General features: G+C 37.8%; 6 protein-coding genes across 11 annotated transcripts in view; 3 read left to right on the top strand and 3 right to left on the bottom strand.

The window, feature by feature from the left end:
• Nucleotides 1–4,275: 4,275 nt before the first annotated feature.
• On the top strand, nt 4,276–73,622 carry kcnq4 (potassium voltage-gated channel subfamily Q member 4). 4 transcript variants are annotated; one of them, XM_084423146.1, is made up of 15 exons: nt 4,276–4,851; nt 5,294–5,587; nt 41,115–41,205; nt 48,457–48,583; nt 49,479–49,654; nt 50,308–50,433; nt 51,425–51,535; nt 51,623–51,718; nt 51,859–51,947; nt 53,051–53,176; nt 60,993–61,219; nt 62,939–63,038; nt 67,179–67,310; nt 67,406–67,544; nt 70,755–73,622. In XM_084423146.1, the coding sequence occupies exons 2-15, from the start codon at nt 5,319–5,321 to the stop codon at nt 70,956–70,958; spliced, it is 2,013 nt and encodes a 670-aa protein (XP_084279272.1). In that variant the 5' UTR covers nt 4,276–4,851; nt 5,294–5,318; the 3' UTR covers nt 70,959–73,622. The 4 variants fall into 4 exon arrangements, with proteins under 4 accessions (XP_084279272.1, XP_084279274.1, XP_084279271.1 ...); XM_084423148.1 differs by lacking the exon at nt 53,051–53,176 and having other exon boundaries at nt 4,713–4,851; XM_084423145.1 differs by lacking the exon at nt 4,276–4,851 and having other exon boundaries at nt 5,121–5,587.
• An 896-nt stretch (nt 73,623–74,518) lies between these two features.
• On the top strand, nt 74,519–81,355 carry jtb (jumping translocation breakpoint). Of its 3 annotated transcripts, none has more exons than XM_084423131.1 (6): nt 74,519–74,770; nt 75,646–75,834; nt 75,925–75,965; nt 76,061–76,152; nt 77,050–77,129; nt 79,895–81,355. In XM_084423131.1, the coding sequence occupies exons 2-6, from the start codon at nt 75,731–75,733 to the stop codon at nt 80,049–80,051; spliced, it is 474 nt and encodes a 157-aa protein (XP_084279257.1). In that variant the 5' UTR covers nt 74,519–74,770; nt 75,646–75,730; the 3' UTR covers nt 80,052–81,355. The 3 variants fall into 3 exon arrangements, with proteins under 3 accessions (XP_084279257.1, XP_084279256.1, XP_084279258.1); XM_084423130.1 differs by having other exon boundaries at nt 74,581–74,770; nt 77,053–77,129; nt 79,895–81,291; XM_084423132.1 differs by lacking the exon at nt 74,519–74,770 and adding an exon at nt 74,785–75,042 and having other exon boundaries at nt 79,895–81,291.
• LOC311299542 (uncharacterized protein) lies at nt 80,960–83,555 on the bottom strand. The gene is made up of 4 exons (XM_084423133.1): nt 83,215–83,555; nt 82,048–82,114; nt 81,851–81,973; nt 80,960–81,489 (listed from the first exon to the last, which is right to left on the bottom strand). Exons 1-4 carry the CDS (start codon nt 83,283–83,285, stop codon nt 81,382–81,384), a joined length of 369 nt encoding a protein of 122 aa, XP_084279259.1. The 5' UTR covers nt 83,286–83,555; the 3' UTR covers nt 80,960–81,381.
• Nucleotides 83,556–84,231: 676 nt separating this feature from the next.
• cart4 (cocaine- and amphetamine-regulated transcript 4) lies at nt 84,232–85,378 on the bottom strand (the record flags this gene model as incomplete). The annotated part of the gene is made up of 3 exons (XM_084423134.1): nt 84,232–84,641; nt 84,769–84,849; nt 85,265–85,378. The coding sequence occupies 3 exons, from the start codon at nt 85,376–85,378 to the stop codon at nt 84,534–84,536; spliced, it is 303 nt and encodes a 100-aa protein (XP_084279260.1). The 3' UTR covers nt 84,232–84,533.
• A 9,276-nt stretch (nt 85,379–94,654) lies between these two features.
• On the bottom strand, nt 94,655–108,243 carry LOC311299540 (uncharacterized protein). Its single transcript, XM_084423129.1, has 5 exons — nt 108,091–108,243; nt 102,151–102,240; nt 100,159–100,298; nt 98,309–98,410; nt 94,655–95,551 (listed from the first exon to the last, which is right to left on the bottom strand). The coding sequence occupies exons 1-4, from the start codon at nt 108,167–108,169 to the stop codon at nt 98,339–98,341; spliced, it is 381 nt and encodes a 126-aa protein (XP_084279255.1). The 5' UTR covers nt 108,170–108,243; the 3' UTR covers nt 94,655–95,551; nt 98,309–98,338.
• Nucleotides 108,244–121,364: 13,121 nt separating this feature from the next.
• Nucleotides 121,365–125,423, top strand: part of anp32e (acidic (leucine-rich) nuclear phosphoprotein 32 family, member E) — a 6,361-nt gene continuing 2,302 nt past the window's right edge. Inside the window, exons 1-3 of the mRNA XM_084422599.1 lie at nt 121,365–121,554; nt 124,812–124,961; nt 125,326–125,423. The exon at nt 125,326–125,423 is cut by the window's right edge and continues 25 nt beyond it. Of these exons, the coding sequence (XP_084278725.1) occupies nt 121,501–121,554; nt 124,812–124,961; nt 125,326–125,423 (302 nt within the window). The 5' untranslated portion in view covers nt 121,365–121,500. The remainder of the gene's footprint in view (nt 121,555–124,811; nt 124,962–125,325) is intronic.

Here is a 125,423-nt window from a genome sequence, read left to right as displayed (position 1 = left end):
ATGCAGATGTCCATACTGGTTTCTTTCGGTGTGTTCACACTTGTAGTTCAGTTCGCTTGGTTTGTTTGATCTGGACCAAAAAAAAAAAAAAAAAAAACATTTAGTCCTGGTCCGCTTACTGTATACATTGGCATTTTAACATCAAACCTTAAGGCATAGGGATATATTCACAACCTGATTGTTCGGCTTTTATTACATATATTACCGAACATCCAGAGCAATGCTGTGTTCTGGGATAAATGCTCTCGTTGTATATGCATAGCCTACGTATGATGGTGTTTTGACCAGCTGAGAACTCGTGAAGCGCTTATAATCTGTGTTAAGGAGTCAAAACAGCGTCAGGAATAGGGTTGCAAAGGGGCGGAACATTTCCGGTAAATTTCCGGAAAGTTTCCGGTAAATTTCCATGGGAAGTTAAGCTGGGGAATTTTGGAAATATTCATTACCACGGCAACCGCTTGCGCGTCCACTCTGAAAGTAACTGTACACATAAGAGACGGATAGATACATTATTTAAGGTTATTTCTATTCGTTAGAATATTGATATATGAACTTGTTGTCAAGTAAGCCCCGTTGCGAGCATGTGGACTTTCAGTCTCTAAACTTTCAGTGTGCTGCACTGCTCTAGTTGACTTATGCTCCTTCCCCCTGAAAATATCAGGTTCATTTTGAAAACGTAATTCCTTTTGTGGATCCTCTTGGTCTTTCTTCATGTTTCTTTGACAAATCTCAGTGTCTCAGTCTCACGCACGCTGCACGTGAGTTAACCACGCCTACTTATTTACATGTCGCGGTATACACAGAATAAAAAAATCTGTTACGGTTGACATTTTCTTCCGCGGTAACGATATATACCGTCATACTGCCCAGCCCTACTTATGTGGTAAATAAAGTTATGCTAGCTTATTTAGCATCTAACTTATCAGCTTGCTATCTACTAGATGAATACATTTGTATGTGATATTTGCAATATAAACATTTAATAAATATATTTCTCCATAATATCATCAAAACTTACTTCACTTTGTTTAGTCCACAGGCTCAAATGTGCGCCTTCAATAGTCTTGTGCTTTGGGCTTCTGTACATGTGATGGAGGCATGCACAGTGCCAGTAGGGGGTGTGGTCTCAATAGCCATGCAGTAAGCAGTGTGCTATGTGCATGTGATTGAGGAATGGCATGGATATTCAAGTGTATTTGAATGGCATCTGTTTGTTTTAGTCAAGATTATGCTAAAATATACTTTCCTCAACTATATTTAAGTTTCCTATAAGAGCCAACCTTCAACTTTGAAAATTCCCAGTTTATTCCCGTTTATTCCCATAAATTCCTGTTAATTCCCTTAAATTCCCATTAATTCCCATGGAAAGTTTCCATCTTTGAAAATTCCCGGAATTTTGCAACCCTAGTAGGAAACCCTCCGTCACACACACAAACCAAGATCTGCTGCGATGAGACGCGGTTCTGACGCCTGTACTGAACTGTGATGGGCAACATCACAAATATGATGATAAAAAACATATATGCTTGAGCATTCTCTGCTTTTTAGGGTCACATCTTGTGACATCATGTCCTGTTTTTGGTTCGTTTACATGTCTTTGGCCTGTTTTGCGTTCATATTTCAGATGAGCCGCACCAGAGTTTGCTTGGAAGCGGACAGAGACTTATCTTTTCAGCGTCTCGGTCCACTTGTTTGGTGTCACCAGGGTTCAGATGGAAGCGTTCACACTTATTCAAATGAACCGCACTTATTCAAACAGAGCAATCTCACCAGGGTTTGTTTTAATCGAAGAAAACCTGCCAAGTGTGAACACACCCTTTAAGAACCTGCCTCATATAATTAAGGGTGCATGTAGTTCAGTACTCAGGGCACTGATCAGGGAGTCGGCGTTTTAAGAGCCCTCTCAATCGCAAAATCCTTCCAGTGCACAGAAACGTTTGCTCCCTAAAAAGTCCCACAATGCACCGTGAAAACCAAGGAGCATCGCAGTGAGCCAGGGTCCTTACCAGTGCCTCAATTCATGTACACGATATACTGATTCACAACATAGGAAGCTAGAAAGTTGATTGAGATGCACCCTAACTCTCCGCCAGCATCTTATTTTTATTATAGTTTTATTTTAGTTGCCAGCCAGCGCCAGTTTTTAATCATATTCACAAAACTTTCATGCCCCCTAGAATATTTTGTTCTATGAATATGTAAAGAGTCAATATATCAAAAGAAAGAACAGAGCGCTTGCTTTTAAACAACAACAAAAACACGTTAGCTTAACTTGAGTGTAATATCCACTCCTTCGCTGCATCTGAAACCGAATACTTCGCTACTATATAGTATGCGAAAAACAGTACGCCAACAGAGTAGTGTGTCCGAACACATAGGATTCGAAAAACAGTAGGTGAAAAATACCCGGATGAACTACTACTTCTGGTGAGATTCTGAAGTGAACCTTTGATGGACACTTTACTGTCCCATGAGGCCTTGGGAGAGGATTTGTGATTGACGGTGAAGTGACGCAACTGACGCCGTAGGTCACGTGATAATAACAACATGGAGGATGTAGTACGTCCGGATTACTTCCATTCTGCACACATTCATACTAGAACATACTTTTTTAATGGTCACAGAGTAATTCAAATGTAGTTCCTACTCATTTCGAACTCATCGTTGACTCAGATCTTCTTCTTCGGTTGTTTTTGGAGACTGAGATGTTGTACTATTTCGACAGATCCGTAACATTGCCACCTACTGTATAACAATGAAAACACGAGTTACCGGGGAAAACTTGTCCCTGGCGGGGAAAGAGTTAATCAGTACGGGCTTATAAATGATCAAGGATGAACACAACTGCACCCTTGATATTCATTACATTTTCATTGCTTCTATTATAATTGATTTATTTAGGGTAATATGATTGCATTTACATTAATGCATTTGGCAGACGTGTAAATGTTGTCAGATCATGCATTTTCTGGAATCGAACCCATACCGTTGCTAGCGCCACGCTCTACTGTTTGAGCTACAGGAATGCTGTAAGTGTGTAGACTATCTTTTGCCTGTCATTTTTCATCTGATAGCTAACAGCTTCTGAGAAATGTCTGAACCCTAACTATCAGAGTAGACTTTTACTCAGCTTCTTTCCAGACCAAATGGATGGATAAGTTATTAATGACTTAAATTCATTTGTTTATATTCATGTTTTGGTTTTTTATCCTCGCTCATTTGCACACAACACTTTTGCTGTTCACCCCACAGCTTAAGGGATGTGCATTGAAATGTCATGAAGTTTAAGATCAAAACATGCAATAGAAATGTTGCACAGGAGTGCTTGCAGGGAATAAAGCCGGGCTTAAGAGGCAAAGGACTAATGCATTCCACGGTTGCTCTAAAGCATCGCATATAGCAGCAGCCGAAGCCATTAGGACGGTCTAGCAAAAAAAAAATCGCATAAACTAAATGCAAGGTATTGATTGTTGATGTCCCTCTTCTCTGCTCCATCATCAACCATCAACACCGCATAATTTAAGCATTAATTCTCAAACTTTTGTAAGCATAGTTTAGCGCAATGTAAGAGAGTGATTCGAGACTACTATTCTTATTTTACCATTGTCCTTATGGGTAGGTGACACATGCAGACAATACTGGCATTTAGTGAGGCACATGTGCAGAGCTTAATACTGTACAGCACATCCCCAGCACCTGTTCAAGAGGGTTAATCTTGGCCTTGACATCAACAAGATGGCCTTTTGATTGATTCTCTTGATATGACTGAGTGCATGTTTACACAGAAGTACATTGATCCAGTATGAAGTTGTATATAAATGTTTGATGATTCCACACAGTGCATGTGCGAATTACGCTACAAGTTCGGGTGGGTCCTATTTTTATGAATTATTTTAGGGGTGCAATAAAATTTGTTTAGGTTTGTTGAGGGAAAACAGAAAACTGAATCCGTTCAGCTAAATTTGGTGGCAGTGCCATCCATCCATCCCTCCCTCTCCTCGCGTGTGCCCTGCTCTCACTTTCTCATCCTCGCGCTCCGCGCAGCACGTGCAGGTTATACGCACTCTCTCAGTCCACATCGATGAACGTCTTGGACTCTATAATATGTCACGGACTTTTGGGACAATCTTGAAATGAGCGAACTACAGGCACGACTTTGAATTCATCTCACACGGACCCGCTCCGCTCCTCCCCAAAGAACCGAAATGAGCGTCGCGCGCCGGAGGGGGAAAACCGGGCATGTCGTTTACTTCTAAACATTTCTGCTTTGTGCTTAGACAGTATTTGTCAGGGAAAACTTGAGTTATGGAATGCGTTCGGATTTATTTTGTGCTGCAGGGTGTGTTCCGAAACTTCTGAGTAGCTTAATTAATACGCACGTTAGTGTCTCAACATGAAGTGCTCATGTTACGATTTAAGATGATAATTCAGATTAAATATTCATATCAATGTGGAGTCATGGCTGTATGGACTTATCTTTAATTAGTAATAGCAACTTAAAAGAACTAATAACATGCAGACGCGCTCTATGAGGCTTTTCAACTGTATCACCTGAACACTTTTGCCACTTTTGTTCACTTGCCGGCTATTAGACGAGCTTGCTGTCTTTTAAAGGGATACGATGTTTTTACGTTTAATTGGTAATAGTGTTACATGCCCTGATGCTAATTTTGTATTATTTTTCTGATTACAACAATCACGTTTGTTTAGAAAAATATTGGATAGAGTAAGTTTTGCTGTCTGCTAAATCAATTATCGGTTGTTTAACATCTGGTTTAGCGATAAAAAAAAAAAAAAAAAATAGCGTCCAACAACGACATTACCGGGAACAGGAAACAAAAGTGTCTACAGGTAAATTAATATTTTTATTTATTTTTATTGTTGTTTTCATAAATTATAAAAATTGTATGTAATAGAAATTAATTCTTAAGTGCGATGTGTTGATTAATGTCAAGATTAGTGAAGAATTTAAAGAAGAATTAGAGAGAATGACGATATTCTTTGCAACTAAACAGGCTATTTAAGAAACAACATTATTATTAAATTCACAGTATAGGATATTATTAATAATGCATTAATTTGGATTATATTCCCAATAATAAGCAAGTGTTTTTATTATCGTAGTATGATAATAATTTAGCTATTATTGTGTAAAATATCAAAAATTGGTTCTGAATATCAGCTGTAGGACACTTAATACAAATAATCATTATCGGTTGTTAAACTGTATCGGTCGATCTCTGCTGTATATGGTGCACTAGTTTGCTTGTGTAAACACAATAATGTTGGGTAGTCCTTCCAATAACGGAGGCATTAGGATGCTGGCCCCCCCTTCACCCAACGATGATGACAGGCGGGTTGAGTTTGTGGCTCTCACGGCTACTCATACGGAAAGAAGCGAGCCGTCCAGCCCAGAGCGAGGACACCCGTCTCACCGCACCGGCTTACTGGGCACGCCACTGCCAGCGCCACCGGGCCCGAGGGCGACCCCTTCTGCCTCCAGCAAACGCTACAGAAAGTTACAGAACTGCCTGTACAACGTGCTCGAGAGACCCAGAGGATGGGCGTTCATCTATCACGCCTTCATGTAAGTCACCCACAATCAAACTGTTGGTTTTGAGATGCACGTTTTTGTTTTACAAAGTCTTAAAGGGATAGGTCATTAATTACTCGCCCTCATGTCGTTCCAAACCTGTACGACTTTCGCTCATCAACGAAATTAAGATCTTTTTGATCAAATCTGAGAGCTTTCTGTCCCTCCATTGACAGCTACGCAACTACCACTTTGATGCTTCAAAAAGAGATCGTATATGAATTGAGCGGTCTAGTCCAAATTTTCTGAAGAGACACGATCGCTTTTTATGATGAACAGATTTAATTGAGGCTTTTATTCACATATAAACATTCATCAACGCGCACATCAGTTGTGGAAAATGGAAGATCAACCATGTTCGCTTGACGTGCGAGAACCAATGAGGCTCATTCTTGTGTTACGCATCACGTTTGAGCTTCGGCAAGAACCAATGAGCTTTGTTCTCATGCATCAAGCAGGTTCGGTTGAGCATTTGTGTTGCGAAGATGAACGAAAGTCTTACGGGGTTTGGAACGACATGAGAGTGAGTAATTATTGACAGCATTTTCATTTTTGTGTGAACTATCCCTTTAAGCTAAGCAAGAAGCATGTTGATAAATGACCTCAGAGAAAATGTTAATGACTGTAAAGTAATTTGCGCACACAAATGGCCCACCTGCCATGAGCTCACCTGGAGTCAGTGACGGTCTCTGATTCTGAACAAGCTGAGTCGGGACATTTTCCTATTAGGTGACCCTTCCAATAGACCATATCATTTCAACATCAAGCCAAGATTGATTTTCATCTCTCACAATTGGATTAAATTCCCATGCTGCATTCTTTCAACAAATCAAGTTTGCTTCGTTTGACATTTACAGATGCGTTGTATCCTTGGTTGAAACCGTAAAATGCCTTGGGATGCTCCAATACAGCACATTATTATTAAATGTTTTATTCATTGTTGCTGATTATGTTGCCAACTAAAAGGGCCGATTATATAGAGCAAGTGCTGCAGCCATAACTGTGACATTTGTGTATTCCGAGTTAGTTATTAGCCCACTTCTCTTTGGTTGAGGGTCCCAGCTGGACCCTGTTCTGAAATAATCCACTATATCATTGTATTTGACTGGTCAGAAGCTGTTTCCCGCGGGTAGGCACATCAGATGTTAATGGGTTGTTAATGGATGTCTGTTACTATGACTAATTTTAGGATGCCAGAAAAAAAAGAAAATTATTTTAAATTAGTGTTGAACAGTGTGTATCATTGTGAAATTCAGATGTATTTCTTTCCTGTAGTGTGCTTTCTTTTTAAGAAGGCGTTTTTGACCACATTGTTTTCATCCTCTCAATGAGTAATAAATCCATAGTGAGAGCCATTAAAGCGGAGAGATAGACATCAGCTCCACTGCCTTACAGTTTGAGAGCATAAGAGAGCTTATCAGAGTCTCTCATACCTCCGCCTGTCACTCATCTCCCTCACTCCAAAGCACAACACAGGCCAAATCACAATTATTTCACTGATCTCCTAATGAGTGCTTTTTTTTTATTCAAGCCCAATCCAATTACAAATTCCAAAATAACTCATAATCGCACAGTTTCAGGGAAAACAACTCACGCTTGATTACGTTTTTTTTTAAAGGGATAGTTCACCCAAAAATGAAAATTCTGTCATCATTTACACACATAAGTTGATATTTTGAAGAATGTGGGTAACAGTTAACGATAGCCATTGACTTCCATATGGAAGAAAATACAATGGAGGTCAATGTTGGTAACCCACATTCTTCAAAATATCGTCTTCTGTGAGTAAATGATGACAGAATTTTCATTTTTTGGGTGAACTATCCCTTTAAAGTAAACCTGATTTGCAAAAAATAAAATAAAAAATCACATTTACTATTGAAACATGACGTATTTCCAGGTGAAACACGATATTCAGTGAGGAAAAACTGTTGGGTGGGACTTAGCCTGTGTAAAGCGGGCGTTAATTGAATATCAGAACCAGACAGAATGTGATTTTCCTAAAGCAATGCTTAAATTGATAAAGTGTGGCCTAAGTGAGTTCAGGAGAAACATTTTAAAAGAACAAGAAGTTATTACTGTACAGTTTAAGAGTAAAAAAATGTTTGCGCAATGTCAAATGTGCAATAATATTATTAAAATGTGCAACATATTACCACAATAATATGGTATTGTGAGTTCAGGATCGTGACATAAGGGTCTCGTTACACCCCTAATTGTAATAGTTGAGAACAGCTGCATTTAGCAGTAAATGTGAAATGAAGCTCTTGGGGTTTGAACATGGTCACTGGAGACGAGCTGCTCTATTCTGAGACCGTCACAATCACTAAACCTGACAATGCAAATGAGATTTTCAACTGAAACGCTTTGAACTGGAACAGTGTGCTTATGGATTCATTAGTCAGTTTGTTAATAAGATTTCATCTTTATGAGTTACATGTTGGCTCAACACAACCCACACTATATTCACACATGCGCATAAACAAACTTTAATATTTAATATACAAAATTAACTATAAATTTCCACTGTACATGGATTTTTGCACACAAAAAAAACATCAGTATGAAATGTTGATATTGATCCAATGTTTGAAAAAGCTGTTATATATAGCACTGATAAATTACACAATAAATATAAAATAAATAGGAAATTATTATTATTATTTGATAGTGAACTGCACCTATTTGGTAATCTGGTCTTTAATTTAAAATTCTATGTAAAGATATTAATTACAATTATATAAATGTTCATCTGCTCTGAAATTGAGAGTGTTTTGTGATGCTGTTAATATACGAAGGATGAACTTAAAATAATAGACTTATTAAAATGATCAAGCAGAACATCTTTATGATGCAGTGATTCAGTTTAGAAAGAAGAATGAGGATAAATCATAAATGCAGAAAAACAAAAATATGGTGAAAGATTGAAAAATATCCACTAAAGTGAAGATCGAACGTGACTGAATTTCCTCACAAATGACTGAAAATAACAGGAGAAAAATGACTTATGGAAAATCATGATCAAAGCTGTCATATACTGACCAAGCTCAAACTTTTATATTATTATAATATAGTAATATAATAATATTATTGCTTATTATAAGATCATATTGCTTTACTTAATGTGTGTGTGTGTGTGTGTGTGTGTGTTTGAGCAGCTGCAGTTTCAGTTCAGTCACTGTGACTCTGACTGACGGAGGTTGTTGTACGACTCTTTATCACTGTGTGAACACAGCTTTACTGTTGATCCTGTGTACACTCATACAGTAATAATGTCCAGCATCTTCAGTCTGGACTCCACTGATGGTCAGAGTACAAAAAAAAAAAGTAAAGTGTGGTCTAAGTGAGTCCAGGAGAAAAGGAAACGTTTTAAAAGAAGTTATTACAGTACAGTTTAAGAGTAAAAAAAAATGTTGCGCAATGTCACACACTGTAAGACCACAAAGAAAAAAAAAAAGTAAAGTGTGATCTAAGTGAGTTCAGGAGAAAAGGAAACATTTTAAAACAAGAAGTTATTACAGTACAGTTTAACAGTAAACAATTTTTTGCACACTAAGACCACGAAAATATTTTTAGAAAAAAGTTTGTAAGATAAATTGTGAGAAATCCATAATAGTATTCCTAGGTGCAGTTCTTTTAAAAAAAAGGTCTTGAATATTTTCTCAGTATTTTTTTTTTTTCTTCGTAAATAAAATGAAAGGCTTCAAGAATTTTTTTTTTTTTTTTTTTGGAAGTAAGAAGTACCAGACAGTCATTTTTAAAAGTATGTCTATAAGTATGTGATGTGTGATAGTGAAATTAACTTTAATAGGAGAATTTGCATGCAAGGTGATAAAAGGAAAATCTTGTAGTAGTAATATGTCTTATATGTAACTAACTACTATTCTTTGGTAAATCTTATAGGGTTTTAAGACTGGTCTTAAAGTCCCCCTGTGGTGAATATTAAGTTTTTAATGTTGTTTATATGTCTATGGGGTGTTTTTAATATGCTTAAAGACAAACCATGTTCAAATTCATAAGTCGACACCATTGCTGAGTATTTTCTCCTTAAAGGTGCAATGTGTGATATTTCTGAGGATCTATTGACAGAAATGCAATATAAGATCCATAACTATGTTTTCAGTGGTGTATAAAGACCTTACTTAATGAACCGTTATGTTTTTATTACCTTAGAATGAGTCATTTATATGTACATAACGGCGGCCACCCCTTCTATGAAGGTCGCCATATCGTGACGTCATGTTTCTACCGTAGCCGACAGCGAACAGACAGCGCTACAGAGCGCGTTTCATCACTAACTTGAATGAGAAGCAGCAGAAAAAGACGCGGCTTCCTACGTCGGCCACCGTAGCCTCTCATTCGAGTTTGAAATTTCAAGGAAAGGCCGCGAATTATTGACCGGTTGCAATTCGCAAATATCACCACTAGATGCCGCTAAAAATCACACACTGCACCTTTAAAACTGCAGCGAACCAAAGACAGACTCAAAAACGCGCTTTTAAATCGACCTTGTAACCAATCAGATCAACGTGTGATCGTCACCGAGTGGATCTCTGAGCTGGAGCGAGTGAGTGGAGGCGGGGCTCATTTGCATATTCATAGAACTGGTATACTAAATGAGGCGAGTGTGTAGAGTTTACATTCAAGCTATTCTAAGGCATGACGATTTTTTTTTTCAAGGAAAAAACGTTTAAATGTGTAATTGTGGTGATCAAAGAAGAGTTTTAAGGAAATTGTTGACTACAGTAGGACTTTAAAGGAGATTATCCTAAGTTTAAAAAGTTATTTATTATTATTTTTAAAGATTTTTTCTGCTCTGTCTTAAGAAGTATTTTTGTAAACACAAAATATGCTTATATAACTTTTTATTGAAGTTATCCATCTTATTTTTCACCGCGGAAGTAAGGTGTTTTATGTGAACGTGCGCGACTTCCGATTTATTAGCCGCTATAGGGAAATAACAGGAAGAATATATCACCGTGCAGTAAACTGTAAAATTGTTTGCTACAAACCAGCGTTTTCATAATTAAGACATTACGTTAAAATAATATGGTATAAGAAATACCAGTTTGCAATATCAAGCGGCATAACGAGCTGTTTTGTACAGCTAAAAATAACTGGAAGTGAATGATACCGGAAGCCAGACACATATGTGACCCTGGATCCCAAAACCAGTCACGAGTCGCACTGGTATATTTGTGGCAATAGCCAACAATACATTGTACGGGTCAAAATTATCGATTTTTATTTTATGCCGAAAATCATTAGGATATTAAATAAAGATCATGTTCCATGAAGATATTTTGTAAATTTCCTACTGTAAATATATAAAACATTTATTTTTGTGAGTGAATGCAGCACAATCGTGAACATAATTAATTTATGAAAGCTTATTTATTCAGCTTTCATTTGATGCATAAATCAAAATTGTGACCTATGTGACTGGTTTTGTGGTCCAGGGTCACATATGTCCTCTTACCTGAAAAATAAGGCAGATAGAATAAGAAGAAATAGCAGTTAATTATTTTATTCTCGAGAATGCTTTGTGAATCCGAACCCATATGTTTTAAGTATATAAATATGGTCAATTCTGATTTCAAGATGAGTTTAATTGTCGCAGATTTTCGAAGTTCGAAGGTCACTAAAGTTCCCTTGGACTATAGTCTCAACAACTGCTTCTGTGAGAGTTACGTCAAGTACCATTATGCCTATTCATATCATAGCCCCTAAATGTGTCTCGTCTCAGCTTTGGTCAGCCTGATAGAAGACCCTTTCTCCATGAAGAGAAGCTGTCTGGTCTGGCGTGTTTCACCCCAGTGTAGTTTAAACAAGTATAGCAGTCTCTAAGCCACTGCCACCATTTGTTTACACCATCTATGCTGAGCACTCTCTCTCTCTTCCTCTCTCTCTCTCTCACTCACACAGAGGACAAATATATAAGGTCATTTTAAAGAGGTCCTATTATGCTTTTTCAAATATTCACCTTTCCTTAGTGTGTAATGTTGCAGTTTGAGCATGAAAAAGGTCTGCAATGTTGCAAAGCACAGAGACCCTCCACAGGGAGTTATTCTCTATATCAGTGTCAGTGTTTCTGAACTCCCTGAAACGCCTCCATTGTAGTCTTGAGTTTTCTTCCGGGAACAAACACGTCACAATATTCCTCATTTAAATAATTCCCGTCCAAGGCATACGCAGAATAAAGGGGCGGGGCCTGGTTGAGTTAGTTGGAACTCGCAGTTATGGTAAGGGGTGGGACATTTGACCAATCACAACACACTGGTCCAGCCGACCAATCAGAGCACACTGTGCTTTTTAGAAGGAGGGGCTTCATAGAGACAGGAACTAAATAGAGCGTTACTGACAGACTGGGAAGAGAGGAGCTGCAACAATTCGAATATGTGAAAAATAAGGTGTTTTTTGAACATTCAAGCATGGAAACCAATTCTAGTAAAGCCTAAAAACAAAATCAAGACTGTAAAAAGGGCATAATAGGTCTCCTTTAATATACAGTACAGGTAAATGTACCAAATTGGACATTTTTACCAGTTCATAATGCCATCTCAATGGCCATATTTTTTGTTTCTCTTCAGGTTTATACATCAAGTAGTACTCTTAATGGTGGGTATGTACTTTCTAGGTGTCAACCTAATGGAAAGTGAATATTTTCCAAAATTATATTTTACATTTACAATATTTTTCACTGTTTAAATGGGCCTTTATACATGAAAATATATAGCAGCCTTTATATTTCAGGAGATAGTTGTGGGTCCAAAGCATCAAAAAAACTTTCTTATACAATATCTATCCTGTGACACACAGGTTTGGCTCAACTACTTAAATTCAGAGAAAATGGTGCGTGATAATTGATTAATTCATACTTTTTTATCTCACTTTCGGTTTTGCCATAGTTACTGCATTTGCTTTCAGGGCAGATTACCTAACAAACAAATGATTATTGTGTGGAAAAGATTGTATTGCTCAGAGGTCATCTGCATGTAAGATATCTTGGAACCGGATGCTTTGGAGTGACACAGTAAAAACTTAGATAAGCATTCTTACAATAATTACATTGGCTCTCTTTCCAATGAATGAAATACAGTGAGGAGTTATTAACAGTACCTGGCGTGTCAAGGTTACGACTCTCATGTTTCAGACACCCAGTGTCTGATTCTCTGAGCAGTTTCTATTAGAGCCTGGGCATGTGGGTGATGGAAATTCTGCCAATGTATAGCATTCGTTTCTCGATTTAACCATCCGAGAACAGACTAACTAACTAGATGTCGTCAGACCAGATGTGTGATCGACTAAATATTAAATGTCCTTCTGTGCCTTTTAGATAAATCTGTCTATACAGTCTCATGACAAATTCAAGTAAATTGTTGGTAGTGGTACTTCAGCCGGAGTCTCTTAAATGTCTGAATGTGAAACTTGTACTGTAGATTAGGGAAATGAAGTGGCACATTGATCATTAAATTGAGACTGCGATTAAGCAAGGGGTGTAATGTCTTGATGGTTTAATTAGCTCTGCTCTGTGAGGCTGCTGGAGGAAATGTGTTTCTCTCATGATACCTTGTTTTTGCCACAACTGTTGTGAAGAGTTGCTCAAGAAGCCGTTTCCTTCTGCTTTTACGGTCAACACTCTTTCTCTATCTAAAGCACAGCAGTTAGATTTTTAAACAAGATTTCGACTAAAGCCTCAGCTGTGGAAAAGTTGTGTGTCTAAAGGATAATTGAGATGGGATGATTGGATTCGCTTTCTAACTGACTTTTGACATTTGGGAGTGTCATTTATCTTAAAGTTGCCAATGCCATTATGGAAAGTCATACTCTTAATATGTGAATAAAAATAAACAAGATATTATGTTAAAGTATATTATATTATATTGTCACTGTCTGTTTTCTTCTTGAATCATTACTATTGGTCACCCTTTAAGTCTGTATGTGGGTTTATCAAATATTTAGCCAATGAAAAGTAATTCAGAGCTTGTGACTAAACCTCGTAACTCCATTGGATCCTCAAACTGTCAGTCAAATCTCATAACTCCACCCACCTCTATCATGAATGAGGTGCCAAACACATTCAAAAACTTTTTGAATTTTGATGAATGTTAATATTATAATGACACATGCAAGCGTCTGACCATATATAAAGCCACAAAAAAGCATTTTTTGGACAGTTTACTGCCCGAGAGAGACTGTTATATTATATTATATTATATTATATTATATTATATTATATTATATTATATTATATTATATTATATTATATTATTATCCAGAAATAATATAACATTATGAATATAACAACTACAACAGCATCTGTGAATTTATTTTAATTTTTTTTGCTTGAACCACCAACTCTTATTTTACATGGAAAGTTGAAGGTTCGCCAAGCGGCAGAACAAGAAGCATAGCTTAAAGCTCAAAATATTAAAGTTTTCTAACTATGGCCTGGTTTCACAGACAGGGCTTAGATTAAACCAGGATTAGGCTTTAGTGAAATTAGGATATTTAAATTGCTTTTTTTTTTTTAAGTACCTAGAAAAAAACATTACTGATGTGCATCAAACATGCATTTTAGCCTGGGACTAGACTTAAGCCTTGTCTGTGAAACCAGGCATAAATGTGCTATAATCACACACATTTCTATCAAAAATGGGATTAGATTAGTTAGAAAAAAATATATATGTAATTTGCTCTGTAACATTTACTGAGGTTGCCAGAGAAAAACAAAGATTCGGTCAAGACTAAGATCACACATTACATCTGTGGAGAACAAGCTAACTTTCCTCAGGGAATACCGAGGGATAAAATGCATTGTTCTGTCCACTCAGTTTGATGAAAATGGAGCCGTTACAAGCGAGTCAGACAGAGAGGACACCTGCTGCTGTTGCTGAAATTCCTCTGATGTGACAATGAGCCATTGCTAGGACACGAGAGGAACCTTTGACACTGTTAGCTCCACACAAATGGCTGGTAGCCTGTAAAACGTTTATGCATGGGACAGGCTTCTTTTTTTATCACTCTTGCACTCGCCCCCAAATTAAGATGTCTTGTCAGAGGGTAAACGTACAAGCTATCAGAGTGCTAGAGATGGGGGTCAGAGGTGAACGCGTGTAATGCACATGGGCGGATGCCTGGGACGCAGCTGGAGTTTTAGCAGGCCGAAGCTGACCTTTGGTTGCATCCGTTTTCCATAGCACCACATATAGCAAATCACATGCTGTTTTCAACAGGGCCCGAGCAAACACAAGGACAAAGATTCTTGGACTCTAAATCGAGTTGTGAAACAGTCTTGAACTGAAGAGGTGAACAGCAGCGGTTACAGAAGAAAACATGTTCATCCCTCTGACGAGTCACACTTCCCTAGAACCCTAGAAATGAGGAAATAATCCAGCTCTCGTTTTATATCAATGGCTTTCTGTCTGAATATGATTTTGTTTTGTATTTTTCATGTGGAGCGTAATATAACAAAGATGCAATGGTGCAAAAAATGCACATAGCCAAAAGAGAAGGAAAACTCGATGCTGTGGGAACCAGAGGGAAAAGTGAACAGGCCTGCATTTTTATCTCCATTAGGATTCAGTATGTTTTGCAGTTTTACCTATTCTTTAACTTCAAGTAGTCAGCCAGAAATAACAGCTTGTCCAGAATTGGTGTCCGGTCCCTCAAAGTGCTGTACCGCTTGAGTTTGAATAAGTAAATATATAATAAAAAATTGCGCTCCCTCGGCACAAACGCGGAGCCTCGCACGGTAGAATTGCGTGTGTAAGAAATGCTTTTGTGCTCGTAGTGCTGTTGCGCTGTTCAATAATGCATTTTTGTGCTTTTAAAGAAATTACGCAGCAATCATAAATCCAATGGGGATCAGACCCTCCTCTCCCGGGAAGGTCGTTGATTATTTATTTTTATTTATTTTTTTCATGGTGGCCGTGACCTTGTCAAGTTTTGCTGCAGTCCAAAGGGGCCACCAAGAGTTTTGGGATACGCAGCATTAAGGATGCCAGATTTGTAAGGGCCACAGACAAACATATAGTTTGAGAAAGAAAGTTTGTTCCGTCCACCTCTGGATGACAAGGCAGAGATTTAATGCACTGGCTTTCAAACATGGCGGCAGACTCTTTCCCAGTGAGCAGGGTGGTGACCAGTCAGAGTTTTTATTGTTTTCTTAGTGAGATTGTTTTGTTTTGGAAAATAAGATATGATCTAACTCTATTCATGTCTACAGGACCTCAGTATTGACCTGTCAGACCCAACTTTGATCTTTTAATTTCTTTAGTTTTCTATCTATCTATAGTTTCGTATTTTCCTCATCATGCATTTTTACAGTTTCTTTGTGTCCGGATTCCAGTAAATAAATACCAGACTTTTACAACATGAGAGCATGCGTTCAAATCCTCATTATTTATAGATGAGGGATTGAGATGGATGCAACGTTCACAGTACAGTTCCTTTGCACGAATCAGATGAACTACAATCTGGCTGAGATGGATGTTATCCAGACTGGAAGTTATGCTATTGGAATGGATGCTAGTATTGCTTCAGGACCAATATTTTATATTGTTAAATCATGTGGTGATCCATCACAGTGCCAGAATTGTCTATTGAATATAACTTTTTGCTCAGCATATTCATTTAACCTGCTGGTGACTGCAGTGTTGCTTGTTTCCCATTAGCCAGCTTTATTGGTTAGCGTCAGTGAAGTGTAAATTCTGCCCCATTAAAAACACCCAGTATTTATTTATCACTATCCCTTCCGTAATATATGCTCCAGCAGTGTATTATCTCTTTTTCTCACACCACCTTTAATTACGCTCAAGCCTTCTCATGCTCATACTTCTCCATCGCAGTGCCTATATCCACTTATTTGACTAATAAGGTGAATTAGGTGGAAGAAGAGGAAATGACTTTTGAGTCTTTCTGCCGAGTGCTATTGTTGAAGGCACATGTATGATTGATTATTAAGTACTTGTGAGTGGACTATGGCTTCAGGCCTTTGGCCTCAGTCTCAATACTTAGGATAGGAAATGTGCATGTGCAGTGGACAGTCTGCGTTTTCGAAGTTTGCGCAGAGATAACGGATAATCGTTTGCACCTTGGAACCTATTTCAGGGAGTGCGTTCTCGAGACACCAGGCACTGTTTTGTGCGGATGGGCGGCCAGAGCGCGTTAAGGGTTTTCTGTTAGAACGGTGTCGTGTTAGCGGCCCCTAAGTTGATAACTAATGATCTTCGCAATGGAAGTGAATCAATCGATCAAAACTAACTTTAGCTGGACAATAACTTTATCCTAGAGCTGCTGTAAAGACAAAACAATCTCTGTTACTGTAATGTCCTATTATCACTGTAAAGCTGCTTTGAAACAATCCATATTGTTAAAAGCGCTATATAGGCTTGGGCGGTATTCGAATTTTGATACCGTTAAACCTCCTCCCTATTTTACCGGGGTATACGGTATTACCGTGACTAATTAAAAATTATGACATAATGGGCTCAGACGGCATCACCAAACTGTTGGCTTGTGCCTACACCGTTCAGAAACTGAATGCCAGATCGGGCAAAAAAAAAAAAAGCCCAACCCGTGCACGTTGTGTCTGAGTCTGGCCGACGGCATTAACTGTTATTATGAGCCCGAGCCCACCATTATTCAACATAATATCTGTGTGCGTGCAACAAGCAAGAAGTGCCTTTGTAATACGGTGACGCGTGTCCATTGATTTTTATTAATAAAACTTTTCTGCAACTTTGGAAATTGACGATCGCCATCTCTGTAGTGAACGCGAATATAGAGAGAAATGCACATCATTACACGATCAGAGAGTGGCCTTTTTCTTTTCGTTTTGAATTGTTTCGTTTAAAGAAATTGACGATCGCTATCTCTGTAGTGAACGTTATAGAAAGAAATGTACACCATTGATTAATCAGACTATATTTCTTTTCGTTTTGAATGGTTTCGTTTAATGAAATTGACGATCGCATCTCCGTATGAACGCGCCTAGAGAGAAATGCACATCATGGATTACTCAGCATAATCAGTGAGTAGCCTATTTCTTTCGTTTTTAATTGTTTCGTTTAAATAAATTTCAAGCTTTATTTATATATATTTGTCATGTCTGTGAGGCATAGCCTACACTGAGTTTCGGTTAATTTATGAGATTTCAATGCAAGTGACCGCGGCAGCCAGCGCCCATCATGTCATGATTATATTAAATCCAGGCAATTGGTTGATGAAAATTTTATTAAAATTTAGATACAATTTATACAAAACGAAATTCGTTTTAAAGAGGCCTTTTACAAAACGAAATTTATTGAAGTGGTCAAATCGTCTGACTCCCGATGCATCCCATTTTATTTGTGCTGTTCACTTTTCATAATCAACAAAAGATGGAAAAAATAACATTATAATATTTTAACAAATACGAAACTTAATGCGCTTATTTAATGAACTCGAGAACAAAATGCATCCTGGCAGCAGTGAGTGGGGGTTGTTTCGGAGATGCGACATTAGGTTAGAGGTGTTTACATCTCTCGCGGTCACCTTTTTATTGCACAATTTACAAATTGCCTCATCAGTATTTACCGCCTCTCCCTTCTCATTCGGTTGGAACCAGAAATATTGCCAAACTGCAACCACACATAAGCATTTTTTAGGCAATAAATAAATTGTATATAATATAGGCTATATAAGTGCCGGTAATGACGGTATTGAAACTGATACCGGTGCTATTTTAAGATCCCGCGGTATCCGATATTACCGTAATACCGCCCAACCCTAGCGCTATATAAATGAAGGTGACTTGACTTGACTTGACTTGATAGTCCAATCCTTCCAGGATGGATTTTCAAATCTCCAGTTTTGTGTTGCAATTTGTTCTGTGTGTTTAATTAAGTGTATCACAGTGCCTGTTTGTTTGTTTGTTTGTTTGTTTGTTTGTTTGTTTGTTTTTGCTTTGTCGTGCTTTGTTGAATTGTTTTGATTTTGTTTTTGATTAGTTTCATTTTGTGTTTTGTCGTGTTTTGTTGAATTGTTTTGATTCATTTTTTGTTTTGTTTCATTTAATTTGATATTGTTTTTAATTTGTTTCATTTTTTGTTTTGTCATGTTTTGTTTCATTTAATTGCTTGTTTTGGTTTCTTTCAGTTAGTTTTGTTTTATTTATTTGTTTTGACACGTTTCATCTAGCTTAAGTTTTGGTTTTGGTTTATTTCAATTAAGTGCATTTCATTTTTGTGTTTTGTTGAATCGTTTGTTTTGCTTTGATTTCAGTTAGTTTAATTTTTGTCATGTTTCATCTAGTTAAATTTGTGTGTGTGTTTCAATGAGTTGCATATGATTATTTAATTTTTTTGTCATGTTTTTTTTATTTTTTATTGTTTCTTAAGTTTTATTTTTGTTTTATTTTTGTTTCATTTCATCCTCTTACGAAACATTTGACTCCAAGCAAGGCTCTTTACGATGGTGTCGTTATATCCTCAGTCAAGGAGCGTAGGCTGTTGCTCAGCAGATTGAGTTAAATGAGGTGTGTGCAGGGAATGCTCTCTTTATCTGCATTAGTTCACACTGTTTATTAAGGCTTTGAGTGACTTCATTATGTCTCATGCTCAGAGGAACTAAGATTACTGCTCCAATGAAAGATGTGCTTATTTCTCAGTTTAATTTTTTTTTCCATGAAAAAATGAGATTATCATCACACTAATTAGATTTTATTAGAACAGAGGAGGTGATTATGCAGGAATCACTCTCACAGCCTTTAGATATCTGGGTGGTGTGGCACTGTAGTCCGCTACACACTCAGGAAATGTGAGAGGAAGTTTGTCATTTCCACTCAGTGTGGAGTTTTGTTCTGAATTATTTGACCTGGCCTCCTTCATTGAATCCTCCATCTCCCTCTCACAGTCACTCCTCACATCTTTGGGAGTGTTTGAATGATGAAGCGGGTGCTAAACGGATGTCTCATTCAGTAGCCTGCCACATTCTGTACATGGCACTACCGGCTTTACTCGGGTTCCTGATAAATTTAAACCAGGGGAAGGTTCATTGCTAATGTTATGTATATGTGTGGAGAGAGAGATAGAGAGAGAATGTTTATTTTTATTTTGTGCGTCCATGCTATGGCAGCTGATAACGCCCACATTTTCACACCAAAATTTGACCTCCAGACCAATAATTTGATCTCATAATCTTACTATTGCTAAGTTTGTATATGGTAACATGAAATGACAATGAACAATAAAATACCATTCTAGTTTTTGCAAGTAGTCTCTTATACACACCAAGTCTGCATTTATTTAGTTAAAAATACACTTTAGACATTTTAATAACTATAAGTAACTTTTCAACTACATGTCCACTAGCAGTCATTAGAGTATTAGTAGACTGTCTGCTTAATATCTGCTAACTCTTTATTTTGATGCTCCTCAACAGACATTATACTGACTAGAAGTAACTTTGTTACATCTCAACTTATTCTACTAACCCAAACGGTCTAATAATACTCTAATGAGAGTTAGTGGACATGTAGTTGTAAATACAGTGCTATGCATAAGTTTAGACACCCATGCTAAAGTTGACTAAAAAGAGGAATAAAAAATCATCTTTTGGAAATTGAACTTAATGCCTTAATTTAAAAAATTAGGAAAAATCCAACCTTTAAGGACACCGATTTTCTTTGTGAATGAATAATGTATCGTAAATAAATAAATGTTCTTCCTTAAAATACAGGGTGCATAAGTTTGGACACCCCTATGTTAAATTCCCATAGAGGCAGGCAGATTTTTATTTTTAAGTATTTTTTTAAATATTTTTTTTAGGATACTATGCATCCTGATAAAGTTCCCTTGGCCTTTGGTATTAAATAGCCCCACATCATCACATAGCCTTCACCATACCTAGAGATTGGCATGGGGTACTTTCCATAAGATCATCTCTCAATGCAAATCAAACTATTAGGCTAACTGAAATAAAACCATGCCAATCTCTAGGTATGGTGAAGGCTATGTGATGATGTGGGGCTATTTTAATTCCAAAGGCCAAGGGAACTTTATCAGGATGCATAGTATCCTAAAAAAATAAATAAAATAAAAACACTTAAAAATACAAATCTGCCTGCCTCTATGGGAATTTAACATAGGGGTGTCCAAACTTATGCACCATGTATTTTAAGGAAGAACATTTATTTATTTACGATACATTATTCATTCACAAAGAAAATTGGTGTCCTTAAAGGTTGGATTTTTCCTAATTTTTTAAATTAAGGCATTAAGTTCAGTTTCCAAAAGATGATTTTTTATTCCTCTTTTTAGTCAACTTTAGTATGGGTGTCTAAACTTATGCATAGCACTGTAGTTAGTATGTCTGAAGTGGACTATCGAATTAAAGCATTACCAAATATGTAAAAGAAATAATAGCAAAACAATATTATTAGAAATTAAAACAACTGTTTTCTATTTTAATATATTTGAAAATGTCATTTATTCCTGTGATGCAAAGCTGAATTTTCAGGATAATTGCTCCAGTTTTCAGTGTCACATGATCCTTCAATTTTCTTTCTTCCATCAAACACAAGAGTGCACATCGCTTTTCGCCTTTCAATGGAAAAATAGCTATAACTCTCAAATCTTTTTAATGTTAATGCCTATTCAAATACATGATGTCATGCCAGGTTTAACATCAGTGCTGGGAAACGTCATTGGTTTTCATATGTCTTTCATGTAATGTGATGTAAAATTTAATGTGCATTTTAAAACAAAATAAATAAGTTAAATCGGCGTAAGAGCCGTTGCAGTAAAAGGTAGTGTGATGCGGTGGTTCGTCCTTGTGACAGAGCGCTGGAAAAGAAGTTCTGATGCGGTGTATTCATTTCTCCTTTCGGGGCAGAAATGTTTCCCATGGGACGACCTGTCTCTCCCAGGATGAGGCGCAGCGGGTTTTAAGTTTCCAGGATAATGACGAACAGGAGCTTGGACTGTTCTCCGGCTGATAGTCTAGTGTTCGCACGGTAAATTACAAACGCTTACTCAGGGTTAAGATAGCGTGCATTCTGCAATTTGTTAGTGTTCATTTTCCCAATGAATCACAGTGATTAATTGCCATGTTAATCCAGCAAGTGAATAAATGCCAGTCAAATCACTGCTTGCGCAAAGTCGGCCTTGCTTAACACAGATTTCCTGGAGCGGGTAAATAGTAAAGCAACCACGCGTGACCTCAAATCTCTTTATTTGTGCAACCTTCGTCATGTTTACCAAGTGAGGAATGCAATAACACTCGAGATTTATTGACGATATTCAGTATATCCATCTGAATCTGAGATTCACAACATCCGTAGAGATCAGAAGAGACGGGAAGACCAAAGGCCCAAAAGTGCACAGCCACCATAGCGTGTAACGTGATCCACACCAGTGTTGGTTCCACCCCCACCACAATCTGCTGTAATCTCTGTTTATGTAATGTTATTTTTGCCAGGCTAGACTCGGAGTCTGACGTTTCTGGTGCAGGCCTTTGACTGAGGCTTATTTTAAGTGGACGTAACCATCTTGCTGCTGTTTTTACATCCACAGACATGAAAGTGTGAAGTGGCAACATATTCAGAGCTGTAGTTCATCACCGGAGATTGAGGCATGATAGGGATGCTTCAAATACTTCAGCCTTTAGAACACTGTCTTTTGTTAAGTATAGCCGAGAAACATCTCTAGCATTTGATCCTGCTTTCATAACACCTTAACAGTGAGCGTCTGTCAGTCGCTTGAAGTTTTCATTGTTGAGAGGTTTATGTTGTGTGGGGGTGGGTGGGTGGGGGGGGGGGTTAAAATAAGTTTAACCACTCCTCTTTTGCCCTGGCATCATCAATTATTCATGTTATTTTCTGCCATCCAAACCAAGGGTTTAAAGGGATTCTCCACTTTTTTCGGAAATAAGCTCATTTTACAACTCCCCCAGAGTTAAACAGATGAGTTTTACCGTTTTAGAATCCATTCAGCCGAACTCCGGGTCTGACGGTACCACTTTTAGCATAGCTTAGCACAGATCATTGATTCTGATGAGTCCAGTAGCATTTCTTTCAAAATGACCAAAGAGTTTCAATATTTTTCCTATTTAAACCTTGACTCTTCTGTAGTTAAACCGAGTACTAAGATCGACGGAAAATGAAAAGTTGCGATTTTCTAAGCCTATATGACTAGGAACTATACTCTCATTCCAGCGTAATAATCAAGGAACTGTGTGGCCGTAACATGGGTGCAGCAGGCGTAATGATATGACGCAGCGCCTGAAAATAGTCCCCAGCTCGGTAACTTCTTCCAACGTGACCGGGACTAAGTTTGTCTAACCTATTAGACCTATTTTCAGGCGCTGCGTCATATCATTACGCCTGCTGCACTCATGGTACAGCCACACAGTTCCTTGATTATTACGCCGGAATGAGAGTAGTTCCTAGCCATATAGGCTTAGAAAATCGCAACTTTTCATTTTCCGTCGATCTTAGTACACGGTTTAACTACAGAAGAGTCAAGTTTTAAATAGTAAAAATATTGAAACTCTTTGGTCATTTTGAAAGAAATGCTACTGGACTCATCAGAATCAATGATCTATGCTAAGCTATGCTAAAAGTGGTACCGTCAGACCCGGAGTTCGGCTGAATGGATTCTAAAACGGTAAAACTCATCTGTTTAACTCTGGGGGAGATGTAAAATGAGCATATTTCCGAAAAAAAGTGGAGTATCCCTTTAAGGTTTAAACACCTAGTGGTAGATATTGTAACTACACCGTTGGGTTATAAAAGCATCTTTTTCAAGTGACCATTCACAAGCAGCTGAAATAAAATTTTAATATTTATCGCTAATATAAATATTAAAATGTTAATAAATAGTTATATTAAATAAAAATACAAGTGAGGCTGTGAGGGATAGAAGTACAGTGCGTTCAATGGATTGTACTGTTGTTCACTCAAAAAAATAAGCTGTCGAACTAACTTGATTAAATTAAGGAAAACTTTTCCACGAAAATGAATGACATTTGTCCAACAAAATCTAATTTGTTTGAAATGATTTATTGTAATCTTGTTGTATGAACTTAAATTCATTTAGTCATTCCTGCTAGATAAAGTTTTGTCAGGTTGACTACATTTAATTTTTGCCCCGTCTAAAACTTGAATCCCTAAATTTACCCTTGCAAAGCATGCTGGGAACTACAGATCCACTGCCCAGTTAGTTGTCAACAAAAATGATTCATGTAGTTTTCACACAAATTAATTAAGTAAACTTCAGTTTTAAATATATTAGGTTGATTGAACACAATTAAATTAAGTTGTGACAAAACATTAAACAATCGTGTTACTTTAGCTTATTTTAATTCATTAAATTTAACAAGAGGTAAAAAAAAAAAAATTGAGTGTATAATTAACATACAACGTCTTTCTAAAAAAAAGTTTCATTTGACAAAAACTGATTTGGAAAGTTGTCAGTTCGATCCAGAACCTTTATAAAGCGCGTGCCATTGTAAAGACTGTAAGTCTATCCCTCAGTCTTGTTTAGATCTGCATTAAACTCAGTATGGCATCTAACGTGACAAAGGTCTATTGTCTAGGAAAAAGATATAGTGCATTGATCACACTTTTACCTTTTGTGACAACATGCCCCAATTGCGGTGAACTTTGGAGGAATTCAGTGTTCAAAATTTCACTTTTTTTTTTTTTTTTTTTTGTCTTCAACAACAATATAGTGTCATGTCTGCTGTTATAATTCCACATTTTTTGCTAAATTCTTTGGTGTTGCTACATCATGGACTATTATACTGTGTAATATAATGGTTAGAAATTGAGATTGGAGTAAACAGGGAACCCCTGTGAACCTCCTCCTCCTCATCCTCGTCCTCCTCGCTGCTGGTTGCCGGTCGGCAGCTGATGTCTCTTGTAAGTCCACTTAAGTGTTGTTAAGGCTCTTTAATTTATAATGGCAGGTTCTATAAACATGTCGGGAAACCTCACCATAGCAACAGGACTAAAACAAATTCATAATATAGAGAGGTATTTATAAGGGCTAGCGTCCCGGCGACTCTCACAAAGTGGCTTTGGATTCATGTAACTGTTGTGAATGAACATATTAGTGAACTAATAACCACAAACTGTGTTGCTAGTACCAACATCCATTAAAAAAAATACAAAAAATGCTTTTAGTGAACAAAATCTGTGATGTTTTTATTGAATTTCTGAATACCCATTAACCTTTTTGGTCATATTGACTGTATCTTTGCACTCATGCACATTATCTATGAGTTGCAGATAAAGACGCTCACAGTAGTCAACATTTATCATCTCTCCTACTTCAAGTAAATTACAAAATAATGTTAAGATTAACATTATGTTACTAATATGAGGGACTGAGTGTGTTTATATTTATGGGTTTATTCACAAGCAGTTATATAATAAATCAGTGGATTCAATGCAATGCAATATTATTATGATTATTAGTGTTATTTATTTCTATAAAATAATGAATCAGTTTTTGTTTTGGAATATTGCTCATGTACTTTCCCTGTGTTGTTAGTTATGGATACTGCTGCGCTCAGTATACTGTATACTTGGATACGTAACAATGAGGTAACATTTTTACAAGTTATTTATAAGGCCTGACATATCCAAGTAGGTGTGTGTACAGTATGTGTGTGTATGTTTATCCGTGTATGTGTGATACTGTGCACATGTGCATGAATCTACAAAAGCTTTGGCCTGGATGGTCTTATCTTGACTCTTGTTTCCTACAAGATGTCATATGATGAATGAGAAGAATTCACAGATGATCTTAGTGTGTGTTCTTGTGTTTCTCTCAGACAGTCAGAAGCACAGATCATTCAGAGCAGCATTATATGTGCTCAGCCTCACTCTTTCTCCATAACCTTGCTTCCTCGTTATAGATATTTTTTTAAAACTTTTAATTGGTCATACTTTTATAGAACAGGAAGTTAAAATGTGTGTTTTTTTCTTAACTGATTGAGAAGTTCTGAACCTTCAGAAACATCCTGGCCTATATAAACATAGAAAAATGGGATTTTTCAACGTTGTCTGTAGTAAAACTAATATGTATGTACAGTAGTGGCCAAAAAAGTGACGTCTGGAGGGCATATTTGTTTTTAATGACCCTAAAAGTTTGATTAAACCATCAAAATTTGAGCAAATATTTTATATATATTTTTTTATATTTTAAATATGAAGAAAGAACAAAACACTAAATTTGGTTAAGGTTTTTATCTGACAAAATTATTTGGCAAAAAAAAAAAAAAAAGGCAAACTGGCCTGTTTCATTGCATTTTTACAAATAAAACAAATTACCAGTTACCAATGTAAGCGTTTATTAATTTGTTTTATTCATTCTTACATATGGTTTTAACATTAAACTTTTCAATCTTTGCAAACAGCAAAATAATCATTCCTGTGACACCAATGCATCATTTATTCATACTGCAATGCATACTGGGAGTTTGAAAACCCTTTAACAAATTAGCAAAATTCTCCAATATAAACTATGGTTCACAAGGTCGGTAAGATTTTTACAATGTTTTTGAAAAGTCTCATGCTCATAAAAGTTTTCTATTTTAATATATTATAAAATGTCATTTATTCCTGTGATGCAAAGCTGAATTTTCAGCATCATTACTTCAGTTTTTAGTGTCACATGATCCTTCAGAAATCATTCCAATATGCTGATTTGCTGCTCAAGAATCATTTCTGATTATTATTATCAATGTTGAAATCAGTTGTTCTGCTTAATATTATTGTAGAAACCATTATATTTCTTTTTCATGAGTCTTTGATAAATAGAAAGTTCATTTCACATTTCAACAACATTTATTTGAACTAGAAATCTTTTGTAAGTACCTCTTTAAAAGTATTTATTGTCAATTTTTCTGACAATTTAATGCATCCTTGTTGAATAAAAGTATTAATTTCTTTAAAAAAAAATGTTTTGTTCAGACATCTGTTCGATTAGATGGGGGAATATTCTTGGCCTAACATGTTTGCCGTCCAAACTGTAACTGTATGAGAGGCAGGTTAAAGCTCAACAGTGATGAGACTTCAGTGCTGGAGTCTCTGTGCTGTGTTTTTGTCAGTTTCAGCAGCGTTGACAAGGTGCTGCACCCTTGATTACACTCTCGCGTGCCACAGCGGGCTTTAGATGAACCAGAAGCTCCATGTTTGAAGTCTTGGTCAAAGATGGTAGCCCGCTGATCTTGTAAATAGTACTGCGGATGATAAGCGTAATGGTGAGATAGCATTTGGCGTGCTCTATAAACGTCTCTTCGTTGCTGGCAGATGCTCCATCACTTGTCTGTTAATAAGGCTGTCTTCAAAAGGAACGTTGCACCAGAGGGTCAGAGGGACGGATCTGTGGCATTTCATCTGAACAGAGACAAGGACTCTCCTCTTATGATCAAGCTTGTGCAACTTTGATCAGATTAATCATTTTATATGATTCAGGGGGTGCTTATTTCTAGAATTTTATTTTAGGTTTTGGACATTTTACTAACTTTAAGTAATTTTCCGACTACATGTCAACTAAGCCTCAGGCCTGTTGGTGGATCTGGCTTAGGAATCGGCAGCCTGACTGTTTTGAGTTGATTAATAAAGCATAGTTGATTTGAATTCGTCGCTTCTGGGTCCTCTCTGTTGCAAAACCTTATAGTGCTTCAGTAAAGTCATGGGAGTTTATAGTGCCGAGCAGGGACCGGTCCGTCAATTTTTTCTCTCTCAAATTAAGCTGATTAAAAAACATGGGGTGATGCGAATTATTCCGGCCCACCCACACTTTTAGAGGCACACCCATCATCCAGTTTTTGCATTCGCCACTGAATAAAAGTAGTGTTAATTTCTTCATACAAACAAACAAAAAGAAACCACAAACCTTTGGATGGTAGTGTACTTTCATCAGCCACTTTGAAAGTTATACACCAAGTATGTCTGGAATATTTACTATTGTTAGTCCATAAATAGGGAGCTGCATGACTATAGGTTCAGGACGCCATAGAAGTTGTGTGAGTTCGAGGGAGAACAAGAGTGCTGTAGACAATCTTAAGGTACGATTAGGGGTTTAGATGTGAAGAAGGTCATATAAGTATGAAGGGGCAAGATTGAGTGCCTTGTAAGATTTTAAAATCAATACGGTATTTAACCTGGGAGCCAATGCAAGTGTTGTAGTATAGGAGTAATATGTTCAGTTACAGGAGTTCTGCCAAAAATTTGTGCAGCTAGAGTTTGTAGAGAAGCTTCGAAGGATTTGCCGTTGAAAAAAGCGTGACAATAATCAATGTTTGATGTCACTAAAGCATGAACAAGAATAGCAGTGCTCTTCACTGAGGGAGCAGGACGAAGTTGATTAATATCACGGACGTGAAAATATGCAGATAGAGAGACACTGTTTATATGAGCTTCATGTGATAAAGTGCTGTCAAAGATGACACAAACTTTTAACCTGTTTAGACACAGACGCTGGAAAATGATCAACGTTTAGATTTAGCCCATTTGTTTTTTTAACCTACATGAACAATTTCAGTTTTACTGTACTGTTAAGTTTGAGAAGGTTTGATGTAAAGCTTTAATCTCAACTAAGCAATCTGAGAGGATAGATAGAGGAAAAGTACAAGTTGGTTTGGAGGACAGGTAAAGTTGGGTGTCATCGGCATAGCAATGAGATTGAATCCAAATTTCCTAAAAATATTACCAAGAGGCAGAAGTTAAATAATAAATAAGAGAGGGCCCAAGACGGAGCCCTGCTGAACACCAGTGTTCAGACGTATAACTCTCTCATATTGCATCATTTTGAGCCATTTTCTTGTTTTGAATTGAAGAGAAATATTTCAAACATTTTAATTTAATGAACTCAAATGCATCAAAGGGTGAAAGTTATTACCCGCCAGCCACATAAAGGCTTTGCCGCTGACCACCAAAGATGTGTAACCTTTTTCTTTTTCTCACACCCTGGAATTCCTAAACATCTTAATCCAGTCAGTCACAGGTTAAATGTTAAAGCCACTTCTTTCTTTTGTTGTTGTTCAATCCACTGGCCAGTTCCCGTTAATCTCATAATCCACTAAAGGAAATTCCCACTAAATGAACAGAAGTTCTGTCACTTTCAGAAAATGTTGTTGCGGTTTAACTTCTCTAACCGAAGAAAGACCTCAACCTGACCGCGCACGTATTAAACAATCATCCATGCTCGGTGCCAAACATGTTTCTCTTAATCAAAAGAAATTTGGTGGTTATTATCCATTCAAAGTAGATTAGAGTATTGAATAAATGCTCAGAAATAAGTGGAAATATTTAGTTCTCTCACAGAGCATAGTGTTCATATTGAAATAATATTTTTAAATGTATTCTTTATTCTTTATTTCAAGGATAGCCCCTTGAGATGTACCATCCCAGTATTACACAGACTTTGCACAGACAGGGTAAAAAATAAAATAAAAAAGAATAAATAAATAAATAAAATAAAATAAAATAAAATAAAATAAAATAAAATAAAATAAAATAAAATAAAATAAAATAAAAAATAAATCCCTCTGCGAAAAATAGAGGTAGACATTTGTACACATAAGCATACTATACACCCCCTTATAAATACATCTGCTTGCATGCACACAAGTAAAGTATACAATACATATTTGTACACAAATACACACATATATACAGTACACTGGACAGTGAGTAGTGTGAGCCCTAAAACAGTTCAGAAACAAGAGCAGGATGTTTGAAAATGCGTAATTAAAGATGATTTGAAGATATGAAAAGAAGTGATCGACCTAAGTGAGGAAGGAAGGTTATTCCAATCTGATGGAGCTTTGAATTTTAATGCACGACGACCAATTTCTTTACTGATTCTAGGTGTAACTAAAAACAGTTGGTCCATGTGCCTTAGGCTGTATTGAGAGCTGAAAGGGATTAAAAGGTCTTTCAGATATGAAGGAAAATTAAAATGAATACATTTGAAAATAAGTGTGAACCAGTGGAGTTGCCTTCTGGACTTCGGGGCTGGCCAGTTCAAGGACTCGTACATTAGACAGTGATGGGTTCTATAAGGACACCTGAGCACAAATCTACAAAGGACTATTATATAATACATTAAGAGGATAGAGATTTGTTTCAAAGGTGTTACCATAGATCACATCAGCATAGTCCAGTATTGGGAATATGAATTGTGTTATAATTCTTTTCCGGACTTCTTGTGAGAAGCAGTCAGCAGAACGATGAAGTGATTTCAGACACCCAAATATTTTCTTAGTGATCGAATTAATATGAGATTTAAAAGCTGGCTGGGAATCAAGCCAGAGGCCTAGATATTTAAGTTCTTCAATTTTTTCTATTGTTGTTCCATCAAGAAGGCTAATAGACCAGTTACTTAACAGCGAAGGATCAGGTCGAGTGCAAAACAACATGTTATATGATTTTCTCTTATTCGAAAGAAGCTTGTTTGAAGAAAACCAACCTTGAACCAGATTGAAATCAGATTGTAAAGAGTATTGAATTTGTGAAATATCAGAGCTGGAAAAGTATAATACAGTGTCATCTGCATATAAATGAATTTGACAGCCAGAACAGATTTGAGAAAGATCATTAATAAAGATTGAGAACAAAAGAGGACCTAAGGATGAGCCCTGTGGAACACCTCTATCAATGATCTTGAAATCTGATTGACTTCCCAGAAAGGAGACACACTGACTTCTATTATGAAGAAATGAATTAAAAATGAATTTTGCATATATTTGCATAATATATTTATTGCGTAAAATAAATAAAATTATAAATAATGCATAATGCAATCCAATTTTTGACTTTATTGACCTTTATATTCAGTCTTTTAGAGGTAAAGTCTGATTTGTATTGAATCCAACCACATCTCATGACTGTAAAAGAGAGTGGTTTGAATCCTTTTTTAACATTTTCCAAAGAACATCACTGTCATTATCTGACTCTGCTTTCTTAAAGAGGACCTATTATACGTTTTTACATTTTCAGCTGTCTTGTAATGTTGAGCATGGAAAAGGTCTGCAAAGTTACAAAGAACAAAGTCACTCCAAAGAGAGTTATTCTTCTTTATATCAGTGTCACTGTAACGCTTCCATTGTAGTTTTGAGTTTTCTTCCAGGAATGAACACGTCTCACAATGTTCCTCATTTAAATAATTCACGCACAAGACATACGTAAAATAAAGGGGCGGGGCCTGGTTGAGTTAGGTAGTAGTGTGTTGAAACTCTCGGTTATGGTAATTTCCCAAATATACTGGAAGTGATTAACCAATCACAACACTCTGATCCAGCTGACCAATCAGAGCACATTGTGCTTTTCAGTAGGAGGGGCTTCATAGAGACAGGAACTAAACAGAGTGTTACTGACAGACTGGGAAGAGAGGAGCTGCAACAATTCGAATATGTGAAAAATAAGGTGTTTTTTGAACATTCAAGCATGAAAACCTTTTCTAGTAGAGCCCGGAAACAAAATCAAGACTTTGTAAAGGGCATAATAGGTTTAAGTCTTCATAGTATTTCTGCAAAGACTCTCTCTTGTGTGTGATCATGGATATTTGTGAGTGGTATATCTAATAATAACATTAAGGAGGAGATTCATCACAGTCATTTCTTGAATCAGAAAGTACCCAGTTTGGAGTGTAATAGATATATGAAGGAAATATACTGTGTGAGGGCTATTTATTTTTGATCATTGGGGCGGTTTTAGATTAATTCACTGAACATGAAAGTGTGCAGGTAAGTGGATGTTTATGTGGAAAGCTAAGCAGAGAGTTCTGCCTATGGTTTTACAAAATGTATTTACTCTTGTATCAGAGGAAGATGGCCATAGAAGGCAATATCATTTTAAAACTCTTTCTCACGTACTACACACAAACAGATGTGTTTGTCTATTTACGGAGTTAAACCGTGGAACACCTTGGACTATGAACTGAAGTGCTGCAAAAGTGTTTGTAAATTGAAGAATTTGTATAAGGAAAAAATACAGGAATTTACAAGACAAATTATGACTAACAACACGCTTAAAATGATGATAATTAAGTGTAAAGATAGGTATTACTGAAAATGTTTGGTGTTTGGGGTGAGGATTGGGGTTGATCCATTCATAAAGCAGATGTTTTTTATATATTTTTTTGATGTGCACAAATAAGCGACAGGTACCATAAGATTTTCTTCTTCCTGTTTTTTTTATTCGTTCATGCACGTTATGAATGAATGAATGAATAAACATTTATGTATGACTTGTGCAATAAATAAATAAATAAATAAATAAATGTTGCTGAAATATTGCCATTTGGCCGTCCCAGCGCTGCAATAATGACTGGGAGGAAAAGAGGACGCATTTATAAACAAGTCTGATTTAAATCAAAGCTTCTTTACAGAGCTGTCGGCCACATGCACCGGCTTCTCTTCGCCTCATGTGTAAATAAAGGTATTATATTTAGCAAGGGTTTGGGCTTTTAGGAGTGACGTAAGCAGTGCATTGAGCAGTGAAATGTCAGCACATAAATACTGTAAATCTGGCAATGAACTGTGTGCCTGAAAGAGTGCAAGTGGGCAAGGTGTGTGTGTGTGTGTGTGTGTTTTGAAAGCACTGCTTCAAATCTTTTGCAACTGTGCAGTTGTGTGAAATTGAATTTGGTGTGTTTCGGCAGTTTTTAAAACAATTTCAGTAAAATTTTTATATTTTCACAAATAAATATTAAAATAATTTGCTTTTTATCAAGGTTGATTTTAAATGATTATTAACAATGTTATCAATAATTTTTTATTTATTTATTTATTATAATGCTATATGAATTTTAATATTTTGCTGTTATTTATTTTTACTGTTAGATCACCTATGTATCTACACTACAGTTCAAAATTTTTCAGTAAGATTAAAATGTAATGCTTTTATTCACAAGCATGCATTAAATTGATTGAAAAGTAACAGTAAAGACTTTGTTACTTTTAGTAAAGAAAAAAAATTGTATTTCAAATAAATTCAGTTCTTTTAATCCTGAATATATATATATATATATATATATATGTATATGTGTGTGTATGTATACTTGTTCCAATGTAAAATTGCAGATGTGGTTACATGGACGGATAGAAGTTTATGTGTGTGACATCCCGGATATGGAGAGGATGGAATCTCTAATTGTCTGCTCATGGTAACAGTATTGTCTGTAAATGTCAAGCCTCTCATCATCCTTCAGCCGTCCAATTAACATCTCTCACTGCTCTTCTGCTTTTCCACTCAGCAAGCTCAGCATACTGTATATCCCACTCACAATACTGCGACTCAGTGGCCTGTGATTGTGCCCTTTCAAACCACAGCGTGAATGACAGTCTCCAGATAGCTGAGTGTGTTCAGAAGGCCACAGGGTGACTGTGTGTGTGTGTGTGTTTGACATGAATGAATAGTGGAAGCACACTGATAGATGTCATTTGCAGTTGGCACAACAGTATATCAGTGATCTGATTAAAATGAAGTAATTTATTACCTATCAGTTACACAAAGACTACAGAAAAGATGATATTCTCACTGCTGAATTTGCACTAAAAACACTACAACAGCATAAAAAAAATGATATAATAGCAGTCTGTATGGCATGTTTCTAGATGTGAGCGTCAGCAGAGGTGAAGAACAACCTTTTTTTCGGGCTTGTTCCTTAAAGCTGTCTTGTGGGCTTTTTTATTGTTCTTTTAGTGTTCTTCTTCCTTTTTGTACATTGACATCCTTTGTTCACTGTGAACTGTCAATGTGTGGCAATAGCTACATAAGGATTCAAAGGACTTCTGTGTTACCCTAATAAAACAATAGCATACAGTTTTAGAACGATATGAGGATGAATAAATAGTGGCTCTTCATATATGCACATTTTTGGGTGAATTATTGCTTTAAGCTAACAAAACATCAAATGAAACCAAACAACGTTGAGAAGTTGAGCAATAACTAGCATTTCCTTTCCAGATCTGAAGTGTCCATTTAAAAATATTTAAATGACCTTATAATAACCTCATTCCACATGCAGGGCAGATTTGCGCATGATTCAGTAGCCGGAGTCCGTGCTTTCTTCTGGGAAGTGTCTGTGCTCGTTTTCACTTGGATTTCTATTTGTGTGATAGGTATCAGTGTTAACCCTGTTTCGCTGACATTAAGTATTTGTGCTTTCCAGACTGGTTACTGCAATGGAAGCGTTTTACTCCCCGCTCTCGTGTTGTCTGCTCCTGCTTCTTCTTTTTGACATCTTTCACAACTGTGTACGGTTTATTAAACACTGACTTCCAATTACACTTTACAATTAAATAAATACTGAACCGACATGGCAGCTCTGTCGACTGTGGATAACAGATGTGTAATGGATGTATTGTTTGGTTTTGCTTTGTATTTCCCAGCAGAGCTTGTATTGCCAAACCAGTGTCTCTGCTTGTTATGCTTAAGCAAGATGTTTTCCCTCATTAGACAATTTGTATTTCCAATTTTCAATTCTTGGACTGTGAATACAGCCCAATAACCCTCCATATTTTTGCAGTAATACCATCAACTTGTAATATTTCTTTGATTTTATTTTCAGCAAAAGTGTTTGTATTTAAAAAATGAAGGCAACTGTTTGCAATTCATTGACTTTAACCATTAAATCAAAATGGATCAGTTCTTGTTTTTTTTATGGAATATTGCAGTATTTACTATAAATAAATGATTTATCCATGCGCATAATTTTTTTTTTATTTATGCACTGTAAAAAAAAAAATCTGTTAAATTTGGGTGGTTGCCAGAAATTTACCGTAAAAAATACGGTAGCAACATTTTAGATTTGACAGACTTTACTTAAATTTACAGTAATAAACCGTATTTAATTATCTGATATAATGTTAATTTACTGACCTATTGAAGTATTTATATCTGTTTTGTACCATAGTAATACACTGACAACCACCAATCACAGTGGAGATGAAATCACATGATGAATTAAAGATCATCACAAGCAGCTCTTTCACAAGAAAATTAGTACTTATATGTAGAAGCTGCACAGTGTCATTCATACAAACACTAAACACCATCATGGTAACACATGTGACATTTTAAAAATGCAATAAACATTAATTTAACATTAAATGTAACATAAAACCCTAATGTCATAACTGATTCGAAAAAACTAAGAAAACTACGAAGAAACATATAGTTATTTCAACAAAAATACATCAAATGTGAAGTGTCACGCAGGGAATTGTGGGAATTTAACGGCCAAAAACTGTAAATTTAACGGTATTTTACATTTTACATTAAATGTACCGTTAGATCTATCACAGTTGTTTACCGTATATAGTAAGGAAACTTTCTCTTAACCAATTAACAGTTTTTCACTGTAGCATTTTTACAGTCTTTGACCGTTAAAATCACGATAATTTTTTACAGTGTGTGCATCATAATCTTTAAACAAAATAACTTCCCCATCCTCTTGCAATGACGTCTCTTCTGTTTACTGTATTTAATGGCACGAGGGCGGGGCTACCTGTCACTCACATGAGATCGACCAATAGAAAACCACAACCATCCAATCAATTCCCTATGAACAAAATCAAGTCCCGCCCTACATTTGATCTTGAGAAGCCGTTTCACTCGGATACACATTTCAGGTCGACTTTAAATGACTGAACTTAATGTTAAATGACATGTCATGAATTTGCCGTCATTGTAACAGCTTAGATCAAATCATTTTAATTTAACATCATTACATCAAGTTTAATAATGTTAAATACATTCATTCAATTGATATTCTATGCAAAGTGTTATTTACAGACAAACACATTATAAAATAACCAATAAATACACAATGTAAATAATAAAATCCATTTTCCAAACTATTTCTCCTATGGTCAAACAGTGCAACTGTATTAATTATTCACACCCCAGTGCATGCTGGGAAGGGGTGAATGGGACTGAACCCGTTTGAAAAATCCATTTAAAATCACAGTTTATCGTAATAGAAAAGCATCTACAATAATCAAGGAAATTGTTGGTATTTTATCAGTATTATTTGCTGGATGTAAAGAATCCATTTAAACAGTGTATTGTGACTTGGACAGATGTGTAGATGTTCTGTCTTTTGTTCAGGTTACCATACACACCTAATTGCACTATATAAAGCCCTGTGCAGTATCAAGGCATTCATCTTTTCTGCGTCTTCAGCCTTCCTTTCCTTTTCTTATATTCCCCACAGACACCACGCAGCATTAACAATGTGGTTGTGTGTACTGGACAAATTTGCAGGCTGTCACAATTCAAGGCACGTGGATATTTATAGAGCTTTCCACTGCTGCCACCTTTGTCCTCTGCTTAGAGGTGCAATCTTGTTCTCTTCTTTCTCTGATTTTCTGTACTGTTTGTTTTCTGGATTTTTAAACCATCTACATACTAATTTGTGTGTGTATTGTCATGAAGTCTAAGGTGAGTCATTCTTCGAAAACGCTGTTGAAGTTTATACAGTGCGAGAGAGCCACACTGTCATTGTTTCTGGGTTACAATAATTCAAATTATCACAGAAGTACTGTAATAAAAGTTCGGATATAAACACTGATGTCTACTATATAGATCAAAATAAAGTAAATCCCCTTTTGAATTAGTAACTTGATACTTCAAATAAAGATTGTATTAATTACAAGTGACTGTTAGAAAAATGTGTCATTGAATCATTCATTCAAGAGATTTGTTCAAAACGCTGATTCATCCAGTAATAAATCAAGTGAAGTCTTGATTCACTGATTCGAGTGATTCATTGAATCATTCATTCAAACTGATTTAAATCAGATGATGACGTAATACGTGGCGCATCTCAGAGATGGTACAAGACGGGCATTTGTGGTTAAAAAAGTATATATATATATATATATATATATATATATCATTATTTTTTTATTTTTTTAGAAAATGACCAATCGTTTCGCAAGATAAGACCCTTATTTCTCGACTGGGATCGTGTAGAGACTTTGAAGCTGCACTGAGACGGACATTTGAACCTTCTTTGAACCTTCTTCTCAAAAACCTTAATTTCTTTTCGACTGAAGAAAGAAAGACATGGATATCTTGGACTGCATCTTGAACTATAGACTGCAGCAATTAACATTGTCAGAACCTCTAGTAAATTACATATTTTGTTTTCTATTTAAAAAAACTATTTATATTTAGTTGTCTATTCAGAATCATGGGAATCTCTATTTTCAACAAAAAATAATCATGATCCTCAATTTATCCAGAATCATGCAGCTCTAGTGAGTCACATGACACCTTCCACTTTTTCCAATTCCGAACATTTATCCTTCTTTCACCCTTAGCGTAGCTTAATGTTCAACTCTCTGTGCGTAACTAATACCTGGTCCATCAGCTTGCTGTGATTGAATTGGGGTCAGAGATGTGCAGATGTTTTGTGGCGTACAGTCTACAGAGTCCAGCTCAGCAATGTGTAAATCCCTCACTATTCATCATCCCCTTCTGTTTACCCACATGGCCCATATCTATGTCCTCATGCTTTCATCTCGCTGGGGCTTTTATGGCATATTAACAGTCCAAGTGATGCATAAGTGAAGATTTAGTCTAATGAGGACCACAGCAGGTTCCTGTACAGCACACTTCATCATTATTGCAAGGTTCATTTCATAACCCACATTCAATTTTGTGAAACTATAAAAGATGTTACTTTAAAGACATAAAGCCTTCTAAGATTTACCTGTGACTTAAATTTCCTTGTGCCAAACCTGGATGGATACATTGTTTGGATCCTGTATGAAATGTCTGTTGCCGGGTAAATTGTTGGTTATAGTGGGAAGCTCTGGAATTTAAAAGAAAAAAAAATACAATTCTGTCATCATTTACTCATTTTGGGCCCTATTTTAACGATCTGAAACGCAAGTATCAAGCGCCAAACGCAAGTAACTTTGTGGGCGGGTCTCGGGCGCTGTTGCTATTATACCGGCGGGATAAATGACTCTTGCGCCCGACGCAAATCTAAAATGTGTTGGTCTGAAGTAGCTTCATTATTCATAGGTGTGGTTTGGGCATAACGTGAAATAAACCAATCAGAGCGTCATCTCACATTCCCTTTAAGAGCAGGTGTGCTTGTTCCATGGCGGTTTGCTATTATAACGGCGGATTTACCAGACGCACGCCAGGAGCGGTTCACAGCCAAGGAGACCGACGTTCTCGTCAGGGCCGTAAAACACAGAGAAGTGACATTGGGGATGGAGAAACACACCCAAATTGGCTTCGGTTAAACAGGCGTATGATAATTTGGGTAAATGTGTAATCTAGATTTATGCCTATTTTTTCACATCTTCATGGACACAACAATGATTTCCCTCGTGTGTTAATATTTTTCCTTGTAATATTGCATGGTTTTCTAAAAATGAGAACTTCTGCTTCTGTGTGTAGATGAGAGAATCAAAGTGTATGTGCGTTATGCACACGCTACATTGATTATGGCCAAGCATGCACCCTTAAAATAGCATATGAATAACATGCGCAACGCGCCACTGACTTTAGACTAGGTTTTTCCTGGTCAGTGGCGGAATTGTTTTCTGAAACTGCAAAATAGCACCAGGGAACGTTTGCGCCGGAACACGCCGCCTCTTTGCGCTGAACCCCCCCCGGGAGCGCAAGTGTATTTCCTAATTTACCGACGTTAATTTACCTAATTTACCGACAAGACCATTTACATAAACATTGCCATGTTCAATGACATATTAAAACTATCACTGTCATGATTGAACTGACATTTATCAACATATTAATAGCAATAAGTACTTGCTATAAAAAGAGAGTATAAGTATTTGGCTAGTATTGCGCTGTGTGCAGAGTTTTATTTTCTTCGGTTTGAACTGAAAATAAAGAGTGTCTGTTGTTTTCTAACTGCTTTCTTCTTCTTTTTTGTGTGTGTGTGTGTTTACAAGGTCCATTTGTTGTCTGTACATTTGTTGGTTTCATGAGGTTGTATATGATAAGCTTTTCTCCCCAAAATTCAACCTGGATCAATTATCGACGCAGGCTGTTACATCAGAGAATGGTATCGACATGATTTACAGCCAAATCATGTGCTTACCAGGAAACACACTCGTGGCACCGCATTGTTTTCACCTCGTGAGACTGTGATTTTTGCTGATTTGAGGATTTGATTTCTGCTTTTGGCAGATTGACTTTGTGCTTGGAGGTTGGGTTCAGAACTTGCTTCTCAGCTGAAATGCTAGCCGCACATGGTCTTTGCATGCACTAATGTATCTTTTTTTTACTGCGTTCATCGTTTTTTTATTTTTTTTATGGAAACCTATTGGGGGACGCTAAGCAGTGTCTGGGTTTCAGTGTGGTTTTTATTTTTTATGTTTGTTTAATGAGGGATCATTTTACCTACAGTACATTAGTTTGGCTCTAATCAGTCATACTCAGCAGAAACGGTGCAGGGATGAAATGACCTTTTAGTCGTCTGAGGTTTTCCAAAATATTATTTATGCTTAAAGAATGTTAGAAGAGCAGGTTTAAAACTAATTGACTAACATCTTCAGATCGATGCCTTAATAGATCCCATAATCTGTGATTATATTTTTATAAAGCCTGTCAATCTATTCAAAATTTAGTTAATTACAAGGTTAATTGTGTATATATATATCCTATATAAATATATAATTTGATCTTGTTTGCTTAAGGTCATACTTTTTTCTAGCACTTCGGACTTAAATTCTTGTGTACCAGAGACTGCAGACTCTCAGAAACTGTTGAAACGTAAAGCTTTGGAAAATGCCTCCAGAAACAAAGTCCATTAAATGCGTTCGAAAAGTGTTTGTGCATGTTAAATTAGCACTAAAATCCATGTATTATTAATCCTGTTTGCTACTTTAAACCACAGGTGTTTCCACTCACCCATGATTTGTAAAACAGATTTGTTTTCTGCTTCCTACACACGAAAGACATGGATTACAGCTTCATCCGCGGCTTCTTTGCTGATGTTTTGTTTCTTGACACATTCTTTGGGATGGTAAACACAGTAAACTTTGGGAAGTGTATTATTATCCTTGGCCTTTTCTAGGTGTTTCCAGCCTCTTCTGATGTCAGGTGCTAACCCTCTAACAGTGTTTTGAGGAAGACGTTAACTGGTTGTCACCTATCTTTGTCTCCTTCCTCTTTTCTGAGTGAATAAGTGTACGTCCGCTCATTACGATCTGTCAGACTCATAACATTTTTCACTCCTTAGAGCGTGTGCTATTAGCATCCACCCCGTTTATATCAATAACTGACTGTGAGAAAGCCTCAGGAGTTGTATTTCAAACGTCCTTAAGGGCCTCATTAAGCAACAAGGTTCTGTTGTTGTGACTTTTTGGATCATCTCACATTTCCTCACAACCCTGAAGAAGGACACTGTTGCTCTTAACCGTCTCATTATGGCCAAAGAGCACAGCTGAACAATTTCACACTGTCCTCCTGCAGTTAGATTGCAAAACCGCGACGTAATGCGAGGGAGGGACGGTCCGAGCCAGCGGGCCAGATGTGTCGGGTTTGGGTCCTTGTGGGATTTGGCATCTTCCCCAGCAGCAGCTGCTCGCACGCAGCCGATCGGACTCCAACAACTTCCCTGAGAACCGCGGGGCGAATCCAGCTTTTGTTTTGCGCCGCTTCAGCTGGGAGAACCTGGAACGATCCTGGTGCCCCAGTTCTTACAAAAGGGCCCCTTTTCCCAAAGACTCTTGAGTGCTCCTGAGAAATGGCAGGAAGTAGGGATGTAATCTCTGCTTTTATACACTCCATTTTGAGTGGGCATGCTGGGCTTTCCGAGCGGGGTCTGTGACAGCAGTGATTAAGTGCATCTGTGTGGATAAGATACGTGCCAACTTGGATTATGGGGTGTCATTGTCATGGCGCCCAAGTTTCTCGGTCCACCAGAGGCCGATATCCATCAGTACGTGTTGATCACATGTTTGTGTTTGAGTTTTTGGACAGTCTCTGCTGTGTCATTGTGATACTGTTCAAAAGTTTGGGGTCAGCAAGATTTTTTTAAAGAAGTCTCTTATGCTCACCAAGGCTGCGTTTATTTGATCTAAAATACCGTGAAATATTATTACAGTTTAAAATACCAGTTTTCTATGTGAATATATTATAAAATGTAATTTATTCAATGTGATCAAAGCTGAATTTTCAGCATCATTACTCCAGTCTTCAGTGTCACGTGATCCTGATGAATATAAAACATCATTTATTTTAAACAAATCTTTTGTAACATTTTTCAATATCTTTCAAGTCACTTTTGATCAATTCCTTGCTGAATAAATTTTCTTTAAAAAAAAAATCTCATTGACCGCAAACTTTTGAAATGTAGTGTGTGTTTTTGTTGTTTTTCATTTTTTATTGTTTCCTGAGGTAAAAAATAGATAGATTATAAAATCTGTGTTTTACATGATGACATATGACCTGATAAAGACTAGAACTCACCCCAGATGTGTTTTGTATTTTGATCTATTAGTTTGTGTGTGTTTGTTTGTGTTTCAGTTTTCTCCTAGTGTTCAGCTGTCTGGTGCTTTCTGTTTTCTCCACCATTCCAGACCATCATAAATTTTCCAACGAAGCGCTCTTCATCCTGGTAAGGGGTTAAAAATCACACAAACTATACCTTAAACAGGCTAACAATACCAATCCCTCTGGAAGAGAATGACGTCATAATAATGCTGACACCACAAGAACATGCAGCGTCCCAAATCATTCACTAGCGACTATCCTTAGCGGTGACGTCAAAGGAAGGAGACTGTTTCATGCTTTTAAGATTCTCCCAAAAAACACCAGACACTGGTTAAACATGTGTGACTCTGGATCACAAAATCAATGGAAAAGCTTATTTATTCAGCTTTCAGATGATGTATAAATCTCCATTTAAAAATTTTTACCCATTTTTGTGGTCCAGGGTCACATATACCCAGGTAACGATTTGCTAACGTTCCCATTATGTTATGAAAATGTTCAGATTTTTTATTTATTTGAACATTCAAAACATTTTTTTCTTGGTTATGCGATTGTTAATGGAACATTCCATTTGATCATTTTGCAAACATTATGGGAATGTTACTTTTGAATGTGCCCAACTAAAGTGCCCAACTAAAACATTTCAGAAAACACATTCCATAAACAATGTATAAATAATGTTTAACATTATTTGAGAACATCATTAAAGACTAGATAACTTGAACAAACGCTCTATTAACGTTACTGGAAGAACCTTGCCAAAGTTATGAGAAGTTAGCTGTATAGAAATAATAGCAATTTATATGTTTCTTGTAAAAAAATATTTTGTTCAGGATATAATTGAATGGCTGTCAATAGAATTTTTTTTTATTTTTTTTTTTATGTCTAGATTGTGTAATTACAACATCTACCAGCAGGGACAAAAACCTCCACATTAATAATTTTTTTCAAAGTACAGGTGCAGCTGCTCATTTATTTATTTAATATTTTGGCTAATTTGAACTTGCGTTCAGCAACCAATAAAAGTGTAGTACTTTCAGCTCCATTCAAGACATTTTACCATATTTTCAATACTGAAATGCTCTAAAAAAGTTTGCAGGGCCTACTCATAAATGCATGCGTCCCACAAATATTTTTAAGAGAAACAGAGAAATCACAAAAGTAGAAATGGAGAATTGTTTCTTAATTAATGACTGAATCAGAGCCTCATCTCTAAACGGCTTTAAATATGACACAGTATGCAGTTTTTTTTTTAATATATATATATCTATTAAATTGCATTTAAATGAATCCATTCACTCTCTCTTACCTGTAGAGCAAATGGTTTGACTTCCTCCCTGTGATTTATATCCAAAAATGTAGTTTAAAGTAAATTCAAAGTTGGCAGCCACAGACTGCCTGATCTAAGTACCTTCACAGCACATCCACATTGTCTGTGCCATCTCTAATACATTCATAATAGCCCATCATCTGAATAATTAATCGCACAGTGCTTTCTCCGTGGCTGTTAGCCTGTCCAATCACAGCCTATATATCTTTTTTTGAGGTGTTTTTGGAGGAGTGTCTGTAAAAAAAAGGTGATATTTTTTTTTCTGTTTGCCAGCAGTATGGATCAAATGTGCCGTGTATGCAAGCCTGTTTTGCTGTCCATTGTGTTACTAAGCGGTTTATCCTATTAGTCCAGCCGGCATTATTCTGAAATCCTTTGTAAGCATAAACGTGCATTTATGCTGTAGAAAGTTTTATAAGGATTGTAACTATAAATTCATTATAAGGCGTTTTGCTAAGTCTTTCTGCGTCCCGTTCATTTTAAGGGATTACAAACTTTATTAAGTATGATGAGCTGTTGTCAGTGTTCAGTATAAGGCTTCACAATAGGGGGCGTTTGCTCTCTTTATAACTGCAATCAAACTCATATTAGGCCTTATTTTCATTAGCGTTTTAGCAGCGTCTCAGGCCAGGTTCGTTTCTCATCTGATTGGCAAACTGTAAGCATTCTTGTACCGTCTCATGTCTCCCTGTGGCTGCATTAAGTGTGCATTTTGTTTTCCTCTGGGATCTTTGCTCTGGGAAATGGCAGTGTAAGCACACGGCAGGATTCAGGTGTTGTTGAGTATGCAGAAGTAGCCGACTTCATCCAATAATCTTAGCTGAAATTCTATAATCACTCATTCGGTATGAAGTGCTTTCCCCCTCACGCTGACTTTCTCTCCCACTTTTCTTGCATTTAATGGTCTCCTTCAGGAAAGGACCATGTTGTCTATCATGCAAGTTCTGGTAATGCCTGGACACTCAGTCTGTAATGTGTTCACATTGAGACCGCGGGTGCCACTACACGAGCTGTAATCAATACAAGCATTTAGCACGGGCCTCTGTGAATCCAGTCCGTCTGTGGCATCTCTTACGCAGTCACATGATTGAGCGTAAATCAGGACTTGCAGATCAATCTCTCAATAGAGCGCTGCAGTGATGATGGATTTTTGTAGGCCAACCCGATTCCCTCGACAAAAACCCAATCGGATTTTTCCATTGCGGAAAATAAGGTCTAAGGCTAACAAAAATGCGCGTTTTGTTCAAGGTAATCTTCACGACTTTTATGATTTTTGAAGCCTCGTCAGAAGTCAAAAGCTAGGCATAAACGAATTACACCACGGTCACATGACTTCAACATCACCATCTGACAACTTTCAGTCCTTGTGTAAAAACATTTTCCCTGAAAGTTTGAGTTAGAATAGTTTGCAAGAGGGTGATTATAGACACAGCGAGGCTGTGAAAGTGGACAAGTGAGTAGATGAGTTTACCTGTTCGATGTGATTGTTTAATGTCCCTCTGTAGTCACATATAGGGCTAGATTTACTAAGCAGGGCAAATTAGCATGAAATTAGCGTTCCATAAACGCATCGATGGGAGTGGACAGTTCTCCGCGTGATTTACTGACATGCAAATTAAAGAACACAGATCCAGCTGAATCATTTCCATAATGACCAACACAATCTATTAAGAGCAGCGTAGGGTCTCAAATAATGCCGGCAAATACCAGTAAATTGACTAGCGCAAACCTTGCGTAAATCAGTTAAATATTCTCCTCTCATAAATTTTGCATCTGATAGGGAAACTCCAACAAATGCATATATGCAATAAGGTCAGCCGCAAAAATGTTCACTGCGTGTCTTTAGTAAGTTTTTAACACCAAAAGAGGGTTTGTTCTGGTGCAAGCTGTTAGTAAATCTGGCCCTTGGTCACTTGTTAGCAACCTCCTTTTTCAAGACAAGTAAAAGCTTTTAAAAAAAAAAAAAAAAAAAAAAAAAAAAAAAAAAAAAAAAAAAAAAAAAAAATCGCATGAGGGTATTACTGTTGTAGGCTATTTTATGTCGTAGAATAAAACGTGAAAAGATCTTGATCTTGTGTCAGGTATTTAAATAAAAACCCATTATAAAAACTCATTGGGCTAAAATACAACTCGTTTCCAGTTTTGGCCTACAAAAATATGTCCTCCCTGCACTACTCTATTGTATAAGCAAAGCAGTCTTTTTATGAATTAGATGTAAATTGATTGTCTAGTACTTTAATCTTTACTGCCAGGTAGTGTATATTTTTATTTATAAATGACTGGCAGAGCATCAGTCATCAGTTATTATTTTAATTTTAATTTTGATATATTTAAGGCAGGCATTATTAAAGGGATAGTTCACTTTGAAATTAAATGTTGGTATGTTTTAGGTTACCTCAAGGGCATCCAAGATGTAGGTGTCTTTGTTTCCGCAGTAGATTCAATTTTGATATTTTTAGGTCAAACCGTTCTTGTCTGTCAGTGTTACGAAGTGGAGGACGCAGTAAGATCCATTTGCAGCTTTATTAGAATAATCAACAGGCAGGGTAAATCAGGGGCAGTCCGAACAATGGAGATAATCTCAGAGCAGAAACAGAAAACAGGCAAGGGTCGAGGCAGGCGGCAGGAATCACAGTCCAATGAACAATCCGGGTCAAGACAGGCAGCAGAAGAATCAGAAGTCGGTATAAACAATCCAAGGTCAGTAACAGTTCAGCAAACACAGGGAAAACGCTCAGAAATTGTACGCCGGGGCAATGCAATACTTCGCAGAGAAGTGAAGTGTGGAAGTGGCTTTTATGTGTGTGTGAATGAGGTGCAGGTGTGTGTGTAATCAGTGCAGTGCAGGTGTATGAAGTAATCAGTCCAGGTAGATGCAGGATGGGAAATGTAGTCTGTGAGTGAATATGATAGTCCGGTGTGGAGTGCCCTCTGGTGGCTCTCAAGGGCACTCCAGCTGGTGACCGTTACATAGCCCCTCCCCAAAGAGCGGCTTCCAGACGCTCCAAAACTGTCCAGGTGGGAGGTGGTCCGGAGGCGGATCCTGGGGCGGGATGGAGGGCCAGGTCCGTGATGGAGGGCCAGGTCCGTGGAGCGGAAGAGGACCTTGAGACTGCGGTAATGCGGAAGGCCAGGGCGGGGCAGGCTGTGCAGGCGACCAGGGCGGGGCAGGCTGTGCAGGCGACCAGGGCGGGGCAGGCTGCGCAGGCGACCAGGGCGGGGCAGGCTGCGCAGGCGACCAGGGCGGGGCAGGCTGCGCAGGCGACCAGGGCGGGGCAGGCTGCGCAGGCGACCAGGGAGGCGACGACCACTTGGGAGGCGACGACCCTTCGGGTGGCCAGGGAGGAGACGACCCTTCAGGCGGCCAGGGAGGTGACCATGGCACAGGAACAGACACTGGCTCGGCGGCGGCCATCTTGTCCGAAGACACTGGCTCGGCGGAGACCATCTTGTCCGGAGACACTGGCTCGGCGGAGACCATCTTGTCCGAAGACACAGGCGTGGTTTCGGCCATCTTGTCCGAAGACACAGGCGTGGTTTCGGCCATCTTGTCCGAAGACACAGGCGTGGAGTCGGCCATCTTGTCCGAAGACACAGGCGTGGAGTCGGCCATCTTGTCCGAGGACACAGGCGCAGAAAGAGGAAGAGGAACAGATTCAGGCTCAGGATCAGGATCAGATTCAGGCTCAGGAACAGATTCAGTCTCGGCTGGACGAGACTCTGGATGGGTGGACGTGACGTGAAGCTCTGGCTCGGCAGGACTGACGTGAAGCTCTGGCTCTGGCTTGGCAGGACTGACGTGAAGCTCTGGCTCCGGCTCGGCAGGACTGACGTGAAGCTCTGGCTCTGGCTCGGCAGGACTGACGTGAAGCTCTGGCTCGGCAGGACTGACGTGAAGCTCTGGCTCTGGCTCGGCACGCTCTGAGCTTGACGGGACCAGCGGCGAAGAGAGCTCTGAGCTGGACGGGACCAGCGGCGAAGAGGGCTCTGAGCTGGACGGGACCAGCGGCGAAGAGGGCTCTGAGCTGGACGGGACCAGCGGCGAAGAGGGCTCTGAGCTGGACGGGACCAGCGGCGAAGAGGGCTCTGAGCTGGACGAGACCAGCGGTGAAGGCTCTAGCTTGGCGGGCATGACGCTCTCAGTCTCAGGGGCGGCGGGCATGACGCATACTGCCTTGGCTTCGGCAGATTTGGCGTGAAGTGCGGGCTCGGCTGGACTGGCGTGAAGTGCAGGCTCGGCAGGAAGATACTCAGGCAGGAAGGTCTCGGTGAAACAGGATTTATGCAGGATAGTCTCGGCGGGAAGAGACTCATGCACGATGGCCCTTATGGCAACACGTACTGACCTCAGCGGGGAATCGGCCACACTGGATACCAGTCCTGGATGATAATAGACCGATCCGGTGACTAGCTTGATGGCTGGCATGACGGGAACAGTCTCTGGATACGCCCCCTCAGCAGTAGAGGGCTCGGGGAATTCTGCTAAGATGTAACAGGGCTCTGGACGATCTGCTGAGACGTGACGGGGCTCTGGACGATCTGCTGAGACGTGACGGGGCTCTGGACGATCTGCTGAGACGTGACGGGGCTCTGGACGATCTGCTGAGACGTGACGGGGCTCTGGACGATCTGCTGAGACGTGACGGGGCTCTGGACGATCTGCTGAGAAGTGACGAGGCTCTGGAAGATCTGCTGAGAAGTGACAAGGCTCTGGAAGATCTGCTGAGAAGTGACAAGGCTCTGGAAGATCTGCTGAGAAGTGACCGGGCTCTGGAAATTCTGCTAAGATGTAACGAGAGTACGGGGAGGTATAGCAGAATTCTGGTTCAACGGGTGTGGTAAGTTCAGGGGAACCCTCATCCACAGGGCCCGCAGAAGAGGATGATCTGCTTAACCTCAGAGCGAGTTCAATATATTGACATAGAGTCCATTGAGGGGTGTTGTCAGGCATGAGATAATTTAACATGTCCTCAAGCCCATATCGGAAACTATCCTTTAAGACTGCCTCGTCCAAGTCTACCCCATGGCAGAGCTCACAAAATTGTTCAACATATTCCTCTATAGATCGGTTACCTTGCTTGAGGCGGAAGAGACTGATTAGTGGGTCCATGGTGGGTCTCGGTCTTCTCTCAGCTGCTGGATCTGAAGCGGCGAAGTATTCTGTTACGAAGTGGAGGACGCAGTAAGATCCATTTGCAGCTTTATTAGAATAATCAACAGGCAGGGTAAATCAGGGGCAGTCCGAACAATGGAGATAATCTCAGAGCAGAAACAGAAAACAGGCAAGGGTCGAGGCAGGCGGCAGGAATCACAGTCCAATGAACAATCCGGGTCAAGACAGGCAGCAGAAGAATCAGAAGTCGGTATAAACAATCCAAGGTCAGTAACAGTTCAGCAAACACAGGGAAAACGCTCAGAAATTGTACGCCGGGGCAATGCAATACTTCGCAGAGAAGTGAAGTGTGGAAGTGGCTTTTATGTGTGTGTGAATGAGGTGCAGGTGTGTGTGTAATCAGTGCAGTGCAGGTGTATGAAGTAATCAGTCCAGGTAGATGCAGGATGGGAAATGTAGTCTGTGAGTGAATATGATAGTCCGGTGTGGAGTGCCCTCTGGTGGCTCTCAAGGGCACTCCAGCTGGTGACCGTTACAGTCAGTCATATAATGCAGGTCTATGGTCACCACCTCAAAGAGCATGCACAGAGTCCAAATTAAAAAGAGGTAAAAAACTATATAAATACTGTTCGTTTTCTCACACAAACCGCTGGTTTCGTGTCTCAGGCCATCAATCTGTACTTACGATGGGGAATTGTTTAATTTGGACTTCTCTGTGCATGCTCTTTGAGGTGGTGACCATAGACCTGCATTATATGACTGACAGACAAGAACGGTTTGACCTAAAAATATCAAACTACTGTGGAAACAAAGACACCTACATCTCGGATGCCCTTGAGGTAAGCTAAAACATACCAAAATTTAATTTCAAAGTGAACTATCCCTTTGAGAGGGTTGATTCTGAAAATGATTTGATGTGGTTTCACTTGCAGGAGTTTGTGATGATCGTGGTTTTTGGGCTGGAGTATTTTGTGCGGGTCTGGGCCGCCGGATGCTGCTGCCGGTACAGAGGATGGCAGGGCCGGCTACGGTTTGCCAGAAAACCCTTCTGTGTCATAGGTAAAGTGTAAAGACCTGGAGTCTGAGATCAGAAACATCATGAAGGGCACAAAAGCTGTTTCTGTAAAGATCTGTGGCAGAAAACACCATTCACATATCATCTGCCCGCCCTCATGTTACTCGAAACTCATATGACTTTTTTTTTTTTAACCGTGTAACACAAAAATAATTATTATTGAAATGTCAAAGCTGTACACTATTCAAAGGTTTGGGATCGGTAAGATTTTTAATGTTTTGATAGAAGTCTTATGCTCACCAATACTGCATAATTTTTTTTAAAAATACAGTAAAAACTGTAATATTGTGAAATATTATTACAATTACAAAAATAACTGATTTCTATTTTAATATATTGTAAAATATCATTTATTCCTGTGATCAAAGCTGAATTTTCAGCATCATTACTCCAGTCTTCAGTGTCACATGATCCTTCAGAAATCATTCTAATATGAGGATTTGCTGCTTAAGAAACATTTCAGATTATTATTATTATCAATGTTGAAAACAGTTGTGCTGCTTAATATTTTTTTGGAAACCATAATTCGTTTTTTTTCCAGATTCTTTGATTATTAGAATGTTCGAAAGAACATTCATTTAATTGAAATACAAATCTTTTGTAACATTTTAAATGTCTTTTATATTGATCAGTTTAATGCATCTTTGCTGAACTATTCATTTCTTTCAATTAAAAAAATGCATTACTGACCCTAAACTTTTGAACGCTAGTGTACATGGATATCAATGTACGATTAATTGAGATTTCAATCCACTGGACAGTAAACTATAGACGTCTTACAAAAAATGAAGGTATGTCCCACCCCATGGTGAAATGAATGCATTTAAAAAGAGTGTTTCTCTTTTCTGTTCTTGTCATCATGTTTGTCTCGTTATGCAGACTTCATTGTGTTCGTGGCGTCGCTGGCAGTGATAGCGGCAGGCACACAGGGAAACATCTTCGCCACATCTGCTCTGCGCAGCATGCGGTTTCTGCAGATCTTGCGCATGGTGCGCATGGACCGCCGGGGAGGAACCTGGAAGCTGCTGGGCTCTGTGGTCTACGCTCACAGCAAGGTGACAGCACACACACACACACACACACACACACACACACACACACACACACACACACACACACACACACACACACACTCATCCATCAGAGGACGTTCGCTTCAGTGTCACTGTACATGTTTTATTAAAATCTATGAAACATACACATAATGCAAACTTTTGTTTTGTGTGTATCCGCACCTTAAATCTAAAGAACTGCATAATTAACAATTCTTTTCAAATATGTTTCCAAACTCTATCTCCATCTGCCATTGGTTGAGCAAACAAATAGCCCAGCCCCAAACTCACGCTGTTAAGTCTGCATAAAACGGAAGTTGTGATAGTATTTTCTTCACTATTGTGATGTATATCCGAGTGAAACAACTTCTCGAACGAGAAAAAACAAGTTGGGCGTGACTTGATTTTGTCCATGGGGAGTTGATTGGATGGTTGTGGGTTGCTATTGGTCAATCTCATGTGAGTGACAGGTTGCCCCGCCCTCACGCCAGTAAACACTTCATCAGAGAAGAGAAGAGATGACGCTGCAAGAGGGAGGGGAAGATATTTGGTTTAAAGATTTCCAGAGCAAATGATATAAAAAAGATAATGATGTGCACGGATAAATATTTGTAATTTGTAATAAATAATGCAATATTGTTTGTCTTGTGTTTCAGGAGCTGATCACAGCCTGGTACATTGGCTTCCTGGTACTGATCTTTGCCTCCTTCTTGGTCTATTTGGCTGAGAAGGAAGATAACCAAGAGTTTTCAACTTATGCCGACTCCCTCTGGTGGGGAACAGTGAGTACTGCCCTCGGCTCATCTAACAACCTGTGTAATAACGCTGTCAGTTCCCGGACTCAGAATATTTTTTGTGGGAATTGATGTTGCAGCAATTTTGTTTCATTTCTACTGGGATTATAATTCTGCCTCTAATAGACTGATTGTTGAATAATATCCTGAATCCACAGAGTTAGAATCAGTAAGGTCGATTTCAGAAGTGTCATGTCCAAGGGGTCTCAAACCAGGTTATTATATATATATAATAAGGTTTTAGTTTTTATTTTAGTATTTTAAGTTACTGCGCTGGTTTAAAAATGTTTACCAGCGTTAATGTTCTCAGTCTACTGTTATTGCTATCTAGTAGCATTTTTAAGTTTAGTTCGGGTGGGTTGTAATAAAAAAGTGAAAACTAAAATTAATTAGTAAATTTTGTTGTATTTTAGTTAGTTTGGAGTCGTTTCTGTTTTTCCTTTTTTAGTTTTTCTTTATTTAGTTTTATTTCAGTCAATGAAAATATTTTCATATGGTTTAGTTTTAATTCCCACTGCCACTGGAATTACCAGTTTTTCTGCTGTTGTTTCTCCCGACCTTGCAATGCATTTCACTGGCCAAACTAACCATAGACTTTAGTCGGCTTAGACGCCATATTGAAGTTAACACGGATGAAAATGAGGCTGTGAGGGATAGACGTACCGTCTTTGCAACGGCACACACTGTATAAAGGTCCTAGATCACATCATTTTCACAACCACAACTTTTTATGGTGTTTTTGTCACCTGAAAGTTTTTTTTTTTCAGAAAGACTGAACAATCAGTATGTTGTTACGTAAACAACAGTATAATCCATTGAACGCTTTACTTCTATCCCTCACAGACTCGTTTTCATTCCTGTCAAAAATGAAATAGGCACTGTCCCTGATTATAAGGTCTATAAATATGTTTTTTTGATATGGAAGGTTTTGAACTCCCCTGGCCGTTTAGTTATTCTTACCTCCACTGTTTTCACCCAGATCACCCTCACTACGATCGGCTACGGTGACAAGACGCCGCGCACCTGGCAAGGTCGGCTTTTAGCGGCTTGCTTTGCCCTGCTGGGAGTGTCCTTCTTTGCCCTGCCCGCTGTAAGTGATGCTGTCGATTTTAAGGCCGTTGACATTTCTTTTTCCACCGATCCCAAACCAGCTAATGGCCCTCTGTCCTACTGTAAGGGCATCCTGGGTTCGGGTTTTGCTCTGAAAGTGCAGGAGCAGCACCGGCAGAAACACTTCGAGAAGAGAAGGACTCCCGCTGCCAACCTCATACAGGTGAGCGCTCAGTGAGAAACACACCTGCCTCAAATACAGTCACGATTTCTATTTCCACGTCCAAAATATATGTGTGTGTTGTGTGCATGTACGTCTGGGTGGGTCATCTTGTGCCGTGCTGTGTCGTGTTGTCTCCCCAGGCTGCATGGCGTCTCTACTCTACAGATGCTCAGCACTCATATCTCACGGCCACCTGGTATTTCTATGACAGTATGCTGCCGTCCTTCAGGTAAGTATGCAACCAAGCCCTCAGTGGAGATGCTTATCTGTGCCGTGCGCGTTCAGCTGGCCTTGTGTGTAACTGATATGACTGACAGGTGGCTTTGCCTTTTTGAGGTCATGATTTCAAAAAGAAGGGGTTCAAAATATCCCAAATACTTCAGCATTAGTCAGACCGATTTATAATCATGTTTCTGAGAAAACAATATTTAATTTTATGATCCTCCATGCACAGACACACAAAATGTATTTCACTTTAATTAAAAATGGTACTTTGACCCAGAAATCATGATTTAATTGATCGTTTTGCCGTTCCTTTTGTTTTGTTTTATTTTACTCATCTGCAACATTAATTTTTGCATGTACTGAAAGCAAAGATTATGACAGGTTTCATGAGTTACATAAGATTTAATTTGAATTCCAGTTAATGTGGGATGAAAAATGTGGAGAAATAGAAATTGTAACCAGTATTTATTATAAAAAAAAAAACTAATGTGACTAATGTTTTAAGTTAGGTAACGTATTTAAAAATTAATAAAATATTCAATTCTTGAAACAAGAATTAAGTAAAGCTTATATCTTATACAGTCTGCTTCTTAAGCTAATTTAATGTTTGAAGGATTTTTTTTCTACATATTGGTAGATTAAAAACTCAAGAAGTAGTTTAAGAGATCCTATAAATATTCTTGAAACCAACAAATTTTGATGTTGTCAATAATTGGTTGACTGTTTAATTCAAAATATGATTTAATTCCTTTCATGAAGTATCTCAGTGTTTCCATATAGTATATTATGCCACATTTTTTATTCCTAATTATATATTTCTATTTTTACCTTTAATATTATTTATCCCACATGCATTCATCTTTGGGTGAATTAATGTGACTAATTATCATTCATTTAAAATGACAGGGAAGTGTGTATTTCAGTACACAAATAACATATTTAAACAGTAGATGTTTTATAAACGGAATGATCCCTGTCTTTTTAAAGTATTATGATGGTTCATTTACCATTTTGTTTTTAGCTTTGTGTTTGTTTGGCTTCTTTTTCCTTTTTTGTTTTGTTTCATTTATCATGTTTGATTATTTTCATTTTTTGCTTGTGGGTCAGAGAACTGACATTACTGTTCAGTCACCTCCAACGGCAGCGTAGCACCAAGAAGGTTCTCCACAACTCCTACCACACCCTGCTGTCGGGGCTCCGGCCGTACAGCTCCCCCTACCTGTCGGGGGACAGGTACGCCACTGTCCAGTTTAATCTTCCTAGAGGACACTAACTCTTCCCTGCAATTTCAGTAATACAATTAAATTCACATACTAGCATACTGTAGTGTAGTAAAGTTTCAGGTCATTACTTAAAGTGCCCCTATTATGCTATTTTAAAAGCTTAATTTAGTTTTAGAGGTCTCCTACAGTAGGTTTACATGCATCCAAGGTCAAAAAACACTTTAATTTTCTCATAATATACATTGCAGCATCAGCTCTTTTCTCACAGAGTCTAAACGGTTCGATAAAGGATTCGTTCTCTCTAAACCCCTTCTTTCCGAGAGCCTGCTCTGCTCTGATTGGTCAGATGGCCCAGTCTGTTGTGATTGGTCGACTGCTTACAGCGTGTCGGACATGAAAGGCCTATTATATATCTGAATTTCAGCTCTTCGTCAACACTTGATACACAGTAATACGAACTAGTGGTTCAATGGATCTCAAATCTCACGGTCCGGATCATATTGCGGTTTTTGAGTCAGGGATCGGAAAATTTTCGGATTCAGCAAGAAAAAAAAAATTATTCGGGTGGGGGGGGTAACTTTGCTTTCCATTTATTACTTAAAGCACACTTAAAGTATTCCGACACCACATCAAAAACTACTAGCCTAAGTGAACAGTCAGTAAAAAATAAGAACAAATACCCAAATCACAAGCATAGATAAATACAATATAACAAAGTTAAAACACTTTAATTTTCTCATAATTTACATTGCAGCATCAGCTCTTTTCTCAGTGTCTAAACGGTTCGATAAATGATTCGGTCTCTCTAAACCCCTCCTTTCCGAGAGCCTGCTCTGCTCTGATTGGTCAGATGGCCCAGTCTGTTGTGATTGGTCGACTGCTTACAGCGTTTCGGAGATGAAAGGTCTATCATATATCTGAATTTCAGCTCTTCGTCAACACTTGATACACAGTAATACGAACTAGTGGTTCAATGGATCTCAAATCTCACGGTCCGGATCATATTACGGTTTTTGAGTCCGCGATCGGGTCATTTTCGGATTCAGCAAGAAAAAAAAATTGGGGGGGGGGGGGGGTGGGGGGGTAACTTTGCTTTCCATTTTATTACTACTATTTGCACACTTTAAGTACTCCGACACCACATCAAAAACTACTAGCCAAACTGAACAGTCAGTAAAAAATAAGAACTAATACCCAAATCACAAGCATAGATAAATACAATATAACAAAGTTACGAATAAAGTAAGGTCTAACTGTAGTATTCATTTCTGGTACAGAAATGTAGTAATAAAATGTAAAATAACACCATGTTCACTGTATACATTTAACATAGATTTGTTAAAGCTATGTTTTGTAGTTTGATTAACATTAATCACATACTGCATAGACAACAGCAAGTATTTATAGGCTGCTGTCACTTTAAGACAGAATACATGGATCCATTATAATGATGCACATCTTTCTCTTGTTCTCTTTCTTTTGAGATTGAACCGACTGTGTTTACGAGAATACTTGCCGAGACTGGTATTTAGACCTATTTTTGTGTGTATGTGTCCATCCAAGTGCAAGGAGTTCGCGAAAGAGGAATCAATTCTGAGTTTGCGCGTTATCTGAAACGCGCGTCTCTCTGTGTGTGCGGCTGTGCGCACAGATAACAGCGTGCAAGTACCGAATTAAATTCTCTTTTGCCTCTTCTAGTACTGGAATGGTTTAAAATCTACTGAATGTGTAATCTAACAAGACAAAACTCTTGCAAATTATAAACTTTTAGTCTATGGTTGTTAAACGTTGTAATACGCAACCCATAATACGAACAGTAACGATGGCCCCCGTATTGATTTCAAGCTCGAGTCCTCATCCTTTGGAAGTGCATTAAAAGGTATTTGTTTTCGCAGTGCTGAAAACCACGTCTTCTCGACACGTCGACAACACGAACCAAACTCTTCCAGTCTCAGCTACAACTACAGTGTTTGAGGGCGGGGCAAAGTAGGCGTTGTTCACAGGCAGCCAATGACGACCATTATGCAAATGCCTTACAAACCTACGTACGTTCATGCTAGAAGTAAGACTGGAATTACTGATGACTCTTTTCAGGTAGTTCAGAATCGGGGAGACAATAACTCAGCTTTTACACTGACAAACAGCTATCACACACTACATGAAAGGTAATATTTAAAAAAAAGCATAATAGGGGCACCTTAAATCATCATGTAAAGTGTTCACACGAAGTTCATCACCTGACACTCAAATAAGCTGCAGTTAAATCAGTTGCAATAGTTTTACTTGTTTCTGTGTTTGCATGCTTTTCGGTCTGCTTGTGTCTTGTTTTTTGTGCTGATACTAATGCTACACATCTATACTAGGACATTGAGAGATGTATCAGATATGTGATGTTCTACTCTTTCATTTGAGGTAGATAAGTTGGAATTTTGAGATAGAAAATATAGCCTTTTAGTAGTTCATACTTGTGCAGCCTATATAATAGAAAATCTCCTTAACTGATCACGTATCTGATGCCGTTCAGTGGCCTTTGTGTGTGCTAATGCCTGCACACATTTGTGTGCGAGCATTATCTCTTTACCCTTTGACATTACAGTGTGTCTCGAACCCCATCTTCACAGCCCTTCATTCAACTTCTCCATTCTCCTCCTCTCCTTTTCATCTCTCTGCCATCACTCCATCCATTCACGTTTTCAGGAGGACTGACGTTTCATGCAGGTTTGTGGTAGGCTTTTGAGACGACTATTTCGCCCAATGGGAAGTGGCATTGGCCATGCTGTGTTTACAGTTTGAGGTGCTTTTTGTTTCGAGTGACGATGTTAAAATGAACGTGATGATGGTTGGCTGCATTCAGATGCATTGACCTCTAGTGACCTCCTCACATGCCAGTGTCTGCATGCCGCCCCGTCCCTGCCTGCCTCACTCAACTTTCTCTAAATGACCTTTCACCCCTATAAGTTGCACATGTTGTATCCCTTAAAATTGATCCTGGGGCAGTTTTTCATTTCAGTGCCAAAAAAAAAAAAAAAAAAAAAAAAGCAGAGATGTTCTGAAAGGCTGATCCTGAATGTGTGTGTGAGCTCATCAACCCTTTCTCCAAAACACTTATTTCTCCACTTATTAGTAAGTTACACTTTGTTTTGAAGTGCACGTTATTGCCCCAAAGGAATAGCGAGCCTGTTGTCGCTCTAAACCTGTATTATTTTCATTCATCTGTTGAACACAGAAAGAGATATTTAGCAATATTAACAATTAAAGGGTAACTCGCCAAAATTGAACCTAGGCTCTTTTTGTTAATCTACCCGAATCAAACTTTCGTGTAAAAGCATAATTAGAATGGAAACGCCACTTTTAAGTTTGACAGTATTTTTGTTTTAGGTCAAAATGCCTTTTGAATGGGAGTGCTTGGGGCACTTCTATAAATAGCTATTTTTAAAACACTAAGAAGGCTCGACACAACATAAAACTGTCAAGTCAAGTCAAGTCATTTTCATTTATATAGCGCTTTTAACAATGTAGATTGTCTCAAAGCAGCTTTACAGAGATAAATGTATAATTTAACGTAAGATTGTTTGGCTTTATAGCGGTTCTTTAATAAAGTTATTTTCCAGCTAAAGTTAGTTTTGATTGATTCGCTTCCGTCGCAACGATCATTTGTTTTTAAATTAGGGGCCGCTAAGACGACACCATTCTCTCTACACAGACTTTAGCGAACCTGTGAGAAACGCTGATGGCGTTCAGATGCGCATTAAGAACGGGTTCTATAGTTATGTGCGTTTGAATATATGTGTGCAGGTTTGTAATTCCCTACAAACCAAACCTAAACAAATTACTGGTGTTTCCTTATAGTTTTGATTCAGAATTTTATTTTATTTTATCAATTCGGGGTAGATACGCAAATTGAGTTTTCCCGACGAAGCGTTATCTGGAGAGTGGGAAAGGGATCCTCCATAGGGAGAGACTAGTTGGCCCTTCAGCACTGCGTTGACACCGGGTCCAGGCGAAGGTCCTTCATCAGATCTGGAAACGGCCTGGATCCGGCAGGCTGCGGGAAAACCTTGGGATAAACAAAGACACTAAAATTAGCGTAGATGCCATTCTTCTCATGATGTAACAAGTACATCAGGATTTATGGGAAGTGTTCCCGGTTCCGGCTGACCTAATCTATGCAGCCTAATATTGAATTATAGAAGTCTATAATGTATTATGTGAACGCTATGTCAAAGAGATGTGTCTTTAATCTAGATTTGAACTGACAGAGTGTGTCTGCTTCCCGGACAATGGTAGGAAGACTGTTCCAAAGTTTTGGTGCTAAATAGGAAAAGGATCTACCGCCAGCAGTTGATTTTGATATTCTAGGTATTATCAACTGGCCGGAATTTTGAGATCGCAATAGACGTGAAGGACTATAATGCGTTAAGAGCTCACTCAAGTACTGCGGAGCTAAACCATTTAGTGCTTCGTAAGTAATCAGCAATATTTTAAAATTGATGCGATGTTTAATAGGGAGCCAGTGCAGTTTTGACAGAACCGGGCTAATATGCTCATACTTCCTGGTTCTGGTAAGAACTCAAGCTGCTGCGTTTTGAACTAGCTGTAGTTTGTTTATTAAGCGTGCAGGGCAACCACCCAGTAGAGCATTAGGCTACAATAATCTAGCCTTGAGGTCATGAACGCATGGACTAATTGTTCCGCATTTGTCAATGAGAGCATATGACGTAATTTAGATATATTTTTAAGATGGAAAAATGCGGTTTTACAGATACTAGACACGTGACTTTCAAATGAAAGATTAGTATCAAAGAGCACACCCAGGTTCCTAACCGACGACGAAGACTTAACAGAGCAGCCATCAAGTGTTAGACAGTATTCTAGGTTATTACGTGAGGAAGTTTTTTGTCCAATAATTAGAATCTCTGTTTTTTCAGAATTTAGAAGTAGGAAATTACGAGTCATCCAATTTTTTATATCAGCTATGCATTCTGTTAATTTAGTGAATTAGTAAGTTTCGTTAGGTTTTGAAGAAATATAGAGCTGAGTATCGTCGGCATAACAGTGGAAGCTAATTCCACTGTGCTCAAAGTATCACCAGGGGCTCTACACATGAACTCGAGCATTGACTACATTGTTTGTTTACACTAATTTGACTAAAAAGAAAGATTTTGTATGACTCACTTTATCAGTTAGTGTTTCTGGTGGCTGAAATTTTGTCAGTCAAAAGTAGTTGATCTCCGAACGCAACGTAATGAACTGACTTCATATGAAGAAATGTCATGAACTTGTAATTTCAATGAAAAGCATGATAACTTAGATAAAAAATTATCCGTGACTTTATATGGAAACAAGCTTTAGGAGCTTTCCATCTTTACTCTTCTCATGTTACGTTGCATTCGGAGATACTTTTGACTGACAAAATTCCATTCACCGGAAACACTAACTGATAAAGTGAGTCGTAATGTGTCGGAAGTGCCGTAATTATGAGATTCCAACTTGTAAAAAGCGTTCACGTCTTCATAGAACTCATAATTATAACTTGTCCAACTTGTACCACCTGACCACTGCAGATTAATTTAGCTATTTTTGTTGTCATCTCGTAATCACGGTAGTTCCAACATGCCGACAAGCAGCTTCAATTTTGGCCCGTTCCTCACAGATGTATGCATGAAATACTTTTATTTTTACTACTGTCATTTTTAGAGGTTGATCGCCCCAGAACATTGACTTTCATTGTATGGAAAAAAGCATCAAAACATCTCCTTTTGTGTTCCACAGAAGAAAGAAAGTCAGCTTGATGATCAAACTTGCATTTTTGGATGAACTATTCCTTTAAAAATAAAAACTTGCATTTAAGGCATTACATTAATGGTACACTATATAACTTTTTTTTTTTTTTTGTATAACATTTACATAATGACTGAGTACATTATGAATCCATCTTCCGAACCATGTTTATCCTGAATCACTACGTTACGTCTATAATAAGTGAGTAACACTTTAGTTTAGGGTCCAATTCTCACTATTAACTAGTTACTTATTAGCATACATATTACTAGGATATTGGCTGTTTATTAGTACTTATAAATCACATATTAATGCCTTATTTTGCATGATCATATTCTACATCTCTTAACCCTAGCCAATACCTAAACTTAACAGCTATCTTACTAACTATCAATAAGCAGTAATTAGGAGTTTATTGAGGCAAAAGTTGTAGTTAATAGTTAGTTAATTGGGAGAATTGGACCCTAATCTAAAGTGTGACCAATAATGGTGTATATTCAGACTATTTTAGACCGAGTCACCAACCACTGTGTAGTGTAGTATAGTTACAAGTTACATAGTGTACCTTTAAGTTACACAAACTGAGTTGGATCCAAATCCTCTAACAAGAACAACGTGTCTTATACTACTTGCATATGAAATTTTTAATGTTTGCCCGAAAATGCACACTAAAAAAACAAGTGTAACACGTGTGTCCTGGCACAGCCGACTAACCCTCACAACCCCTCACGAATCCCTCCCTCTCCCTTGTGTGTCTCTTCAGTCAGCTCGTTTCTAAAAAGAGGGGTTTCTTCCGGATTCATACTGGCAGTAAGCAGAGGTATCCATGTGTGATGTGCCTGTGCACACTGGGCTCGATCCGTCCCGTCCCTGATGCCTGAATCTCTCTGAGCCTTACTGATCCAGTGCAGCTCGACTCATTCATAGATGCCTTCTCTGACGGGGCATTCATCAGTATATTCCACACGTGAAGGCTGCACTAGCTCAATAATCTCAGTGATCCGCTGCCCTTATCTGTGAGAGGCTGATCAGAGAACAGAGGACTGTGTATCTGTGCCGAATGCACACAGATGAGGCCTGCATGTGCTCACAGGGCAAAGATAAACCATGCGGTCGGGTGTTACTGAAACCATCATGGTTTATTCTGATATGCATGTCAGTTATACTTTTACGGTTATTCTTGAGAGGCTAAATAACTTATGGCATGTTGTAACATTTGAATGCAGGGATATCAAGAATTCTTATGGTCAGACATTTTGTAGGGGAGGTATGCATGTACGAGTCGTGTTTAGACTGAGATCTTCAGATGTGTTTAAGCATGTGTTAGCATGCTAAAAGTAATCGGATGTAGATTGAGTTTCAAAATGATGCTCTTTGACAAAGGGTGCATGAGGTTTGTGACCTCTATGTGCATGATTGAAATAGTATTTCAATGATGACTGCTATTAGGACTGTAGAAAATCTTACTTTGGGGCATGTTGTAATCAATTATTTGAAATGTCATCATTTTAAATAAAGTTAAGTGGATTTTGTTTGATTACGCGTAATGTTTCGGCTAAAAAAAATACATTCTTTAGCATGCTTGTGCGTGGTACCATGGATTCAAAGAGTGCTCTTGCATTTCTCCAGTTGCTCCTTTTGATGGCACGATTTATACACTGTCACGCCCCATTCAGCTCAAGACATTGCGCTCAATATGCTTTCTTAACTATTTAAATATGAAACCAAATGTCTTTGAAATTATGTGATGCTCACACAGGGCAACATATGTCTTTCTTTGACTAACCATTTTCCTTTCTTGTGTCAACGTTATCATGTAAATTAAACTAACCACACCTGTAGATAGATCGATGTGTGTTTCCTAACCCTTCTGTCTGTTTGTCTATGTTGATATGTCCTCTTACATGAGCAAACATAGTCTCTTTCACATTATGGAACAAGTAGGAAAAAGTCTTATACAGAAAAGCAAGGCAGTGCTAATGAGAAGATTGATTAATTTCCTTGTTTGTCACCAACTCAGATCATTCCTCTAATTCTCTCGCCAGTGGGAAGATGGGCTTCCGTGACCGCATTAGGATGAACAATTCCCGCTCCTCTCAGGCAATCCGGAGCAAGGCTTCACCTTTGCCCCCAGGTAATGTACGGCGCTCGCCCAGCACGGAGAACATTCCTGAAGCCACCAGCCCCGGCAAGGTCCAGAAAAGCTGGAGCTTCAATGATCGGACTCGATTCCGTACCTCTCTCCGCCTAAAACCACGGCCCGCTGCAGATGGTAGATACCTCTGTCGACATGTTCACCTCCATACAGACACATACGCATATACATACACAAACTACTGTTCAAAAGTTTGGGGTCGATATGATTTGTTAACATTTTCAAAAGAAGTTTCACCAAGGCTGCATGTATGGACCCTTTTCAGTTCGCAGACTGTCGTTTCCACAGTTATTATCAGCATCGCAAATCTAGTAAAGCTTTTCATATTTTCATTTTCAAAAAAATTAATATACACTGCCCAGCCAAAAAAAAAAAGTCGCTGTTTGAATTTATATAAGCAAATGCTTAAAGGATTAGTTAAAAATTTCCTGATAATTTACTCACCCCAATGGCATCCAAGATGTCCATGTCTTTCTTTCTTCAGTGGAAAAGAAATTAAGTTTTTGAGGAAAACATTTCAGGATTTTTCTACACACAACAACCTTTCCAACGTGATGGCGCAATGCGTGGCGCGTCGCAGACCAGCACAAGACGAACAATTGTGGTTAAAAAGTATATACATTTAAATTTTTTTTAGAAAATGACCGCTCGTTTCGCCAGATAAGACCCTTATTTCTCGACTGGGATCGTGCAGAGCCCTTTGAAGCTGCATTGATTTGGACTTCAACGTCTTGGTTGCCATTGAACTCCGTTGTGTGTAGAAAAATCCTGAAATGTTTTCCTCAAAAAACTTAATTTCTTTTCCACTGAAGAAAGAAAGACATGGGCATCTTGGATGGCATTGGGCTGGGTAAATTATCAGGAAATTTTCATTTTGAGGTGAACTAATCCTTTAAGAGTCTATGATTGGATCCTTATTGCAGTGATTATTATCATGTTATATGTTTGGCAACAGTTCTTCTAACCCTAATTGATGGAGAAGTGTGTAGCTTTTCATTTCTTAAACAACCATGTAGGAAGACCATGAAAAGAATGGTTGGGAGGAGCATGAAGACTAATTTACACTCATGAATTGGCTCCTCTGAGTCCTTAAATTCATTGAACGTCTCTGGGATGTGCTGGAGGAGACTTTACAGAGTGCTGGACTCTTGCTTCGTCAATTCAAGATCTTGACCAAAAATTCTTGATCGAAATAACATCACAACATTTATTTCCATCTACAGGTGCATACATTATTGGTCAATATGGCCATGATGTGTCTTCCTACATGGTTGTTTAAGAAATGAAAAGCTACACACTCCAAAGCACTTCGAGCAAATGGAAATTCACCACTGTAACTGTGATGACTTCCACTTCTGAGAGCCCCGGAAGTGTGAAAAGTGTCCATTTGACCAAAAATACAGTAAAACAGCAGTAATATTTGGAATATTTTTACAATTTAAAATAATTGTTCTAATTTTCATATATTATAAAGTGTACTTTATTCCTGTGATGATAAAGCTGAATTTTCAGCATCATTACTCCAGTCTTCAGTGTCACATGATCCTTCAGAAATCATTCTAATATGCTGATTTGCTGCTTATTATGTCTTATTATCAGTGTTGAAAACAGTCGTGCTGGAAACGGTGATACTTTTTTCGAGATTATTTAATAAATAGAATGTTCAAAAGAACAGCTTTTGTGAAAATGCTGCACTTCAATGACACTTTTGATCAATCTAATGCATCCGGTCTGAATAAAAGATTTCGTTTATTACAAAAAAATATATATTTGCCCCCAAACCATTGACCGGTAGTGTACGTTTTCCTCCTCTCATTACGGATTGATCTCTCGTAGTGGAGGGAGTAGGAGAAGAGCACACAGAGGACAAGTCTTACTGTGATGTTGCCATGGAGGATGTGATTCCAGCAGTGAAGACCCTAATTCGAGCCGTTAGGTGAGTCCACCACCACACGGCTCTACGGATTCCTATAGTTCACTTAAAGACCAAGTACTCTCAGATAATGTCACCATGCATGCCGTTCAGTTTAAATGAACGGTTGGTCTTTTGCTAAAGGGACCTCAGTATAGAATCTGCTCCGTCAGCCATGACCTTTTCACTGTGCAATTACATCAGTTGACCGTTATGGAGACAAAGAGGGGTTAGACTCGAAGAGGGCATGGCAACCTTCAGTTGTGGTTCCTACTTCTTGCTTAAACAAGCACAAAGTAATACAAGATGTTCTAAAAATATTATCAAGTTCTTACTGAGAAGCGAGTGTGCCTCTCTCTGATTGGTCAGTGCAGTTCAGTCAGTAAAGGATGTGCATTGGGTGATTCTTCAAATAGGGGACATTGTTGTTCACTAGGAAGATAAAAAATAAAAAATAAAAAAAAAATTCAAATTTCAAGAGTATTACTATTATTATATAATATAAAGTATGTTATATTTGCCAATTAAAATATCTTTTAGAATTGTTTAAAGTCTACATGAAATGAAAGTTGCGATTCTCTTTCCTCCCCTATTGCGAGCTTGATTGGATGGTTTGTAAATTCCTGTGATGTCATGTGAGTGACAGGTTGCTGGAGAGGAGGAATTATTGTCCCGCCCTCACACCAATGCAAAAATCACATGAATTTTAAATAATGATGTGCATGGATAAATAATTTATAATAAACACTACAATATTACATAAAAAAAAAAATGAATTTTCCATTTTGATTTCACAACGGAAAAATTCCCTTCTGTAATGCATTTTAAATGAGAGATTTTCTACTGTGCACTCTTGCCTAATATTATTATTATTAATAATATTTTCTTATTTTCGCGTACAATTTGTCCTGCAGATTCCTGCAGCTCAGATCGTACAGCATGGCACTAGAAACAAGCAACTGCATTGAATTCAATCTAAGTCACTTTGAATAAAAACACCAAATGCATAATTGCACATGCACAAAAGTAATTACATGTCATCGCGTCACAAACATAGTCACACATTAAAATCTGATTGAGGTCATGATCAGAACATGAGATTAATGTTTTAACATAATACAAACACATCTTGAAGAGGTTTCATTTTTTAGGATTTCAGAGGAAAAAGTGCATCTATTTGAAGAGTCACCCATATGAACATTTTGATGCACTGTGCACATATTGCACCTGTGAATGTCACCCGTACTGAGAACACTCTGATCTTCAAGCCTTTCCTCCTGACCAGCACACAATGGGTGATTAGGTCACATTGGTCCTACAGATCCTCAAGGCAGAGCTCCAGGTGTGTGTACATGTTCACAGGTGCATCATTTCCTGTTATCTGGGCGAGAAGCTTCTGCCTTTTACATAAGAGCCCTCTATAAGATTGATGTCCTAAATGAACAGGCAAATTTTAGCTTCACCACAATGCTGAGGTTTCACTTTTGTGGAAGACCCACAGTTTATCAGTGTTCTGCTGTGTAGTGTGTGCGATTCAGGCTTAGGACAGAACAATGTGCAATGCTCTAAAAAACAGATTTCGCTCAAATCAACCTTGAATTACCTTCTGCACAGTTTAACATTTTATTTTGTTTTATTTTATTTTAGATTTAATTGAGTTTCTCCTGGTTTTGGGAGATCACACCTGGCAAAGCTTTTAAAGGACTGCCCTGAATTTGGTCTGCTTGATCACTAAAACGATTTTAAAACCAGAGTCAAACCAGTTTTTAGTCAAAAACCCTTTAGTAAGCTTTGAATTACCTTCTGCACAGTTCAAAATGTAATGTGTATATATATATATGTCCTGGTTAATGAGAGCACACCTTGCAAAATGTTTAAAGGACTGCCCTGAACTAGGTCAGCTTGATCACTAAAAAGATTTTCAATTCTCAAAATAATTCATTTGACGATTTCTGCATGTTTGGATGTTCTTTTGCATTTATCCCTGGCTCAGATAAAGTGAAGGCGGATATCTGTTCATGCAGCTATTCTTAGAGATCCCATCTCAAATGCATCTGTGGACCGGGGTATTCTAAAGCTGACCATGTAATGATACAGCCATACAGTGCATTGCCGTCGAGTGAGCGAGTCAGCGTTTTAAGGAAACCCTTGGAGGACGGAAATAAATGGGATATCTTTTTTTCCTTTCCCTCTCTCCTTCTCTTTTTCCTTACCCCCTCTTTTATCCACACCTGAGACCCGCCCTGACAAAATATGCAGCTACCTGCAAAATTAAAAGATTGGGGGGGGGGGGAGAGAGAAATATATACAGACAGCAAAAAGCCCAAACTCTAGAGTCATCAAGAAACGTGTTTGTTCTGTGTGGGAGGTTTGTGTGTGCCGTGGACCAGCTGTGGACTTCTTCTTCTGAGCTGCGACTGAAACTGCACCATCACCCGGGCAGAGATGCACACCTCAACATTTGCTGTTGCACACGCAAGCTGTTCCTGCAGAACAATGGCTCTTTCTGAAAAAAATCAAGTCCTCCACAGTGTGTAGAATTTACCTGCGCTAGTAAAAGACTTTTGTCCGAGCTCGGTTCTCCCCCTGCTGGTTGCTAATGAATGCCAAAGGATAAGGAAGGGCAATTGTCCTCGTTGTATTCTGAGAACGGAAACTCTCCATAACGGAAGCTTATTAAACATAAAACGCCTGTATACTAAAGACAGGATATCCTCTTCGCTGTGATAAATAATCAGCGGAGTTTGAGTGGACATGTTCAGTTTTCTGGTGAGTCAGCAGGGCTTGATAGTGCACTGAGACGATGGAAAAAGGGATCAATGCCAATTTAGAGAGAGTTAACATGTCTCTGACTAACAACTGGGGGAAAAACACTTTAGGTGAAAACTCAAGGGCATCTCTGCTCTGCTCATACACTGATGTCTAGTGTGTTTTCAGCTGCTATCCTGCTTATCTGAATAGGACCCTAAATAATCATAATTGAATCCAGAAAAATTGTGTTGTCTTTAATTGTGTTTAATCCAGGAATTTTTTGCTTCTTTAATCTAATTAAAGAGATGCCGCTGACCTGATGAATTTTAAAGACAACTTCCTCTCCTGACATCACGATAAAAAAGAATATGGAACATTAGATCTATTATTTTGGAACTGTTTGGAATTTGTGCTTGATTGGTTTTCAAATTATTCATTGTGTTTTGGGAAAATTCAGTGAATTTTCAAAGAGTATAACTGTGCAACTGAGTGCAAATAGATGTTTACTTTTATTTTTATACAATTTACATTTAATAGCTTTTAACGGAAAAGTAAGAAATCTTTTTTATTTTCTTCTTTTTTTTACAAGTTGCTTCAAAAACAAAATTTTTGAGAATGTATCAGATTGGGAACACCCATTTAAAATTGTGTAATAAAATAATAACACAATAATAACATCATTTTTTTTTTTTATTATTAATAATAATTTCCGTCATAACAAAATGCAAAGTTGGGTTCATGTATTTATTGTGAAAGGTGATATTTCTATGCCTGAAAATTTTAAAACATTAATTTAAATAAATCACTACTAAATGCAATCGCTCCTAATGCATATGAAAATTAGTGTGCATACAAAGCCGATTATTTATCATTTTATTTTAAACTTGACATTTTAATGAGTTTCAGAGGAGACGATAAAAAAAGGAGGGGAGCTTAATTAGGAAATAATACATAATTTCATTATGGGGGATGGGGGGGGGGGGGATACAATAGATTTTTCCAAATGTCTTTTTTCTTCGTTTTCTAAATAATTTTCTTCCGCAGCGTATACACATTAAGGCATAAATCAACAATGTCATTTGTCTTCTGCTTCAAACACTGGAGAAAAAAGAATCCCTTTTCCCCTGGTTCCTTGGAGGTTACGTTACATCACACCACAGATATAGTACACACACTTTCCCTCTGTGTAAGGGAGTCATCTTCAGAATAATGACCAGACGTGAGGTGGGGGAAGAGCCACTCGTGTAATTGATAACGCCCCTTTCTGTAATTAATCTTGTTACACTCATTAATCTTGTGACTCGTTTCACAGCTGTTTGCTTTTGTTTGCAGTATTCCTGTTTTATGCCATGGAGGCGTTCTGCCTGTAATCTGGGTCATTCTGACGTGCTTCTGTGTCTCATGTGAATGTAGGATTCTGAAATTCCTGGTGGCCAAGAGGAAGTTTAAGGAAACCCTGCGGCCGTACGATGTGAAGGATGTGATTGAGCAGTATTCAGCGGGACACCTCGACATGCTGGGCCGAATCAAGAGCCTGCAGATGAGGTTTGATCATACAAGCCATCGTTCCCACTATCAGCTTCTCATCTCAACACCAAAGCATTTCCTAATGAGTCACATTGATTTCTCTTTCTTTAAAGGGTGGATCAGATCGTGGGTCGTGGTGCCATTTCGTCAGATAAAAAGGTGAGGTCTGAAAAAGGAGAGAAAACTCCTCCTGAACTGGAACAGATGGATGAATTAAGCATGATGGGACGAGTGATGAAAGTGGAGAAGCAGGTGAGCTTTGATCTATCTACTCTCAGAAAAAAAGGTACAGAAGCTGTCACTGTGGTGGTACCTTTTCAAAAGGTACACTTTTGTACCTAAAGAGTGCATATTAGTCCCTCAAAGGTACATATTAGTTCCAAAAGTGTACATATTAGTACCTAAATGGTACATATTAGAACCTTTTTGAAGGGTACTGTCCCAGTGACAGTTTTTGTACCTTTTTTTCTGAGAGTGATCTATCTATCTATCTATCTATCTATCTATCTATCTATCTATCTATCTATCTATCTATCTATCTATCTATCTATCTATCTATCTATCTATCTATCTATCTATCTGTCTGTCTGTCTGTCTGTCTATCTGTCTATCTATCCATCTATCTATCTATCTATCTATCTATCTATCTATCTATCTATCTATCTATCTATCTATCTATCTATCTATCTATCTATCTATCTATCTATCTATCTATCTATCTATCTATCTATCTATCTATCTATCTATCTGTCTGTCTGTCTGTCTGTCTGTCTGTCTATCTGTCTATATATCCATCTATCTATCGATCTATCTATCTATCTATCTGTCTGTCTGTCTGTCTGTCTGTCTGTCTATCTGTCTATATATCCATCTATCTATCTATCTATCTATCTATCTATCTATCTATCTATCTATCTATCTATCTATCTATCTATCTATCTATCTATCTATCTGTCTGTCTGTCTATCTGTCTATATATCTGTCTGTCTGTCTATCTGTCTATAAATCCATCTATGTATCGATCTATCTATCTGTCTGTCTGTCTGTCTACCTATCTAACCATCTATTGTTTGTCTATCTATCTATCCAGCTATCTATCTATCTATCTATCTATCTATCTATCTATCTATCTATCTATCTATCTATCTATCTATCTATCTATCTATCTATCTATCTATCTATCTATCTATCTATCTATCTATCTATCTGTCTGTCTATCTATCTATCTATCTATCTATCTATCTATCTATCTATCTATCTATCTATCTATCTATCTATCTATCTATCTATCTATCTATCTATCTATCTATCTATCTATCTATCTACACTGTAAAAAAATTCTAACCCTCCCAAATCAAAAATTTCAAGTGACCGATAACATCTAAATTTTTCAATTGGCCCAAGTGAAATTCTGTAAATTATAAAATTAAATTTACAGATTTTCACTTGGGCCAATTGAAATTTACTGAATTTCACTTGGGCCAATTGAAAAATTTAGATGTTATCGGTCACTTGAAATTTTTGATTTGGGAGGGTTAGAAATTTTTTACAGTGTATCTATCTGTCTATCTGTCTATATATCTGTCTGTATGTCTGTCTATCTATCTATCTATCTATCTATCTATCTATCTATCTATCTATCTATCTATCTATCTATCTCTGTCATGTTTTTTTAATAAAATAAATTTTTTTATATAATTCAAAATAACTGTTTTCTAATTGAATATATTTAGAATGTTATTTATTCCTGTCATGCCAAAACAGTGTTCAGTATCACATGAAATCATTCTAATATGCTGAAGATTATCAATGTTGTCAAAGTATTATCAATACTTTCAATAAAACATTTGCAATGTGTTTGTGAAGCTGTTTTTATGCATGTGTTTGTTTCGACCAGCAGGCGTCACCAAGCGCGTGGTGTTTCAAACGATTCGAAACAGTGAATCATTTTGCCAAGCAATTGATACAAAGCTTTGAAAAGCTCTCCCATCACTAGCTTTCGCACAAACTTGCGTCTCATTAAATTACTAAAATATTATATATTATTATAACAAATGCATTAAATGCTGATTTCATGTTTACGTCTGTATGACAGTAATCAGTAGAAGACCGTGATCAGTTCACACTCAAATCTGATATTGGCCACATTTACAGTTTTTCTCAGGCACTTTGGTGCATTTCTCACATCACTATTTACATTTGCACAACAATTAGTTCAACCTCCACAACATTTAGTCATTTGTACACATCATAGTAGCAGTTTCTCATTCCTTCCAACAAATTGCAAATGCTTTTGGACATCCATCAACTGCTTTCATACAACTCTCTGCTGTTTTATAACATTATCATTTGCTTATGTCATGTCAGTCAAAATTAACTATACTTGTGAATGCTGAATAGTCATTCCATGTAAAACTAATAGTCCTCATTTCATTGCTTGAGTCATTACATACAAAAATGTTGCACTAGTTGTCAAAATCTGTCAAGCTAATTTTACACATTTTTTAAAATCTTTTTTTTTCCTGAAAAAAAGCAAGACCCTTTCTCTTTTTCTGATTGCAAGAGATGATATTCGCTGTGATGTAGATGAAATTATGTGGCCAGACAGAGAGGAACGTCTGTGCATGAATGATTACAGTACTATGTATGTTGTATGTTCAGCTCCAATATGTACTGCAATATTGTTTACAGTTGTGCACAGCTCTACCCAAAGGGAGTTTATGTTTGTTGTAAATAAGGGTGTATTTGTTCTTTTGCACAATGCTGTGAACAAATTAGAACTGCAAAGAGCATATGCAGTAAAAATGTGAAACATACATATTCAGTGTCTTGTACTCAGTTATCTCACTAAATACAGTAATGTGTAACTTTACTGTATTTTTCAAATGGCTGTGCAAATAGTATATAGTGCTGTCTTGAGCATTTTCAGGTAGTGTCACCAAGATCTGACTTTTTTGCATTGGAAAACATTTACTGAGTAAACTGTCATAATGACAACATGACAAAGCCATTTGACTATCTTGTTCATAAACAATGGTGTCAGGACTTTTCATCTGGATGACACTGACACTTTCATTGACATGAATACTTGCTTTTGAGGAATGAGCTATCCATTTTGAGCAAGTGACACGCTTTTGCAGGTTATCAACTAGGTTTTGCAGTTTGTACTCAGTTTGTAATCAGTAGAAGACCGTGATCAGTTCACACTCAAATCTGATATTGGCCACATTTAAAAAAAATAATGTGTACAGGCAAACAATCGAACAAAAAATCGAATCTAAGCAATAAATCATAATTGAGCACTAAGACTTGCAGTGTGAACTCCTGAGTTCTTCCTTGTCTGTAGCCCATTTCGTTTCACATAATAGATAATCATTATATTCACAATAATATTCCTGAACATTATTAAATCTTCATAAAATAGCACAGTTTTTTATACAATCTCTTTTTCCCCCTCCTCAGGTGCAGTCCATCGAAAACAAGATGGACCTGCTACTAAACTTCTACTCCCAGTGCCTGAAAAAGGGCTCGTCCCACTTCACCCTGTCGTCCCTGCTGGAACCAGACCTGACCTCTGACTACCACAGTCCGACTGATCACCATGACCTGTTCCCCTCAGCAAACACCCTTAATATCTCACACTCGGACAGCGGCAACATGGAATGACCCCCGGAGAGCAGACCAACCATCCAGCGTCTGCACGCCAGCTCCCTACACTAACCTTGCACAGTTCCTCCAAACAACTGCTGTCTCTTGCATGGGTTCTTCCTTTGCACAGTGGATTGTGGCTTCTGGCCTACTTTTCTAGACTATGCCTCGCAAACTAAGCTCTTATACTTCACAATGCCCGCGGTGTTTTTATTTGAACGTGCCTGTAGTAACAGTCTCTCTTCTTTTTGTTTTATTCCACCTGATTCAGGAAAGTTTCCTCACGAGACATTATTGAGGTTGTGTGTTGAACATGTGGACTTGACGGCAGAGTTTTAGCCAAGTCCATCAGTCTTCCAAAACAGGAGGGGACGAATAACTTGACTGCGACAAAACTGTCCCCTCTCAAGCTCCTTTTACCTTTTATTGATGGTATTTCTGTTTTGGAAGTCTCTGTGCCAATATTGTTTCTTGGTTTTGTTGAGGTTTTGATAATCAATAGACCCCCAGAGCAGATCTATTTTTCTCTCTGTCTTTTTTTCTAAGAAATCAGGGCATTGTGAACTGAATTTGATTTTCGGACTCTCCTTCTCGGCCTTAAACTTTGGCCCGATGCAATAGACTCCTTGTGCCACAAGAAGTCGCTGAGCTTCTAATGAATGTACTGCATCCAGTACTCTTCCTTTATTCATCACATCGACATGTCCTTCGAGAAAACGGCATCACAGATTGCTGTAAAGAACAGCATGATGGTCGGTATTTCCACCAAAGCATCATCTCCTGTCATTTTTATCCTGGACGGTTCCTCTTGGCTTTTCAGGAAGGAAGGAACTTGAAAACGTGAGGCGCTCAGGTTTCCTTCCCACATGACTTCGGCTTGTTGGGCTCCTCTCTTCTGACAGCACCCTGCCACTGCGTCATCTCTCAGAAGCCCACCGTGCAAAAAAAACCGAACTAAGAACATCTAATAAATAAGAATATTCTTTGATTAAATAGCCAGCGTTAAAGTGCATGTTAATAGTTTGAGGCAAGTTTGTTTAATTTAGTGAGGTTAGTTCGCTCCGATCTTACAGCGCATCTCCTCATTCTGCATGTGCATCAGTTCAAGAAGCGGGTCAAAAGAAGTCCGTCTTCTCCCCCAATATGACTCGCGATTAGTTGAGATTTAAAGGGATAATTCACTCAAAAATGTATGAGGACCTAATGCTTGTTCTTAAATTAACTTTCTTTAGTGTGTGATGTTGCTGTTTGAGCATGAAAAAGCTCTGAAAAGTTACAAAGGACAAAGAGAGTTATTCTCTATATCAGTGTCAGTGTTTCTGAACTCCCTGAAACGCCTCCATTGTAGTCTTGAGTTTTCTTCCGGGAACAAACACGTCACAATATTCCTCATTTAAATAATACGCAAAATAAAGGGGCGGGGCCTGGTTGAGTTAGTTAGTTAGTGTGTTGAAACTCGCGGTTATGGTAAGGGAGTTGACATTTGACATTTTCTAAACACTCTCGAAGCTGTTGACCAATCACAACACACTGATCCAGCCGACCAATCAGAGCACATTGTGCTTTTCAGAAGGAGGGGCTTCAATAGAGACAGGAACTAAACAGGGTATTACTGACAGACTGGGAAGAGAGGAGCTGCAACAATGGAGAATATGTGAAAAATAAGGAACATTCAAGCATGGAAACCTATTCTAGTTGAGCCCGAGAACAAAATCAAGACTGTAAAAATGCATAATAGTAATTTTGGTCTCTCTAAATCTGCATGACTTTCTTCTGTGGAACACACACATTTCTCAGTGATCAATCCAATGGGGTGCAAAATAGCAACATGGACCCTATTAAAGCCATGCACATTTGAAACAACATGAGGGTGAGTAAATGATGTCAGAATTGTCATTTTTTGGGTGAACTATCCCTTTAAGACTATGATCTTTCACCAGGTTATGACCTTAAAATGAATGCCTTTCATCACCCCCATAGAGATCAATATCGATCCCGTCTGATCATTCGATCGGTGTTGTCTCACACGTGACCTTAACCTCAGCCATGTACAGACTTGCCACTATTTTGAAGAATCGAGTAAACTAGGAGAAGTCATTGAGACGAGCATCGATGCATGATCTTTACGTTAGTATCTATGCATGCAGTTTATGGGACAGGATCTAGCTTTATATGACATGCAGTTCAGGTAACAGACAGCATGGAGGGGGTTGTAGGGAATACAGCACTCCTCTGCCTTACTGACATAGCTAGAGCACACTGACCATGTGTTTACGGTACAACGGTGGACCTAAGAGATTGTTTAGGCCACTTGTCATAGCATTGATTCATCATTCTAATGGACAGAACTGGAGTTCACAATTTAAGCAGAATTTTCTACATTTGCTTTTCCCTCGCATCTTCACAGATTATATGCTGTTTGAAAATCTCATTCTCCTTTCTCCACATTTGTTTCTACTGGACTGTAGTTCTTGTTTCCTACACACACACACACACACACACACTCTCTAACGTTTCTGTCCCTTTAAACAGAACACTGAACCTTTCAGGCATTAAGTAATACTTGTTTTCTTCATTGATACTATTGGTCAACTGCTAATGTGAGAGGTAACTTGATCTATAATATGTATGTTTTACTCTGACGTGATTGTAAAAAATGAATAAATCCAGATTTTGTTTATGAAAAACAGGTGTAACAGATCTCTATAAATAATTTACAGTAATTGAATGCTCTTCTGTAAACATTTTGATAATGGTTTTGAGTTTGTGAGAGTGAAATCTGTATCTTTAAACATGAAACGTACTGTCAAACTGGACATCTGATGATAGGTTGAGGAGTTAAACTGGATTTATTAAAATGATCCATGTGACTTATAGCGGAACTATAATTAAAACTATATATAAATACTATAAACGTAACTATAAATAACTGTAAGCTGTAAATACACTACCAACATTTTGGGACCCATGTTTTGAAATAAGTCTCTTATGCTCATTTAGTATCTGTTTTAATATGCATCCTGTGATCAAAGATGAATTTTCAGCGTCATTCCTCCAGTCTTCAGTGTCACGTGATCCTTCAGAAATCATTATGATATGCTGATTCGCTGCTCAAGGAACATTTCTTATTATTATCAATGTTAGAAACAGTTTTAGAAGATATTTGTGCTGCTTAATATTTCGTGGAAGCCGTGATACATTTTTACGGGATTGTTTGATTAATACAAAGTTCAAAACAACTGCATTTATTAGAAATAGAAATGTTCTGCAACAATATAAAAGTCTTTGCATTAATCGAATTAAGACTGCACTTACATATGGTAAGATAAAGTATATTAATAACTATTATTAAAACAGTGAATGGGGTCTAATGATTACCCATACAAAAATCCGCAAGGGTCTGAATGTGTCAGTCAAAACTCAAATCCCACCAAAAAACGTATTTGGGCTCTTTAAAAAGTACAACTGTTATTTTATTAGGAAACTAAATATCAAACTAAGTGGCTTATAAAAGAGCAGTGTTCACGAATTAGACAAAAAAAATTATGGCATAAATATGTATTTATTTATTTATTTGTGGAAATGAGAATAGAGAGCCGCTCCACTAGAGGGCGATACACTTTAATCTGATTTGAAACCCACAGTCTCGTGTGACGTAATCCTCTCCGTTTCACTATGGCAGGCAGGCCCTTATCAAGAGGTCTCTCTAAATAAAGCTCTTAATACGGTGTATTCAGAATTAACAGTCGTGTGTGTGTGTATATAGTGATCGATGAGTGTTCAGTGTTTCAGAGATCCTCTCACGGACGCTCGTGTAATGATGATGACGGGTGAGTAAATGCGCGTGCCCTGATGATGATGATGTGGACTGTGTTTGGTTGGAGCTTTAACACACTTTCTGTGTTTACGAAACTCGTGAGCTCATCAGCGCTCCTACTTCTGTCTCTGTGTGTTTATCGGTTTATCCCCGATGAGAGTTAACGTTAAGCGAAGTCGAGTCATTTGTTAAGCGGCGGAAGCTGCTCTTTCTCCGCTTTTAGATCAAACACTGAGTTTATGTTTGTTTAACGGTTGGAATTTTTCAGCGATAAGACAAAACCCGGTAAGGTGATGTAAATAATGCTTTGATTGAGAAACATTGTGTACTTTAATCATTTTTACAAATACATTTAAGTAGCTTTAGAGTAGTTTGCTACTTTTTGTTAGCTAAGTTAACGTTGCCTGTAGTGTTAGTGGAGCTAACAACCGTTTATGCTTCACTGAAGTTTAACGGGTTTACATCGTGTAAGTTAGCTTGACAAACACCAAAGTAACCTCCTCAAGGTTTTTAGTTGTTCTACTAGCACTGTAGCGGTGATGTACTTGTTTATATTACTGTTTTTTTGTTTTTGAACACGTAACTTCAACTTGTATTGATTCATCACGTGATAGCCCAGGTCATAATATTGTCAATCTTCAAAATGCCTGTCAGTGTGTCTTTATCACAGTCTATGGCAGGGTTCCTCAAACCCTGATCAAACACACTTGAGCAAGCTAATCAATGTCTTCAGGCTAACTCACAGCTAGGTGTGTTTGATCAGGGTTGGAGCTAAACTGTTCTGGACAGTGGCCCTCCAGGACCGAGTTTGAGGAACCCTGGTCTATGGTATTGATCAGTGTTTACATGACGTTCAGCCTCATCGTTTCTTCACGTGTGTCTCTGTAGATACTTAGGATGTTTCTGCTCTGAGGAAAAGCATCTTTGAGCTATGAACCGCCAGTGATCGTCAGTTGTGCAGCTTTATAAACGCATGTGCATCAGAGTGATGGAGAGTGACTGTAGGATCCCCATGTCCTGTCTGAGACCCCGGATCCTGGCTCTCCATGCGCTATTCTGGGGCTTAGTGTCTCTCAGGTAAGAGAAAAAAAAAATCACATTTATTCTCTCCTAATGCAAAACAAAAGCTTTGATCACGTTTCATTTACACCTTCTTATTTTTTCCAGAGTGTTTGGAGCAGCTCTTCTTAGCGATGAGAAGCCGGCAGGTACTTACTGTACAAACATCAGGTTTTCATCAAAGATTGTTCTGCTGGAGTTCATATAGTAATAATCCTCCTTGTGTTTTCTTTTTCTTCTGCAGTTGCAGTGACCAAGGCAATGACAGCCCCATGTTGGCAGCTGGAGGAGTTTGTGGTGGCTAAAGAGTGCAGTGCATGCGAAGGTTTCCATTCGGTGAGTTTCTGGGATGTGCGCGCACACACACAGAAGTTTATGGTCAGTAAGATTTATTTAATGTTTTTGAAAGAAGTCTCTTATGCTCACCATGGCTGCATTTAATTGATCAATAAAACAGTAACACTGTGAAATATTATTGCAATATATTTTGTATAGGGATGCACCGATATGAAAATTTTGGCCGATACCGATAACCGATAATTCTTTATACTTGAAAGCCGATAACCGATATATATTGGCCGATAAATCGAAATCCAAATTTGTATATACTTTTTGAGAGCCTGATTACAAAAGTTTCACCATTAAAAGCCATGTCCCAAAACACAATTTTATGAAGCCGATATCACAGCACAACACTTGAGTTTTCCTTATTTGAAGTGATTCCAATCATATTTCAAGCATTTTAAAGCCATCATGGTGACCAGTGCGCATCTGAAGTGTCTCAGCTGAAGGAAATAATACATCGGCTTTAATATATCGGACAAATTTTCTTATCAGGCCGATAACGATAACCTAAAAAATTAGCATATATCGGCTGATACCGATATGGTGGCCGATATTTCGTGCATCTCTAATTTTATATTTAGTGATGCAAAGCTGAATTGATCCTTGAACATGATCCTTCCGAGATCATTTTAATATGCTGAGAGTTGTGCTGATTAAGAACAGCTTTTGTATGAAATAGAAATATTTTCTAACATTATAAATGCCTTTACTGTCGTTGTAGATCAATTTAATGCTTCCTTGCTGAACAAAAGTATTATTTCTGTTTATATATGTGTATGTATGTGTGGATAGATTATGAATTGTGATTCTTCCAGAAGAAGCGCATTTTTCATTTGTGAGGATTAATTGAAAAGTTTCCTTTGTTTGCTTTGCAAACCCTCTTTTCAGAAGTCAATACCGGCCTGCAGCCAAACAGGATTTGTAGAAACGATCAACTGCACGAAGTCTAACAGAGAAGAGTTCAAGAGGTGAGTGGCTGTAATATAGATCCTGTTCTGCGGTGCGTTTCCCAAAGACAACTATAGTCGCAAGCTCTGTTGTTACCAACACCGTTCAGTGGAACATAGTTGGCTAACAGTAACGCACCCCAGTTCAGTTAACAATACCCAGGTCTCTGTCCATATATGTTATGCAAATTCTAAACCACAAGTCATTTATTACATTTAATAAGTCACAGTAGCTTCCCCCAATAGCTACAACTTAAAGGGTTAGTTCACCCAAAAATGAAAATTCTGTCAGTAATTACTCACCCTCATGTTGTTCCACTCCTCCATAGGCTTCTAAGACATTATAACTTGCTGGCCCAGAAAATGTATTAAAGAGATCGTTAATATAGTCCAAGTGACTACAGTGGCTCAATCTTAAGTTTATAAAGCTACGAGAATACTCTTTGTGCGCAAAAACAAACAAAAATAATGACTTTATTCCACTTTTCATTTCCTTCTCTCTGGGCCTCGAGTCTTTTCACGTAATAGAACTGCGCAGCGCTTCTGTGTTGTACGTCACACGCATCACACACATGACCAGCGTCACCCAATAGTGAGCCTACGTGGTGACGTACAACACAGACGCGCTGCGCAAAAACACTACGTGAACTCACTCGAGGCCCAGAGAGAAGGAAATGAAAAGTGGAATAAAGTCGTTATTTTTGTTTGTTTTTGCGCACAAAAAGTATTCTCGTCGCATTATAAACTTAAGATTGAGCCACTGGAGTCACTCGGACTATATTAACGATGTCTTTAATACATTTTCTGGGCCAGCAAGTTATAATGCCTTAGAAGCCTATGGAGGAGTGATCCAGCTCTCAGATTTAATCAAAAATATCTTAATTTGTGTTCCGAAGATGAACGAAAGTCTTACGGGTTTGGAACAACATGAGGGTGAGTAATTACTGACAGAATTTTCATTTTTGGGTGAACTAACCCTTTAAATATATGATTTTGTCACTCTGCTTTATTATTATGTTGATATTGTGGCTTTATATATGGTCAGACACTTACATGTCATTAATATTAACATTCACCAAAATCAAGCTCAAATGGAGTTATGAGGTTTTTGACCAGTGAATGTCAGACATACGTGTTTATTCGTCATTAGAACGGCCGCATCTGAGGCGGTAAGTGCATCGCTTTACATTTATCATCTTACAGGTTATAAGGTTTATTGTAGCTATGTGGACGCTCCGTTTTTTTGGTCATTCGGCAAAAATCTGTCTTCGCACAGGCTATATGTGAATAAAAGCCTAAATTCAATCTTCAGAATCATATAAAGCGATCGTGTCTCTTCAGAAAATTTGGACTAAACGCTAAATTCATATGGATTCGTTTTACAATCTCTTTAATAACTTTTTGAAGCGTCAAAGTGGTAGTTGCGTAGCTGTCAATGGAGGGACAGAAAGCTCTCAGATTTCATTCAAAGGATCAGAATGACATGAGGGTGAGTAATTAATGACAGAAGTTTCATTTTTGGGTGAACTGTCGCTATTCAATGACAAATGCTAGACTAAGACCCTCTTCTTTGCTCCTCAAATACACAAAGCATTAGCCTTATGTAAATATATAGTGTTTCTTGAGTAAAGAAAACGCTGTACTTATTCAAACAACCAGTTTATTTACCCTTGCATTTAGTCACAAGTTACAGTACCAGTCAAAAGTTTGGAAACATTACTATTTTTAATGTTTTTGAAAGAAGTCTCTTATGCTCATCAAGCCTGCAGTTAAAAAACAAAACAAAAAACAGTAATATTATGAAATATTATTACAATTTAAAATAATGGTTCTCTTTTTTAATATACTTTAAAATGTAATGTATTTTTGTGATGCAAAGCTGAATTTTCATCAGCAAGTACTCCAGTCTTTGGTGTCTTATGATCCTTCAGAAATCATTCTAATATGATGATTTGATACTCAGTTATTATCAATGATGGAAACAGTTGTGCTGTTTAATATATTTTTTTGGAATACTTTTTTCAGGATTCATTGAGTAAAACGTTAACAGCATTTATTCATAAAAACAGCATTTATTCATAAAAACAGCATTTATTCAAAATAAAAACATTTCTAACAATATAAATCGTTACCATCACCTTTTATCAATTTAACGCATCCTTGTTGAATTAAAGTACTAATTTCTTAAAAAAATAAAAAGTTATTGTTCCCAAACTTTTGAACGGTAGTGTATATTGTTACAGAAGATTTCTATTCTAAATAAATACAGTTCTTTTTAACTTTTTATTCATCAAATAATCCTGAAAAAAGTATCTCAGGTTATAAAAAAAATATTAAGCAGCACAACTTGTTTCCAACATTGATCATAAATCATCATAATAGAATGATTTCTGAAGGATCATAAGACACCAAAGACTGGAGTACTTGCTGATGAAAATTCAGCTTTGCGTCACAAAAATAAATTACATTTTAAAGTATATTAAAAAAGAGAACCATTATTTTAAATTGTAATAATATTTCATAATATTACTTTTTCTTTTCTTTTTTTTTTAACTGCAGGCTTGATGAGCATAAGAGACTTCTTTCAAAAACATTAAAAATAGTAATGTTTCCAAACTTTTGACTGGTACTGTATTTTCAATACTTGTCATTTGCTAAATATTTGCACAACCCACAGACAAACGTAAAGGGTGACCAATTATTTCTGGCTTGCTATAATTCATCCTTTGGTCTTCCAGAAAAATCATACTAATTGAATTCACCTTTTCTCATTGTTTTCCATTCAGCTGTCGCTCAGCCAAAATGGAGGAGCATCTCTTTTGGAAGTTTGAGGGCTCGATGCTGGCTCTCACTGTTGTGTTTGCAATAGTGGTGGTCGTAAGGCAGCGCTCACTTGACCGCCAAGCCTCAGACAAGGTTCGGAGACAGATCGAATGTATTTAGTTGACCGGACCGTACTAAAAAAAATAAAGTTAAGGGTGTTATAAACTCTCAGAAACCCAACAGTTCATGGAGACTTCCAGACTTTATCACTGGTTTATTCTTACTGGACGCACAAAGACAAAGCTCTGAACGGACACGGTGTGCTCTTACTCCCCCCAACTGACATTACTGGTGGATGATGCTTCTCTGGCAGGATTTAACTTTAGTGGACTAGATGTGAACATCCATTCAAGTCAACAAACAGTATGCAAGACAGGAGTAAGACAGTCCCTATTTTGTACAAGAAGATGTACAGCTCTGCAAATACCTGTTCTTTCAAATGCTGTGAAGGTGGTGTGTGTAGATTGAATATGGGTGTGTGTGTGTGTTGCATGTTTTAAATAATCCTGAAGCACATCAAGTATTTTGTTAAACTGAGAATGAACTGTATGGTGAAAGCGGAGGGATAATTTTCCTCACTGTGTTTGTTAGAGTTTCAGTGAATATCAAAGTTTTGTTTTGTTGTTCATTTTGGAAAGAGCTACACTTCCTTCTTTCTCACAAACTGACACTCAATCCATTTATTAACATTGACATGTTTCTTCCAGGAACATAAAGTAGCTTAATTAATCTTATACGTGCAGTTGTCATTTGTTAAATCCTTGTTTTCGGTATAAACATTTCTAGAGACTTGTAGGTGGCCGTTATTAAAGTTTTAATTTTTTTGTGTGTGTTTTACTTCCAGTCTTTTGTCCTCATGAGTTAAGAGAGATTTTATATATGATAATGTGAACAAATGTCTTGGTTCTCAAAAATACCAGCTCTGTATTCAGATTTGATTGATATATGCAAGACTGCATTAGAGTGTATTTTGAAGCTGCTTGACTTGACGGGATGAAAAGGATCAGATTTATTCAAATTCTTTATTTGTAAAGATCTTCACAGCAAAATATCAGCATTGTGTCAGCTTCTTGTTTATTGAAGGTGATATCGCAATGAACTCCTGGTTACGCTCCTGGTTTTGGCTATAGAACTTTTCTCCATTTGTTTATTTATTGTTATGATTGGTTTAACAGAGTAATGCCTTTTTGCTAAGGCTGATTGGTGGTTTTTAATCTCCACAATTTAAAAAGGAAGCCATGTGAATTTCATCAGGCCGTAAGTCAATTCTAATGGTCTACCTAAAATGTAAAAGGTATTTTGATGAAAGATGTGTGACGCTTTCTGTCCTTGATGGACAGAGGAATAAATGGGAATAAGGAATTGTTTGTCTGGTGTCACATGATTCTGTAATGGTGGAATATAATGTATATTGTGATGAAAGTAAAAAAAAAAAAAAAAGAGAGAGATATCACAAACTCCATAAAAAGAAATGAGAGCACTTTGATCCTTTTGGGCAGGAGCAGATGTGGCCATGCTGAGAATATGCCAGGGCAGAACAGAACTTTGCTGTGTTACACTGTGGAGAGGAAGAAAAGGACATAATGGTAAGAGTGCACACACACATTGTTTGTCTGCACATTGATTTGAAGCCAGAGTTTCTCAATTTGGGATTAGCAAACCCTGGGACCTGGGATGGAATTGTTTAGATTTGATTAAAAGAATACAAGAATACAAAATGGCCATTAAATCCTCACAATGAACCGAAAATATTACTGTAAATTTCAAGAAAATAATTTCGGGAAAGACTTTATAAAAAAAAAAAAAAAGTAAGTGTCTTCTTAAATGCTAAATTTTGCATGCTACTTTACTGCAAAATACACACGACAATCGTCTTTGTCACAATATTCAGACTTATAAGCAAGAGACAAATTAAATACCAGAATTGTTATCCTCCTCCTCTTCAGACGTCTACATACGCCTGGAAGACGGTTGAACTTTTTCTTCAAAATAGGCACGACCTGTCTTTGAAGATATTCTTTATGTTCTGTGATATCTCTTGTCTGAAACGAATAACACGGTTTCTGATTATCTAATGAGCTGAAGTCAAAAACGCACGCGCAATTTTCCGACTCACCTCTTCAATCGCGTCATCGATGCCCGGTCCAGTCGGCTCGTAGTCTGGCGGTCTTGAGTCCACGCCACTGATTTTAGAATAAATGTATATAACACAGTGAATTGCTACGAGAAGTACAGGTAAATTTGTCATTGTATTTTTTTTATAATAGTCACGTAGGAGCGCTTAATTGTTGTTGTTGCGAGGGATCTCGCACGAGTTCTCACGCCGTGGGATTTAAAGGTTCTAACCTGTTCCTTGATTATATAGGTTATATACATAGATGCCTCGTTAGCGGCTGTTTGTATGGGCTGCGATAAGTAGGCTTTCCGCCATATTGGAACGGTCAAAGCAAAATCGGGTGCTCTGTCGCAATCAGTTAATGATTATACTAGTACATACGAACGATATTTATTTAAAATATGTATAGCTTATAGTACATAAAACAAATTTAAAATACTTTCACTTGTTAAACTGTTAATATTAATAATAATAATAATAATAGCCTATTAAGTGAATTATTGAACATCATTACATTCTTTTTATAACAAATATTTGGACATTTAACACTTAATTTAACAAGTAATTACATTAAAGATGAGTGTGAATACAAATAGCCTATGGTAAGTGCAAATGCATGTATAAACTAGATTATCAGGCTAATCGAGTATTTGTATGCTATGCTAGTACATGCTTACTAATACAGACATTAATGGTCATTGAAGTTCAAACAGCATTTAGCTCAACATGATTTTGTAGGAAATGTAATCAGGTGCTAAAGAGAGTGCCTATGCCTATTAAAAGTAATTTTAGCCAATGGAATCACTTGGGGTCCTAACAGAGGGTATGTTCATGTCATGTTGTAATTACTGCAATTACATGATTTCAATCATCATAATTGAATCATAAGATCATAATTACAGCTTGTAAGATGGGAATTGTTTGAGAGCTCCTACTTGTACCACATGACTGCTGTACCACCTGACCGCAGCAGATTCATTTAGGCGGTGATAGTGGTGCCAACGCATAATTCCCTGTCCGAGGACATGAACAGCTCTAATCATCTCGGTTATTATATGACATGGCCTGAATGCAGCAAGAGACACGATTTTGAGGAGGACCTTATTTAAAAATTTAAATAGTATATTGAGTTAATACATATAAAAACACAAACCAGCACATTCTCACCTGTGAAAGCTTATCCCATTGCTTCTGGAATTTAAATCTCTAAAACCAGAAGCCAAGCAATGTTGTGGCATCGTTGATTCTTACTGTGAGTGACGACACGCTGACCGTTCCAAGATGGCCGGAGCGCCGACGTGTCTGGAACGGTCGAATGAGGCATCTACAAACATATCTATGGTTGATCCCCCTTCTTATGGGCTGATAGAACAGAGTCGTTTGAAGAGATTTTCTAGTGTTTATCGCCCCCAGTAGACTACATGTTGACAGATTTCACTTTACGCAACTCATCCGTCGCGTTTGCGACATTTCCTTGCTTTCATAATGACGACGACAAACTCGTGGACAGATCTCACAGTAATCCTCTTTGTTTCAAAGAGGATTTAATAAAACAGAGCGTGTTGTTTTTGTCTGAATCCAGGACTAAGCTCTTCAACCGCAGATCTTTTAATATAAAAAATCTTTACATATGTTAGGCTACATACAAAACATCGTTTTCAACCGTTTCAGTAATCACAGAAGTTATTCAGCCAACAAGTTTGTCTGTAGCCTATCGGAATGTACACTCTAAAAAATGCTGGGTTGTTTCAACCCATGTTTGGGTCAAATATGGACAAACGGTTTTGGTTTAAATTTAATTCAAAATTAAATTAGAAAAAATTAAATCAATGTTTGTCCATATGTGACCCAAAAATGGATTGAAGCATCCCAGCATTTTTATAGAGTGTAGAATGCCATTGTCAGTGTAGGCTATCATATAGGCTATTTACATATTACAAATATAATCACAAAACGATGTCGCTTTTCTAAGTTAAGAAGAAAGCTGCGCTAAACACGTCAGAAGTAAGACATCGTTGGCTGCGCGAGAAAAACCTCCGATTACTGACATAAATTCTATCATGAACCTCTGAAACCCTAAACCAATGATTCATGGTGATTCAAATAAATGGTCAGGAGTATTTCAGTTAAATATTTTCATTAAATATCGCAGCCCTGTAATAATCTTCACCAGATCTTGTCCTAACAGTGTTTTACGTTTTTATTAAACATATTTAAATGATAAATTCACAGAGAATGTATAGACATACCTTTAATTTAGACAATATACAGAATGAGTGCGACTTAAAGACATTTTATTAACAAAAAATAAATAAACACGTTTAAACATACACATCTAGTTTACAGTCAAGAGTACGAACAATACAGCTTCAATACATCACCCATGCCAATTAAACGTAAATAGACGAGGTTTCCCACGCGTCGCTGTCACGAGCTTCCTCGCACAAAGCCTGAGAGAGAAGAGAGTTGCTCGAGGCTCGAGAGCATCAGTAGCATCGCAAGAAGAAAGTGTTGCAGGCTGTTCCTCGCAGACAGTCGCAGAGTCTCCCGATGCGCGGTCCGTGCTTCATCGCGCAGCGCTCGCCAACGTCACACTAACACATCACAGCACATGGGACATTTTTATATAGGCAACATCTTGCTTGTACTTGGTGATGAACACTTATTTGTAAGATAATCGGAAGAAGTAGAAGAAAAAGTGGAGTAATGTCATGTGTTTACCCGTGGAATGACGCTAGCTTTTTTCTCCACATATATCCGATTGTCCTGATCTCCGTCCAAAAGTTCATCGAGCGCCTCCGTCTAAACGCAAACGGCGACAAAGCATTAATTCGGAAGACAGATTAGACACTAAACAGAATTTAAAGATGCATTTCTGAGGTAGTCTGATATAGGCTATCTTATATAAAATAAAGTAAAGTTAGTATACTGTGATAATCATTGCAGTTACAGCAAATTACGCGCGGTTTCCATAATGAGGAGCAGTTAGTTTCAAACACTCTACAAAATGCTGGGTTGTTTCAATCCATGTTTGGGTCAAATATGGACAAACCCAACAATTGGGTTAAAAAATGTAAACCAACAGTTTAGAGTGAAGCTTTTCAATTTAATATAGAGAAGTTTTTGTACTGCCGAAGATTATGCCGAAACTTTTTTTTTTTTTTTACTGTATTTGCTGAGTTCTGCTATAACATGCCACTGTGGTTTATTCTCTCACCAGGTCTCGTTTGATGAACTGCTCCTCTTGTGTGGTCAGTCGGTTGTCCAGTGAGATCTGAGCCCTGCAGACGCACAGCAGCGCGAGGAAAACGCCCAGGTAAACGCTGTCCATGGTGCTGAATGCGCGAGTCAAAGCGGAGGATTCAAAGTTAACAAAAATCCTCTTTATCACTACTTTCTGCTTCAGCTAAACCAGTTGTGAAAGTTTTCCTCGGCTCTTTTGCTTGCTATTGCTTCAGGTTGCTGGGAAACTTTCTCTATTTATACGATGTTCCTTCTGCCTGATGTATTCACGCAACAACGTCACAGACATACGTTTTTTTTTTTTTTTTTTAAAGAAGAAGAACCAGCGGTGAGTCAGTCTGAATGAAACACGACATCGCTTTAATTATCTGAACACAAAGAATGTTTCATTTATGCACTCTTAATAAAGGTTCTGTTTTTGTTTTTTACAATCATGACATAGAATATCCATTTTGGGGTCCCCAAAGAACCTTTCACTTCTTAAAAGAACCATTTATTTTCTTGTTAATCATAAATAAAACATTGTGCATTTGAAAGTTTAAATGGATGTGAAACGTACATGTAACCAAAGATGCCAATAAAGACCCTTCATTTTTAAGAGTATAGAGTGAATGTAAACAATGTGACATGAAGGTTGTCATCAGAAAGTACAGAATGCCCTTATAATCCTTCCTCTCTCTCTCTCATAAGAGAATTACTTGAGAAATCATAAAATTACTCATAAGCATTTATTTGATTCACATGTAAAAGTCGGCCTCAGCATTTCATCTGTTCATTGTTGTATCAAAGATTGTGTGAAATGTTGGCAACAGTGATTGCAATAGTTAAAAAGTCTACGACAGTAAATTCATACGATTAAATTGAGCAAAAACGAGAGCATTAATGACAGGCCTTTTAATGAAGGGTTTTCTGAATCTCCTGTTTCTGAGTGGGCAGTTAATACCACTTATGTCTGGAGGGTTACACACCGCTAACTGGCAACAGCTCTTAAACAATATGTAATTATCTATAAAGATGAATATATCAAGTCATTGCCCATCTATATTCACACGTATAATATGTGTCTGGTTTGTGACCTACACTCCTGGACAAAAAAAAAAAAAAAAAAGTCTTAACCACAAATTACTGGTCAGGAAATGAGCAAAACGTGAGCAACTACACTACTTAAAAGCCATTGCTGTCTCTGAAAACCTACTGAATGAAGTTTTTGGCAGAATATGGGAAGGTGATGAATCACAATGAAACACGACTTGCATGGTGATGCTCCAGAGCTTCAAAAATCTGCTGAGAAAATTATAAAAGCATCTCTACCACGGTGAGGCACGGCGGTAGAAGTGGCATTTTAGCCGCTGGTATTGGTGAGCGTCACTGTAAAACGTCATTTAATGCTTTGGATTACGGGAGAATATTGCGGAATGGCTTGCTTCCCACAAATGAAACGTCATCTAAAGAGGAATGATGAGATAATGAACATCTTCTATCTTGTTTTCAATGTTTTGGCTGGTCAGAGTCCAGATTTGAACCCTATAGTGAATATTTGGTCTCACGTTTAAATTCCAGCAAACTGGGAGACGTTTCTCATGAACTGCACATTTACACTGAGTGGAACAACACTGACTCTTCTTCCTGTAAATCTGTCTGTAAGTTGGGAAAGGCTATTCCACGCTAATTTACTTCATCTACAGTATTTGTGCAATTCTTGCTAATTTCCTGACACATGATTTGTAATTAAAATGGTTAAAAACATAAAAGAAGAAACTTAATACTACCACTAAGTATTAAATATTAAATATTTAGGCCACTAAACCCTTTTTTCTTTTCTTTTTTTTGCCCGAGGAGTGTATATTTTCACAAGTGCCGATGAAGGAAGATATCGTCAGATATTGTTCTTCATGGAATATCTGCATATGTCTATGACCTATATCCCATCTGTCAATGCTCTTCAGAATAAAGAAGGATCAATTTTCATCCTTGTTCTGACCTTTGTATGCCAAGTTTTACTCGAAACGCGTGTGAAATGTTCTGTGTTGGACAACACTGTGCAGGGATGCAGTATTGGCATCTTAAATTAATAGACAGAAAAATCTATGAAAAAGCTACAGAAAGGAAGGAAAGCCGAGTTGTTATGCAACATCGCAAGCTTAAATAATTGTGTCAAAAGAAGCACAATTTACACAATATATCTTCTATTTTTTAACTATTTATCTCTAAAGTTGACTTTTATTCAACATAGTTTTGCCTTCCTGACAAAGACGAACTAAAGAATCAAGCAATAATTACATTGGAACAGAAATATAGTGCAGATATTTCAGGCCATTTTTAATCCCACAGTTCATTTCTAAGAATTATAAATTCCCCTAATTACTCTTTATTTGACTCCTGAGATTTCCCCCATGATGCCTTGAGCGGACCATGACGTGACGAAGACAGCTTCTCGACGATGTCTTGCATTGGGATTAGGTGCGGTCAGATCTCTGACATTTTCACCACCTCAGCGTGTCTCATTCCTCTCCTCTCATCTTCTCAACAGCTCGTAATTAAAGCTCCGCTCTTCTAATGCCAAAGCTCACACTATTGTGAAAACCTGTGAACATATAAGTGGCTCATATCATCCATACCAGATCATCATGACATCTACCACTCGTCCTCAGGGAATTCATCTTCACTTAGTCATGAGTTATGACTATCATCTCTGTCATCTTAACAGAGCTAAGACTGCTTTTATGCTTCGTGTCTGTACAGAAATGAGGGCATTTGTATTTATATATGTAATACATTGAAATCCATTCGCTTGCTATCTAGCTGTTTATAAAAGTGACTTTTAACTTTAACAGTAAAATCAGTTTAAAAGTCTTACTGAAAATAAAACAGTCCAATAACATCATGTTAAAACTGATATTTCACATTAAATAATAGAAAGTTGATATTTTAAACATCTGATATCCTTATTGATAACCCACTTTAGACATTCTGCTAACTATAAGTAACTTTGCAACTACTTTTCAACTAGCTCTCATTAGAGTATTAGTAGACTGTAAGGTTAGTGTTATAAGTTGATATGCAGTTGTAGAGTTACTTCTAGTATGTTGAGGAGCATCAAAATAAAGAGTAGTTAACAGATATTAAGCAGACAGTCTGCTAATACTCTAATGACTGCTAGTGGACATGTAGTTGCAAAGTTACTTATAGTTAGTAGAATGTCTAAAGTGGACTATCGAAATAAAGTGTTATAGGCCTATCACTATTGGAAAAAAAGGTTCAGTGCAGTTCAATGTAAAGAGAAATGCCTTAAATGATTGCTTGATACTGTTAGACAGGTTATTTCATGTTTTTCTAGTGAAAGTGTTTACGAGCTGTTTCATTTGTAAATTTAATTATAAAAAAAATGCATTAAAACAGAATTAAAGGTACAGTCAGTACATCATCAATCTTTCTTCCAAAAAGTGTTCTGATGCACCATAAGCCTGTTATAAGTGTTTATATTTTCGACCTGACTGGATGCTTTTCACAGGAAACTGCTTCTGTCACTCGCCCATGTGTGTCTCGTCAGATCCTTCATTTGGGAAAAGTGGCTCCGGCTACTTTGACGCGTGTCTGGTGTGGGAGCGGCAAAGGTTAGCTGAGTGTGTGTGTGTGTGTATGTGTGTGTACATGTACAACTATCTTTGTGAGGACCAGTTTGAGTTTTAGACCATTGGAGTGAGGACAAAAAGTGAGGACATTTTGACCAGTCTTCACTTTCTGAGAGCCCTTTAAAGGCCTGTTTGAGGGTCAAGACTTGGTTAAGGTTATAATGAGGTTAAGGGTCGGTTTAGGGTCAGGGGTCGGGTTAGGCACTTAGTTGTGATGGGTAAGGTTAGGGTAAGCGGCTAGAGATTGCATTGTGTCAATGAATGTCCTCATAAAGATAGATGTACAAGAATGTGTGTGTGTGTGTGTGTGTGGGTCTGGTGTGGGAGCGGCAAAGTTTAGTTTCACATTGAGCGAGAAAGGTTTACATGATGGAACTGAGGGATTTGAAATGTTGTAAAAGCGACGCGGAGATGATGGCGTTTTTATAACTCAACAGGTGAGTACGGTATTTTATTGAACAGATAAATTGGCATATGTAGCTCTCTAACAGAGTTAAGATCACAATCATCTATTGTGAAGGCTGATTTCATCATGGTTGTTGTAGTGCTGTGCTGGAATTTATTTATTTTTAAGAAAGTATCATGTCTAATAATGGGTAAAGCAACAGTAACGTCTTCAGCTAGTCAGCCTGAGATCCTTTCCATCTAAACTGGTTATATCTCTTAAGTCTAGTAGTGAATGTTTTATGAACAGTATCGTCAAGTCAAGTCACCTTCATTTATATAGCGCTTTTAACAATATGGATTGTTTCAAAGCAGCTTTACAGTGATAATAGGACATTACAGTAACAGAGATTGTTTTGTCTTTACAGCAGCTCTAGGATAAAGTTATTGTCCAGCTAAAGTTAGTTTTGATCGGTTCACTTCCGTTGCGAAGATCATTAGTTATTAACTTAGGGGCCGCTAACACGACACCGCTCTAACAGAAAACCCTTAACGCGTTTCGGCCCGCTCATTCGCACAACAACAGTGCCTGGTGTCTCGAGAACACAAACCTTGAAATAGGTTCTAAGGTGCAATAAAAATGGTATAAGATATGGTATAGGATAACCATATTCATCCACACAGTCACGAAGAGCCAAAGCACAACCAAAACAATGTTCTTCTGCAAAGTGCATGCAGTTTTGATTTATAACCACTAGAGGGCCAATTAAAACTAAATTCATAAAATGATCCCATGATGGGAACCCGTAAAAGGTTGTATAAATGAAGCACCTGACAGAACCCTTTAATTAAAGCCAGTTCACACCGCACACACAAACACCAACAAACATGTTTGTTGGACCTGAGTGTAACCCCTGTAGGTTTTCAGTTTGTTTTCACCCTTCTGAACATGTTCAGTCCGCGTTTGCTGGTGTCTGTTGGCGTTTGTCCATGCGATGTGAATTAGCCATATAGAAGCTCTTCTTCTAAGAGCACAGGGTGGTCCTTCTGCGAGATTTACACATGTGTGTGTGGATGCGTGCATGTGTTAATGTGTGTGTGTGCTGATGGTTTGCTTCTTGCATTATTCAGCAGCGCCGGATCTGCCACAGATCCACATCTCTGGAGTGTCAGACCATTATTCAACCCTTCAGCTGGTTAGCACAGTAACCTTGTGCGGCACACGGAGGAGCCAGCTTTATACAAAATGTATGACCTGATGCATCTGGAATCAAATGAGAGACCTTACAAAGGAGACGCATGTGTGCTCCGACGTCACAAAGCTCTCCGTGAATGCCACTATTGCGCGTGCACACATGTGCATGTGTGTGTAACCCGTATTTGCCATCCAGATACAAGCATAGTAGTGTCAAGGGTCCTAAATGTTCATCTTTGGGTTTGTGTGTGGATTTGGGGCTATTTTTATCTTCCTCCTCTCACAAAGCTATTTAAAGACTATAATTATTGTGGTAATCAAACTAAACATGAAATCGCTTGGGAAATCAAGGTCAGTAAGTTAAATATAGTATGAATTAACTGATAGCCTTTACTGTATGAAAACAAATGTGCAAAAATCTTACTTTCTTTACTCACTGAGGGACAACGTTGTTTCTAATAAAGGTCTAAAAGCTGCATTTTAGTAGTTTAGAGTACTCCTTTTAGGGGTTAATAATGTACAGATGTCCCTTTAAAGCAACAGTCCAACCAAAAATTATTGACTTGAATGATTGACTGTATTGATTTTCTTTCTTCTGTGGAACATTAACCAAACAGTTTCCGTTCAAATTGACCTCCATTGTATTTACAATGTAATTAACTGTTAAAGGGATCCGAAACGCTTTGGTTACCAACATTCTTCAAAATATATCATTGTATATTCTACTGAAGAAAAAAAAAGTCATTTGGGTTTTGGGATGACATGTGGAGCAAACATTTCTGACACTGATAGAGGAACCCCAATATAATGAATTTGGCATCAAATAATACAATCACAATTCAATCACTGAAACAAATTGTAGTTTTTAATGGCGGGATGTGAAAAATGCACAGTGACATCATCACTGTGGCCAGTCCTTGCCTCGAATTGATCAATTTCAGTGGCAAAGCATGTTTCTGAATCTGTCAGCTCCTGATGGCTTTGGTCTGTCAGAACAAGACTGAAAGAGGTCTGACTGTGCGCTGTGAGAGTTGAAGTAAAAAACGCGGCCCATTTCTCCGTCTCCGCTCAATCCTCAGCTGTTCCTTACATTATGATTGTCCAAAACTGATATGAAAGTGTTGATATTGAACACAATGGGGCAGGCAAACAGAGAACATGACTGAAATGAATCATTACTGAAGCATGACCATGAGTGTGAAACATCAGTTAAATGCTGGATGAAACGCCACACTGGCTTTATAAACCCATTGATTCACAAATTAAATTTAAAAAAGTGACATGACAGAGAAAGAAACATGATCTTTTTAGGTAACTTCATTTAAATAGGCCTATTAAATGTAAGTGAAGTTAAAGTCAGCATGAAACAGAAGTTGTGATAGTCTTTTCTTCCCTATTGTGACGTTTATCCGAGTGAAACGGCTATTTGAACAAGAACAATGTAGGGCGGGGCTTGATTTTGTCCATGGGGAGTTGATTGGATGGTTGTGGTTTGCTATTGGTGGATCTCTTGTGAGTGACAGGTAGCCCCGCCCTCACGCCAGTAAACACGGCATTAGGTTACACCAACAAAAGTCATTCTCAGTCACATGAGGCATAAACAATATAGTATTAAATAAACGTAAACTTCCCTACTGTATAGACCTTATGTAGCTCCGCCTCTTTTCAGCGCTGCGCTTGTTGTCTTTTGACTTCCGGTCTGTATTTTCACAGCGATCTTGCGTATTTATGAATGAACGGCTTGTTTTAAAATCTTCTCGGTCTACTGACATTTGTTAAGACATCTGCTTTAAACATTAAAATGTACTTTTTTTAGCGGCCGTGAAGTAATTACTCATTCAAAATATGTACCTACTCAAGAAAGTCTTAACGTATCTATTGTTAAGCTGGGTCTTATTTATCCCAATGGCACCAGTGTTGTTGTTTTTTAACTCTTTACTGACACCAACTGGTCTGGATGCATGAAACTGGTTTACTGACTGACACTGCTTCAAATCAGGGTGAAGTCGTTTGGTTTGATTTTTTTGATGCTCCTTTATGTTTATTCTGTGTAAAGCACTTATATATAAACTAACTATATGAAGTATCAAGCACCAAACGCAAGTAACTTGGTGGGCGGGTCTCGGGCGCTGTTGCTATTATACCGGCGGGATAAATGACTCTTGCGCCCGACGCAAATCTAAAATGGGTTGGTCTGAAGTAGGTGTGATCATTCATTATTCATAGGTGTGGTTTGGGCGTAACGTGAAATAAACCAATCAGAGCGTCATCTCACATTCCCTTTAAGAGCAGGCGCGCTTGTTCCATACTATTATAACGGCGGATTTGCCAGGCACACGCCAGGAGCGGTTCACAGCCGCGGAGACCGACGTTCCCGTCAGGGCCGTACAAGACAGAGAAGTGACATTGTATGGGGATGGAGAAACACACCCAAATTAGCTTCGGTTAAACAGGCGTATAAAAATTTGGGTAAATGTGTAAGCTAGATTTATGGCTATTTTTTCACATCTACACAACAATGATTTCCCTCGTGTGTTCATATTTTTCCTTGTAATATTGCATGGTTTTCTAAAAATGAGAACTGCTGCTTCTGTGTGTAGATGAGAGAAGCAAAGTGCATGCGCGTTGTGCACACGCTACATTGATTATGGCCAAGCATGCGCCCTTAAAATAGCATATGAATAACTGACTTTAGACTAGGTTTTTCCTGGTCAGTGGAGGAATTGTTTTCTGAAACTGCAAAATAGCACCAGGGAACGTTTGCGCCGGAACACGCCTCCTCTTTTCGCTGAACCGCCCCCCGGGAGCGCAAGTTCATTCCCTGATTTACCGACGTGCGTCTGTGGAGGGAAAAGTCCGCTGTGCGCGGGTGCAAAATAGGAATGATACATGCGTCGGTGTACAAGATAGGGCCCCAAGAGTTAAGGCCCGTTCTAATCAAGGCCCCGTTCACACGGATCTGCGAAAACTATTAAAAACTGTGTTATGCATGCCAGACCAATAGTTGGCGATGTCACTTTGTAAAGAAATATAACGCGCCTATATTTGAACACGTAACACACATGCGCATGACGTCAGCGTTTCACAAATTCACGTTTTTGTATAGTTTACACAGAGACTTGCATTCGAAACCCGATTTCAAAAGCTTGCATTTTCAGGCCGGTAAAAACGCTGTTGTCGTGTAAACGGCCAACGCGCATAAAAAGTTTCCCGGTAAAAAAAAGTTGTGTAAACGGCCCCTAACTCAGTCAATTGCAATACACAACTGATCATGTGATTTCAACATGGTGGCACCCGTCGCTCCTCTGTTTCTAGAAGACCGACTGGTCTGGACTGGTTTTTGTAATTATAATTGTGAGCACATGTCCTGAAAAGTAATGTTTGGTGAGCAAGTCAGGGAAAAGAACAATTGTAGTCTGGAAGCCTGTCTAAAAGTAAGACTGTTCAATTCCTCATTCCTTATCCCTAAAGAGCCGGTCTGACTGCAACGTCAGTTTCCACCCGTGAGATTTTGCGGCGCAGAACTGGCTCCTTTTATCAGAAGCACATCTCATTTCAAATGAGCAGTACAGAACATAAACTGTCTGAAGAGCTCTGATAGGGATCCGGTTTAGATATCGCGTGTCGTCATCAGCGCTGAGCCGCGTTATAATGTTTCTGACCTTACTCTGTTTGTTTGTGAACCCCCTCAGATGCCTCTGTCTGTGTTTCTCCCACTGACCTATTGACTAAGTCTTTTATGGCAGAGTAACGCTTAAAAATCATGAATATTTTACTGATTGTTGCAAGCTGCATGATATTTTTCCTCCAGTGTTAGTGATCTGATTGGCACCCACTGACAGCAGTTAAATGAGTAAGTGCAGAGGCCGTTGATACGGAAAGGCTATTCCTGACACAATCGCTGCATGTTTCCGAGTGGATTTAATTGGCTAATGCTGACTAAAAACAGGCTATTTCTAAGGACGTGACCCAGAATTGTGTCAGTCTCCGTGTTGATGATGAAGACGTGAAACGTAAGGCTTTGAATGCAGATTAACCTGAGTGCTTTTTAAAACTGATTAGTTTAACAGATGTAATATCCTGAATAATAACTTGTGATCGTGATAACCTCTTTGATGGTTGAGATCACACAAGATGATAAGGCAGCAGGGAATTACTTGGAAAAATATTTATTCAGAATTTTGAAACAACACATAAAAAATGCTCAACTGGCTCACATATTCATGTGCATTTTGGTGTAAATCACCATCTCTATTTGTAAAAAAAAAAAAAAAAAAATACAAAATAGAAATGTGCTTGTATCTAAGGATTACTGAGGAAATAGTGAGGCTTAGAAGAAGTGCAGTGGCGAAGAAAAGTGCCTACATGTAATATCTGCAAGAGGTCATGACCTTCGAATGACTAGAAAAGCTTGATCTAATTGTAGAAATTCAGTGTGTTTCTACAGTTTCCCCAAACATAACATGATTCCCGGTCGGTTTATATAAAGCTTTGCTTATGGATGAAACTCGTACATTATGCACCTCTGATTTGCTTGTTTCTCAACGTACATTTCTGACACATTTATTCTCGCCATGCAATCAAACGATATGCACATTATATGCCTTTAAACCGTCTAAGTCTCATAAAAGAGACAAAAATTGCAAAAAAACAGCAGTCAGTGGGAAGAGAAACTTGTTTTTCTCAATTTCTTTGTTATTCAGGCTCCTCAAATCACCTGCTCTGAGTCACATCCTGAAAGAATATCCACAAAAGAACCTGTTATTAAGTTTAGCCCCATTTCACATTCATTTTCCATTCCACTGATCCAGCCTTTGAGACCTTTGACCTCTGTGCGCTTGTTTTGCGGTGACAAAGAATAACGAACAATGTGTCTTTTTGTTTACAGCTTGCAAGCCGTGTGTTGTCATGGTTTGTCATTTATCCACTGCTGTGTTTGTTTGAGTGTGTGTGCATGAGTGCGCGCGTGTGTGTGTGTGTGTGTGTACTGGATTTCCAAATGTCTTCAGTTCAGGTCATCTGTCCATCTGCTCTTCCTCCTCCTGGACTTCTAGAATAATTGAAGAAAAGGAAAGCCATTGAGTCTAAAGTATTAAAAGATGTTATCACTTGTTTATTGGCTAGATGTATATCTCATGAAAGGTGCAGTTGTATTTGGTGGAGAGCAGGAGCACATGTACTGCAATGTAATGAGTGTCGAGAAGTTTGAAAACTTCAATTCTGAGGCTTCCGGACAATCATTAAATTCATGTGTCCTGTTGCACCAACACACCCCACAAAACCTCCTGAACACCATCAATGTTTGAGTGCCCTCTGCAGACTCCAGAGAGTATCACAGATCTCTGTTCACACGGATCAGCAGCAGCACATTCAAATCATTGCATTTATACTATATGCTGTTTTAGTACCAAGTAACAGTCTGCACAATCAAAAGAAAACTTTAATGATATAAATACTGTACAGGTCAAAAGTTTGGAAACATTACTATTTTTAATGTTTTTGAAAAAAGTTCAAGCCTGATTTATTTGATCAAAAATACAGAAAAAAAAAAAAGTTATATTGTGACATATTATTACAATTTAAAATAATTGGTTTTCAATTTATTATACTTTAAATTATCATTTATTTCTGTGATGCAAAGCTGAATTTTCAGGATCATTACTCCAGTCTATCACATGATCCTTTAGAAATCATTCTAATATGATGATTCATTATCAAAGTTGGAAACAGTTCTGCTGCTTAATATTTTTTCATAACCTGTGATACTTTTTTAGGATTCTTTGATGAATAAAAAGTAAAAAAAAAAAAAAAAAAAGCAGCAAATTTTTTTAAAATAGAAATCTTTTGTAACAACAATATACACTACTGGTCAGTAATTTGGGGTCCGTAATTTTTTTTTCTTTCTTGTTTTGAAATAAATCAATACTTTTATTCAGCAAGGATGTGTTAAATTGATAAAAAGTGATGGTAAAGAAGATTTTTATTTTAAATAAATGAAGTTCTTTTTAACCTTTTATTCATCAAATATAGGCCTATTAGGCAGCAGAACTGTTTCCAACACTCATAATAAATCAGAATATTAGAATGATTTCTAAAGGATCATGTGATAGACTGGATGTCACATGTGACACTGAAGACTGGAGTAATGATGCTGAAAATTCAGCTTTGCATCACAGAAATAAATGATAATTTAAAGTATAATAAATTGAAAACCAATTATTTTAAATTGTAATAATATATCACATTTTTCTGTATTTTTGATCAAATAAATGCAGGCTTGATGAGCAGAAGAAACTTCTTTCAAAAACATTAAAAATAGTAATGTTTCCAAACTTTTGACCTGTACTGTATATATCACCGATATGTTTCTATATACAGTATAACACATTCATTTTTATATCAATTTAGGGATGCACTATATATCTTTGTTTTTTTATTTAATCTCTGTTTATGTAAGATATTAAAACAATAATAATATTAAGATTGTACTAATTCAAATGGATAATAATAGATTATGGCAAATGAAATAAAAATGGACAGATCTTATTTTTATGAAATATTGGAGTATTTATTATAAATTATTTATCTGTGCACATCATTCTTTTTATTTATTAATGTGCCTCGTAATCTTTAATCAAAATATCTTCCCCATTCCTCTTGAAGCATCTCTTCTCCTCTCTGATGACGAGGGCGGGGCAACCTGTCACTCACATGAGATCGACCAATAGCAAACCACAACCATCCAATCAATGAATTCCTCATGGACAAAATCAAGTCCCGCCCTACATTCTTTTTTTCTTGTTCAAGAGGTCATTACACTCAGCTTTAAGTCACAATAGGGAAGAAAAGACTTCGGTTTCATGCTAACTTTAAGAGCTGTATCAGAGTGATGATAGCAAAGTCTTTTGTGTTCATGCATAACAATGAGAAAAAGAACAACCATCTTTATTAATGTTACTTTGAAATGCGCAGCTAACACTGTTTCAGGCCATTTTTGTATACAGGTGAAACTCGAAAAATTAGAATATCGTGCAAAAGTTCTTCATTTATTCCAGTAATTCAAATTAAAAGGTGAAACATATATTATATAGATTCATTACATGCAAAGTGAGATATTTCAAGCCTTTATTTGTTATAATTTTTATGATTATGGCTTACATCTATGAACACCTTTTCACAATATTCTAATTTTGAATTTTAACAATTATAAATTATATCAAATAAAGGCTTGAAATATCTCACTTTGCATGTAATGAATCTATATAATATATTAGTTTCACCTTTTAAGTTGAATTACTGAAATAAATGAACTTTGCACGATATTCAAATTTTTCGAGTTTCACCTGTAATACCCAAATACTCATTAAAATAATTTGATTCCATAGGTAATAACTCTGAGATATGGACTACTGTGGGCTCGCAAAACTTCCTCGTTCAAGTACGGCTCAAACTTTCAGATGAATCGATATGTACATACACACAAAGCTTGGTGTTCTCTCTCTCTCTCTCTCTCTTTTCTTTTCTTTCAAACACTGCAAATAGCAATATGTATTTCAAATAGGAATAAGTATTTATCTTACAGCCTATATTATAATGCTGTGGTACATTGTTTTAGCATACAAACCATTTTAGCTTGTAATGTGTTTTAACTAGCCTATCGTTATAACATCAGCCATTCATCTGGGCCAGAATTTCAATATCAGTGCATCCCTAATTAATGTATCCATAAATGAATTCCCTGAATTTCCCACATGGATATTGAACGCTGCATGATGACTTTAATGTTAGACGCAGCTGTTTTACTCACCTGTTCAGAGTGTGTAACAGGGTCCTGCTGCTATAGTAGTCTGAGCAGCTGATGAACCAGAACCAAAGTAAGAGGGAAACACACAGGCGTTGACCGAGATGCCTGAAATAAAAATAAATAAAAAGGTATTGTGTCAGTGAACTGCTGCCAAACAGGCTTAGGATTTAGTAGATGCTTATGGTTGATTCTGTTTCATGTATTGTATTAATGCACTGTAAAAAAGTGATCAGTTGATTTAAAGGTATAGTGGAGGATTTTTTACTTCCGGGTGGATCACCTATACTATTGGTCCTCCTAATTGTCAATCATTCTGGTGAATCAATCAAACTTATTCAAAAAGTGGAGAGGGCGGGTCTTATCTAAAATTCGTAAAGATTCTCCGCTATACCTTTAACTTAAAAAATTTTTGAATGTAAAATGATTAAGTTAATAAACTTAATGCTTAATCGAAAAAATTAAGTAATGTGGAATTGTCACGTTTTTTTCAATTAAGCATTAAGTTTATTTACTTCATTTTAACGCATAAGGAAACTGAACACTTTTTACAGTGTGGACAATATTTAGAGATCTCTATGCGTGGTCGCATAAAGCACTTTAAGTTTTCCCTTAAGTATGAGATTTAAAGCGTGGTTTCCCTTTACTTACGGGAATGATTTAAAGGTGCAGTGAGCGATTTCTGAGAAACACTGTTGATATCAACCCACACAAGCACACCCCTCCCTTCGCTGCATTCAACACGCAAATGGATACCTCTTTATCATAGCTGAAGCGAAGCAAAATAATGCTTCAATGACTCTCAAAACTCTCTCGTTCTATAAGCTAACATTCATCAGTTCAAAATGCATCATGTGCTCTTGTGTTTTACAGTTCTCTCCACAATGTGGAGCAGCGTGACAGTGTTTTATTGTCTGAGATTTTTCCATTGTGTGTTTAAAGCAGATGTTGCGAATGTAATGCATTTGCTTTCTCGCATGAATTCAAATGGCTCTGTATAATTAGTAGCTTGTTTTGATTAAATGTGCACGCCTAAATAAGTTGATTGGCACACACTGTTGAGACCACGACCCCCTCCGCATTTCCTCTGTTTACAGATGCCTTCCTTTAATGCAGAGCAGAGCCATTGTTTAACTTCACAACACACGAGGATAAGAAGCAGATGGAGCTTTCAAATAGATCCATGTTCTTAAAATAACAGGGACACCTGTTTACATTCATGTTCACTCCCAGTTTGCTTCGTCAGCAGGTCCGTAGTGCCTCGTCAGACAATCCAATAAAACATGTCATTTCACCTCGCGGAGGTTTATTGCACTCATTAAACATGACTATTATATTTTCACAGCGTACAGAGATTAAATACAGGGATTAAGAGATTAATTTTCTGCAATAGATCTGATAGCCACGCACATAGCATGTACGTGTGTTTTATGGACACAGTGTGCTGTTGAAATCATCCAGATATTTTAAGGAAGATCTCCAGCTCTGGATTTCACAATGTTTTTTTCTTTTTTCTTTTCCTGGGGTGTAAGAACAGGTCATGACACATTTCCTAATTTTTCACAGAAGATAACACTTCTGTGTTATTGAGCAGATATATCATTTGTTCATCATTTTTGTGTAAGATGCTGAACGTCTGACCTCCGTGTTTGGGAGTTCTGTGTGGAGGAGTTCTGTCCGCCCGCAAAAAAAAAAAAAATTCCACTTTCACAATCCCATCTCGAAGACACAAGGCTTTTGTGTCTCGGGAAGAGATGAACCACATTACTCAGGACTTCATAATGTGTTGGGACATGTGAGTGTTTTGTGTATTCAGCATATTACAATGCATTAGGAGCTATAACAGAAGCGTATACCTGATTCCTAATAATGACTGTGGGCGTAGTGGGCTTGTGTTCATACACACTTCCATCTGTTTCTGTAAAAGTTGTTTCTTCTCCAGAGTCTGTCTCTCCTCCCATTAAAAACTTCTCTAGAACATCACTGCTGGCATTGTCTGATGAGACAGATACAGTGGATCTTGAAAAATGAGCAATGATTATCCTTCATGCAAAGTACATAAACACATACAGTACCGTTCAAAGGTTTGGGTTGGTATGATTTTTTGGTTACACGTTACTTTGATGCTCCCCAAACGGCAATCTACTGACTATAAGTAACTTTGTAGTTACAACTTAGTAACCCTATAACCCTATCAGTCTACTAATACTCTAATGAGAGTTAGTTGACATGTAGGAGCAATGTTACTTATACTTATAATGTTACCGTTTTCGGCATTATGTTAAGGAAGGTCTAATCTCGGGAACGCACAAAAAAAATCCAGGAAAAGATTTTGGATTTCCTGGAAATTCCGGAAAAAATTCCGTTTTTTGCAAATTTCTCGCCAACCATAATAGCTATCGAGTTGAAACAAATTGCAATCGATAGCTTCTAAAATTTACAATAATATTAGAAAAAAAGATTTGATCAAAAATCTTTCCTTTATGCTTCAAAAATGTAATTTTTAGTGTTGTGATCCCATGACGTGAGAAAATTGCGCTAAAACACTCACTGAGTTTTTATTACTTGTTTAAATATTTTTTTTAAAGAAGTCTCTAATGCTCACCAATGCATCATTTATTTGATCAATAATACAGTAATATTGTGAAACATTATTATACATTATTATTATAAATATTACTATTACATATTTAAAATAACTGTTTTCTATTTGAATATATTTTAAAATGTAATTAATACCAGTGATACAAAGCTGAATGTTCAGTATTCATGGTCACATGATCCTTCAGAAATGCTGATTTGGTGATCAAGAATTTCTTATTATCAATGTTGAAAACAGTTGTGATGCCAAATATTTTAGAAATATGTTTTTCAGGATCCTTTGATGAATAGAAAGAAAGAATCTTCCTGACCCCAAACTTTTGAACGGTACATTGGGCTTTGGTTTTCATGTTGCTGCAATATAAAACTGATGATGATGATGATGATGATCAATGTACAGTATACTGATATGGCCTTTAATTCATTCTTATACTGTAGTTACAGTCAGCAGTGTGTCGTATATTATGACTTTTCTATGGTTTTACTGGGTTGAGAAACAATCCCATTAGAATTCCCACATAGAAATGATCCATAATTAGTTTATGACTAAGATTTCTTCTCAGATTAATCTCAGTGTCATGAGCTGGACCTCCTGCTGTAATAATGAATGACACTCTGGGGTACGATCGGGACACCCCTCGCCTTATTAGTTAATTAAAAGTAAATGAAAATGACGGGAAGACTTAAGGGTGCACTAGTGGCCAAAAGTGACGTCTGGATGGGGATATTTGTTTTTAATGACCCTATACACGTTCGATTAAACCATTAAAATATGAGGAAAATATTTTCTTATTTTTTATTTCTTTAAATATTTTAAATATGAGGGAAGACCAAAACACTAAACTTGGTTAAGGTATTTATCTGACACATTTTTTTGCCAAAAAAGGCAAACTACAGCTACAGGTTTATGAAAAAATGAAAAATGCATAGAAAAACAAAATGCTCACAGGAAAAAGCATACATTGACTACAACATAATCAGTTATTAATATTTCAGCTCTCTGTTGTTTTTGCATGTGTTCATAATTTCTTTGATTGACAGCCTTGTTTCATTGCGAATAAACCTATTGCCTCCAAGCACAACTAGCATTATGCTTATACAAAATCTTTAACAACCTTTTAATATTTGGATAAAGGGTGAAGTCTTCCTGGACCGGACGGCACTTTTGGCCACTACTGTGTATGAAGAACCTGAAAGAACCTTTTAAAGATCTATATACAACCTTTGTGAGACCATTGAAAACCTACTGAAGAACAGGAACCCGAACGTTGAATTGTAGTCGTACTCCGGGGTATGAGTGGAATCATAGTCAAAATCATATTGGTCGTCCTCAGCACCTGCGAAGACAAAAGAGATTTTGATTTAGCTGTTATTTGTGAAAAACATACAATAGTGGGAAACAATGTGGAAGTCAGCATCTGGACAGATCACTCAACATGCCTCAGTATGCATTCACACCAGTCAGACAGGGATTATGTCAGCCATTAATTATGACTTCATTTCACAAACACAATTAATGCTTTGAACATTATCTGGCCATCTTCACTGGCCAACACAACTCAGTCGCCTCACCGGACCTTAGAGGACATTGTTTGCCATTGAAAAGAAGCAGTGTCAGTAATTTGAGATCTTTGTATTGCTTCTCACATACTATTGCCATTTGTCAGTTATGTGAGACCATTCAGCATGACATTCCTTCTTCCCAAGCATCCTGTCTTTTCCTGCATATGTGATACTGCGAGATTACTGAGGACTGAGATGTTAATGAATGAAGAGCCAGCAGTAACATCTGTGAAGCCAGTTCTGTCAGGCTCAAGAGATTGAGAAAAGACATTTGTTTTATTTGAGTTATTTAGATCTGATAACCGTTCATAAGTTTGGGGTGGTTACAATTTGTTTATGTTTTTGAAAGAAGCCTCTTTATGGGCTGCAAAAATACAATAAAAACAGTAATAATTGTATTATATATATATAAAAAAAAAAAAAAAAAGTTACTTGGATGGATTATGAATTGTAATTTATTTCTGTGATGATAAAGCTGAATTTTCATCATCATTACTCCAGTCTTCAGTGTCACATGATCCTTCAGAAATCATTCTAATATGATGATTTGCTGCTCAAGAAACATTTCTGATTATAATCATGTTTAAAAAAGTTTTGCTGCTTCATATTTTTGTGGAAACTATATCACATTTTTCAGGATTCTTTGATGAATAGAAAGTTCAAAAGAACAGCATTTATTTGAAACAGAAATCTTTTGTAAGATTATAAATGTTTTACTGCCACTTTTGATCAATTTAGTGTGATTTTGTTGAATAAACATTAATTTCTTTAAAAAAAAAAAAAAAAACTGGCAATTTCAACAGATTTTTTCAAAGGTAAGTTAATAAGATCCTAAATGTATTTTATTCTAGTGTAGGAATGCTTGAAAAAGACAACAAGAGACAAGGCATCATGGGATGTGTAATCAGTCAGCTTGTCATTGCATAAAACCCTGAGCTTCAGGATCATGGCTGGCACTATAAATCATCAGTCTCTTGATGATTCCTCAGAATCATATGGAAATCTTCTAAACCTTTGGGCCACCGTGTATTTATGGCACTGGATGCACAGAAGTCCCTTCAGTGCTGATTCAGTTTTGATGGGATCGGACCCCAGAATCTACTTCCTTAAGCTGAAAAAATAATCTGTCAGGCTTTTCCTCTTACATCTTCCTCATTCATACAGCTGTTCAGCGAGACCAAGGTGATCAGTGTCAGTGTTTTTTTCTTCAGGGAACGTGAATGATATCCAGACTACACCTGGGAGTTGAGCCCGAGAATCCCACCTCATGTGCCTTAGGCTTATCTGGATTTGTCTGACTCCATTTACTTTGAACTTTTTCGGGAGAAAGGCAAATATCAGATGTCAGAGCAGAAAAGGATTGTTAAAAGCTCTTTTCCATTGTAATTTACACCCAGACACATTGTAAAAATTGGTGTCAGCAAAGGCGCTGATCTTCTGTGTGGTTCAATAGCATTCATGACTTAGAATCCATTTTTACATGGCTATTTGGAATATTCCATTCTTATTGGTTAATCGCAACATCCAGTGGTATTTCCCAAAATTCTCCATCGTAAAGGCAACACCGCATATAAGTTCGCTGAAGTTGCTACTTTCATGTTTCTCGTATTACACCAATGATTCACTCGTTTCATACAAACATCTTAGTCATCAGAAGCCCATTTCCTCCACATATAAGAAAAAAAAAAAATCAACATTATGACAAAATGTTGTAATTATGAGATAAAAAGATAATTATGACATACAGATTTTGACTTATTTTGTCAGATTTTGACTTTTTCTGTCATAATTATGACTTAATAGTCATAATTTTGACTATTTATGTTATAATTATGATTTACCAAAGCATTATTTTTTCTCTTATGTGGCGGAAATGGGCTTCCAGAGTAATCAGTTGCTGTGAACATCCTCTTCAGTATTAATATTACTGTAATATTGTTTGTCTTGTCACTAGGTGTGTATATTTTAATGGACTGGCATTGAGAGTTGATGAATTGCCGGTGTCAATTTATTGTCAGTCTCTTTATACCTTATTTTATTCCACTGTCATTTGGAAAATAATTATTAAATTAAAATTTTATGAACACTTTAGTTTAGGGTCCAATTCTCACTATTAACTAGTTGCTTATTAGCACGCATATAACTAAGATATTGGCTGTTTATTAGTACTTATTAAGCACATATTAATGCCTTATGACCATATTCTACATCCCTTAATCCAACCCAATACCAGTAATTAGGAGTTTATATAGAGACTAAAGTCATAGATAATAGTGAGAATTGGACACTAATCAAATTTTTTGCTTTATGTGAAGTGTAAAAACCTGTTCTTTCTTTTGTAAACTATTAATTGTATTTTTTTTGTTCTGTTAATTTCACACATAGAAATTTATGACTAACATTAATTTTAAATGAATGATCTTCAACAAAGTTCAACATCATGGAGATTAGTTACGAAGCACATTTTAGATTTACATTATTTCTTATTGTAGATGAGAGTGTTTGATTGACAGCATCATGGAACCCGAAACCCAAATGTTTTGCCATACATGACCAAGAAATGACACTTGGCTTTTGCATCATGGCTGTTTGCCAGCGCCATTAGTTCTCTAAACCGTTTCCCAGACTTGCCTTGCTTTATCATTACAATCTCCGCTGAAGGAACAAGCAGTTGAGAAGAATGCTCTGGGCAATCTTTCTTCATGTCCTCAATGTTCTTTTCAGACCAATCATGATCAGACTTACATGCAGTCATTCGGAGACTGTTGTCTGCGTGCTAATAACCATCTCTTTTCACTTTCTCTTGAGATTCGTGGGAAACAGGGCCGAGTTAATACCTGGATCAACACCAATAAACAAGTGGTACCATAAACAGCACGAGGCTCAGCGCTGGGATGTCTGGTGGCCAGGTCTGTGGTCAGCATGCCATGTGAAGTCATCATCCCTAGGGTATACAGCAGTCACTGTCTGACTTTATTAAGTGCCATCTGAATACTGCGAAATGAGTCCCATACAGTCCACAACTCGCGCTATGGGTTCTTATCCAAACATTATCGTGCCCCCTTAATCAGATTAGCTTTGCCAAACAAAGACACAAAAATAACAGTATTGTGTTTTGTCTGCAAGTTAACCTGGTGGATTTTAGGGTGAAGGTATTCACATGCCCCGCCGAATGAGTTTTCCTTTCAAGTCCTCCTTCGGCGAGGAAAGTTAATGAAGCTGAGCTGTGAACCTATAACTCAAACACGTGCACCACGTTAAATGGCTTTATTTATCCTCCTTGTCACGTTGCCACTGAGATATGAACACAATTCCAGAGTTTAAAGGGTTCAACATACTTATCTGGCTGTTGTCCAACTTCATGTTCCTCAGTGTAGACTATAAAACCCAACCTGGTCACACCAAACACACAGCGAACAAGCTGGAACACGAAAGCCACAAAAAAAAAAAAAAAAAAAAAAGCAATGAAAGCTAAGAACAACACCATTTAAACTAAGAATAGTGCGTTTTAAGCTGTGATTGACAATTCGTAGCAGTCACTGACAAACATAGTTTCTCGTGAGGCATTGGGAAATTTAGTCAGGCGGAACTTGACCCTTCAACTCCCACCAACCACCATCAGTCATTCAAAGCCCCCAAAACTTGTGATTTCAAGATGTTATCCTAAAGAAATGTCAAAACAAGCATGAACTCATAGTTACGAAAATATCTTTAAGGTAAGACTTCACTCCCATAATGATTTTTGGCCAATGTTTCTCCTTATCGCTCTACACGAACCCCAGGAGGTGGTGGGGTTCAGTCCAACAGTATGTTCTCATGATATCTGCTTTATTAATCCATTTCTTCTGTTTTCCGTTAATTGATTCATAAAATCGGCAGGCTCTTGGCACACACAGTCGGGCGCATTCCCCAGCGCTCCGGCACATGTCAGCGTAAATTCTCGCCGTGCACTAAAAGCGAACGACAAATCACAACGTTTGAATGGTAGTAAATCTTCACTGTGAAGCTTTTATTCTTGCTAAGGATATCATTCAGTCTTCTGCTCCTAATCATCACTTATTGTAGTTCTGCACCACAATGATGTCATGGATGTTTTTGTCACTTCCTCAAGACAAAAGAGCGAATTCCTGCTGGTTTCTGCTGGTAGTCGATGAACAGAGCAAGAGAAGGAAGTCGGAGCGGTGAGTGTGTGTCGACAGAAAACAGCTGTGCAGGGAACACGGTGGGATTACTTTGCCCTCGTGATTGTTATGACCCCCTGGGGGCCGTGTGTCATGCCGAAGACTTTGCGCTGGATTGCACTGTCATACAACTCCATTAGGATGCACTTTGTGTGTCCTTTTCCTTGGGAATTTCCAAACCAAGATATCTCGAGTGTGACTAAGATTTAACAAGTGCCATGACTAGCGCTCTTATTTTTTGCGCAATACTTTGCTCAGACAAAATGCAAAACATGTTTTAGAGTCTACGATACATCCTCTTTTGTTTTCTTCAGTATCTATTATTATTTAAAATATATTTTTTTTTTATTTAAGGTCGCTTCAACCATAAATAACTATTTCTACCTGATTTAACCCTTGATGTATTTATTTTTTTGGAATAACCTAATGTATTTTTTATATTTTTGGATTAATAAGTAAATTAATTCATTCATTAATTTAGATGTTACTGCATTGCCACATGCTCCAGATCAATAACTAAGCTTGATAACTTTCCAAAAATATAGAAGTCTTCTTGTGCACTCAAAGACACAAATCAAAACCAGATTCCCACAACACACACTTTTCCTGTCAGCGGATCTCTGCATGCTCATAAACATATTTTGTGTCAATACGGTGAGAACATTTTTTTTAAACCTAATTCAGGAATTTTCAAACCATTTGTGGGATGCAGAGTGGGAAAAGAAATGAGGGTTGTGCAAAAGTCACTTGGCTGCAGATAAGTTAACGTTTCAGTGAACGACACACACACACACACACACACACACACAGTTTAGTCTAGGGCTGCATGACATACCAGCATTAAATCGAAATCTTACAGCTTCTGGACCCCCATCTCAAATATTCTGGTGGGTCTTGAGATAGATTGTGAGTTCTGGAATGGAAATGTTTGGGAACCCCAATCAACCTAAATGCATTGAGTTGGACCAACACTAAACACACAGCCAACAAAATTATACCTTTCTTTCTTCTGTGGAACATGAAGGATATATTTTGAAAATGGGTTGTTTTGTCAACACAGTGAAAATCAATGCTGTTTTGGACCCCATAGACCTCCATTGCATGGACAAAACAGTTTAAACATTCTTTAAAATATGTGTGTGTGTGTGTGTGTGTGTGTGTTCCGCAGATGAAGATCTAAGAGTCAGGTTTGGAACAACATAAAAGGTAAATTATAAGTTATGATTTGCATATCCCTATAAGGAAACTACTGCAAGTTGCCACTTTTCGACAGGTTTCTCAGCCTCAAATACAACACATGCAAACATCTTTTCAAATGCTAAACTTTTTATCTCACACTAGATCTGTCTCATTCCAAACATTCACACATAGCAAGTTCCCTCATTGAAGTCAATCTTGGTCTCGCTCTCACACACACACACACACACACACACACTCACTCACCCCAGCAGAGCGGCAGCAGTAGGAGAGTTCCTGCCAAACACACTGATATCATCACACAGCGATGAGGTAGTCTTGCCATGTCGCTCTCAAGTGTTGGTGTGTGTGTGTGTGCAGCCTCCACGCTGTGCCTCTGAATGACTGCAGCGTGTGAGTGTGTGTGAGGAGAGGAAACCGCCTGGAGAAGGGGTGGGAGGAAGGAGTAAGAGGGGGTGGGAACTCAAAAATCTTAGATGCCTCATTCATTTGTTAACTAACACCTCCTTTAAACAATTCCAGTGTCTGTCTCAACCCTGAAAGTGGATCAGGGCTATAGATGATGTGACTCTCATTGATTTGAAGGGGTTATTTTTAGTAATATGGAATTTAAAGATAGACGAGAGATGAAAAGACTGACCCGGGGTTGGGATGTGGGTCACAGAGCGCACAGAAAGCAGATGTAAATGTCATCCACGCAGCTGTGTGACTCTGCTGTTTGTCAACTGATCTTGATTAGTGATAAACTCGGATGCCTGCTGTGCCGTTAATGGTTCGGAAAAGATGTTTCAAGATCAGTTAACAAAGGCATTTAATGTCGGCCAACAAGAAACTTCAGAAAGTGCTTACAAAACACTGCATAATTATAGTTTTTTGGACATGATTTCATGATAATACCATATTTTTTTATGTACAGTAGTAGTTTTCCAAGTACCTTCAACAACAGAGGTTTTCCAAGTTTTTAATGCCAAGGACCCCTACATATCCCCCATCCTAAATATTGCTCCAAACCAGCATTAGTGAGCCAGTTAAAAAAAAAATCTGTAGAAAGGAAAAAGAGATTTAAATAATCTTCAATACAATATTTGTAAAATATATAACAAAAGTTTTATATATAATAGTTTAATGTTTTAAATATTTAATCATTAATAAAAAATATATATAATTTTTATAATTTATAATATATTCTTTTTAAATTATAATAATTAATTTGTATTATAATATTTGTAAATTTGAAACATTTATTTTATATATAATATTTTAATGTTTTAAATTATTTAATCTTGAATCACATTTTTATTTCTTTTTAACATTTAAAGATTTTTTTATAATATAGGCCTATTTTTATTACAATAATTCTTAGAATATTTGTCAAATATTTAAACATTTATTTTTATATATAATAGTTTAATGTTTGAAATATTTAATCATTACTCAATTATTTTATTTATTTTTGCATTTCAATTTATTTATTTATTTATAATATTATTTAGTTGCAACATGTGCATGTTTGCTTTTTATTTCTTACTGTTAAAATACATTTCATATATTTTTCTTTCAAATTTTCCCCCTTGCACCCCCTTTGAAAAACAACCTGCCCTACAGTTAAAATACTACGGTATATGAACATGCAATGAATATCATTCAGCAACAACGAGCAACACTTGAAATAGTAAAAAACTGAAGGACGCAGAGAAGTTTAAACACACCGACAGTTGTTTTAGTTTCACGTGTCAAATCTTTAATAAAAGGTGAATATCTTTGCATGCAGGTCCCACAGCATTAGAAACCTCTGCTATGCAAGTGCCAGATGTTTGTGAGTTCTTCAGTGAGGAGGCAGGGGGTTTCGACCGGCCCATCCTTTCTACTCAGCAGGGGCTTGAGGAGAGGCTCAAGGTACATAGAGATGGACTCCAGAAGCAGGAAAGAGCAGGGGGTGTTTCAGTGAAGTACGTAAATGAATGAATATTCTGGGCCTTTCAGCCTTTCTTTCCTGTCTTGCTGCACTGATATGGCCCGTTCCCCAGCCCTCGCTCTTGGCTCTCTTCAAACCCTCTCCACAACCCCCAGCTGTGTGAATTGGACCGTGGGACTGTGTGGGTGAGCTGTGCATCCGTGAGACAAGACAAGCACATCCTACAACCAGTTAAGATCCATTTTCCTGCTTTAAAAAGCCTAGTCCTCTTAGTCTGTGCCCGTGGGCTGCAGACACACCCTTGGTTTATGCGGAAATCTGAGATGACGTTAAAAAGAGAGCAAAACCTCAGACTGGCTGCAGGGAGACTGTCAGTGCCCACATGGGTCATACACTGGGAAACGGCCATGTTGCTACTGTGCAAGGTGCCAATTCAAACAAACCCCAGTGTATTACTGCTCCTCAGTGGAGTTTGAGGGAGAGGATTTATGTGTTGGGTGCGTAGTATATTAATTTTGTCTTGCTCTTTTACTTGAGTGTAATTTCTCAGGGTTTGACATGAGTAAAGATGCTGTCAGACTCAAAAATCTGACCTTGATTTGGTATTTTGCTTGGTTTAATGTTCTCATGTGAAGTCTTTTATGACAGGAAAATCTGGGGAGCTGCCAATTATTGCTTGATCTCAACATATTTTGTGGGAAAAAATGAAAATATATGGCAAACAATAATACAATGTTTATGCTAAATTGTTTCACTGTCCCTCCAACATTGCTTTTTTTTTTTTTTTGCATTAAATACTTTATGAGTTGGAGAAAAAAAATGATATGGCGATGCTTTTTAGTGAGCGAACAAGTTTTGCGAGGGGGTGCAAAGGGATTGTGAGCGAACGCAAAGTTTCTCTTTTTTTAATATTGCTATTTAGGTTTGAAATGCAAAAGTTTTTGTTCTCTGTGAGCGAACGCAAAAGCATTGAAATAGATTTTTTCCTCCCATCTCATATTTTTCCATCACCATGTCCCTTCAGGGGCTCCGTAGTTATGTTCTTTTGCCATTTCATTATTATTTAGTTGTATTGCTATTAAGATTTAATTAATTTTTATTTTAGTTTTAGATTTTATTTACTTCTAATTAATCATTTTAGAGCTTCGAAACTTATTTCAGTTGATTGCCAAGGCATCATTTCGTAAGTTTTTCAACAAATATTTATATTTTATTTTATTTAAGATTTATTTCGATAGTTTTAGTTAAGGATAATAACCCTGCATTCACATCCTGAGTTCAGCAAAATAGTCACTTGCAAGCAACCTAAGTTTTTATCATCTTATGTTACAATAAAAATATAGTTTCTTAGTTCATTTTGTAAGAAACTGCTCTTTTAAAATGAATCTAAGCCACCGTGGTGAGACACACCGGAACAATAGGATAGTATTTCTCTTGTGAGGGATAAGTGGGGAAAAGAAGGGATTAGAGATTGATATCTTCACTCCCTACCCCTATAGGAGACCAGGCTTCATCTAATGCTTCACTTTCTCTTGTAAACATTTTATGAACTGTATTGCAGTCATGATTAAGTGTTTTGGGGGAAACATAAAACATCACTTTTGGATCCTGAATTTAGCTTTTACAGGGGTTGAGCCATAATAGAAGTGTTTAGAAAGACTCAGTGAACATTCTCCAGTGGGGGTGAATCGGTGCATGGGCTTCTCTCTTGATTTACATGTGAGCAGGATGTAAGCCACACTCCCACTGATCTCTCCGCGTGGGCACGGCTGACCAGCGCATCGGATGGGATGTGTGTACGTGAGAACAGAGAGAAGATGAGTCTCGGGGGTCGCCGGAGACCCCAAGGGGAGATGGGATGGATCTGCCGCTCTGGCTGTGAGGTCCCACAATGGACAAGACGGTGGGAGAAAACATTTGTGAGTGTTTAGCGGAGAGCATTTGCATGGAATCTGGGCTCTCATCCAGAAGCTGTTTTCCATGCACACTGTAAGAACCTGTGAGGAATTCTGCATCATGGACTGCTTACACACTAAATTCACTCTCTTTATGCGTTCATTTCTCTTTATGATTAGAGATTAAAGGAATATTCTGTGTTCAGTACAAGTTGAGCCCAATCAGAAAATGTAGAATTTTTTCTTTTGGATTACTTGATGTAAGTGAACATTAAACTAGTGTAGCCTCAGGATGTAAACAATTTGCTTGTTAACTTGATATTAATTGTGGGAAAAAATCACTTACTTAACTTTTCCGTGTGAAGTTAAAACCAATCTTACAATTTAAACAACCGTGAATGATGACAACATCTTTACAGCTTAAATAATACATACGTTTAAATAGATGGATTAATGTAAGTTGCATTTATAAAATTGTAAGATTCACATTTCAGCTTTTAAATCCACTGAAAACTGGCCACAATTTATTTCTAATGTACCTCATTGTGATCATTGTATTGTTCTTTAAAAAAAGAAAAGAGAAAGAAAAGAAAAAGAGGCATTTAAGTAAAAATTATTCTGCAATTAACAATAAACCTGTTTAATGAGCTTAACTTATATTGAACCCATAAATAATGCAGTAAGTCATGACAGGTTTGATTTACATTGGATGGTTATACACTTAAAAAATATGCATTCATGCCATAGAAGAACTATTTTTTGTTCAGTGGACATTTTTACAAAATAACCATTTTTCTTTTCTTAGGTTAAAGAACATGTGAATAATTAGAAGAACTTTTTTCACTATGAAAAAAACTTTTGTGGTACGGAAAGGTTCAATGGATGTTCGAGTTTTTTCATAGATACCAATAAAGGAGTGTATGTTTAAAATGCCATGCTGTAACACACAGTCCATGGTAGCCAACCGTACTACAGAAATAAAACACAATTCTGGCATTGATCTGAACTTTCCATGATGTTAAAGCTCCAACATATGAAATCAGATATAACGGTGTAAAACACATGGCCAATATTTAGTCCAACGTCTATTATTTTGAATCACTTGCTGAAAGCCAAGAATAAAGTCTGAAAGCAACAGACTGTTGCACTTATCCCCCCATCTGCAGATCGCTCATTTAATGCTGGCACTGAGAGATGTTCTCAAGTGATAAGAATAGTCTTTTTGATACACAGCATGAACCCAGATCAACCACACAACAACATGCGTTTAAATGAGAAGATGCAGTTGACACAGCTGGGTGGAACTGAACCCTCTCTGCCATGAAGGATGTCTTATGCACCATAAAGCGGTTATATAACACTTTGATGAATCACTGCATGTCTGGACTCAAGGTTTTCTTCAATATTGTATTTACAGTCTCCAAAGGAAAGAATGCAATAAGTGGAATAGCTTAACTTTTTGAACATTACATTAAAAATAAAGGTTCCAAAAGGTTCCATTTTCCAACATTTAAATAAACAGTTCTAAAAAAAAAAAAAAAAAAAAACTTTGGTAGCACTTTATTTACAGTCCTGTTCCCCATGTACAGTGGGGAGAACAAGTATTTGATACACTGCCGATTTTGCAGGTTTTCCCAAATACAAAGCGTGTAGAAGTTTGTAATTTTTATCATAGGTACTCTTCAACTGTGAGTGACGGAATCTAAAACAAAAATCCAGAAAATCACATTGTATGATTTTTAAGTAATTAATTTGCATTTTATTGCATGACATAAGTATTTGATACATCAGAAAAGCAGAACTTAATATTTGGTACAGAAACCTTTGTTTGCAATTACAGAGATCATACGTTTCCTGTAGTTCTTGACCAGGTTTGCACACACTGCAGCAGGGATTTTGGCCAACTCCTCCATACAGACCTTCTCCAGATCCTTCAGGTTTCGGGGCTGTCGCTGGGCAATACGGACTTTCAGCTCCCTCCAAAAATTTTCTATTGGGTTCAGGTCTGGAGACTGGCTAGGCCACTCCAGGACCTTGAGATGCTTCTTACGGAGCCACTCCTTAGTTGCCCTGGCTGTGTGTTTTGGGTCATTGTCATGCTGGAAGACCCAGCCACGACCCATCTTCAATGCTCTTACTGAGGGAAGGAGGTTGTTGGCCAAGATCTCGCGATACATGGCCCCATCCATCCTCCCCTCAATACGGTGCAGTCGCCCTGTCCCCTTTGCAGAAAAGCATCCCCAAAGAATGATGTTTCCACCTCCATGCTTCACGGTTGGGATGGTGTTCTTGGGGTTGTACTCATCCTTCTTCTTCCTCCAAACACGCCGAGTGGAGTTAAGACCAAAAAGCTCTATTTTTGTCACATCAGACCACATGACCTCCTCCCTATTCCTCCTCTGGATCATCCAGATGGTCATTGGCAAACTTCAGACAGGCCTGGACATGCGCTGGCTTGAGCAGGGGGACCTTGCGTGCGCTGCAGGATTTTAATCCATGACGGCGTAGTGTGTTACTAATGGTTTTCTTTGAGACTGTGGTCCCAGCTCACTTCAGGTCATTGACCAGGTCCTGCCGTGTAGTTCTGGGCTGATCCCTCACCTTCCTCATGATCATTGATGCCCCACGAGGTGAGATCTTGCATGGTGCCCCAGACCGAGGGAGATTGACCGTCATCTTGAACTTCTTCCATTTTCTAATAATTGCGCCAACAGTTGTTGCCTTCTCACCAAGCTGCTTGCCTATTGTCCTGTAGCCCATCCCAGCCTTGTGCAGGTCCACAATTTTATCCCTGATGTCCTTACACAGCTCTCTGGTCTTGGCCATTGTGGATAGGTTGGAGTCTGTTTGATTGAGTGTGTGGACAGGTGTCTTTTATACAGGTAACGAGTTCAAACCGGTGCGGTTAATACAGGTAATGAGTGGAGAACAGGAGGGTTTCTTAAAGAAAAACTAACAGGTCTGTGAGAGCCGGAATTCTTACTGGTTGGTAGGTGATCAAATACTTATGTCATGCAATAAAATGCAAATTAATTATTTAAAAATCATATAATGTGATTTTCTGGATTTTTGTTTTAGATTCAGTCTCTCACAGTTGAAGTGTACCTATGATAAAAATTACAGAACTCTACATGCTTTGTAAGTAGGAAAACCTGCAAAATCGGCAGTGTATCAAATACTTGTTCTCCCCACTGTACATTCTATGTAAATATTGTAATTACAATAACTGAGTAAAATCTAGTTACTAACCCTAAACCTATCCCTAAACCTGATCTTAACCCAAGTTACCTTATATGACCAGTACTTTCTTAGGTAGGCCTAGTACACTGTAAATACATGTAAGTGCACATACTGTAAAAGAGTGCAACCAAAACTTTTTTCTTATATGTGAAGAACATTTTAATAATCTAAAGAACCCTTTTCTACTATAAAGAACATTTTGTGGAGTGGAACGGTTTCATGGATGTTAAAAGATTTGATTATTAGTCTCAACGGTGCCCTTTAGCGGAGCATTTTTTGTAATATAACTGGTGATGCATTCACATGTTTTACAGGTATAAAGCTGGTTCAAATAGATTTGGTTTTGAGTATTTAGAGTTTATGGGGGTTTTTTCTCTTTAAACCCACCCACAGTGCAGATGTATAGGGAAAAAAGGCATTTGGGATAGAGGCCAAAGTTTGGGGTACCTGCAAAATCTCTGGTTCCCATGGTTCCCCTTCCTGGAAGCACATGCAGGAAATGAGCTCACTAAGAAAAACGGTCTGTAACTACAGCAAAGGCAGAAATGATCGACGGTTAGCTGTTATAACCACACGACATCCACATGTGTCAGTTAAACTAGAGATAATGATAATCCCTAACATAGATAGATAGATAGATAGATAGATAGATAGATAGATAGATAGATAGATAGATAGATAGATAGATAGATAGATAGATAGATAGATAGATAGATAGATAGATAGATAGATCTATTTTACTCTTACTAAGGATTAAAAATGCACTGGTTCACAATGACTAATAGCTTCTCATGTATTTCAGCAATGGTTAAAAGCTTAGTCCCAAGTTAGCATTCTTCTTGTCCCCACAGGAGGATTTAAGGACCCCTGTCCTTGACCTTGAACAGTGTTCAGGTTCATGTGCTTTTTCCTTTGTAAATCAGTCGTGGATTATGGTCTGAATGGCTATCCTGAGAAGCCTAAGAAAACAGAGGCTGGGTTTCTCTGGGACTGATTTGTAAGTGACCTCCACCTCACACTCCCAGAGTAAAGGAGCTCCAGTTAGTCCAAATTAGGTCAAGTGTGTGTCCACTGGCGATGTCTTCGTTTTTTGTTTTTGTTTTTGTTTTTTAAAATCCTTTTTCTCAGTAGGAAGTTTAAGGTGTGAGTGGATTTGGAGAGCAGTGAATTTTGGAAAGGAACAGGAAAGGGGGAAGGGGAGAATGAATGGGCATAAATTGGGTTTAGTCAGTTTATCTCCTTTACACATATCTCAGTTAATCTCTAGAGTTCTTCCTTTTGAACTGGACGGTCATTGATAACAGCCTGTATCTGTTCACTGCTGCTCTGTCTCATAGTTTCTGTGCTGGGGGTTTCAAGGCAATTAGTAACTGAAAGACGCCTTATTAAACAGGACTGGGAATTTTCTGGAAGATGATTACATCATCTGATTTGACTCATCCTTTTGACCACAAGGCATTCAAAGCCTTTGAATAAGACAAAGATGCAAGTGTGGACATATTTCCATAGAGACCAGAGTGAGTGAAGCCACTTTAAAACTTTTCAAGCTACGATCTAATCCTAATTTTAACAACAGTCAAGCTAGTCTTATCCTACGAGGTACTGGTAGGCCAATATAACAAAAAGTATCAAACTACATTGAAGCTACTTATATGACAATCATTTTTTAAATAACTATCCAATTACATAATTAATAATTTAATCAAAACCCTTTCATATTTTGGCACAAATCAATGTGGGTAGTTATTTTTTTTTTTATGAATGAATTAATGAATGAATCATCCAAATTAAACTGAACAGATTTTTCACTAAATACAACTATAGAAACGAATACAAAAAAACTACTTTATATAACTGCATATATAGGCATAGTGATGGAGTAAATATTCTGCTTTATAAATTTTACTAAAATGCCATGCTGAGACTTAAGTTTGTTTATCTTTATGGAAATGTCTGAATAAACTGATTCACTAGAATGAATCTGCCTTTCCAAAACTACACATGAGAGAGCGGACCATTAAGGATGAACCGATTCGTTAAAATGAATCAGACTTTCAAGCAGCGAGCGATCTGAGAGGGTTTGATTACCTCAGCTCACTCACCATTCAAGTTAGATATAAAGTATGTAAACAACAATGTTGCATTTGGTTGCTCTGTATACCGCCAATCGTTGGAAAAAGCATCTTGTCACCAGTAAACCAGTAAAGAAAGAATTTCAATAACTGGAAAATGTAGTTTAGTTACTTTAACCCTAGTCTCGGGCCCACGGACCGATGGCTGAACAACTGATGCATAAGGCACACTGAACTGGAAACACTTCAGGATTTTCAAAGTCGTCATCTGATTGGTTGAATTCTACAGGATGTCTGGGATATGTGTGTGTGTCGCGTTCTGTAACGATCCGCCTGGAAACAAAGATGCTATGACGCCAAACCCCCTCATGGAAAAAGAACGCTGTTGTTTTCACAACAGTGACAATGAGCACTTATCAGGATCAAATAAATGCTGGATTTTCAAAAGTATGTGAAGTGTGTAAAGTCTGCGGCATTGACACTTTAAAGGGATACTTCACCGATTAGCATTGAGCTTTGTATCAAACCCGGTAGTATTTTCGAACGACCGTGCTTCCCTCCCTCATGTCCCCCTGAGACGAGAGATTTCTGTATTGTGTGTCTGGGAAAAAAACTCAGATGACGCAAAAATCGTCATTTAGCAACATCGGAGGCTTTTTTGTCCAGAGGCGAGAGACTACAGCCAGTAGGAGGAGCTCGTTCCGCATGTCTTCAACCCGCCCATAGGGGGATCTCACGATAAAACGCCGTCTTTTCAGTTTCGAGTCGACTAGTAGCCTAGTTGTATAATTTCTTCCGATACTGCCCTCTGTAACCGGTAGGCGTGGCTTGGGAGTGGCCTTGTAGGGCAGCGAAGCAAGTGCATTCTGGGAGTTGTTGTCTTTCATCCACATGAGCCAAAAATACATTTTCTGGCTTTTCTCAGTCTAGAAGGCACCAACTTCTAAAATAATTTCACACTTCTACTACATAAATGACCCAATTTACATACACATTCATCTTTCCAGCGGTGAAATATCCCTTTAAAATACGTCCAAGAGTTTCACACACGCCCCTAAACATGACACAGAACAAAACTAACTGTGATTGGTCAGGCGTTGCCATTGTCCTATACACCCTTTCAAGTTATATTCATAAACTACCTCGACACAGTGAACAAAGAGAGTGTGTCACTCCCTGACGCACTCACAGACACACCCTCACGAGCCTTTACATGTTATACTGTAATACTGCAGGGTGTGATATACTGAAGAAGATATGCACAAATAAACCCTTTGTTAATGCAGTGTTTTAGAAACTGGCTCCAGTGCAGATTTGTGTGATCAATATGTTCATTCACAAAGCTTTCAAAGTCTTGCACAACCACATGAAATAAGTCTTCCTCTTTGGCTGTAGCATATGATGAATGAACAATGTTGGATCCAACAACTCACAAAAATATCACTGGCTTGCTTTCATGTCTGAAAATAACTTGATAATGTGTCATCTTGTTTACGAATACAAAACAGTAATTCTAACAGCAGTTTTGAATCAGTTTCTGCTTTCATTATAAGTGCCCTTTTTGTCACTTTTTTAATTTCTTCTTGTGATTTACGCAGCCTTGTCCTAAAAAGACAGCATTTTCCCAGGATTTGGTATCCATATCCCAAACATCTATAGCCTTAATCCCACAAACCCACGCACACTTGACCTTGTTCATGTGGGCTGGCGACTACACCTGGATCCAATTAAATGTCTCTAACTTTCCTCTTGTTATTCCTAACCAAGGCCAGAACTTCATACTATTGTGTTTTGCTCGCTTTATTAGGGAAACTCTGTTCAAGTGCCGTAATGGAGTTCAAGTAATCAGGACTAATTCTACAGCTTACAACACCGTTTACAAACTCTAATATTTAAATTCATAAGAGTGCACAAGACAACATTTAGAGCAGAATGTTTTGCGGAAATTTATTTTTCCACAAAAATACAACTCTTAAAATCTGAGAAATATCTTAAATCACAAAATAATAATTTGAATGATCACCATACAAGCAACCAACTTAATTTATCACTATAAATACAAACTTATAAAAAGGCTTTAAAACTACTAGTTGAGCATAAAGGTATATGTATATCGTGTGAGTTCTCCATTTGAATGACTGACTAATTGCTCTAAATAGTCCTCACACTTACAGCCTAAAACGTCTGTCTTGAGCCTCTTGGGTCTGTCTTTTGTGCTTGGCGGTGTATTTGTCTCAATCACTCCTGTATTAAACACTTGTTTGGGATTCCCAAGGCAGTCTGACTGCCGTTGGCCCATTGTGTTTTTTTTTGCATGAGAATACACTAGTGTGTGTCTCCTATTATCCTTGCCTGAACGTGAAACCCTGTCCCCCATCTGTCGACCCCCCCCAGCGGGCCACCATGCAGCCGGAGGACAAAAGGCTGCAGGAAACATTGAGAAGACGTGACAATGGCCCTCAATCAAGGTCAAGCAAGAGAAGTCCCAGGGTTCAAGCATAATGAATATTACCAGTCATTAGGCTAGTTAACTCGGTCCGATACAAGCCAGTCTTACACCTGCTCAATTTCTTACAAAAGTTGAAGTGCTTGTGTAAAAACGGTCTGTTTACATGTTAAAATGGGATGAATGGTTTTAAGTGTGCATTCCAAATATATATATATATATGTTAGCCTAATAGTTTGTGTATGAGTAAAATGTCTGTGTAAAGCTCTAGTGCCCCATCTAGCGACAGCTTCCTATAAGGCCACAAGGTACACAAGCAGTCTTAACCAGTCCGAACTGGTTTCAACCATGTCCTTTCACTGTCTGCCATCTAGAGGGTTTTTATGGCATCGTTGTTCAACATTTACTTGTCAAGTTGCGTCCAAAATAATGTAAATGATCAAGACCTTAAATACACATCTTATACCCCTTCTCCACTTTGCTAGAGCATTTCCTGTTTCCTGCCTGTTGTCAACATCTAAACAATGGGCTTCCCATGCGTTATCTATATGTTTGCAAACAAAAAACAACAACAACAAAGGGATATTGTAATTAAAAGATATTATACCATGGATGTAATCACAGGGATTTGTTGGTGAGGGTCGGGATTGTTGAATCTGATTTGTACTGAAAAGCAAATATAAAAGTATTTTATATATAGTTTATCTGCTGTGTAAAAAAATAATTCTGGGAAAGAAATCCTGCAAAAATTATAAAAATGCCCATGGTATTCAATATTCAATAAAATTAATATTTTATATATTATAAAAATGCAGTGTTTATATAGTATACAGTTATAAAAATAGACCCTTGTATAGGTAAAAAGTGTCCCTTTTTACCTATACAAGGGTATATTTTTATAACTATTATAATGCAATCATCTTAGAAATTAATTAATAAAAGTAAAAGCTAATTTCTCATACTGTTTGAGATATGCTCGTAGCTCTTTTGACAGACGAAAAAACAAATAGGTTGTGTGTTCAAATGAGTGTTTTGTTTTTTTTGTGTTTTTTTTTACAAAAGATTATTCAGTTCTTCTCTGGCAGCCTAGATAAATCAGCTTAGGAGATCAGTTGTGGTGTCCATTCCACTTCAGGGTCAGTGTGCCATGTACTGCCCGTGCCCTAGTGGTCACCTTGGGGTATTGCACTAATACACATTGCTGAAAGCGTTCATTTTACATCAGGGCTTATTTCCTTCTAATAGGTGGGGACTATTGTTTTTCGGCTATTTTAAAATAAAGACATTTTTGAAGCAACTCTGCAATTTAAAAAAAAATTATAAATGTAACAAGAATCTAACAGTCAGCTTGTACTCTACGACCTAATGGCCCTTTATGGCTTGCCGGCTTCTGTGGTGAAGCGATCAGCACCACGTTACATGGGACAGATGGCGTGGCGTGCGTGCAGCCTTCAAGCCACCATGACTGTCTGGGTTTATGGTCAGCCATTTTGTTGGAATTATTGTATGGAAGACACTCAAAGTATTATGAGTGCATTTGTGCTGAAAGGAAAAACACTTTTTGTTTGTATGTGAGGGGAAAAATATCACTTATTTTCTTTCTTTAATGTGTTAGTGTTCACTTCAGGCTCTTTAAAATACACAATTTTAACCTGGTCCACAAATTGATTTCGAATTACTGGAGTATTAAAGGACACGGACATCGCTTCCAGGCGCCAATGAGAACAAAGAATGGGCGGATTAACAGTTTGAAAGCTTCATACTGACGTTCTGACCGTCCCGTCTAAAATGTACTGCGCGCGTATTTCCAACCAATCAGGTCAGTCTACAAAGACCGATTATGTTGATAAGCATGATCCGTTTGAGCGACAGGCTGGTCCACCACTCACGGGTTTGAAAATAACAACGAACCAATCAGGGCGCAGTGAGGGCGGGGTCTCAGAAAGGGGGTTGGGTGCGAGGTATCATGGAGGATCAGTTAGAGAACGGCAGCCATTGAAGATAGCCGAGCCGTAGGTCCGCGCTCAGGAGTTTCTGACAATTTTTTTTCTTTAAACGGTCTAACCCAGTGCAGCAATCACCAACAAAATGGAGATGAAGAAGAGGATCAGTTTAGAGCTGAGGAACAGAACTCCAGCGGAGGTGAGCGCTTTAGTTGTTTATTTTTCCACGGAAACAAGAAATGATGTTAGTTCGCAACCTGTCCATCCTGCACTTACGGAATACTCAGTAGACTCCGCTGAATGGCAGCACGGCTGTTATACCACATGGGCAATTACAAGGATGCGATTTAGATATGTAGGCATGGATGAACGCATCACAGAATGCACATTTTAGACCTATAACAAGATTATTTCAGACAAGTAGTCAAATATAATCGTTATTTGAGCGCGTAAAACTCATGTGAACTCGTTCTCCTTCGCCATTGCATTAGACTTGTCGATGTGGGCGTCCCAAATAGTACCTCAAAATAATATGCTTACATTTTTAAGACCATTTTTTATTTAATGATTCAGAAACGATGTTTATTACTCAACAAGTGAAGTCCAATTCGGTTACGACGTTATTATAGTCCTCGATACGATAATGTTATCGCTTCCAGCGGGAAACAGTCGAAATTGAAACAAAACGTCAGTGTTGTTATAGGAATCAATAGCCCAACCGGCCATTAATGCAAAATATTAACCAAAACATCACGCGAATGAATCTGCTCACGTAAAAAGTTTATTGTAGGCAAGCTTCACGGATGCCTACCTCACTATGGCTTCTCTAACCTAGGAAAACAGTTTCGTCTTCCAAAGACGGACATCTTACTCTCCAACTCTTCGATATTTGACATTCAGGGGCATTTGCCTTCGGTCTTCCTCCTAAGACTCTCAAAGCCATTATGTTCAGAGTTTGAGAGCACAAGCACATATCGGAGCGAATGTCAGGTCAAACTGCATAATTACGCGTATATGGCTTCTGCAGCGCCTCGCTGTGTGTGTGGCGAGGATGGTGTGTGTGAAATGCTGCTCGAGTCTCCGTGTTGACGGGCGGGGAGTGGAAGTCATTTTGTTGCATCAATAGTTGAGACGGTGTTTTGTGGCTTTGACTCCGTTTTTATTAATCGGAGTTTAGCGATTTCTGATCCACACTATGTGTGTGTATTTTTTTAAACGGAATAATTGGCGCGTAAACCAGAAATATTCGCTCGACCGTTTAAAAAAAACAAGTTGCCATTTTCCTCAATGGTTACGTTAATGGCGTATTTATGTAACCTCCGGTAACATTATTTAATACCGACGTTAAGCAACACGAATTGGGCTTTACGAAGCCGTTTGGGTTATCCGTCACCGTTTTATTAATTGAAGGAATGTGGCAGATGGTGAAGGGGCGAGCCCCCCCTTCCTCTCCTCCGATTTTAGTAGATTATTGTAGTAGGCTTGCCTGAACCGAAGTAGAGGAGCACGCTCCTTTTAAATGAGGGATCCTTTACACGAGCTTGAGTTAATGCTTTGACGTGTATAAATCATACATGGCTTTTAACTCGGGTGTATCTTGCGTCACCAGCAAAACATTACCATCTCGCGCATAAACGCGACCATTCTGAAAATCTACTTGTGAGATACTGGCAGTAATTCATCTCAAATCCTGAGCGATGAATGGGTAAACAACATTATCAAGACTACATTAAGCACACATCACGTGATGAAAAATGTAGTATTTTTCCATAAGGACAAGTTATTGAATATTTAAATAGTAGGGCTGCAGCCTGGAGTGCGTGCCTGCGTACACATTTCAATGTGTTATAAAAACACGGGCACATTACTCAAATAAGACCATAAACCGTTTTATTTAAAATATTTATAATAAAAACAACAACAAAAAAAAGTTTCTTAACTTGTTTATTTGTCTCTTTGGTTTACTTTTTGGGGTTTGTGCGGCAACTATTCAGTTGGTACCAATTAAAGCTACACTGTGCAGGCGTGGATTAATGGGTGGGCCTGGCCGGTGGCCCACCCAATCAGATTAATAAAAACAATTCATTTCGTTTGTTTTTTAAATAAGAGACGATCTAGCGTAATCGGTTTTGATGAGAAAAAAAAAAACTATACGAGAAAAAAAAAAAAACGATACGAGTGCGGTTTAGAACCCAGAACCTCTGACACGGTTGGCGAAAGTTCTACCAAAGGACCATTAAGGTATATTTTGTTCAAATAGGCGAATCTATGTATTTAGTCACACGAAAATTCTCGGCACTGACAACATATATTAGGCTACATCTCATTAAACGACAAATTAAACCCCATGTAGCCTACTATTTATATAGATTGCTGGACATCGTAATGTTATTGTACATATATCTGATTTAGCAAAGTTATGCCACTGGGCGTGTATATAAGCTTAAAAACCCGAGGCCCCTCCGTATATTCACCAGGCCCACCTATTAATGACGTTCTGCATCCGCCACTGACACTGTGTAATTTTAAGTTGATTCTTAGCAAAAAACACTTTGTTCTTTCAAAATGATATGTGCTCATTAATGTGTAATTACTTCTACCAACTAATCAAGTATTCTCGTAAAGCGTAGAATCTGCCATTTAGAATACATACAAGCGAGTCGCTCGAATGGCGCCAGCCATGTTGCGCCTCCATCTTGAAAGTACATTAGCCAAAGAGGGACATACCTGGAAATTCAAGCTTCGCCTTTCGCGTTTTTACACTCATGACGAACCGTGACGAATGCGAGGGGGAGATTACTCGCTACTGCCGGCAGATTTGAAATAATACGGCCACCCTCGGAATGGGAGGGGCTAGAAAGTAATATTCAGTTGGTAGTCATAAACAATTTCACCGCTAGATGGGAGAAAATCCTACACAGTGTAGCTTTAAGTTTCACTCTTGTTTAGGCAGATAAACATACATTCTCACGATACCCTTAAAGATGATGTACTAAAATACTTTAGTCATGAAATTAAGACATTTATTTAGAATTCCCCAAAAAGTGTAAATACAGTGGAGCTATTAGGGTATTGTTTGTTTCTGAAATCCGAACTAGCAACACTGGTTCAACCAATGGTGCGAGCTTGGGGGCGGGACTTTCTGTATGTTCAACCAATAGCAAAGGGGTAGTGTTTAAAAACCTGTTAGAAAACACTTATTGTTTTTGCAGTTCCGTTTGGTGACACTAGTGGCGTAGTAGACTATACTTCCCCTTTTAATCTTTATTTAATCTTAATATTTAGAGAGTTAAACCAACATTAGAAAAGTCTTAAATATGCTATTACATATTCATAAGCATTAGTTGTAATATAAGCAGTTATTGAATGTTGCTTTGTGGTAATTCGTGGCAGTAGTACGAAATAAACAATTTCTTTGCTCACCAAGGGCCTTTATTATGTTCATCCCTCCTGCAGGTAGCAGAGCTGGTGGTGGATAACTGCCGCACGAGTGACGGTGAGATTGAAGGCCTGACAGATGAGTTTAAGGAGCTGGAGTTCCTCAGCATGGTCAACGTGGGTCTCACCTCCCTGGCCAAACTACCCTCACTGCCAAAACTGAGGAAGGTCAGTCAAGAGATCAAGCTTTAATTTCAGAAATTCTCTTAACAAGAAGATCTGTTGTGTTTCAAGTTCTTACCATGCAGAAAACCGATACACAGTTTACATATTAATGTAGACACGTTGTATTATTAAAGTGTGCAAAAAATGGATGGAGAATGCCAAATGGAAACTTAAGCAGTGTGATGTGGCAAAATATTAATGTTTAACATATTGCATGATTACAATGGTAAATCGGTCTTATAAGCACATAATTGGGTCTATACATTACTCGTTTGTGAATTTGTTTCAAGCTCGTTTTTTTTTTGCCAAGATGTTTATTTCTCAACTTTCCAGTTAAGTTCATTTTAAGGGCAATTCTCTTTTACAGTTGGAGCTGAGTGATAATAATATCACAGGTGCACTGGAGACGCTTGCAGAGAAATGCGCAAACCTGACTTACTTAAACTTGAGTGGCAACAAGATCAA

The sequence above is a fragment of the Rutilus rutilus genome (assembly GCF_951802725.1).
Source record: "Rutilus rutilus genome assembly, chromosome: 11".
Classification (NCBI taxonomy): domain Eukaryota; kingdom Metazoa; phylum Chordata; class Actinopteri; order Cypriniformes; family Leuciscidae; genus Rutilus; species Rutilus rutilus.
Note: the sequence above shows the minus strand (reverse complement) of the source record. Positions and strands in the feature narration are given on the sequence as shown.

Bases quoted from the DNA above. Each gene is read 5' to 3' on its own strand.
- kcnq4 (XM_084423145.1), top strand. From the start codon at position 5,283: ATGTTGGGTAGTCCTTCCAATAACGGAGGCATTAGGATGCTGGCCCCC. The intron at 49,655-50,307 runs GTGACAGCACAC...CTTGTGTTTCAG, and splicing joins TGGTCTACGCTCACAGCAAG to GAGCTGATCACAGCCTGGTA. The intron at 53,177-60,992 runs GTACGCCACTGT...TTCTCTCGCCAG, and splicing joins CCCTACCTGTCGGGGGACAG to TGGGAAGATGGGCTTCCGTG.
- jtb (XM_084423131.1), top strand. From the start codon at position 75,731: ATGTGCATCAGAGTGATGGAGAGTGACTGTAGGATCCCCATGTCCTGT. The intron at 75,835-75,924 runs GTAAGAGAAAAA...TATTTTTTCCAG, and splicing joins TGGGGCTTAGTGTCTCTCAG to AGTGTTTGGAGCAGCTCTTC. The intron at 77,130-79,894 runs GTGAGTGGCTGT...TTTTCCATTCAG, and splicing joins AACAGAGAAGAGTTCAAGAG to CTGTCGCTCAGCCAAAATGG.
- LOC311299542 (XM_084423133.1), bottom strand. From the start codon at position 83,285: ATGCCACAACATTGCTTGGCTTCTGGTTTTAGAGATTTAAATTCCAGA. The intron at 82,115-83,214 runs GTGAGAATGTGC...TTCTAAAATCAG, and splicing joins AATGGGATAAGCTTTCACAG to TGGCGTGGACTCAAGACCGC. The intron at 81,974-82,047 runs GTGAGTCGGAAA...TATTCGTTTCAG, and splicing joins TCGATGACGCGATTGAAGAG to ACAAGAGATATCACAGAACA.
- LOC311299540 (XM_084423129.1), bottom strand. From the start codon at position 108,169: ATGGCAAGACTACCTCATCGCTGTGTGATGATATCAGTGTGTTTGGCA. The intron at 102,241-108,090 runs GTGAGTGAGTGT...TTGTCTTCGCAG, and splicing joins ACTGCTGCCGCTCTGCTGGG to GTGCTGAGGACGACCAATAT. The intron at 100,299-102,150 runs GTAGGTTTTCAA...CTGTCTCATCAG, and splicing joins GTTCGGGTTCCTGTTCTTCA to ACAATGCCAGCAGTGATGTT.